This window comes from Myotis myotis, unplaced genomic scaffold (assembly GCF_014108235.1).
Source record: "Myotis myotis isolate mMyoMyo1 unplaced genomic scaffold, mMyoMyo1.p scaffold_m19_p_3, whole genome shotgun sequence".
NCBI lineage: Eukaryota > Metazoa > Chordata > Mammalia > Chiroptera > Vespertilionidae > Myotis > Myotis myotis.
This window is the reverse complement of record NW_023416335.1, coordinates 178,595,339-178,729,867: the sequence shown is the minus strand read 5'-3', so window position 1 is coordinate 178,729,867 and position 134,529 is coordinate 178,595,339. Positions and strand designations below refer to the sequence as shown.

The 134,529-nt window shown below is 42.6% G+C and overlaps 2 protein-coding genes and 2 long non-coding RNA genes across 7 annotated transcripts; 3 read left to right on the top strand and 1 right to left on the bottom strand.

Annotated features, from left to right (window-relative positions):
• Window positions 1-31,208: 31,208 nt before the first annotated feature.
• Window positions 31,209-35,789, bottom strand: BHLHE41 (basic helix-loop-helix family member e41). Of its 2 annotated transcripts, XM_036300034.1 has the most exons (5): window positions 35,401-35,786; window positions 35,198-35,261; window positions 34,762-34,869; window positions 34,335-34,446; window positions 31,209-33,872 (listed from the first exon to the last, which is right to left on the bottom strand). In XM_036300034.1, exons 1-5 carry the CDS (start codon window positions 35,460-35,462, stop codon window positions 32,788-32,790), a joined length of 1,431 nt encoding a protein of 476 aa, XP_036155927.1. In that variant the 5' UTR covers window positions 35,463-35,786; the 3' UTR covers window positions 31,209-32,787. The 2 variants fall into 2 exon arrangements, with proteins under 2 accessions (XP_036155927.1, XP_036155928.1); XM_036300035.1 differs by lacking the exon at window positions 34,762-34,869 and having other exon boundaries at window positions 35,401-35,789.
• Window positions 32,797-84,424, top strand: LOC118651154. The gene is made up of 4 exons (XR_004966127.1): window positions 32,797-32,874; window positions 79,815-79,887; window positions 83,669-83,826; window positions 84,155-84,424. It is a non-coding gene; the product is annotated as an uncharacterized LOC118651154 (long non-coding RNA).
• A 13,185-nt stretch (window positions 84,425-97,609) lies between these two features.
• Window positions 97,610-133,159, top strand: SSPN (sarcospan). 3 transcript variants are annotated; one of them, XM_036299948.1, is made up of 3 exons: window positions 97,610-98,067; window positions 122,351-122,437; window positions 129,727-130,085. In XM_036299948.1, exons 1-3 carry the CDS (start codon window positions 97,789-97,791, stop codon window positions 129,775-129,777), a joined length of 417 nt encoding a protein of 138 aa, XP_036155841.1. In that variant the 5' UTR covers window positions 97,610-97,788; the 3' UTR covers window positions 129,778-130,085. The 3 variants fall into 3 exon arrangements, with proteins under 3 accessions (XP_036155841.1, XP_036155840.1, XP_036155839.1); XM_036299947.1 differs by lacking the exon at window positions 129,727-130,085 and adding an exon at window positions 130,108-133,159 and having other exon boundaries at window positions 97,654-97,995; XM_036299946.1 differs by lacking the exon at window positions 129,727-130,085 and adding an exon at window positions 130,108-133,159 and having other exon boundaries at window positions 97,689-98,067.
• On the top strand, window positions 99,155-112,367 carry LOC118651111. Its single transcript, XR_004966115.1, has 2 exons — window positions 99,155-99,539; window positions 112,058-112,367. It is a non-coding gene; the product is annotated as an uncharacterized LOC118651111 (long non-coding RNA).
• Window positions 133,160-134,529: the final 1,370 nt, after the last annotated feature.

Sequence of the window (134,529 nt, the reverse complement as noted above, 5' to 3'; positions counted from 1 at the left end):
ATAGGTGTAAATGAGTTTTAGGAAACTATCAAAATGCTTTTCATCTCTAAACACTTTGAAAGTAATAAATCCCAGATGGAAGACGCGAGCTTTAATGTCAGATCAATAATGAGTTTAATTTTGCCGAGGGACAGCGCTCCAGGAGCACACACGGGGTGAGTGAGAAACGTAGAAAAGGCTCCGCGGAGGAGCTGTATTCAGCTCCGGAAGAGTGAATGGGCTTCTACTCCATCGCACCTATGGAAGGCCTCCTATGAGGTGGACACCGGAGATACAGCGGTGAGCAAAACAACACCAAGTTCTCTGCCCACGTGGAGCTCCTATCTGAGAGGGAAAAACGGGAACAGAAAAATATATAGCATTTTGTATTGTGGTAAGTGCTAAGGAGAAAAATATTAAGCCACAAAGAGCTGCAGCAAGTGCCAGAAGTGGAGGGGACGATTGCAAGTTTATAAAGGTGAGTTAGGGAGGCTGCTCTTAAAAGGTGACATGGGAGTGAAGACCTGAAGGAAGCGCCTGCAGAAATGAAAGGGAGCTCTCTGGACACAACCCATGTTGCTTTGGCAAAAATAAATAAATAAATAAAGGTTTGGGAGGCCTGGCTCCCTGTTTCCAAGCAACTGACTCAGAATGCATAGGCTTTTTCCTGGCTGTGAGCTAGTAGCCCCTCCTCCCAATTACTCAATCCATCAATCTCAAATCAAATAACGTGAAGAGAGGGGACATTTTAAGGATATTAAATTTTTTATCTGAATTGAATTACCCTTAATCCTTCCCAAATTAAAATTAAATTCAGAGGGAAAACGCCCTTCTCTCAAACTTGATCTACTCTTTTTTCCAAAGTCATGGCTACAGGAATATCTTCAGGTCTAAAGATGCTTTACTTTGCGAGACACCCCCTTCAAATTTAATGCAGCTTTAAAACAAAGATAACTATTTTTCAGTTCAAGATCTTAAAACAAGCCGTTGTCAGGTACTCTACTATATAGTGCTCCATGTTACAGTCTATGAAAGCGATCTGTGAGTTGAGGTCCAAGGACTCCGAGGAAGGTTCCTGAGGCTCCTTTTATAGAAACTCCCACTATGGACGTTTGGAAGGTCACAGAAACATAGAGAGTGCACTGAGTAGGGATAAGATGAGGGAGTGATAGGAGATGGGACCATATTGTGAAGAACCTTCAATTTCATCTAGGAGGCAATGGAGAACCAAACAAGGCCAAAAGACCCTTAAGATTAGCTTTGCTTTTGACAAAGCACACTGTAGCCACATTGCAGTGATTGGGCTGCGGTTAGAGGAGATTGCTTCTAGGAGACGCACGGGGAGGCGCTGTAATAGACCTGCATAATTACCCTCTGTGGAAACTGTCCTGATCTTCCGTCCCCTCCAAACTCTCCTCCACTGTCAACTCTTCACTTTGTGTCACCATTTTTCCCTGAGCATGTGTCTAACATAGCCCATGAGAAAACACCAGATGGGCCTAAGTGGAGAAGTTCTAGACTGCTGTGCAAGGACAAATACAGAGGGATTGCCCAAATGATGGCACAGCAAAAATCCCAGAGCCTGGCATCTGGCTTAAGGCCCAGTCAAGTAGACACATATAAGTAACTATCACAGTATGTATGTACTGATGTGTGTGTATGTGTATATATCTATATATGCATTATGTTATGTACATAACATTTAGATTGTAATGCATATAATAGCAGCCAAATAACCTTCCTTCTTATTGAACATCACTGTGCACAGTCTCCAGAATGCTCAAATAAACCACTGGAATTGCCATATTGCCATTGCTAGTTGACCATAACACGCATGCCGAGAGCTTCAATACCAAATAAACTTAAAGAGTTAGAGAAAACATAGTGGATCAGCAATTTACAGGGTCCTCTCCATGCAAGTGCCCCTGGAGGACTCCCCTCTGCAACATGGCAAATGGAGCTATGAAAGTCCATGCAAGTTCTTGAAAATCTGTTTTATAGGAACCAGCTCACTTAGAACTGTTTAACACACCATGGCCTGTTGCCTTGACAGTTTCCTTATGACACAGCAAATCAGAGAGAATGCTTCCAAACCAGATTGTCACTTTTTTACAGTTGCTGTTACCTCAAGGTTATATCCATGATTCTTTTAAATAGACAAACATTTGGTATTGGGGTGGGGTCTGTCTAGGGCACTAGGATGCTGGTGGACATCGTTTTGTGATGTCTTTAATGGACATGGGATCCACTGGGAAAGGAGGTAGCTACAGGATGAGGCAAGTTTTGCACATGTCCTGTTGCGATCTGGTAGGATCTACACTGAGATGTTCAAGAAGCATGTGAACATGCAGATCTGAAGCTTGAGAAGGACACAGAGCTGAAGATGGACATATAGAAACTATTTGTACCAAAACAATAGTTAAAAATTTAGAAGAAACACCCCTTTCCCTCCAAAATATGTATGAATATATTTTAAAATAAAGAAGAGGTAAATTTTCTCAGGGAGAAGTGTAAACACGTGTTACTCAGTATAGTCAGAGGACTGGCAGTCTTGGTGTCACTGGGAGTGGCCATAAATGCAGAGTCTCAGGTCCCACCCTGGACTTAATGAGAATTTGTATTTTGGCAAGGTCCTCGCATTATTCATCTGCACGTTCAAGTTGCAGGAGTGTTGGAGGACACCAGGAAGAGGGCTGGCAACAGCAGCTGGACAGACATATGCATTTCCAGGCTGACAGAGGAGACCACAGAGGGAGACCATGAGGAATCCACAGAAATCTAGGGAGAAGGGCCAATTAAAAGCAGGTGCATAGAACACTACACAGAATTGCATTTAGCTTACAGGGTGATAGGAGGATACATGTAACCAATGTCTTTTCCTTTTCAGTCTCTTTCGCTTTCGTTTTTTAGCAACTCCAGGTTTTCCAGAGAATATGGACAGTATCACCCTTCCCTGCTCCTCTGGCCTCCAGCCCCATGAGGAGAAAAGAGCATCACGTATCTGGACTCTCCTTACCTCTTGGGATGGCAAATTGCTAATGTGTATATGTGGGCGATTTTGGGTGGCGAGTGAAGAGAATTTTGAGACAGGAGTAGACTGCTCTGCAAAGGATCTTTATGTTCTAAAGGTAACAGGTCAGCAAAACAAAGGGCAAATTGGACTTCAGGAGCGTGCGTTAGGATGTGTACAAGTCTACTGGTATAGGAGGGAACCAATCAATCTCTCTCACTTCCTCTCTAAAACTCAATAAAAACATATCCTTGGGTGGGGATTAAAACCAAAAATTGATCCTGCATGAAGAGGCCCCAGTGTCTCTAATTCTCAGACCTCAAGACAAGTTTTTTCGCTAAAAAACTTTGTTTGATATCCTCTCTTCCCTCCCCAATTAGGTTCACCTATTATATGCTAACTAGAGGCCCGATGCATGAAATTTGTACAAGGGGCTTGGCCCTCGCAGCCCAGGCTTCATCTAGAAGGTCATCCAGACAGATGTCCGGAAGATCATCTGGACGGTCATTCTGCTGTTTGGTCTAATTAGCATATTAGCTCTTTATTATATAGGATAGTGTCCTTTATCTCCCATCACAGCAGTTATCATAATTAGAAGGTGATTTATCTAATTACTTGACATCTATCATCACTATACTGTACACACCACAAGGAAAAGGACTATGACTGTTACCCGTCCATTCCCAGTACTTACCATAGGCCCTGGCGTATGATATGTATTAAATAATAATTGAATGAAAAGATGAATGAATGGATTCCATCTGACAAAGGAAAGGTGAAGACTCATTAGCCACATCAAGTCACTAACAAGTGAGATAAGAAAAACATAGGTTTGTTCTCACTGGCTCCACTCCAGGTCTCCTAGACCTCACTCTCCTGCACAGGTGCTGGGGGAGGCAAGGAGAAGGAAGCAGGCATGGCAATGACAACAGGTGGCTGTGGCCCTGGTCCCTTCTCATTTAACTTTGCTCTTCTTGTTCACCGATGCTCAGTATATACTTTATGCAGATACACTGGGCACCTACTTAGATGTCTGCATTTGGTCTTACCCTCATGGGGAGGACCATAGTGCGGTATTCACTATGACCTCTCACCTCTCATCAGCCTTCATGTATATCATGGACTCCAGAACATGAACATTCTGGTTGGGAATATGTGGTATTTGTATTTCTCCTATGGACTCAGTTGAGGCTCACCTCTCATTCCTACGGCAGCAATCCCATCTCTGCCCAGATCCTTGAGTTATATAACCAGAGATCACCTTGATCCACCCACACCAAGCTCTAGGTCCATTTCCAGAGCCCAGGTGTCCCTTACCTCAATTTCCTTTCTCTTGCCCAGAGCTACATTCCTCACCAGGTCCACTCCATCTGCTCTGTCTTATCCTGCTCTCTCTTCCATGCCCACAACTCCCTCTTATTGGATTATTTCTTCAAAAGTCCATGAAGCTTAATCTCTCTAATTTAAGATAAGCAGATAAAGACTCCTGCCCAAATGTAAATACATTTACCTTACCTACTTTTTGACACTTTATAATGTCATCAAAGCAAATTCTCAAAGTTTGAACAGTTCAAAGTACTTTTTAATGGTTCTGTTACGTATACGTCCTATTTATCACAACGCAGAGAAAATGATTGCTCAATAGACTGCTCAACCTGGGTGAACTGTTTGACTTAAAAGGCCCAATTCTCCAAACCAGCCTGCAGCATCGAGAATGTGTGTAGCCGAATCGGAATGTTTGCCTGCGCGGACTGCGCGGAGCACTCAGAGCCTGACGCCGCACGGTCCCTTCTTCTCCAGTTGCCACGGGCATTGTCTGGTTCTCGGTCCCTGTGATTAAAGGGCCTCTCCTCCCAGGGTGATTCACCGGACCACAGCCTGGCTCCCCTGCCTGGTCATCCGACGCCCTCTGCAGGAGGACTCTGTTTTGGCTCTGTTGTAGTCAGAGCTCCCTGAAGCTATGCTCCTGTGGTCTGGATAAAACTTGCCCTTGCTCTGGTGACATTGTGAATATTACTGGTAATTAACCCGCAAATTCCCATCTGTTTAAAGTTCGGGACTTGTGTTCATGTTGCCACAATTTCTACCTCCACTGAGAAACCCTAGTGCTTGGAAGACTTTCACATTTGAGGGAGTTGGGAGGGTCTGACATGGATATTAATATTCTGATTTTTAATTTATCTTTTAAAAAAACAACAACCTTGGCTTATAGAACTAGTTACTTCCTTGGTTTCTCTTTGATCTGGATTTTTATTCCAAGATTATGTTTTTATTTGATTCTTCCATGTTGAAGAGAAAACATCAAGGACAGGCTGAGTTAAAGAAGTAAAAAGATTGTGAGGAGGGATAAACTAGGTTAGGGGTTCGTTTTCTGCCATGTGTTGTGTGACCTTGAAATGCCATCTCTCTCCTCCGGGCTCTAGTGCTATCTCCTGACAAATCAAAGAGCTGGCCAGGGCAGTCCTCAAGGTTTCCTTCAGCTCTGAAGATTGTTCACCTCCTGCTTGCTCCCGAGTCACCCTTCCCTAGTAATGCTTATTCCTCTTTTAAAAGTCATGTAAACTGGTTTTATTTCCCAACTGGTCTTTTTTGCCTTTTTATAGTCATATCTCTAACTCTGTTGTATTTGCTGTATTCTCTTAAACAGAGATCAATAATTTTACATACAGATCTTTCAAGGAAAACAATAGAACAGTCATAGTGGTCACGTTTTTAAATTGCAAAAATAGATTTTTTTTTATTGTCCCCTTTCCAAATGATTTATAATTTAGATGTTTCTGCACTCTGTAGTATTTTTAGTCTCCTGCATCAGTCTCTTCACTAGGGATGATACTTAATAATCTTTAGCACCCAACAATAAACACATTTATTGAGCATTTACTGCCCACTGGTATGAATACAAAGACAGACAAACCCCGGACCTTGTAAACTAAGGCTAAAAGAAAATGTCCTGTATGCTTAGAAGTTAATGTGCTGCTACCTACTTCTCATTATTCCTGTTCTATCCTAAAACTGACTTCAAGGACATTATATTGAAATCTACACTCCTCAACGTAAGCCCAGCTGGCGTGGCTCAGTGGTTGAGCCTTGACCTATGAACCAGTAGGTTACGGTTCAATTCCTAATCAGGGCACATGCCCAGGTTGTGGGCTCGAACCCCAGGGTGGGGCGTGCAGGAGGCAGCCAATTAATGATTCTCATCATTGATGTTTCTCTCTCTCTCTCTCCCTCCCTCCCTCCCTCCGTGAAATCAATAAAAATATGTATATATTTTAAAAAGTGAACTTAATTTTTCCTCTTGTCATGTACTGATGCTGAGGAGTCAGAAAACCTTTTTCTGGTTTCTTTACAGCAAATACCCTTCTAGCCTGTTAGAGAGTGCCCCATTCAACATAGTAAACATTCTCCTGTGATCCCCACATTAATCATCTTTATCTCCACCTCAAAACCATGGCTCTGAATGCAAACTGCAGTCCAGTCACGGCCCTCTGAAAGCAAGGCGCAAGCCCATGGCTCCAGCCGCAGACCCCATCCCGCTGTCCCGGCCTGTGACTGTGGACCAGGGGTCTCCACTAGGAAAATCCTCTCCATGTTCTTCCAAAGAGCCTGACATGCTTTCCCATTTGTCATTGTTGGAATTCCAAACACGCCAAACAGATGTAGCTCATTTTTTTATGAAAGTGATTGAAGTTACACCAGGCTGGGTTCATGGGCGTGTTGCCTGTGTGGTCACACTGGGCCCTGAACTCAGCAGAGCTCAGTGCTGGGTTTAATGCTCTGTAGTCATTGTCATGGAATTCTCAATAATTTTTTTTTGAACTTGTACTTTATAAGTGAAGTCTGATGGGACAATGGGCTGTGTGTGTGTGTGTGTGTGTGTGTGTGTGAGAGAGAGAGAGAGCAAAGGAGATGCGCTTAACAAGCATGTCCATTAGTTCTTATTTGCCCACCCACCTGTAGCATTCACAGCATCCTGTGAACACCGAACTCCAGTGGGCGCACGACGCCAGGGCGTTAGCAAGGCTCGTAGCACGCACAAGGTTCGTGTGGTGCATCTACGACTGAGTAAATGAGGAACTGGAGCCGCGAGAGGCCATCCTTTCCTTTTGAACCATAACCTGTTTCTAATGCAGATAGAGGGCAATGGTTTTTACGAAAAACAAATGACCAAGAAACCCCATCATAGTCTTTCTTACTCATTTTACTTAACCAACCACTTCTGCTGCCTCTCTTGACACAGAAGAAAAGGAGAAGATAGGGTAACCCAGAGTCCCCTTACCTTTCAGTCCTTACTGATCAGTAAGGCAAAGGTAGAGAGTGCTGGTTTAATGTGCAGGAATCAGGAAGTGCAATAAAAAACAATTGAAATGCTGCTGTTCAGCATATTCACTATTCTTGAAAGAACAATGTACATATACATGTAGGCACTGCAAAATGTGATTTGTGTAATCTCAGTAATTTCACAGTCTGAGTTATATTTGCCCTTAATGCAATCATATTTGTTCTTGTATTTGCACGTATACTTTGCATTGCACAAGATAAAGGCGAAGGATAAAATTCATGCTAATATTTAAAAGATTTAATGTGTTTTTACTGGAGAATGACATTAAGTAGTGAAGGGGCCAAAGTGTTGCCACCCTGAAATGTGCCCCTGGGGGTATTGATTTTAAGCTGATTATTTAGAAACAGAGGATTCAGGTAGAATCTCCTTCTTCCTGCCTAAAGGAATTCCGATGGAAAAGCTGCTTCAGGAAGGGAACCTTAGCACATATGGACCGTTAAACCGTTAGACAGTGGTCGGCAAACTGCGGCTCGCGAGCCACATGCGGCTCTTTGGCCCCTTGAGCGTGGCTCTTCCACAAAATACCGACTTCTGCGCATGGGCCATGAAGTTTCAATCGCACTGCACGTGCACGCCCGCACGTGGTATTTTGTGGAAGAGCCACACTCAAGGGGCCAAAGAACCGCATGTGGCTCGCGAGCTGCAGTTTGCCGACCACTGGGTTAGCAGGTATGGGGCCGACGGGAAGAAATCTAGCAAAGCCTGTCCCAGCAAGAACTTGTTTCCCACGTGTCTTCTCCTTCTCCTACCTGTGAATGAAGTACTTTCCCATGGAATCCCGGGCCCCAGGCCCCCTTCTCCTCGGTCCAGAATGGCATATAAGCCTCAGCATCTCCGTGTCACGTTCTTATGGACCCCAGAACGTACATTCGGATCATAAACTTTGGACATTTTCTCCTGTAGAGTCTGTCTCTGTTCATTGGATCATTATCCCAGAGAGAAGAACTTAGAATGTGGGAGAAAAGCTATGTTTTTGGTGCCCCCACAGAGCAAATAAAAATACCACAGCCAGTCAAGAGAAAGATTGTGGAAGAAAGGAAAAGGCATGATAGTACCTCCAAAGGCACTATTTTCTTGTTTTGTTAAGCGGGGGTCCCACGTTTTCATGGAGCAGTGGGCCCTGCGAATCATACAGCCAGCCCTGAAGTGGGAAAAGCAGAATATGATGAGAAAGTCAAACTCAAAGCAATGACAGGAAAAGACTTAAACGGCTGCTTTCTCAGGCAATTACAAGAAAGGGTTATAGCTACTTGTGCCAAGAGAATGATATACAAAAAGTCCTCAATTACCTGCATCATTTACAGAGCACCATTGTTTATTCCTCAGGCATTGGCCAGGGGCTCCTGGCTATTTCAACCCAACATCTGCAGGAGCCAGCCCTCCACGAGGGGGCAGCAGCTACCCTTGCAAGCCTCCTAGGGCTCCAAAGCAGCAGATTTGGGGTGATGCATCACTTGACACCCTGAGACAATGAAGATAGACTCACTACCTAAGAAGTTTGCTGTTCATCTTTATATTAATTTGCTTTGCTGCATTGTTGTTAAGAGAGGCTGGGCCTCACCTGGCCACGGTGGCTCAGTGGTTGAGTATCGACCTATGAACCAAGAGGTCAAGGTTAGATTTCTGGTCAGGGCAGATGCCTGGGTTGCAGACTCATTCCCCAGTAGGGGTTGTGCAGAAGACAGTCAGTCAATGATTCTCTCTCATCATTGATGTTTCGATCCCTCTCCCTTTCCCTTTCTCTCTGAAATCGATAAAAATATATTTTTAAAAAACAGAAATGTATTTTAAAGGGGAGAGAGAGGAGGGAGGGAGGGAAGAAGGGAGGGAGGGAGGGTGGAAAGGAGGGGGAGAGAGAGAGAGAGAGAGAGAGAGAGAGAGAGAGAGAGAGAGAGAAAGATTGGGCCTCTTATTACAAAAACTTGAGTTGTTTCTTTGCCTGAGAAGTAGCAGTGAACATATTTCATCTTCTCTCACTCTGTGACTCATGTGTAAAGTGACAAAGTAACATAGTCTGAAAGATAGTTTTAGACTTCGCGTCTCTGTACAGCCTAGCAGTGATTGGTCATTTTTATCTACTATGGATTTGATCAAAAGGAACAACTCATTTTACTGAGGCCACTTAACAGCTCATCAAGTGATGACAGTTCAGTGTGCAGGTTTCCGAGGGAATCTGCCAAGTGGAGGCATCAGTTCACCTTTACAAAACCCACACTCAGTCCCTCACCTTGTCCTGAAACGTTGAAGAGTCCAAATGTCCTAAACAGAAACAAGAATCTAGAAGTCCAAATTTTAAAGGAAATAATTTGCAAAGATGACGATATTTGCCAAGATTTGGAACGTTATTCAGTTAGCCTAAAGATGAGGTTAGCATCACCTTCCAGATGAGTTGGATCAAACGTAGCTTGCAGCATTGCATTCAATTCTTCCAACAAGATTTTCCAAATAAAAATTTTATAAAAAGGGAATTGAAAGTTCTATGAAACAATATACTAGGAAGCCACTGTTGTGAATTCCAGACACTCTGACAAAAAAAAATAAAAAAGTTCCTTTTATGCCAGCTTATCACGAACCTCCAGGGAAACCCGCTGCAATGCATAGGGCAGTCCCAAACAACGAAAAAGGACTGTCGCATAATCTCTCCGGGACTTCAATGCCTGCCTTAAATTTACAGGTGAGAAGCTTCTGTGTAATTTTTAAAGCTTAGGCACCAAATCTATTTTACACATAAGCACACATCATTTTTAGAACAGTTTTAATAACACAGAGTGTTCAGGCATATCACTGTCAGGTAAGCTCAAGGAAGACCATGCTTTATTATGTTTCGTTTCAGAACTTGACCAGTAAGAATTGTTAACTGTCTCTGGAGATCGTGTCACTAGCTGCATCTCAGTTTGTGGAACTGAGTCCCCGATAGAACTTACCATCAACAGTCTGTGTTTGTAGCCCTTGATTCACGGTGTTTCTAGGTGTACGTTTAGGTGTACCTATTTGTCTTTATTCAAAATGTCAGATATAAAAAATAAAAAAGAATCAACTTGAAGATATTCCTGCACCTCTTCCATTTCAGCATATTCGTTCTGAGTATAAGCACCTGACCATCTCATTGTGTTCCATGTGTGACTATACTTAAATATATATTTATTTCTCTTATTTCTCCTTTATATTACAGTGAAGGCATTATACATATTTTAAAATATGTGTATTATAGACTGTATTTTATAGATTTTATTTCATCATAGTAAAGGAGCATAACAAAATATTTACTATAGAAAGGGACTCTGAGCTTCATAGGTTTGAGGGCCAAGACTTCGGGGGCTCCCCTCACAATTCCTCCCGCCTCCCTGTCCAACCCCTGCCATTGACACAGAAGGGAATGGTCAGTAACAAGAAATGGTAAATAGACTCTCTGGCAAGTTGTAACTTGAGCATTCTTGTATGATATAGATGTAAATATAGGGCTATGAAAAGTACAAATTAATTAATTTGTTGATTCATTGAATATTACTAGGTCCTTACTAGGCGTAAGGCATTTTGCTGTTAAACAGATAGTGTTCAAATAGCACAAAAAAATCATTGCTAACCTAAAGAAAACCTCTTTCTGGAAAGTGACCAAACAAGCATGGATTTAACAAGGACATTACAATAGGTGACAAAACAACTGACTGGGTGAAATTTTCTACTGGAGAGTTTGGGAGCATGTATCTGTATCCCATCCATATCAGGCAGGTTATGTCCCAATAAGCCAAATCAGCATAGCTATGCAAGAAAAAATAAAGCTAAAACTTTTTTTAAAAAAATCACATTGTTTAATAAAGCAATTATTAAGGGGGAAAAACTCTTAGAATGGTGAGGATCTCATTATTTTTGACCCAAATACACATTTTTTTTTTTTTAAGAATCAGAATTATATGACTGTAAAATTAGTCATTTTGAAAGCTCCTTTTTTCTTTTCCTTTTAATTTAATTTATTGGGGTGATACTGGTTAACAAAATGACATAGGTTTGGTTTGGGTGTACAATTCCACAGCACACTATCTGTACACTGCATTGTGTGGTCACCAGCCCATGCCAAGTCTCCTTTCATCCTCCTCCATCTTCCTCCATCCCACACCCACCCCTGGGCAATCACCACACCATTTCCCTGTTAGAGCTCTTTTGTATGACTGTCGGAATCAAATTTTATACAGCAAATTTAGTAATAAAAAGAAATGACCCTCTGTAATTATTAGAAACAAATGTTCCTCCGGGGTTTTTTCTTCCCTCTGACTGGTTGCTACAATACAGTATGGAATGGCAAAAAGCAAAACAGCTTAGGGAAGGGTGGCTGTGCGACGAAGGAACAGGTTGCTTCACCTCTCAGTGCCGGGGTTTCTTTATATGGCAGCACCCACTTCATTAATGAAATGAATTAGTTCATGTTCCATGCTTAGCACAGTGTTCAGCAGATATAGTAAGAGGCAAATAGCAAATACCCATTATCATATCTCTTTTCCATACTAGAAACATGAAGACTATTCGTGGGAACAATTGCCTAACAGGCAGTCCATCACGTGGACTAGGCAGCCACGGGACTTGCTTAGCACTTCAGGGCTCTAGATGTGAAAAATGCCAACCAGTCCAAATGTAATTAAGAGTGTCCGACAGTCCGGGAATCCTAACACGTTTCTGACTAAGCTATAGTTACTAGTAATTGTTCAGGTTGGAAAAATGGGAGAGCTGTGTGGATTTTAGATACTGGGGTTTGTTACCCAGCAACAGACTGAAGTTCAGGGAGAAATCCTGAATGATCTCATTAGTGAAGCAACTTCCTAATCAGTGGCTATTGACTCTTACCACAGTGAACTCAAGAACTCATGCTCCTCTGGCCCAGAAAAAAACTCACGTGAGAACTGATTAGGTGGCACAACACCAAGAAAACTAGTTTTACAACCTATCAGGTGGCTAAAGGTTGGTCACATTGTCTGGAGAGCAGGAAGAGCAGAGCCATTATATTTCACAGGGACCTCAGTGTAGAATACATTGAGTGGGGGGAACAAGGCCCAGAACTCTGTGCGGTTTCGTGGCCCCAGAAAGGGCCCAATGCAGCTGGGACAGGCAGGCCCATTATACCAAACGGAAGCTACATCTCTCTTCCCTCCTCCTACTCTTTCCACAGTAGAAGTGCAAATACAAGGAGGTTTTAGATTATGTGATGTAATCTTCATAACTATCCCATCCCATTAAAACCATCCTTTTAATTGGCAAGGAAACAAGTTTAGAGAAATAACACTTAAGGTCACATAGCTGGTAAGTGAGACTCAAACCAGGCTATCTCACTTCGGATTCCATGCTCTTGACCTGTCTGCTAGATGGTTTCCTAGTGACAAATTACAACCAATGTTTGTTTAGGGTTTTAACATTCACGAAGCTCCCAACACCCGACCTTATTTCATCACCGTCTCCATTATGTAGATAAGGAAGCAGACAAAATATATACATGTGGTTTTCCCAAGTTGATGCAACTAGGTAGCAGAGCCAGGACTTGCACCCCAGGTCTTTTGAATCGAAGTAGAACTTACAATAGGGATGCTCAAATATCATGGAGTGAAACATAATGGAGGGAGCTATGCTGAGTACCCAGTTTAAGGGGAAAGAGTTCTGAGGTCAGGGCCTTGGCCTGTTTTTGTCTTTACTTTGCCCAGACACTGCTTTTCCATGAATAGAATTATCTGGTGATAACCTGCATCCCAATTACTGCAATTGTCCACTCTAGATATATTACCTTTCTCTAGATCAGTGGTTCTCAACCTGTGGGTCGTGACCCCTTTGGGGGTTGAACGATCCTTTCACAGTGGTCGCCTAAGACCATCGGAAAACATATATATAATTACATATTGTTTTTGTGATTAATCACTATTCTTTAATTATGTTCAATTTGTAACAATGAAAATACATCCTGCATATCAGATATTTACATTACAATTCATAACAGTAGCAAAATTACAGTTATAAAGTAGCAACGAAAATAATTTTATGGTTGGGTGTCACCACAACATAAGGAACTGTATTAAAGCGTTGCGGCATTAGGAAGGTTGAGAACCACTGCTGATGATATGTGGGTTTGTATAATCTGCAAATGTCTCCTCTGTTGAAGATGAGTATTGAAGAAAGCACTTTTGGATTTAAGCAATATCCTTGAAGGAACATGTCAAGAATACTCAGGTCCACGTGGAAACCCCCTCCCCAGGTTTAATAAGCAAACACTGTCCGTCCATGATGCCAAGACCCAGAAGGGATCACACGATGAGAACTTTCCATCCTCCCAGAGGATAAACATTTGGGGGGGAATGCCATTTTCAGACTTACTCCACCACTTTTATCTAATCACCTGTTCCTTATTATGGATTTCAGAAGGTCTGGTGAAGGGACGGTAGCTGAGTTGGCAGGAGGGTAGCTGGATTGATAGAAGTTCAGTGTGAGAAAGGAAACAACCTATATAGATCTCTGTCAAGGTTCACTCCACTGAGCTGCTCTTGAGACACGGTGTTGACCGGTCTCATAACTCTGGCAGGATCCCCAAGGAAGTTTTGTGCACTTGGTAATGTCTGCAATCATATGGAGGCCTCAAGAACAAGAGGAAGAGGAGTTACTGGGATCAGTTACCGCACACATTTTACCTCATTGTTCACCTTATAGGGCACTGAATCTATGCATTTAGAACACTATTTTTTTTCTAGTTTATTCCTTTAGGTTCAATTGTAAAATTTAACTTTCTCTTAATTTATTGTCAATTTCTAATAAATACAGAGTATATTATTCTCATGAGATAAGACTTCTGCAAAAATATTTTCAACCCATAATGTAAAAAGTAATGTCATGCTTTTCTTGACTACATAGCTAATGGTCTGCACCAACAAATTTTACCTGTGTCCAATACTGGAGACATTCAAAATGTAAAGGGTCATTTTGAGTGAATGAGTGAATAGGTGAGCTAATTAACTTAAAAAAATATGTACTGAATTCTAGGTATGGTGCTAGATACTGGAGATGCCTGAATTAATAATTAACCAAAACCCAATAACACATCCTTGACATCAATATAATTTTATGAACAGGAACAAGAAATGTCAATGTTAGAAGTATCCTAACTGGAGAATTCTGAGGAAAATGCAAAACTAGAATTTAGGATATGTTATTTTTATCTTTTTCTGGTTCAATTATTTTGTTCTCTATGTGAGCTGGAGAGCACATATTCTGCCACAGAGAGTGGAAAGGGGTCATGTACTCTAAACCAACCACATGTGCCTTGGGCAGAAACTGTCAATGTTAAGATAAATCACAAAATTTATGATAGGCCTAGATCCAAATGGAAGGAAAGAGATTCCTAAAACATGGCCTTGGGTGCTTGGAAGCTTGACAGATGTAGGTTGGCCATTCACCTTAACTTCTGCTAAAAAAGATGTTCCCCGACAGCCAGAAAGGTAACGTGACTAAAGCCACACATGTGGGGAGGGGAGTTGAGTATTAATAATTCTAGATGTCTTGAGGGCTGATGCTAAATCCCATGAGGAACACCAGTACATCAGGGTTCTTACCTCAACCAACTTTGCAGGAAAGGAATCCTAGTCTCCACAGGCAGGTATTAGAGAGCTGACTATAAAGAAATAGAGCCACACTAACCCTCAAAGTGGCCCAAACTGTGGCAAGCCAACGCAGGCCAGATGACCAGCTCCTTGAAACTGAGGAATGTGGGTTCTCGCTAGGTCAACTATAGGAGAGTGGGCTTTCAAAGGTGACATAGCCAAATAGTGAGTGGCTTCAAACTCACTGGTATGAATGAAGTTGGGCAGTGGTGGGCAATGGCCCAAGCACCTAATTTATCAGAGAAAGATCCAGGTGGTTATCTTTCTCCAAATTTAGGTAGGATGTGCCGGCAATCTGGTTTTCAATAGAAAAGGCAAGCCCTCCTGATCTGGTATCATCTCCTACGAATCTTTTCCTAGGCACTCTGTACCGGGCATGCTGGCCTCCTTGCTCTTCCTTGGGCATGCTGTACATGCTCTGAACTCAGGGCCTTTGCACTTGCTGTTCTCTGTGCCCAGAATGTTCTTCCCCCAGATTTCCTCATGGTTCCCTTTCTCACCTTCTTCAAGTCTTCGCTGAAATCTCACTTTCCCAGCAAGGCCTACTATATTTGTTTTCTTTTGCTGCCACACCAAATTACCACAATGTAATGGCTTATAACAAAAAATTCATTTTCTCACCGTTCTGTAGGTTTGGCATGAGTAGCACTAAAGCGCTGGCAGTCTGGGTTCTTTCTGGAGGTTCTAGGGAAGAAGCCATTTCTTACTCGTTTGGATCACTGGCAGAATTTAAATTGTGTAAGTCTGAGGCACCTGTTTCCTTGCTGGCTTTCAGCTGAAGATCATTCCTTAGCTGGTGGCCCCCGCCTCCATCTTCAAAACCAGAAATGACAGGTTGAGTCCTTCTCCCATTTCAAGGCTTTCCTGCTTCTTCCTTCCCTCTCACTGAACCAGGAACGGTTCTCCAGTTCTGAAGACTTACATGATTATAGGGGTCACACCTGGACAATGCAGGGTAATCTCCTCATCTCACAACTGCAAAATTCCTTCTGTTACGTAGGGTAACATATTCACATGGACCCAGGGACTAGGGTAATTAGGGTATGGACATCTTTGAGTAAGGGCATTAAACATATTAGAAATTATGAAAACTCAGTGGAGGCACCCAGTAGGAGAACAATGAACTGTTTAAAAACCTAATTCAGGATCATCCACCCACACCAATGGTTAGAATTTGCCCCAAACTCGATGCAACACATACCTCAATGTGTTAGATGTGTCAGTGTGACCCTTCTACTCTGGGACACAGTTTGCTTCAAATCTAATGCATATATATTAGGTTTCGGCCTAATCCCCAAAGGCCACCCACCCAGAGGGACCCTATCCGTGCATGAATTTGTGCACCAGGCCTCTAGTGTATTCTATAGATGTCATAAATTTCTCTGGACTATAATATTAGAATAAAATTGAAAAATAAACACATATCCTCATTTCTCTAGAGGTAGCTGCTATTGAAACTAGGCAGACATTAAGTGAAATGTTTAAGTAACATTTGCCCAATTTGAAAAGGTATTTAAGGGAAGGTGTAGTTACGGGTATTCATTTGTATTTAATTTGGGTTGTAAATGTGAGTAAGAAAATCTGTTTATCACATAATAGAAGTAGATACATAATAACCACATGACTTCTCACTGTTGATGTTAACTCGATCACTTTGTTAAAGGTGGTGTTTGCCAGATTTCTTCATTGATTGTAAAGTTACTTTTTTTTTTCTTTTCATACTCTAATTTTGGATGTGAATCACTAAGTCCAGCTCACATTCATTTACTATTTATTCTGAAAATGTTTCAAACTTCTAGAAGAGTTAACAAAAAAACAGTGTGATGAACTTTCATTTACACTCCATCTAGGTTTGCAGCTGATAGCACTTGTCACATATTCTTTATCACTCTCTTGCTCCTTCTATATATCTACATATTTTTGTGATTCATATTGACTAAACCCTTGAGGGTGAGTTGTAGACGTCACTTTTCATCTCAAGTACTTCAGCATATATCTAAGAAAAGGTCTTTTGTAATCACAATATAATGATCAATTTCAATAATTTAACAATATAATCAAAATAAACTTATCAAATGTATAGTTTTTTTAAATCAGTTTGATTGACAGATAACAAGTAAGCGATAACAAAAGTAGCATGTCTGCTTTTGTCTATGATGGAGTATTCAGGGGTGGGCAAACTTTTTGACTCGAGGGCCACAATGGGTTCTTAAACTGGACTCAGAAGAAGGAGCTGCGGCCGTGTTTCCCGACGTTGCCATGTTAACACTGCTGCTGGTGAAGGAGCGGAGGGGAGAGCAAGAGAACCCTCTGCTCTTTCGGCTCCGCGGGCCGGATAGAACAGCCAAACGGGCCGGATTCGGCCCGCGGGCCGTAGTTTGCCCACGGCTGGAGTATCTGGTAGCAGCCCTCTTGCCTTAACTATAAAATAAGACAAAATGTCTAAGGCAAGTGTTTTCAGACATTGGAGAAAGAGCAACACAAGGCAGAGTAGGCGGTGAAAGACGGCAACCAATCCCTGGGGGCAGGGAAACCTAGGAGGGGCCTCATGACGGTCCTGGCCCTGGGCCTGGGGAAGTGCCCGGGCTGCGGGGGAGCCGTCTGGAAGCCAGGCAGGGAGGGCAGACCCTCTGAGCTGAGGAAGAAGAGACCCAGGTGAGGCAGCTGAAGTGCTGCGATCTGCAGGGCAGGCCCCAGAGAGGCAGGAGCTGTGCGGTTCATATAAATATAATCATGAGTTCAGAGTGATACCTTTAATTCCGGTCCAACATCACAAGGCTTTCCCTAGTCTTCTCCTATTCCATATTTGCAGACACTCAGTCTGAGAGCAGAATGACAAGGTAAGTCACTATTTTCATGATCAAGTCTCCCACCCGAGGAAAAGCCTGCCTGTGGTGAGGTGGGCAAAAGGAGGGACATGCAGCAACAATCACGGTGTGGAACCCTAGAACTAATGGTGCCAAAACACAGAAAATAATGGGTTTTGTGGGAGAGTGCACCAAACATTAATACAAATATTGGGGGCAGCCTGGCCCGAGTGGTTCAGTGGTTGAGCGTCGACTTATGAACTAGGAGGTCACTGTTTGATTCCAGGCTGGGGCACATGCCTGGGTTTCAGGCTCGATCCCCAGTGTGGGGCCTGCAGGAGGCAGCCAATCAATAATTCTCTCTCATCATTGATGTTTCTATCTCTCCCTCTCCCTTCCTCTCTGAAATCAATGAAAATATATATTAAAAAAACACAAATATAGGGGGCAGACAATAGCATATTTGCCTTCTAGAGCTCTATCATTATGTTCTTTAATCAAAATACCAAGTTATTTAGTTGCAGCTTATCTTTAAACTAATTCAATAATTACCTCTCAACACAGTTTCTTCATCTTGAGCTCTTTATTTTGATTCATTTCTTTGTTGTCTGGTGTGCATCTTTCAGTAACTTTTTCAAAAAAGGTTCATGGATTTTGTTTCCCTTGATTCAGTGATTCTGGATTTAGGCTGCATATTATAATGACCTTGACAGCTTATAGTTATTCAGAAACTTCCAAGGTCATTACAATGCAATCTGGACCAATTCAATCAAGTTCTCTAAGGTTGTGATCCATGCAACAGCATTACAATTTTTAAAATTTCTCAAGTGGCTCTAATGTGGCAGACAAATATCTCTAATCTCAAGGAAATTACATAAATAAGCTCTCTTAGAAAATAAAAAGACCAAAGAAAGTTGCAAGCAAGGTTCAAAGAATCAGCCTGAGTTGAGAACGGCTGTTTTAGTTATTTCGGATATGAGAATGTTAATTTGTTGTCTCTGTACTAGAGACTCCTTGGGTGGGTTTTAAAAAATTGCAGTTTTGTTCCCTCAGAACTTTAATGTGCATAGGAATCACTTGAAAGTCTGATTCAATGAGTATGAAATGGCAACTGAGATTCTGCACTTCTAACAAACTCCCAAGTGAGGTCAATGCTGCTTGGTTCATAGGCCACACTTCTGAGTATAAACCTTATTTCTCTGTCTTCTGCTGTGGAGGAATCTGGAGCTACCTGCTATGGACCTTTTTTCCTTTGGGTGACTTCATTCTTCTTCCTGGGTGTCCATCTGGTTCTCTTCTTACCTTTGAAATTCAGATTCAGTAAGGTTACATGTATTAACCAAGTGTAGAATGACGAGTCCCACATTGATATTGCATCTGCTTCTGATTATTTTTATTTTTTGGTTCCAGTGCCTGTGAGGCCCAAATCCACAACAGTTCAGCTCTTCCTGAGGACTTCCTGTAAGACTGGCAGGATGCTTGTCCCACATAGAGGCTGAGATTTGTTTCCTCTTTTGCACATTCATTCTTACAATAAAATGTCCATCACTTTAGCTAATTGGAATGAGTCTGTTCCTTGCAACCAAAAGAAATTAATTAAAACAATTAGAAAGTAGAGATTTAAAAATAGGCAGTGTGACAATAATGATTGCATAGAATGATGTGTCAAAATCAATATTAATGCAAAAAAAAATGTCCTTACAGTGATTGTTGGCAGAAAGGAGGGCAGGAGCAGAGAAGTCTTCCTAATTTCAATGTGCTTCTTACAAGTCATTATTTGAACTAGATTGATTGACAGATAACAAGCAAAAAAAAAAAAAAAAAAAAAAAAAGGTGGAAAAGTCACAGTGCCACAAAGAAGGGAAGAGAGAATAAAGATTAAAATGTGATGCCAAAGAATTCTGGAAGGCTTGAAACCAATTAAAAGCTGACAACTGAGAAATAAAAAAATCTTAAAGTAATAGGCAAAAGTTTAAACCAGGAGAATTGTAAAAACTCATAAAACAGAAGTACAACATGGGCTATAAAATACGCTGAATAAAGATTAGAGCAAGAAAATAAAAGTTAAAAGAGAATCAGAAGGTTGAGATAACTTGTTAAAATCAAAATAAAGTCAGTTATGAAATTATTTTAAATAGATGAAATTCAAATTAAGTAACTGTTGAAAGCCAACAATAAGGAAAATATAAAATAGAATATGAGCTACTTATTTAAAGCATGAGACTAGGATTACAGATATATTTAGATAATTTATATAGATTAAAAATAACATCAAAATATAAAAATATTAAAAGTTTAAAAGTTAGTAATATCTGACACTCTGAGCACAAGGTTAAATTTTGCTGATATCTGTTTGGCCGTGAAAGGCAAGTATTAAACCTATGCAGACCTCAGAGTTCTCATGTATAAAGTGAGGATAGGGCCCGGCCAGCATGGCTCAGTGGTTGAGCGTCGATTTATGAACCAGGAGGTCATGGTCAGGGCACATGCCTGTGTTGTGGGCTCGATCCCCAGTAGGGAGCATGCAGGAGGCAGCTGATCAATGATTCTCTCTCATCATTGATGTTTCTATCTCTTTTTCTCTCTCCCTTCATCTCTGAAATCAATAAAAAAAAATTTTGAGTTAGAAAAAAGAGAAGAGAAACATTTCTTGAAACATACAAAGAGCAATTATCAGTCTTTTCCCAAGAGACTATCTGCTGAAGAAGCAGTGGTGTCTTCGGGTAGAACCTAAGGGGACAGAGCAATGTGACACCTTGGTCACAGAGGCTTCCCTCTTGCTCCCTCAGCAATGCCAAAGGCCAGCCTCACCAGCAGTAACCAGAGACCACAGATAGGAGGTATTAATACAGCAAACTCACAGCTGGATGGCACCCACCTGGCCCAGGAGAACTCCCTCGCCTGCCAACTACAGTCCCTCCTGGATTATCTCCTCCAAATTTAGCCCCTGCTTGGAGTCAAGGGAAACTACTCTCTGTAGATCAATAACCTACAAAGCATCAGGTGTCAACTCTTGTTTTATGTCTCAAGAAAAACTGTTAGGAAGTGTGGTACAGCCCCAGATTTATAAAAAGAAAAGCCTTTATTCAATGAACAATGTACTGTACCCCAGGAATACAATGATGAATGAGTAACAAAACTTCCTTAACCAAGATTTAGTCTCACTGCATGGAGAGGAGAGTGGAGTTTTAATAGATAGGTTTTTTTGTTTGTTTGTTTGTTTTTAAAATATATTTTATTGATTTTTTACAGAGAGGAAGGGAGAGGGATAGAGAGTTAGAAACATCGATGAGAGAGAAACATCGATCAGCTGCACACCTCCTACTGAGGATGTGCCCGCAACCAAGGTACATGCCCTTGACCGGAATTGAACCTGGGACCTTTCAGTCCGTAGGCTGGCGCTCTATCCACTGAGCCAAACCGGTTAGGGCTGATAGATAGTTTTAATACATTATCAATGGCACAGATAGAAGAGTTGGCTCTGAACTGGAGGGCGACCTTTCTCTGGGCAGCTGTAGGAAGGAACAGAGGGTGTGGGAGGAGGTAGGTAGGAAGGGTTGAGAGTCAGGGAGATTGAGTGGGCTGAATTCTCTTGAAGTAGGGGTTTTCCGGAGAGTGAGGAGTCTGGAGATAAGCAGAGGTCTTTGAGGTAAGTGGGAGAGAGAGGTCTGGAAGAGTCATTAAGGAAACTTGAGAAGGAGCTAAGACAAGTAAACAGCCAGACACAGCAGAGAGGGCCAAGCAGAGGCTGGAGGTGATGCCAGCTGCAGTGGCAACAGGCTGTGGGTGTCCAGGTGAGAGAGACAATTAATTACAACACAAGTGAGGAGTCCTCGTGTGACAGGGTAATTTATTGAGACATGAATCTGTGTCCATTCACATTGCATTTCTCCCTCCACCCACTTTCAAGATGGATTTCAGGGAAGTTTTGGGTTAAATGCTTGAAGGAAACCGTTTGCCTGGCATTTTCTTTTCAAGCAGCAGTCCCGAAGTGGCCTTCTCCAGGCTAATACTTCGACAGATATGCTTCATTTGTAATGAATAGAATATTGAAGGTTTAAAAAATAGTTGCCAACATTTTGAAAGTAGATTTCGCATTAGAATCTAGACCTCAGCCTCTCCTGGGAAAATCAAATGACCTGGCAATACTGGGCTACATGTTCACCTGGCTACCATTACTTGGAGCTGAGTAATGTCTGCCCCTTGTAAGGGGGGCACAGCCTCTAGTTCACTGTGGTCCTTACCATTCTCTCTGGTCTTACACTGAGCCAAAATCACTCATTTGGGTTAACTGCCTGATCCCTGGAACCATCTCTAAAGTTGGGAATTATGTTAGGAGGAAAGAATAGAGAGAAGCAATAGGCAGTGGGTCACAGGTCTGCAGTTCCTTGGGTGTGGCAAGGGGGAATGGGGACCCGATACCCCTGAGGCCTAGATTTTCCAGCCTCAGCCAAGACTCCTACCTAGAAAACAGAAGATGAGACAGGCTACCAAGCAGCAGGCTTGGACACTGACAATTATCTGGGACAGTCTAAGAATGAAGGGGCCCTTCCCCGGCTATCCTGGTTTGTGAAATCCTAAAGGGGGTGGGAGTGGGAGAGGCTACAGTGACTGCGATTATTTTCTACCAGCCCTTGGGGAGGCAACTTGAAATTAGACTAAAGGAGGGAGAATAAGGACACCTATCACTTCTTGCACATGAACATTTGTGGAATAAGATTTTAAACCCCCACGTGGAGATTTACAGAAAGTGCTAACAGAACACAAAGTAAAGAAGTGGGTGAGGTAAAGTTTTGACTCAGATAGGTTTTTGGAACTTCACAGAGGAGATGTAATTTGAGCTGAGCTTTGTAGCATGAGTAGGAGGCCTCCAAGCAGAGGTTTTTCCACCCGAAGACAAAAACTTGAGAGTGCAAAGCATGTTCAGGAACTTGTGGTAGTTCAGTGCAAGGAGGGCATGCGATGCCCATTTTCTGGCTGGCAGATACAGGAGAAAGGAGAGTAGAAAGCGGGTGAAACTGGAAGGGAAGGTTTAGTCTTCATGCCTTCTTCATGCAATGGGGAGTCTGCATACCATTGTGTTTAGGAAGTTAATTGTGCCAGTGGCCAATACTTGGGGAGACAAAGACTGGACAAAAGCCACTGAGAAGGCTCTTACAATAATTCAGGTGAGAGATGATACAGCTTGGAACTAGGACAATGTTTGTGGGAATGGAGAGGAGGTTTGGATTTCAACACCCAGGGGTTTGTGCTTACTGTGTACCAGGCATTGTGGATACACTGATAGATACTGGTTCTTGCCTTGAAGAAAATCATTGACTAAGGGACAAAGTTTACCACACCTGGCAGAGGCAGCAAAGAGCTGAAGCATCTGGGATTGTCAAGCCTTAGTTACATGTGTTGTGTATTCCCTTATGGGTCACATTCAGGGGGTCCCACTCAGTTCTACACAGGCCCCGGGCCCTCTGGGAGCTGACTTTCAACCTGTTTTGAAACTCACTTCCACAAGGCTTGTTCTCCCTGACTCAGAGGATGGGGAATGATCAGAATCTGTCATTAAATTTCTAAGAAGGTACTTCAGTTACATGGACAATTGAAGTTGTAATCATTTGGACTGTTAGCAGAATTCTATTAATGCTTAAATAACATGACTATAATTTTATTGCGACAATAAAATTCATTCAGTTTGCAGATCGCGCTAAGTCTTTTCCCATGTGCAGGTATGGGACGCTAACTGCCTTTGACTCCTTGCCACAGATGACATCTAGGTCACATACGCCTGAAACATAGCAGGTGTGTGTTGAGGAAACAGATGCATAATTTGGAGGGGGATGCTCTGCGTTGTGCTGTTGCCTTTGGTGAAGTCATCAAGCCAAAGTGCTGTCAGAGAGATTCATTTATTCATCCAGCAAATATTTATTGAGAATCGATACATGGTTATTTATAAAAGGCAAATAAATAAATACTTGTTTATTGCCAGGCACCATTCTTAGCAGTGGTCAAAGCAGCGATAAACAAAACAAAGTCCCTGTTCATCCTAGTGAGTGAGACGAGCAATCAACAATTATATGTGTGTGTTCACATACGCATCCATATACACACACCATGTCCGCAGTGATACCTGCTTGCTATGAAGAAATAAGAAAGTAAAAATAAGAATGATGTCGTGGGGTGGTATTTTATATTTTGCCTATGGGCTGCTCTTTGAAGAAGTGGCATTTGAGCAGAGACCTAAAAAAGGGTGGGGGGGGGGTGGAATCAGCCATCCAGACATCTGGGGGTTGAGTGTTGTAGACAGATGGAGGCGCAAGTACAACTATTCTGGGAAAGGATCAAGCCTCTCCTGTTAGAAGGCCAACAGGAAGGCGGTGAGGGAAGAGAGGGGGAAAGAGAAAGGGCAGGGCAATTGATAGGACTGGAGATTCAGTCCTTTCACCTGGCATTCTTCAAATGCACCAGTTGGGGGGGAAAAAAATCAGTGCAGAGGGATATGATCACTAGTTGACATAAATAACAACTGCTTGGCAAATGCCTGGGAGCTTGTGGGGCTTGATGACGAGGAGTTTTAAGCACCATGATGAGTGATGCATTTGTTTGTATGGGTCACCGCTGTATCCCCGATGCCTGGCACCTAGGGAGAGATCAATATCTATTTGTTGAGCGAATGTTTGAAGTCTATCTTTGCTTTTTACACTTTCAGGATATTATTAATAGCTAAGCTGTCTCTTGCAAACAGCCTCACATTTGGGGCCCGGGAGGGGGGTACGGGAGAAGTATTCAAATTCAATTATAGGGCAATATGCATACATACCATTAAAAGGCGAACAAAATGCAATGAATTTGTCTTGTGTTTTGTGAATGTCTGTCAGCTTATAGCAGTCTGTCTCCAGGGCGGCATTCACTGTGCCCTTTAGACTGGAGAGTTTACAACCACTCTATCTTAGCAAATACTGGCACCTGACCTGTCTAAGTATTACTGGCAACGCCGAGATCGCTTTCCATCACATGACCAAAACCCTATTTGCAGGTGGTGGTGCCTCTCTACTTTTGTAACAGGGTTGGGGATAACTAAAGGGCATCATGAACTCCAAGTCCCATCTATTCATTTTACATGGTTAATAAACATGCACGTTTCCGGAAAGTATTACAAAATCACAAAACATGGTCACTTCAAAAAGTTACTGTAAGACTTGATCATTTTTCCTAAGAAAAGTGGTTTGTAAATTTTTTAAAAAATCTATAAATTAAAAAACCCATCCTTCAGCCCGACTACACTAATTTCCTCCACTTTCCTGCACCACGCAGAATCCATTAGTGCTAGATGCTAGCGGCTAGAAAATCATCTCTTTTACTTTACACCTTGCAGGGGAAGTCCCAATGTATTGTATCACAAGTAAATAATTTCCCTCGTGCGTAATCAGTGGGGCTTCAATTTGCAAAACTGAAACCAGTGACAGATGCAATGCCTCCACCAGCCTGCACTGCTACCACTTTTGCACAGATCTCTGCTCTTGCACTGGCTCCCACCCCCACCCACAGCCGGGGGTTCTCCAGAAGACGCGGTCCAGGTACCTAGACAGACCGCGGTCTGGCCCGCATCCTGGCGCCGCCGGGCGCATCACAGCCTGGCACCCCCAGCTCCAAGAAGTTCCCGCCCCCAGGCCCGCCCAGGGCCGCCGACCTTCCTCTACCCCGCGCCCCGGAGGGCTGCTCAGAAACTGCTGCGTCAGGCTGGTTCCGGGAGTCCCGATCGGAGCCAGCTTTAATTCGGGAGGAATGACTATCCCGGGCCGGCCCGCTAGGGCGCAGCGGGACAGGGTGTGGCGCAGCTGTCGGAGGGCGCGGCCCCCTCCGGTCCCCGCCCGGCCCTCAGCCCCGCCACCCCCGACCCTGTAATTCCCCGCAGCCCGCCCGCTCCTCCCCGCCCGCGTCCCCAGGGTGGCGGGCGCGGGGGCCAGCGCGCACGCGCGTTAGATCGGGAGCCCGACAGCCCCCCCCACCCCGCCGGCCCCCCCCCCCGCCCCCGCCCCTTCTCACGTGCCGCGCAGCGTGCACCCCAGCATGTGCGGGCGCATGTGACAGCGCCGCGTCCGGCTCTGGCGCCCTCACCCCGCGCGGCAGCACTTTGAACCCCGGCGTGGGAGAGGGAAGTGGGGGGAGGGAGGAAGGAAAGCCGGGCTGGGAGCGGGCGGGAGGGGGAGGCCGGCCTCCCAGAGAAAGTCACGGGGAGGTTGATCGCTAGGCAACCTCAGAATGCGTCTCTCTTTCCAATCCCAGAGCTGCTTGAGGCTCTCCGAGTTGATATCACCCCCTTCTGCTTTAATTCCCCCACCCGCCGCGCTGAAAGTGAGGTTTAGGGAGCCAGGGTGGGTTGAGCAGCTTTTCAACGAGCAGGTTTCAGGCACAGCGCTCTGAGCAAGATCCTGTATCACGCCCACGTGTGTCTGCAGAGCTCGCCAGGGTGTGGGCATGCTGTCAGGGTTCTTCACCTGTCCGGTCATCTGAGGATCACACAGCTATGTGCGAGCTGTGCAGAGGAGCCTGTTCAGAAGGACAGCCTTGAAAACCAAGCTCTGCCTTAAGGGATCATAGAAAGAGAAGTTTAAAATGTCATGTTATAGAGTCTAGTCTTATCTGATTACTCTGTGTAACAAATCTTCAGGGATTGGATCCAGGCTGAAGTTTGCCTGTTAAAGCTAATTTTCGAAGCAGTGTGGAGCCTGTACAGTGGCAATATTAAGGAGGCATGTGACAGATACTCAGTACCTCCGTGGTGAAGCGTTTGATATTCTACGTATAAACGTGTGCATATCCATATGCAAAAGGCTTCTCATGGAAACCATAGCTAATTTGATAGTACCCTAAATATTCCATATAAGCTGCAACAAGTTTTCTTTCCTACTTCCTAACTTCTAACGGTTCCCTCTGTCCAGCTTCATAACTTGTTTTGACCCCTTCTTTCCCGGAGAACCTTTATAGAGTTCAGCCAGAACAATATAGGCGGGGGGGGGGGGGGGGGGGGGGGGGGGGGGGGGCTAGAGGCAGAGGTAAGAGGGCTAGAGGCAGAGGTGAACAGCTGATCAGACAGGGACTTCCAACCCAGGGAAGGCACATTTCTGGATATCTCCAAAGTGAGTAGACAGTAAAATCATGCGGGTCTTTGTAGAGGACCTTGGAAATTGTTACTCCAGAATTTCTCTATCATAATTATTGCATGTTCTATGCCATAATTTAGAAAGGCCAGTACCTTGGTAATCTTTCCTTCGTTGCCAACAAAGTATACTTTGGCCTCTTAGGACCTGGCATGGGCTAACTGAACTCATTCCCTGAGAAAACCGCAGCCTGTCCCCTCCTTGTTACCATTACTGTGGGGTAATAGTATAAAGACCAGTGGGCTCAGAACCAAATAATCTGGTTCCAATCCTGGTTCTGCTATTTACTGAGCTTTGTGACCTTGGGCTATATTGCTTGCCTCAGTTTTGTCCAAGAGATTTTAGAAAACAGGCCTTGGGATTCCTTCTCTCTCTCTCTCTCTCTCTCTCTCTCTCTCTCTCTCTCTCTCTCTCTCTCTCTCTCTAGTGAATGGAGAACGTGGATCATCATGGTATTCCCCTTATTAGAAGGGAAAGAAATCAGTTTCTTTGTAAGACAGGTGGATGAGGTGAGACAGAGCTGCTTTCAAGATACTGTCTTGTTTTTCTTTTTTCCTATGAATGCTATATCCTTTGCAGTAGGACATACCATGACCCCCTAGTCCCAGTTTATGGTTCAGACCCTCAGAAGATGATGGTGAGAGCCAGTATGACAGTAAAGTTGTAAAGACTGAGAAGTTAGGAGATCCTTGCTCAGACTCAAATAAAATATAATCAATTAAACTGTCCTGGTTCTTAGTACAGGGCCAGAGTGTGCCCAAGCCTTCTCCTCAGAGAGAGCCCAAGGACTCACGTACCTGTTTATTCTGTAAAACCCAGCTATTCTAACAGCCTCCTTTGACCCACCCAGATGAAGTTAGCAACCCTCACTCCCAAGTATTGTACTCACCCCCAAGTAAGCACTTGCCATGTTTCATTATAACCCATTTTAGGGTGGGTCTGTCACCCCCACTAGACTTTGAGATCCTCTGAGATGATTAATATTTTATTCTTCAACACTGACCACAGCAAAACACTTATAGTGGGAGCAAAACAAATATCTGTAACCCACACCCATTTATTGAATTTACAGGCTCAAGGAGAAGAGGGGTATGTTGCAGTCAGTGGGGAGTATGAAACCTCTCACCAGAGGCTGGCCAGTGAGTATGTCTAAATTCAGAGGCACATCTGGGCCTGCACGCCCTCCCCGCCAGTTCCCCAGAATGCTTTCGCTGCACCTGCCAACCAAGATGTCCAAAACCCAGAGGTGGAGATGACACACCAGAAGCAGGGTCCAGGGTCATCCGTGAATCAACGTGAGAGCTGAATCAGTTTTCACTAGTGACCCTAAGTCTCCTACTCCGATCAACTTGAAAGAAGTGCTCATCAAATCAAATAATTTATTCCTGGAATGGAAATTTATTTTGTGGTTAGTTGTGGAATAAAACCATGAGCAATCTGGTTTTTTATGTAATAAAATGATCAAAAATATATAAAGTACCTGAAGGCTTTTGCATAGTGTTCTGATATGGAACATTGCTAAGACTGTGAAAGTTAAAAGAAATGAAGAAAAAAAGGTTGGGAGGAAAAACATTTCACTGTTTCTGCAAGCTCACACAATTTAGAGAAGTGCCCAACAGGTACTCTGTTAGAGCCTATTTATTCTAATTTTAGACACATTTTAAATGGGTGTGGTTTTGGTTAAATGGTTTCTCAGGCCTCAGTAAGTCAGGGGTAAGTGGCAAATTAGATAAGAGTTAGAGGCAGGCTCTCTGACACATCAAGAAGTGACAGCTGGCAGCCTGACCATGAGTAGAGACTGAAAAATCTATAAAAAGCAGATAGAAGAACTAAAAAAGAATTTAATGCAGGTGCCAATACTCCCAGACAACACCCAGAGTACAAAAGTGATGTTTATAATGATGACCCTGAATTATTGAGAAAGGCTAACTATGGACAGGGTATTTTTTTCCTAAGACATTCTGTAAGATATCTTACAGGACATGTGTAACATATTTCAGTAGGCTTTCCACTACAATAAGGAGAAAAAAACGATAAACAATGTTGGCACTTGAACATAGAAAGTTCAGTGTCTGAACCAGTGTTTCATGGGCACATATTGTTCTCTGAGGTCAGATAAATTAGGCATCCCTAAAATGAGAATTTTTAAGTACCAACTTTAAAAAAGGGATAGTTTTACACTTGCTTGGAGTTTTCAATGTGGAATCACTGAACAAGTGCAAGAAACCTAATTTTAAGACAACGTCCATTTGTCCAACTCCTAAAAGCATATTTTTATAGTGCATGCTGCACATAGATTTTAGTATAAATCCCACCGTCCTCACAGAAAATATGTGATAATTTCCTGTGTCAGCTCCCTATTAAATTCTATGCAAAACTGGAACCTTCATTGAACTTCAGCATGCACTGTATGATGATTTTGAACTTCATTAAAACAACACAAAACAATGAATGTGCCTAAATATATTGATCTGAGGGGCCAACAGATTTTGTTTTAATGAAACACATTAGATTGCAATCTGAAGTAAAATACTATTGTCATAATAGTACAGCCGCCTTTTGGCATTCTAATGGTCTTAATTCATTCAAATAGTCTTAATTCATTCACGAGGGCTCCGTTCATTTCTATAAAGTAAAAGGTCTTTGTCTGCCCAGCCATGCCTTCCTAGAACCTCAATTGCCAATCACCTCCCACCAAGAAGTTCAGAATTGACCTGTGACATAGAAACAGGCTGAGGCTTCTTTTACGTACATTTGAACAAATCTCAGGTGATGGATGGGCAGTCACCAAAGTTTTGGCCTGCATCACCAGCTGCAGAGAACTAAATGAAAAATAGTTTTCACAATGATAGGAACTAAATACTTTAAATAGCTACCGAATTATAGTTTCTAGTGCCTTAAAAATATGCTTAGCTCTTCTGGGGGAAAAGGCCATTTATCATTTCATTATAAAGTTTGCTGAGGAATATATGTATGTAAACTTGATTGGTGTAATACTGTATGTAAGAAGGACTGTTGACTCAAGATTCGTATTTGTCTTAAATTGAAAAATCCCACATACTATAAAGAAACTTGGCTAAAATTTCACCATTGCAGGTATATATACATTTGGACTAAACTAACCCTAGAATATCTGGTCCAACCCTAAGGTTTTTTATTATATGAAAGTTATACAAATGCCGGAACATTTTATCATCCTGGATTTCTAATTTTTATTTCATCTGTTCCTGTAGGTTATTCATGACATTTCATGAATACTGCCCAAATTCAATTTATTTGGTTCAAGATGCATACAGCTGGTGGGTTTGCTGACAAGGGGATACAACATGTCTGGCCCCTGACGCTGGCTCCAGGTAAGTGTGTGACTTTGGGAGATACTTGCTATCTCTAGGCTTCATTTCCCTCCTATTATAAAATGCAGGGGGCTGGACAAACTCATCTCTGAGGTTCCTTCTGGCTCCACTTTCTATGACTTGCAGTTCTGCTGTCATAAAGTCAGCAGAGGGAGCACTCTTTCTACCTCTCATAAATTTTGACTATTATTTCAACACCTTTCAAAAATCAAGGGGTTGGTAAAGAACATTATTGAAACTAAAAATTGACAACCCGTCGCACAGTTGGTATCAGATCACAAATTTGATTTTAAATTGAGAAAAACCTAGAAATGACTTGTTATTTGAATTCCATGATGAAGTCCCACAAGAGAATTAGTTTATAAAGGTTAAGGAGCTCACATACACTGAGGAATGCAGCACCCCTAAGTGGTAGCATATTTATACAGGTCCCAGGGAAAGGGAGACAGACCAGATCTTTACAACAGCGGCTATCTGGTGTCAAAGATGAGAAGTGAAAAATTCACCAGTCACAAAAACATCAGCGAGTTGGGTCTAACATAAACAAACCACACAAGTTATCGGTAGTTGTTTCTTTTGCACTTTTCATTACGATACATTGGGAACAAGCAGGTAAACACAGCCAGAGCCTGTAGGCTCGCAAGAGATTGGAAACGTGTGACATCATGCCAATGACAAAGTTGTATATTTGAGAAACGGGATGACTTTCACCCCTGTATTCATAGACATTTTAAAATTACTCGAGCATCCATTATGTCTTTTTAATTATTAGACAATCTCATATTGCATATTAAAGTTTTTATTCCTTGGTAAGAATTTTAAGATCACAAAATAGTGTGGCAATATTTACGTAATAGAATTTATGGAGTGCTGAAAATACTAGAATATCAAGGTAACTTGTAGTTTATCTTCACATACTAAATTTTTCTAAACCAGCTGGTTTCTTGCAGACAGTATTTATTTTTTTTTAAATAATTTAAGACAGCATAAGCTTGTACCAAGCATAAGCATTGTAACAAAAGTGCAACTTTTCAGCAAATCCTCCCCAAAAGATATTTTAACTCAAAATATCATTAGCACATATTTTCTCCCTACAAAAATAGCATGTCAGACATCATTAATTGAATATATTAACAACTATGTACATAAGAGCCACCTTGTAGGCTAAGAGTTTAACGTTGTTTAAACACAGCGTTTGAGGCAAACAGTAGCAACAGCAGCAGCAAATGCACCAAACTGACTAAAAGACCCAGATATTTTCTTCACTCACAGTCAGACTGTTGTGTCTCACCCCTTACATAACATTCAAGTGAGATTTCTCACAGTGCTACCTTGGCAACAAACTAAAAATATCTAGACAAGGTCTTGGTTTAAGCCTTATTAAAAAAGCTTTCTTTGTGATTATCTGGTATCTGGTTTGGTCTCCAGAAAATACATAGACTTGGAGAGAGGAAGGCCTCACAGGACTTCATTCAAATCTTTACGGCATTTCCAATGAAAACTGACTAGTTCAGCGCTTTCCTCCACTTCTGTGATCTAACAGAATATAGGACAAAGCATTTTGGATTTTTCTCTTTTTTTGTTCTGTTTGTATGTTTTAAGATTCAGTGCACATTCTTTTTTTTCTTTTTTTTTTTACAGCAAGATTATAAAAACTTAGGAACAGGATGGATTAAATAATGCAGGGTGGGAATAGATGCTCTCTCTCTCTCTCTATGTAAGTATTTATATAATGAAGATGAGTTTATTGATTCATGGTCAGTTTCTTAAAGTGCCAGCCAATGTACTAAGAATGATTCTGGCCTTCCTCACCCATGCACTTCCCTGACTTAGTTCTGACAATGGCCCAACTCCGCGTCCGTCCGTTTAAACAAGTGCAAGTTACTAAGGGATACCATTCAAACCACTTCAGAATAGGTTGCGACGTGAGCAACTGCATCCTCTCCTCTTCCTCTTCGAAAAATAACGTCTTTTAATAAAAAGCTAAACATTACAAAATACTGAAGAGTAAACTCAACTCTGAAAGACCATTCTGTTTGCGGAAAGCCTCCTGAAGCAGCCAGGACAGCTTTGAGTCACTGACAGATAACTCTGCGGGTTCCACGTCAGCTCCTTGGCCACGTCCCCCCACCCGCTGCCCCCCCTTCCCACCCTGGTTCAATTGGCTCACCACCGAGCAGACCCTTCTGACTTCCTAGAGAACCAGGGTATTTTAAAAGATAATGAAACAGGCCTAAGGGAAGGCAAAACTTATTTGGGGGAGTTCTTTAAAAAAAAACAACAGTAGCGCAGAGGTTCTTTTACAGCTGGCGGGGAAGAGATGTTAGTGTGTGGAGGGTGGGGTGGTGAAAGATGAGCAAAAACAGGAACTCCAAATGTACACAAAACACCTGCTTGTTTTTAAAGCCCGGCGTGCATCTATCACACTTCCTCCCTTTACAATGCTAAGGGTGTTTTAACGTATTAATAGGATTATTCCGCGTGAACCTCCGTCCTTTCCAGGAAAGGAGCGCCAGGACTCAGGGGGCTTTCTTTCCCGGCTGCGAGGGATCTTCCTGAGCAGAGCTCTCCGGCTTCCCGTGCTCGCGGGGGCCGGCGAAGGGCAGGTGGGTGCGGCCGTGCGGGTGCGGGGGGTGCCGCGCCCCCGGGGGGGCCACCTCGTGCGGCAGCAGGGTCGCGGCGGCGGCGGCGGCGCCCGCCTTCTCGGGAGGGGGCGACAACACCGAGGACAGGCAGGGGAAGGCGGCGGCGGCGGCGGCAGCGGCGGCGGCGGCGGCGGCGGCCGCCGGGGCGTGGATGCCGGGGTACAGCAGGGGGAACGGGGCGGCGGCCGCCGCCGGGTACAGGTACTTCTCCAGGCCGCTCTTGTCCAGGAAAGGCTGCATGTAGGCGGCGGCGGCGGCCGAGGGCGAGAGGAAGTAGAACGGCAGGCAGAAGGGGGCCGCGGCGGCCGCGGGCTGCGCGAAGGGCGCGCCCCCGCCTCCGCCGAACGCCACCAGGGAGCTGAGCAGGGCGGCGTCGGGTCTCAGCAGCGCGGCGGCGGCGGCGGCGGGGTCGGGCCCCAGGAGCGCGGCCGCCGCCCCGCCCCCGGAATCCAGCTTCATCCTCTTGGGCGCCGGCGAGTCCTCCCCGGGGGGCTCCTGCTTGATGGTGACGCGGCTCGCCCCCGCGCCGTGGCCCTTCTCGCGGTCCGGCCGGGCCTCGGCCTCGCCGCCGTAGCCGCTGTCGGTGTCCGTGTCGTGCTCGGCCGCGAGCTCGGCGCCGGGCTGAGTCCGCTGGATGACCGGCACGCAGTGGGCGAGGGGCTCCAGCTTCTGCCCCGCGCGCTCCAGGCAGGGGGCGGCCTTGGACCCGGCGGGGGCGGCGGCCGAGGACGCCCCGGTGCCTTGGCTCAGGGGGACCTGTGGAGTCAACAGCTGGGGGGTGGGCAAGAACTGGGTGGCCACGGCGTGCAAGTGGTTGATCAGCTGGACGCACCGCGGCTCCCTGGGCGTCCAGCTCTCAAACCGGGAGAGGTATTGCAAGACTTCTTTGGCGCATGTTTGAAATCCCGAGTGGAACGCGTCCAAGTCGGACTGAATGGGCGATTTCAGAGATCGCTCCCCTAGGATGAGGAGGGGGTGGGGTAGGGGACAGAGGAATGGAGGCAAGAAGAGAAAACACCGACGTTAAAACATCTGTTTATCACGTGGGCCCTGCACTGACTAAAGTGATCTTGGTTTTTCCTCTGTATTCCAGTGATATAATCCACCGGTTGCGGGGGGTGGGGGGGGGGGGAGGAGGCGGTGGCGGGGGTGGGGAGCAGGGGGGCGCTCTACTCCCAACTGAAAAACCCAAGTGGAGAGGGTGCAACCGCCACTTAAAAAAAAATTTTTTTTTTATTCCTCTGAGTTCTGCTGAAAGCCTCTAGGATGCTTCAGGAAATGGGCACTTTCCAATGAAGGGAAAGTCTAAGCAATTTCACAAATGAGAGTGAGCGCGTGGGTCCGCGGAAGGAGGTGGGGGTGGGGAATGAGTCCTAACACTGCTCCTCTGTGGGCTGCCCGGCCTCCCTGGACTGACTTACCATTCTGTAAAGCAATTATCTTCTGATGCTGCTGCTCGGTTAAGGCTGTTAAAGCTTTTAAGTGTTTCAAAGTTAATTCCAAGACTACCGCTTTCTCCAGATGCCCCAGCGTCTGCATTGGTGCAAAAGAGAAGGGGGCACTTGGTTACTTAAAAACACACATTTGGCTTGACTGGCTCTCCATTCAGCACAGCGACTTAAGCAAACACTATTCCTATACTTCTTGCGCTTTCCACAGATAGGCTATACATGATTTCCCCCCTTCAGTTATGAGCACCTACTCCTGAGTTTGTGGGAAACTCTACACTACAGCATAACTTGTAAGGCATCTGATATGTACATTTATTCTTATATCTCTGGGGGTAGTAAGTACCAGGCGATTAACAAGCCCTTGGAGCGCAGCAAAGAAGGAAAATGTGCATCTTACTGTTAACTTCAGATGTTCAGGCAGTAAATCTTTCAGCTGAGCAATGCATTCATTAATCCGGTCTCTTCTTTTCTTTTCTATCAATCTATGCGGTAATTTATAGGTATCCTTAATATGTGAGAGTCATGGAAGAGAGAAAACACTAAGATAAACATTCGCTTACTGGATATAACAATAACCCCCACCATCCAAAACACACACTGTGTGATAAACTATGCCCAGGAAACCTCTTTCCCCTGGACTGTTCTGAAATGAAATTTAAATTCAGGTATGATGTTTAATCTCCCCCTGAGAGTATCCAGCAAACCACTTAAAATTCACAGTTGGGGAAGCTCAAGGGCTGGAATATATTTGCTGGCAGAGCTTCGCTGTGAAATCAATGGCCCTAATTAACTATCCAGGCAGGTTACAGGGAACATCGGAAACTTACTCTTACCTTGCTATCGTCTCGCTTCATGCTCCTTTTGGGTTTACACATATACAAAGAGGAATAGTCCAGGCTGCAAAACAGAAATCAGCATCAGGCACCCATTCGGGAGGGGCTCTGCCCTCGCCCGCTCCATACCACTTTGAGAAGAAGAAGAAAAAAAAATCAAACTGAAGCCCAGACAGATATTCGCAAGGGTGCGTGCACCTTACCCTATAAAATCTCTATGATCCAGTAACTGTCTCTCTTGCAAATGAGGAATTCCTTCGTCCATGTCCAACCGCTGTCCGTTTTCCTCTGTTTCGTTTTTTGGGGGGTCCTGTTCTATAATCTGTGGGACGGTAGCTTTGAGAGATCTTGGGGGGATCTGTGCGTCTCCAGTCTCTCGCTCTCCCTCTTCAGTGCAGTGTTGAAAGTGTGAAGCAGTTGGTCCCCCTACCACCGCGCTCGCTCTCCTGCACACAGACGCATACACACGAACCCACACTCCCGCCGGCCCCTCGGCGCTGGTAGTTTGCTCTCACTCCGGGCAGTGTTTGGCCACAGGGCACGCGCGTCGCCGGCCAGACCAGCACCCAGCTCACGTGCGGAACGTACCATCCGCGGTCTAGCCCGGAGGGGGGCGGGAGGGGAGGGGCCGGGCCGGGAGGGGGCGTCGGGAGAAGTCTGCGAGGGAAAGCGAGCGGCGGGAGGGGGCGGGGACACCTGATCAGGGCCACCGGAAAGGAAAAACAACTTCAGCCAAGCTATTCATCTTCCCAAAGGCGCTGCAGTCAGCTGGGGGAGGAAGAGGGGTGCCGGGGGTGGCGGTGGGGGGCGGGGGTGCGGGGCAGCTAGGGCTTCCTCAGCTCGGAAATGTGACTCCCTCAGTCCATCCGTCATTACGGTGCAGGAACGTGAACGTGGCTTTTTGCTTTTCCACCGACTGCGCTGTTGGTTTGGACCAGAGAAAGGAAAGAGAAAGAGAATTCGCGGTGGGTAAACTTCAGTCCCGAAGGAAATTTTTGAGACTTGTTTGCACACCGCCCAGTGGCCTGGGGGACCCCTTGGCCTTGGTTGGAGGTTGCCCCGAAAAGAGACCACTTGAAATCTTCCCCCATAAAGACTTAAGATAAATCAAAATGTCACTGGGTCAGAATGTCGCAATCCAAGAGTCTTTTGGCGACAGTGTCCCTGGGCCACCCAAACTTCCCGCAGCAGCCGGAATTGCGGTGCCACTAATCACAGCAGCAGATGACGACGTTTGGGGCCTCTGGTGCTCCCGGAGGAGCGCGGCAGGGAGGGAGGGGGAGAGAGAGGGTGGCACGAGAGGGGCCACCGCGGAAAAGCTATGCAGCATTATCACACGCCGCTGAACTCCGTCGCCCCTCCGCGCCCGGGGTGGCGCTGCGAGCTTCCTCTCCCCTCCCCCCTTCGTGCGATAAGCGACGCCGGGAGCGTGCGGAGCCCACGTTTACTACCGCTGGCACCTCCGAAGCCTCCCTCCTTAATCCTGTCTCAAACGGGTACCAGCACAGGGCCAGCAACGTGATCCGACCTGCCGCGGCTGCCACATCACTGCGCGGGGAACCCGGTGCGCGCGCGCGCGGGCGGGCGGGCGCGCTCGCTCCCCCTGCAGCCGGGGCGACTCCGAGAGGAAGCACGGGCCAGCGGGAGCCGGGCTTACCTTTTCCCCCGGGCCAGCCCGGGAACGTGACTCACTGCCAGTGAGAGTTACCGGGAGGTGCGGGAGATGCGCACTGACGCCGGCCAGCGGCAAAGGGCCTTGGAGGCCAAGGGCACGCAAATCCTGCGGGAATCCCAGGTCTAAGCCCCAGTGCCGCTACTTGGGTCTGCGGGAGTGGGATGGAGATGCATGTGGATAGAACTCAAACCAGAGGTCTTTCCTTCCTGTGCCCACGTTCTCCCGGGTGTTCCCCCGAAACAGTCATTGCCAGTGGCACGTGAACCAAGAGAAGTACGCCGAATGCACACGCACCCGGGCGCGGGGGGGGGGGGGCGGGGGGGGGCTGGAGCCGTCGCTACGTGTCCCTGGGCTCGCCCCGCCGGGCGCGGGTTCCGGGGACAGATCTGGGTCGCGGGAAGCGGCGGCTGGGCGGTCACGTGTCTGCGGGAGTCGCGTCTCCTCCCGGCCTCCGGGAGCCGCCCGGCCGCGGCCGCGGTGCGCGCTGCCGCAGTCTCCCGAGTCCGGGGCGGAGACGCGCGCCGCGTCTGGCTTCGTGATTCCGGCGGCGGCCCAAGCTCACCCCGGCGTCAGGAGACGCTCGCGGTCCGTCCACTTTAGAGGGCCTTTTAAGGTCGCTCGACTTCCTCCAATAGGGGGACTTATTTTGCACCGACAGACAATTTAATAACACTTAAAAGAAAAAGTGTTTTTTTAAAAAACGGATTTTATTTTAAACCTCAATCTAGCCTTTCTCTTGTTTCCAAGGGGTTGGGTGATGAATTCCTTTTGGTGGGAAGGGCTGTTTGGAGCTCTGAAAGTGGCCTATCCCTGCAGTATTGTATCATTTTGTTCTCGTTCTAAATTGACCAAAAAAAGCCAGAGTGGTGGGAATGGAAAGAATGCCGTTAAGATGAAAATTAAAAAATTAAAATACCAGTTTCCCTTAGAGGTTTGTAAATGTTTGGAGAAGGAAGAGGGTGTAAATATTTTCTCCGGAGCTAAATTTTCACTTGATGGCTTGAGTATTTAGTGAAAATGCAATGAAGACTGATCACTGCATCTGGGCCTTGTTGAGTGGAGTAGACAAGACAGAGGGCAGACATCTATCTGATCAGGACAGACCTTATGACTAAGTCTGTGGCAGACTCGGAAGCAAGTTAAAATAGGCAAGATAGAGAAAGAAGCCTAGTCGGCTATGGACGTGTTCATTTTTGAAGAAGCTTCCCATGATACACAGTCACAGAGGCCTGTTGATGCAAAGGAATCTTTTTATGTTATCACTTGTATCTCCTCTCCCCCTATCACTTTTGTCCTGAGTTTCCGTGCTTCTATACCCAACATTTTTGTTTTCTCTTCCAATCCTTTTCCTGATACCCAGCTCAAACTGTAAATGGAGCCTTTTCTAATTTAAATGGCATCTTTTTCTAATTTTCTAATTCTCAGTCGTTTTTTTTCTGTCTTTCTTTTTCATGTCTGTCTTTTTACTCTTGTCTCCCTTTTTCTTTTCCCTAATGTTTTTCTCTTTCTACATTTCCTGTTAAGATAAATGTCTGCTGTTCCTCTTTCCCTGTAATTTTGTTCTATCTCTTACTTGCTTTTTGTCTTTTTTTCAAAAAATCTTTCACCTTGATGACTCCTTCTTATCCACTACCCTTAAACTTGAGTCCTACTCCTTTTCTTTCTCCAGCTCATGCCTTCTGGAATATCAAGCATAGTCTAATGACTCCAAATGCCCCTTTGCTTCAAGTAGCTAACAACTATGTACCATTTGCAATTGGAGCACTAGACACCATTCTAAAGGCCTTTTATGTAATTAACTCATTAACCTTTTCCACAGCCCTATAAGATAGATACTATTATTGTCTCCATTCTACAGATGAGAAAATAGAGAGATAGGGAGGTTACAAAATGTGCCCAAGAACCCAGAGCCATGATTTAAGCCATGACAGTGGGCTCCCGAGTCTGTGCCTTTAACCATTACCCCTTGCTGTGACCAGTGGAGGCCAAGGTCAGCTATCCAAGGGGCGTTTTCTAGATTTATCAGAGTGTGAATGTGCACATGTGTTGTAATGTATGTGTGTGTGCACGTGTGCAATTTGGAAGAGAGATGGGGAAGGGAGAAACAGCATTGGAGCTGACAGCAGAGAAAGAAAAGGATATGAGAAAAAGAAGGATGACAGTCTTTTGTCAATGAATGAGTCAGTCGGCATCTAGCTCCAAATTTATTGATTTAATTCCTATTTAATTGTTATAATTTCATATAGAGGGGCAGATGGAAGTACAGTTTAGAAAAGGCTAATGGTGACCAGTTGGTCACCATTTCCACTGAGCAAACCAAGCCAAATTCTAATGTGAAGGCTCAGGTTAGTAATAGGGAAAGTTCACTTGTGGTGAGGTTAGAAAAGGGAAAAGAAAAAATTCCTGGTCTCACAAAGGAACAGAAGACAGATACCCTCTTTGGGTGTGTTTAAAAATAGGTTGAGTCTTATCTTTTTAGGAAGGTTTAATGCTATCCTGCTGAAAGCCAAGAAGATACAAGATGAGCTCAAAGCCTCTTTGAGCCTTTAATTAAAGAATGTTGTGATGCTTTGCTTTCAATTAAAGATACCCATCTTTCTCCTTTTAATAGGCGAGGGAGAAGCAGCTTCCATTGCCTTTCTTTGGTTAAGTAGGGAAATCATTACCTATAGAGACTCTAATGAAAGGGAACACTTATCCCAGTTCTCACCTCCCTCCCCTCAACCCACCTAAGTATCCTAAGCCCTACACTCATATTCATCTAGTGACTTTAGAAAGTCTTATCATGTTTGCTTGCAAAGTCTTGGATTTCCAATAGAAACGGAACTCTCCTGAGAGGATTCGTTTCCGAGAGAAGAGAGGCTTTCTGCCTCTTTTGGATTTTGCAAGCCCTTCCACTGTCCTAGAGGGATGAGGTGACTAGGGTGTTTAGGACCCTGGGTCTGATTCAAACTAACTGTGCAGCTCTTGTGGCCTCAGAGGCCCCAGATCTGCCCAGGGTTGTGGAGCCTCCTGCCTGTACTGCTGTGAAAACGTCCCATCAAATGGGCAGATGCCTTTTTAATTGTTAAATATTTTTATTTATATCACAGAGGGAGAAAGAGAGAGAAACATCAATGATATGAGAGAATCATTGATCAGCTGCATATTGCACACCCCACACTAGGGACCAAGGCCATAACACGGGCATGTGCCTTGACTGGGAATTGAACCATGACCTCCTGGTTCATAGGTCGACACTCAACCACTGAGCCACGCCAGACGGGCAGCAAATGCCTTTCTTAATCACCTCTTTTTGGCGTGGTGGACAAGAATTTATACACAGTCTACATCAATTTCACCCAAAAGAAGAATGTACCCCATTAAGTGGAATTTATAAAAATCTAAAAGAACATTTTGGGTTGATGCTAAAATCATGGTGGGATGCAGAGCGAGGGCTGGACAGAGCGGGATGATAGATCAGGGATGTGTGAAAGCTCCCCTTGGAATTCCTTTTCTGAGTATGCACACTGCTTCCAGGCGGGGAGGTTAGTGTTGTCGGGCACACCACCGAAAGAAGGCCACCTCATAGAAGGTTCTTAAGAGGAAGGCAGAACCAGCTGCTACTCACCAGAAGTCAAATCTGACTTTAAAATATTGATAATGCTATTTGCTGAAGATACAAGAGTTAAAATCTCCGAATAGAAGGTTGGGTTTTCCAGTTACAGACAGTTACCAGGAACAGTACAAGTATCCCTGTTTAATTTGTCAAAGAGCTTAAGTCTTTGTAGACTACAAACGAATGTGTTTTTATGGTGGTAAACATATACACGAATCACATTTTACATTTATGTAACACTGCTCAAGACATTGATACACTTAGTGTTTGCACAGCACCAAGGAACAGACGAAGTACAGGAAATGAGTTTCACTGCTGAAATCAGTGTGTTTTTGTATTTATGTGATCATCACAAACACTCACTTGGATGGTCCTGAACTTACCATATGCTCAGAGCTTCTGGAGTTTTTATCTACAAGAGACAGAAGGATGTTCGTGACTTCCGATTACATCTTATCTCCAATCCTATTCCATGGGGGCGAAAAATAGAGTTTCCTCGCTGAGGCTCCCTCAACAACGTAGGGATTTTTCAGTCAAGGGGGAGCAGAGAACAGACATTGGGTTGGCACTAGCCATCTGGGTGGTGGTCCAATGAAAGGAAATGGCTTGTTCAGGTCCTCTTCTTTTTTTCATCACTGGGTCTTTTCCACAACTATGCCATATGTGTTGGCAATGCCCTTTTATTGTATGAGGGTATTTAATACTGATTTCAGTCTTTCCATCTGCAATTGCACAAACTTAACTAACTCCTTAAGCACATGCTTTTTAAATCTGTATTTTTTTTTCAGTTCTAATAATTGCAGGAATCTGCTTAGGGAGGGAATTCAACAAGGTTTGCTCTTCTTCTTGTAGAATGCAAATTGCAACTGCATGTTTTCTGGGAAATGATTGTCTTCCTTTTTATGTGGCAGCATCTGTCCTCTGTTTGTTCTGTGTCTGTGGCTGTGCCTTCTGCCCTGCCATTTGAGCTGAAGAGAGCAACTCCCAACAGAAACACATTCTCTGATAGTTCCCACCTGACTGTAGCTAGGATTTTGCTCTCCCTCTACTTCAGGCCACATGGATGAGCCTACAATAGCTTTAGGGTCAGAGGATGAGGAGAAGAGGTTTGTGGTTGAGTTGGGTTCTGGAGTAGATAGAGGAGTAGAGAAGAGGCGGGTGAGTGCAATAGCATGGGAGCAGAGGGGCCAATTCCTGAGACTAGAATCCAGAGGCGAATTCCAGAAGAGAATGCATCTGGGAGCACTTTAGTGTGGACAGGTATTCAGGCAGGCATTGTAGGAAGATGGCTTAGTTCTTTTAATTCTTTGAACTAGGCACCATAATCTCACTTCATGGGTGGACAACTCACGTTTGGAAACTTTAGGGAACTTGTCTTTGCCACGTAGTAAATAGTGAAGCCAGGCGACAGGGAACCTACCGCATGAGGTGTGCTGCTGGGTGCTGTCACCTGCAGGAGTCTAGGGTTCTAGCAGTCACCTTCTCCTCTCGGCCCCTGAAGCCTTTCACCTCCCTTGGTAAAGCCCCTTAGGTGATGGGAGCCTTTGCCAGAGGCTGTTTAGAGATGAGGAGGATGGTGGGAGGGGGCATTCTTGCTCCCATTCTAGTGGTGGAGTGGTGTTCCTGATATTAGAGTTGAAATTCTGGATGTATGTTTCTACAGATGGACACAAGGATAAAGATTGTGGTTAGCTCACTGGACAAAACTGTCCAGTGTCTTGGAATCTGCTATTCAGTCCTTGTCCATTAAATGAATATTTACTGTGCTTTTAGATGTACTGTGATGGGCATTAGGGACTCCTTATCTTCAAGGACCTTACAATTTAACGGGTCATAATTTCTCAAAGAGGAGAGATCACCAAGAAGGATGAGTAGTTGTCCTAAAGCCATTTCATGTTCCAAAGGCAGTACATGGATGGGTACATTTGAGATACACGTACAGCTATGCTTCTGTAGTAATTATTCCGGGAAATGCAGTGACCTCAACCTGGGTAAGTCTTGTCCTGCTATAATCCAAATACCCTTGGATGGAAAGATGGGCAAGGAAAATGCCCTCCACCCTGCTCCCATAGGCTGTCTATACCATCACTACCCTTCCCCAATTTGCCTTAACTGCCTGATGATGGCGAGAATGCCTTTTCAACACCCACCCCCTCAAAAACATACTCATTTTACATATTGTTGATCTGCTCTGTCTACAGATCTGCCAGCTTCCATCACACACACTGTGATCTTCTCTTCTCGTGGCTCAGTGTTTGAACTTTGTTCGGTATTTGAATGTAAGCTCTGCCCCGTGGATTGTAAGTTGGTTTGCTCCCTTGGTGCTCCATACCCTCTACAGTCTCTAGTAAGAAGCTCCTGCTCCATCCCCAACCTCAGCCCTCACCCTGACTCCAGCTGGGTGGCCATTGCCCTAGCACGTTTCTTTGGGGAGGAGATTTGGACAGAACTTGGTTGAACTAATTTTCTCTGCTCTGGAGCAGTACTGAAAATGATAATAACTCATTAAAATGGTTCACAAGCTCTAGGATATAGAATTTCATGTCCTGCAGAAGGAAACCTCTGCCTCACTCTCACACTGTTGACTTCCATCGTTCTTCTTTGGCCTTCGCCTTTGAATCTGGACAGGGGACTAGCAAGGCTGGCAACTTGGGTAGCCTGATATTCATGGCTCTTCCAGCTACATGAACCGGATGGCAAAGGTATCAAGTTTGCCTGACCTGAAAACCACAAACATGGCAGTCATTCTTGACCCCTTCATGTGCCTCACTGCCCCATCTAATTCATAGCAATATGTTGTAGGTTCCACTTCTTAAATATACATTAAATCCATCTCTTTTTTTCCATCCTCACTGCCGACACTCTAGACTAAGCTCTGGTAACTTCTCACCCCCAATACTGTAAGAATGTCTTACCCGCCTCTAACAGTTGGCGTTTGGTAAGGAAAGCAGAAACTGCTCTAGTTTTCTATCAATTCCATCAGCTGGAATTGTGACTACTATTTCAAGTAGGAAGGGTTTGACAGAGGGGATCAGAAGCATACATAACTTTGGACCCATAAGCTGGGGGAATCAAGGTTGGGAAGAACTGTTGCTGACTTTCAGGAAATTTTGAGAGTCAGATGTTTCAGGGAAACCTGAGTACCATTGAGCTCAGCCTCCTGCCTTGCTGAAGAGGCTGACTTGCAGGAGCTTGCCTGGAAGCCACTGTCAACCTCACATCTGCACACAGCTGCAGCTGCCACTGGAGAAATATGGTGTGTTGCTTCCACTTTCCACATCTGGCACCAGGGCTTCTCGTTGGCACAATCTAAGCTGGAGCCCCGTGGGCACGGGAGCATGGAAAATGTCATTCCCCAGCTTCTCGCCTGTGATGAGAGCCGAGTATAGAAGTCAGTGGAGCTGAGGTTGAGTTGACCACAGACATCTTACGCCTGATATCTACTGTGTGTGCCCACCTTCTCCCTTCGTCACACCTAATTCAATCCTATATTATGACCAGATCAGTTTTTCTGTCCATGTCACCCTCTTGATCAAAGCCCTTTGTTTCCCATTGCCATTAGATTAAAATAAAAATAAAAATTCTTGCCCAAGCCAGTTTGGCTCAGTGGATAGAGTGTCAGCCTGTGAACTGAAGGGTCCCAGGTTTGATTTCGGTTAAAGGCACATGCCTGGGTTGCAGGCTCTGTCCCCAGTCGGGGGTGTACAGGAGGCAGCCGATCAATGATTCTCTCTCACTGATATTTCTGTCTCTCTCTCCCTCTCCCTTCTTTGAAATCAATGAAAGTATATTAAAAAAAATTTTTCAGTGGCCTGGAAGACACTGTATGTGATTTGGCCCCTGCCAACATCTTTAATCTCACCTCTCTTCCTCTGTTTCTATACTCCAACATACTAGCTTTCTTTTAATTTATATATTTTAAAAGTATGCTCTGCTTGTTCAGGGCCTTCACGAATGCTGTCCCAACTGATTGGAATGCTTTCCCCCACTTCCCCAGCCTCTGCCAACCCTCTTTCTCCCCCTCCTCCTTCAGGTGGCATCTGAAGCACCGCTTTCTCCAGGAAGCTTCCTCTGAGCTCCTAGACCAGGTTTGTCTCCTTCTATCAGCTCCTTTGTACCTTGTAATTCCCTGCATCACACTCCCACTGCTTGAAAGATTCCCAAGACTTTTCCGTGTCTGTATCCCCTGCTAGTTGGAAGCCCCATGAGGAGTCACCTGAGGTATTTACTGCTGTATCCCCACTGCCCAGGACAGTGCTGAGCACAGAACGCTGCTTTTCTGAATGACTCCTGGAGGCGCTCCACCAAGTCCTTTATGAACTGAACCCTGTTTCAGGAAAAGGCTTGAATGACAACTCCTAACCCAGCCAATAGCATTTGAAGGTCCTCTGCCTGCTTGAGGTGGGGAATATAATGTTGCCGATACCCTCCACTCCTGCTGCGAGGCCTTTCGTATATTGGTGCTGCTCTTATGGGCAGGGGCACCCTCACTGTGCATTTCTTTCTTGGCCTCACAGGCATGGGAAGATGAGGAACTAGAGAGCGTGAAGGATGGTCAGGTGCTCCTGATACAGCAGGAAACCTTGGAGTCTGGCAGGGGCTTGAGCGACATGGTGGGCATTTCTGCTGGGGGCAGGGCTTGGCACAATTGCTATTGGCCATGTGCCAGGATGCAGTAAACTCTGCCAATGGGCGTGCTCCCTGACAGTCTTGCTAGGTGGGCGTTTCTCCCTCACAGAATCTTGCTTCCTTCACAGTGTGCATGAGCGAGGCAGGGAGACGTTGGGGCTGGCGCTAGTCCAGCTGACCTCCACAGGTGTCCTAGAGCCTGTGGGTTGGTGAGGCAACATCCAGGGCACCGTGCTCAGAGGCCAGGCCTGGGGAGGAGTGCAGAGTTGGTCATGGCAAGCTGTGTTTACAGATTGGTTGGGCTGAGTGGGTCGCAGGAGGGGGTCCTGGGGCAGTGCCAACCAGCTTGGTTACCAGGAGTGCAGAAAGGAGCAGGCCCTGCCAGGGTTAGGAGTCAAGCCTCAGCCTGGGGAACAAGGTGGGAGGGTTGAGAGCCAACGAAGTCAATCCATCAGAATGCCAAATGGGTAGCCGCGGAGGGGACAAGAAGGGAAGGGTCAGTGCAGACCAAAGAGAGCTGGAGCAACACCTGGGAGGCAGGGTCCGGGTCTGGCTCACCGGCCACTACTGAGCGGGAATCCCCCTTGGGGTCCTCAGTCATGCTCCTGAAACAGGGGCATCACCCCTTGGGCGCTGTTCCCTCAAACAACTTTGCATTTACTCCTGGCACTTACACTTGCGAAACAGAATTTCCATTTCCCTAATTATGTGTTCAGATAGAGCAGTGGTTCTCAACCTTCTGGCCCTTTAAATACAGTTCCTCATGTTGTGACCCAACCATAAAATTATTTTCGTTGCTACTTCATAACTGTAATGGTGCTACTGTTATGAATCATAATGTAAATATCTGACATGCAGGATGGTCTTAGGCGACCCCTGTGAAAGGGTCATTTGACCGGCAAAGGGGTCGCGACCCACAGGTTGAGAACCGCTGAGATAGAGATAGACTATTGATTTTCCAGAAAACGAGGCTTCAAAATAAGACTCCCTTGACCAGACACGGCCCCCTGGGTAGCAGCCCTGGCTCTGAATTCACACCTGGTCAGCCACCCTGAATTGTCAGTGGCGATCAAGCAGGAACACATTCCGAGTCTATTGTGATTCCGGATGGCGGCACTAAGGGTTTTTCTGTAACCTGTGTTTTTTATTGTATTTTAGAAATTCGGCCGCAGACATGCCGAAGGTAATGAAATAGATACAGTGCATGTTTCTGTCCTGTTCCCTGTGATTCCATGTTCCTGCTCCTGGCGGCAGAGTGATGTGTGCTCTGGCTTTAAGGTCAGGGAGACCTGGGTTCAGCTGCTGGTTCCCCCTGACCGGCTGTGTGAGCTTGGGCGAAGCATTCATGTGTCGATTTTCTCAAATGGAGCGCAGAGGCAGCAGTGCCCGCCTCTGAACGGAGGCTGTACGGGTGGGAGAACACTGGCGGCCTGGTAGGCGAGCGAGCACTAAATGGGAACTATTATTTTCCCCATTTGAGCGGCCTGGTCAAAATGATGAGTCTCGTGGAATATGGTTTGAAAATAATTGATGGAATAAGTAACGTATGTTAAGTTCAAGAGGTAAACCTATTGCTTTCAATTATCCTTTCCTTTACCAATAGGTGAACAATGATAAAACAGAGGGCCAGACCTGTCGATATGATTTTCCGCTAATGAGATATAATTATATTTCATGTGCCCGTTGGAAATGGGCAATACTGGCCACAACCTTATGCCTTTACATCGTATTCTCTAGACACTTTTCTGAGAGGTCACACAGTCCAGCAATTGTGCACGAATGAGGGGAAATGCTGTCAGCCCATGCTTGGTCATAAGTTCAAGCCTTGTTCGGGTCTTCAGTGAATGACATGGATGAATTAAGTTTCAAACTTCGTTAGCTGGCCATGGGAGATAGCTAGACTTATTTCTTCTTTATGCCAGCTAGCCTAAGAATCAGAGCAAGAAATATTACAGCGGTCACCCTCTGCCGTGCTCTGTTTTAGAGTTTCAACTCATTTAATTGCTCAATAACGCTTTGGTGTAGGGACTGTGATAATGCCATTTGTGAAAGGAGGAGACCGAGGCACATAGGGGAGAGTCTGTCCGTGTCACACAGCTAGCGAGTGGCAGAGCCAGGATTCCAGCTGGCACCTGATACAGAGCGGCTGCCCCAATCTCTCCCTTTACTGCCCCCTGCACAACGACCCCCGCCCCCAGTATCCAGACTAAAATGGAACACACCTATCCACTACCCGTGATTTTTTTAGTGAAGAGAGGGTTCATGGTGCTAGAAGGAATATCTGACACTCTGAGCACAAGGTTAAACTTTGCTGCTATTTGTTTGGCTGTGAAAGGCAATTAATTGTTAAACCTATGCAGACCTCAGAGTTCTCAGGTATAAAGTGAGGATAGGGTCCGGCCAGCGTGACTCAGTGGTTGAGCATCGACCTATGAACCAGGAGGTCACGGTTCGATTCCTGGTCAGGGCACATGCCTAGGTTGTGGACTCAATCCCCAGTAGGGGGCATTCAGGAGGCAGCTGATCCATTATTCTCTCTCATCATTGATATTTTCATTTCTCTCTCCCTCTCCCTTCCTCTCTGAAATCAATAAAATATATTTTAAAAATACTCCTAATAAAGTGAGGACAGGGTGGATCTGTTGGGAGAGTGACTAATATCATATCTGACACATAGTCCCTTCTTTGAGTACCAAATATCTAAAAATATTCAAATATGCAATTATGGGTGATTTCTTTTCTCCTGAAAAATAAATTCTTGATTTCTTTTAACTTTTCAGCTTTAAGAAAAATTGGGCAAAATTTGATCACTCAGTTAATAATTGTAAAGCACCTTCTATGTGGAAGGCACTTCTTGCACTGGTCCTATGCAAGGGCTCTGTCTGTGGCCACGGAAAGGTTTTCTCACCAGTGCTGTCCAATATGTAGCTACAAGCTGCACATGGTTCTTGAGCACTGGAAATGTGGTTAGTTTACGGCATTTGATTTTTAACTTTATTTCATTTTAACTACTTTAAATTTCAGTTTAAATAGCCCCATGCGGTTAGTGGCTAGTCCTATTGCACAGGGAAAGGCTGGATACTTTAAATCAGGTCCGAACGCTGGCTGATTGACAGGTCATTCTATGGAGAAAGCCAGGACAGTCTCTTAGCCTGCTCTTTTCCTGAGGTGTCTCTGATGATCAGCATCTGTGTAGGAAGAAAAAAATATCAATTATCAAGCATAAATTCAGGCAAATAAGGAGAAACTCTAACCAACGACCTCTCTAAGTTTTATGACATTTGATAGATCCATTTAAATTTTACTGGAACCCAAATGACATAACTTATCAACATTTCAAAAAATACTGATCGTGAATTTGCTATGAATATTTTAGTCACTTCCCATAAATAGAGAGTAATATAATAATTTTAATACTGCATATAATGCCACATGTCTATTAGGTTTGGAGATAGGCAGTGGTATGATGGTAAATGTTTAATGGTCCTCTGGGAAAAATGTGTTTTAACTCATTTAATTGCTCAACAAAAATGTGTGTGTGTATGTGTGTGTGTGTGTGTGTGTAGTTTATTATACATTTTCCAATTATAAAGGATATGTAGCACATACTTACACATTACTCCTGTAAACCCATATAACCAATTGATTCTCACTGAATGCTTTCTTAAAAATATAATTTTTATTGATTTCAGAGAGGAAGAGTGAGGGGAGAGAGACAAACATCAATGATATGAGAGAGAATCATCGATCGGTTGCCTCCTGCACGCCTCACACTAGGGATGGAGCCCGCAACCCAGTAATGTGTTCTGACCAGGCGGGAATTGAACCATGACCTCCTGGTTCATAGGTAGATGCTCAACCACTGAGCCATGCCAGCTTTTGATTTTTGCCAAACTCTTTTTATTTCTTGTTAGCCTATTTAGCACTTAATTCACCAGTGTATTGCTGACATGAATGTTGGTTTATGTTTTTATGTTAATAAGGTGAAAGTGAAACAATAAAGACATTTATTAGCACCTTACTCATTCATCAATGATATGAACAACTTTGTTACAAAATCAGATAATTTTCATATCCTGGGAAAAAATTTCAACTTTTTGTGCTATTCACAATATAATGACTACCAACGTTATAGTCAACATTTTCTCTATCACTTTCTTGGGTCTAACACTTAACAAAATAATAAATCAAGCCCCAAGGGTAGCATTTGCCAAATTCTGTGGTATAAATACTCCTACCATGGCCAATTCCAAGCTACAAGCGCCGTGTCACTGAAAGGGGAGTTGACAAGCTCTAATAGACATAACTAACCTCAAGAGCAGAGTTTATAGTAAAATGTAGCAACATAATTAGGAAGCGATGAGTTTTGATTACTTATTATTGTTCTTAATATAACTTATTTAGTTATAAGTTTATGGAACTTAATTTCTAATAATGGCTAGTCCCAGAGTTAGTCCTGTGTTCATCAACAATTTATTGAGAGGCCTTTCTGTGCCAGGACTAAGTGCTAGGGTCATACATTTGAATAGGCCTGTCAGTATTTGTACCTTCCAGGATCCACTCTTCACCTCATCCGTATCTTTTTTCCTCCTGTATGACCTCATTTAGGCTCTAATACCATCTTTATGCTGATGACTCCCAAAGTTATGTTGACAATGCTCTTTCCTATTGCAAGTCCCAGACTCATAAATCCAACATCCTACTTAATGACTCCCTTGGATATCTTAGTTATCTTAAACTTAGCATGGACATTCTAGTCTGATTCTCCCACCCTCCTCTTTTCCCAAAATGTTTTCATTGATTTTTGGCGAGAGACGATGGTAGAGGGAGGGAGAGAGAAACATCGATGGGAGAGCCAACATTGATCGGCCACTCCCTCTGGGAATTGAATTGGCAACCTCTTGGTGCATGGGATGATGACCAACCAACTGAGCTACACCAGCCAGGGCCCAGCCATATACTTACTAGCATCCACTGTCTGCCCTGAATCCTTCACTCTTCCTCTATTCTTCAGCATTCTCAGTCAGTAACACTACCACACACCAGTTGACTGAGCCCCAGATTTAGGACTCATCCTTGGTCCTATTCCCTAGTAACTTTTTAATCTGTGTTTTATTTTCTGAATCGCTTTTAATCAAGATCTGAAATTGTCTTAATAATTTGTTTGTTGTCTTTATTGCCCCTTTCCAGATACGTACCATTAAAATATAAACTCCATGAGGTCCGGGACCTCATAATAGTCTATTATGTTCCACTTGTACGTACTCAATAACAATTTGTTGAAAAAGTGAATGAAAGCATGGTGCCCGGCATCAGGATATGCACAGTCTATGGGCGAGAAGACTAATACTAGTAAAGGAATGATTATAGAATAATGTAATAAATGCTATGAAGAGGGTTCATCTGGGGTGTTATGGGCACCCATAAAAAAGGCACCTTGGGAAGCTTTTCAGAGGAATGACTACTGGGGTAAATCCTGAAGAGACAATGGGAAGGCAAACACCTGGTAAAAAGGAGCAGGTGGATTTTCAGGCAGCAGATACTGAAAGTGCAAGGGCCCACAGGTGTTCGATGGAAAGGTATTTTGGGTACTGCAGGTGGCTCGGTTACCTGGAAGCCTAAAGTAAAATGTAAGAACATGCCTCATCACAGAGGACTTTGCATGACCTACCAGGAGTTTTTAAATGTTTCTAGGTGGCAAGTAGGGCCCTTGGAGGTTATCAGCAGTGTCCATTTTGCATTGTGGAAATTTTATCCTGATGACACTCTTGAGAGTAGACTGCAGGGGAGGGCTGCTGGAGCAGGACACCAGGTCTTTCACTGTCAAGATGACAGACCTGAGGATAGTAACAGTGAAGATGATAAATATTTCAGAGGTAGATTCCATGGGATCGGTGACCAATTCATTGTGTGGAGTGAGGGAGAGGAAGAGTTAGGAATGACCTGGGACTCTGGCTTGGGTGACTGGGTGGAGAGTGGTACTACAAACTAGAATGGGGAATGCAGGAGGAGGATGTGAGGCAGATTTTGGAAGGACGTGTTTGAGATGCCACTGGTGAAGGAGACATCTCAGAGGCACTTGGATAATTGAATCTGAAGCTTGGAGGCAAGATCAAGGCTAGAGATTTAGATTTGGTAGTCAATGGCATACGTGATGTGCAAGGTTGAGCTATTTCCAAAGTCATAGCGATTAAAAGAGAAGTAGGTTGAAGGTAGTATCCTGGGGGACACCAATTTTTACGTGTTGGATGGAAGAAAATAAGTCCAAGAATAGGACCAAGAAGGAATAGTCAGAGGAAGGAAAGGATCAGGAATGCACTTTCATGGCCAGAACTTTCTAGCTCCTTCCTCTGCACATGTAATTAAGCGTTTATTCCAAATGTTTCCTCTTCCAGGTCCTTTCAAATGGATGCAATTGTTTTTCGTTGAATCACTGCCACACCTTATTTGTATCTATTTTATGACAATTGTCACATTGAGACATTTTTTTAATACTCAGGTCTAATAATCTTCCTCCTAGATTATACATTTTTTGAAAGCAGTCTATGATTTACTTAGTTTTCATTCTTTGTACTTTTCACTGAGTGTAGCAAATATTTTGGAAAGTAACATTTATTTATATTGATACACTTGATCATTGGGAGTTTCTATGTAGTCATAACAGAGAATTATTTATTGAATATTTCAGACATTCTGTCAAGTACTTTATTCATGATTTCAGTAACTCTGGTATTGACATTATTATTATTCCCATTTCACAGATGGAGGATAGGGATCTTTGAGAGGATGAGTTACTTGCCCCAAATCACACAGCCAATAAAGGGCTAAGATTTAAAGCTGGGCAGGGCTTGTGTCTCTCAGGTGACATTATAGAAAATCCTGTGCCGAGGGAAGTAGGGTATAGGAGGGGCACTTCAGAGGCCTGCAAAAGGATTTTGCTAATTTAATTGCCCATCGTCAGGTATGCATGAGTGATTAGAAATAAATATTTGACATATTTGCATGCGAAACAAATAGTCACGTTTTTGTGTTGTAGTGTAAAACAAATGCTAGGATGAAAGCATTCCATTGACTAAGAGCTTTAGAACTTTGCCATGGTGTACTATTGCACAGAAATCGTATACTGACCACCATGTTCTGAGTAAGGCAGGAACAGGTGAAGCTCATGGAGTAAAAGACCAACAACAGATGTTAGTGCCCAAAGTGGGAGGTACTGTTATTGCAGCTCTAGCAGTAACACCAGTTTCTCCTGGTTCTTTCTTATCAAGGTGGGGAGTAGTCTTCGCCCCAGCTACCTGTGAAAACGGTAACGCATAAGGTGTACATTGTGTCTCTCTCAGACTGTGAACGCTAAAAAAGGGGCCCAGTTTTCCCATTATTCTGTAGCAAATACAAAACGAGGGCTGGCCATGACTAGGGTCTAACCTGCAGCAATTACTGCCGCTGAGGCAGAGGATGGCGGGGGCTTTGCTGTTTTTGTTTACCACTGACCTTCAGCACTGATCCAGAGCTCAGTCATCTATGTGGAAAGGGTGGTTGTACAGAATGGGGCAGTTGCTGAAGTAAACAGATTTTCTACTAAATCTTTCCATTTCCAAGGACTGTGATTATATATTATACATTGTCTAAATTCCTATTAAAAAGTATAAGGTGGTCACATCCCCTCTGCCAATAATGTACAAACTCTATTCATTTTTAAGTTTACTTTTCAGGTTATTCAACATAATGTTAAATTTGCTAATATATAATCACTTATTGGCACTATATAAGTATGTTGTTAACCATTATTTCATTTCATTGAAATATAGAGCAACTTTAAATGATTATCTTACTATATTATTGGGAAAAAGAGGAATTTTAATAATGGGAGACATCACCAACTCAAATCCATATTCCATGAATGGTAGACAGTCTGTCTATTGTTCAATTTAAGAAGAACTCGAATTGACATGCCTGTCAAACTCTTGTCACATTTACGCTTGTGTAATCAGAATATCTCAGACTTCACCGGACAGACAGCACGACTGTATTATTCAGGATTCACCCCACTTCGAGTGGCAGAGAGCAAATAGGAATAATGCAACAGGTTTTAGTAATGCAGCTTTCCAAACCACGTCTACAAGCCTTCTTCCAGAATATACCTCCTGCTTTGAATACTGTGGGAAGGGATGGACTCCGGTGTCAAGTTACATGCAGCTGCGTGATTGTGCTAGCTAGAGATCTTCATTTTCAGGGTGTGTTCTTGGAGCACCCCCAGGCTCACCCTCATCCTGACCTCTGTTGGGGCTATTTCAGTTTAAGAGGTATGAGGGACATTTTGTGCTGAGAGATTGTACCGCCAGCAGTGATTCTTTGATATTAATTTAGTCACCTGCATGTTTCCTCAAAATGCAGATTCGCCTTAACGTTTGTGCTTACAGGAATCTTACCCTCTCCATATACACTATTAACTTTGCAGAGAGTTAAGGCAAACTTACTATTTGTAAGTTGTTTTTTATAACAGTTTTATTGAAATATAATTCATACACCATAAAATCCACCTGTTTAAGTTGTACAGTTAGTTCTTAGTATATTCACATAGTTGTGCAACCATCACGACACTTTTAGACCATTTTCATCCCCCAGAAAAGAAACCCCTTACTCACTATGAGGCCCTCTTGCTTTCCCTCCCCCACCCTCCCAGCCCCAAGCGCCCACCCACGCACTTTCTGTCTCTGGATTTGCCTGTGAGGGACATCTTCTATAAATGGAAACATACAAGATGTTGTCCTTTGTGACTAGTTTCTTTCACTTAGCACAACGTTCTCAAGGTTCGTCCGTCTTGTAATATGTATCAGTACTTCATTCTTCCTGTTGCTGAATAATATTCCATTGTGTGGAGACGCCACATTTTATTTATCTGTTCATTAGTTGCTGGGCATTTGGGATGGTTCCACTTTGGGCGATTATGAATAATCCACTGTGAACATTCATGTACAAGTTTCTGTTTAGACACATGCTTCCATTCTCTTGGGAGCTGAATTGCTGGGTCATATGGTAACTGCCAGACTGCTTTCCAAAGCGGCTGCATTCCCATCAGAAATGTATGAGGCTTTCAGTATCTCCATGTTGTCAGGGGTGCTTTAACAGAAGACACGGTGAATGTCAAAGTGAGAAATAGGAAATCACGATCTCTCTTTGTTTACTGGCAATAAGCTCATGACTAGTAGACTTTTAAATTTTTATGACTTGATTGATTCAACCTAAAACTCAGTATTTAAAATGCACACTTTTACTCATAAACATACAAGAATAAACCCTCAATGCGCAGAGCAAGTTTATCCCACACGTTTTAAAAAGTGACCAATAGCAAAGATTAATGTACCTGAACAAAGATTTCCGGTTGGTAGGGCTAAACTATTTTTCCCAAGATGCTCTTCAACACATAAGTAAATTAGTAAATGCAACTGCATAGATGGGGATAATGATGTTGCTTAATTCCACTTCCTGGAAATATCCATATCTGACCCTTAGCTCAGCCAAGACATTCCATAGCATATACAATAAAACAATTAACAATGTTAGCTACAGAATGAAAAAAATAAAGCACAATAATATTTACAGATGATAAAAAGGCATGGGGGTGCTATCAAATAGGACTTAATGCGACATAGAAACGTCTTTGTAATCAGAAATGACTCTAGTGATGCGGCACCTCTTCTCTCCCCACTCTTCCTCAGCCAGCCTGAGGACGCAAGGCTTTTAAGGGAGCAAGAGCTTGCTTTTCAGTTATCTGTCCCTTCCCATCATGGGTGAATTTTTGCAGAACCATAGACCTTATGGGTGGGTGGTTAAGGTTGATATACAGTAGTTTGAAAAGTCTCTAAACCTATCTGAGGAGGTGGGGTGAGTGTTCACACCTTTGTCTTTGCACCCATAGAACCATTGTTTTAGAAACATTGTGTATAAGACAATTTATTAGAACTTTAGAAGAGATCATAATTTCATATAATGAAGTAAATTTTATAAAATAGAAATGGTCGAGGTATTGTAGATAATTGGTACAGTTATTCTGTAGTTTGGGATTCTATTATGTAAATTCATTTCGAAGAAGGGACTCAGATCTCATTTGTGGCTAACAACCCATAAATTAGCATCGTGCACTTAAGGCCCCAGCTACTTCTCCATTCTCCTAATCCTGTTATTCACTGAGTGCCAGGTTATCTCCCAGGCCCGTGGTCGGCAAACTGTGGCTCTCGAGCCACATGTGGCTCTTTGGCCCCTTGAGTGTGGCTCTTCCTAAGCCTTAGGAGTACCCTAATTTAGTTAATAACAATGTACTACCTATATAGTTTAAGTTTAAAAAATTTGGCTCTCAAAAGAAATTTCAATTGTTGTACTGTTGATGTTTGGCTCTGTTGACTAATGAGTTTGCTGACCACTGTCCCAAGCTGTATGTCTCAGCCTTACCTTGAGACTGTTTTGGTGTCACCTGGCTTCTTCCCCAGATTCTAATTAGGTGGAATGGCCTAGGTTTTGGCTATGGGTGTGTGTGTGGGGGGGGCGGTGGGTGTGAATAAAGTGAGATGTGAGATGTGAGATGTGAGATGCTGCCTCGTCTGCATTGTACTTTCGGACACTGATGGGGAAGAGACCCTAAATCAATCTGAGCAAAACCGAGGCGGTGAATCACTCCCCTTGAATGCTTTAGAGCTGGCTTTGTGAGATAAATAGAACACAGTGGCTTGTGTGATGAGGGAGAATAGAGTGGATGTAAGGGGAAAATTCAGGGTGGGGAACAAGCTGTAGTTAAGGTTTTACGTCAGGTTTTACCATTTTGACCCCTTGCACTCTGATTAAACTCAATTCCACTTTGCTTCCAGCATGATTTTCTAAAACTGTGGCTACTTCAAGTGAAAACAATCAACTGAAAGATTGTAGCACAGTGATTTTTTTTTTTTTTTACCAAAGCTTACTTGATCAGTATGAGATTCTCTGAGGTGTGCTCTTATGTGACATTTCCATTCACAACTGTCTTGAAAATCAATGAAGACTTTATAGGAATCCCAAAATCCTGCATCTGCCCAATTGTTACTGGCTAATCTTAGTGCAATGACCATTCTCATCTGTATTGTTACACCCTCAGACCTGCTGGGTGCCCCATGCAAATGCCTGGATTTTAAAATCAGATATTCTCTTTATTCCTCATGAAGCATTACCCCTGTTTAAGGTTTGTAATTAGAAAAACTTTAAGCCATCTTGGATTTTAAAATAATGGTAGATTTTTCTTCTGGAATAGTTATCTAATGTGGAGAAACACTTACCATACATTGACGAATATACGGCTTACTTCCTTTGCATGATATGTGAAAAGTACTTTTAAATTGGCTCTAGATGTGTTGCAGTTTCTAAATTCCACCTCAAAAGTACTATATCTATTTGCTTGTGTTGCCACATTTGTAAACATGCAATAGAAATTTACTTATTCATGATTTTCATGATTGGAAATCCTAATGCTTTGTATTTTTTAAAACACCCCCATGAGGTAATTAGTGATTAACTTGCTGATTCAGAGTCACTATCACAATAGGGTATATATATATATATATTTAATTTATTACATATGTCTCCCTTTTCCCCGCTTAACCCCCCCCACTAAGCCATTCCCACCCGGGGCAAGCCCCCACTGCTCCAGTGCACCTGTCCATTGGTTATGCTAATATGCATGCATACAAGTCCTTTGATTGCTATATGTATTTTTATCGATTTCAGAGAGGAAGGAAGAGGGAGAGAGAGAAACATCAATGAAGAGAGAGAATCATTGATGGGCTGCCTCCTGCACGCCCCCCACTGGGGATGGAGCCTGCAGCCCAGGCATGTGCCCTGACCAGAAATTGAACCATGACTTCCTGGTTCATAGGTCAATGCTCAACCATTGAGTTACACCAGCCAGGCCAATAGGGTTTATTTTTTAAATCATCAAAGAAAAATCAAATTGTGTCCCTGATGATATCCATATTTAACTCAGTTTATTTTAGGCTACAAATTAGGCTTCAGAGAAGCCTTACACCAGACTCGAAGCCCAGCTTTGCCTTTCTCTAGCTCTGACCTTGAGCAAGATGGGTAACCTCTCTTAGCCTCATTGTTTCATATCGCTCTTTTATTGCTAATCCCATATAGGTCATAGGTTTCTCATGAGAATTAAACAAGCAAGTAAATGAACATGTCTGCCACGTAATTTGTATTTAATACATGTCGCTTGTTGTTATTGTCAATAACTGTAATGGCAATAACAGTAACACTTTGGAAATATTCTCTGTGGGGCATATACTAGTACTGTATTCTTTATTAGCCAAACCTGATATCCCATGACTCAGTTACTATACCTTGTATGCATGACCACACACAGGCACACACACACACATACACACACACACACACGCACATGCACACAGGTGCATACATACTGCACCTGAAGTTTTAAGGAGCGGTTCTAGAATTTAAATCCCCCATATTTGGATACATATGTTCTCAAGGGCAGTACTTTTGCCCGTCTTCTCAAATGTGGGAAGAAACATGGGCGCATAACTCTACTGTATGGTGTACTGTCTCAAACTCGAAGCCAATTCCGGCCGACTGAACCCCATCTTAACCCAGGCGCCCATGGTTTATAGCTCCCTCTTGATTGTGTCAGGAGGGGCTCAGGGCACTCTGGCATTAGCTGTAAGGAAGAAAGCACTGTGGAGAGGGCAAAAAGGGGATTTGACTCTGGGGCAGCACAGGGGGGCTCGGTTTTGCCTACCCAACTCACACACATGGCAGGTCACACATGGCATGCCACTCAAAGCCCGCTAGCCACATCATGTGGCTAGGTATTTTAACACGAAACAACATATTTCAGTGAAAGCATTACTATATATATATATATTTACTATATATATTAAATATATATAATATATATATTAAATTATATATATATGTATGTATTTCCATTTCAGAGAGGAATGGAGAGGGAGAGAGAGACAAAAAAATCAATGATGAGAGAGAATCATTGATTGGCTGCTTCCTGCACACCCCCCACTGGGGATCGAGCCCGGACTGGGAATGGAACCATGACCTCCTGGTTCAAAGGTCGACACTCTACCACTGAGACATGCTGGCTGGGCCAGTGAAAGCTTCCGATAGTGTCTATACTCTATACATCACTTTCCCAAATATGGCACCCTCACATTTTAGTCTGTTAACCAGTTCTAGTTTAACATATAGATGCCGTAAAACTGGTTTAATTATTTTTTCACTTAAGGTAATGATTTTATTTCCCAGGAATGACTAAGTTATTTCTTTGTCCAATGCATATGGTTTAAATATGCTTCTGAAAGAGCTTGTTTACATGTGTGTCCCTTTTAAAAAGGCAAGTCGAGTGAAAGTTCCATTTTTCCTTTTAGGGAAAATCCTTGTAAAATTTTAATTTGAGGACTCATCGGCATCCTTATAATCTAGGTGCCTACTAAAAAAATATGTTCAGGGAGACCCTTGAGCCCCCAGAATACTTTGTAATACATGAGCAAAAAGCTCAATGCTGTGAGTGCTGGTGGGTTTTGGAAGGAGGCATAAGGCTCTTGTGCTGTTAGACCCTTCCTAAAACCTGGAAAGAGACAGTTGTCACTGGGGTTGTGATGTATTCTGCATGAGGATAAGTCTGCCTCTGGGAAAGTCAGAGCTAGGCCACCATCACTCCTGGGGTTTCGAAGTCTGAGGTCACTGGTTTGGCCCTGCTCCCCAGAGGACTCAAGAGTGCTCTTTACCGGCCAGTGTGAGCAGTGGTTGAGAAATGATTTGCTGTAACAATTACTTCCAGGGTTTTTAAGGTACAGAAATTCTACATTGCTTTTCAGGCACTTGAATGTCAACTCTTAGTGGGGTTTTCAGGTGGGACTTGGAAATAAAGAGGCTAGTATTTTAGAAATCCCCATGACTGTTCTTTCAGATAACTCGTAAGTACCCTGTTTTAGAACAGTTCTTTGTTTTTGTTGTTGTTTTTAAATAATCTTGCTAGAGTGCTAGCATGAGATCAGCTTTTGTTAAAACACCTGAACAAAACCATCCAACATTACTAAATGCTTGTGGAGATGCTAGAAGGAAGCAAGGAGAGAAAGTGAAGGGAGACAGAGTTACTCTGGGATGTTTATATCAGTACTGGTGTTATTTCCCTACTTAGATTTCCTCTATACCATGAAAAATGGTCATATACGTGATCTTAATTCCTCTCTTCCTGTCACCCAGCACGGCTGCTGCTTAACATCCTCAGGTGGGTCTCTAAGCTTCTGCTCAGAGGAACTTTTTTCACACAAACTTTCACTATCACAATTTTAAAAATCATTTATTCATCCAACACATATTTATTCAATACTTAGTGTGTGTCAGCCAGTGTTTAAGTCCTCAGTGAGTGAGTAGACAAAGCCGCCTGCCCTCCTGGAGCTCGAAGTTAGCTCACACAGAGCATGTGACTTACCTGGGCTCCACAAAACACATCCTTCAGCAGTTCTGCAGAGCCCAGGAGCCCATGGGCGTCTATTCCAAATGGCTTGTAGTGTGGCTTCAACTTCATTAACACACTACACTCAGATATGCAGAAAAAATATTTTTAAAAATTTGTCTACATGCTATCTAATCTTCCTTATGTGCCAGCCTGATCTCTCCCCCAACTGCCCTCCCCTGCAGGCCTGATCTCGCCGCCAACTGCCTCTGCCTTGGCCCCCACCACCACAGCTTTGTCCAGAAGGAAGTCGGACATCGGAAGATGGCCGGTCGACCTGGTCTAATTAGCATATTACCCTTTTATTAGTATAGGTCAGGGGTGGGCAAACTTTTTGACTCAAGGGCCACAATGGGTTCTTAAACTGGACCGGAGGGCCGGAACAAAAGCATGGATGGAGTGTTTGTGTGAACTAATATAAATTCAAAGTAAACATCATTACATAAAAGGGTACGGCCTTTTTTTTTTTTTTTTAGTTTTATTCATTTCAAACGGGCCGGATCCGGCCTGCAGGCCGTAGTTTGCCCACGGCTGGTATAGATAGATTATAAAGGATAGGATTGCTTAAATGGGGGGGGAAAGCCTTTTTCAGCAGGAGGAGATGCTCTTGGCAGACAAAAATACATAATCCCTATATCTGGACTGATAGGCAGCCAAATGCACTATACTGCCAAAACAGTCATTAAAAAATTGAACCGCTTTCTTATACCTTACACCAGTGATGGCGAACCTATGACACGTGTGTCAGAGGTGACGTGTGAGCTCATTGTTTTGGTTGATTTTTCTTTGTTAAATGGCATTTAAATATATAAAATAAATATCAAAAATATAAGTCTTTGTTTTACTATGGTTGCAAATATCAAAAAAATTTCTATATGTGACACAGCACCAGAGTTAAGTTAGGGTTTTTCAAAATGCTGACATGCTGAGCTCAAAAGGTTTACCATCACCGCCTTACACCAAACAGCTGCCCTTAAAACCCCTCCTCAGCTCCCACCTTAGGTTCTGCCTTTGCAGTTCACCCAGATTAGGTTCTGATTGGTTGGTTTCTATGCCAGTCAGCATTAGAAGCTCCGCCTCCTAAGCAGCCATTGGCTTCTTGCAGTTCACCCAGATTTGGTTTTGATTGGTCAGTTTCTATGCCAGTCAGTGTCTCCAGGCCTATCTCCGGGCCTGATCAGAGAGGTGGGGCTGATCAGCAGCCTCTGGAGAGAAAGAGAGGTTCGGCTGCTGGCCAGGCCCAGAGAGAAAGAGAGAGGCAAGGGCTGATCAACAGCTGCCACGGAGGCTATGGGTCATACCCTGCTTCTCTCTCCAGGCCTCGCTCCGGGCCTGATCCGCAGCCCTCTCGGCAGTCAGTGCTGTTTCGCCACAGCAACCCAGCACTGACTGTAGGACTGACTTCCGGTCGGTCGAGCCTTTGGTCGTTTTGGATGTTACAGACCCTGGGTTTTTATATATTAGGATATAATTTAACTTTTAATGATATGTTTAATAACTGTCTTGGAAATTTTCTAAAAATATAATTGATTATCACAAGACACTATGTCAGGCTGAAAGCATAGTAGTCATAAATGATCTCTTTAATTCCTTTATTGCTATCCTTCAATCCAACAACAAATCATGTTAATTCTATCTCTATAATACATCTTGAATTGCTCACTTCTCTACTACATCATAGTTTTCATCACCATCACCTCTCACTCATATTCCTGCAAAAGCTTCTTAACTACTCTGTCTTCACTCCTAATATGTCTACAGCCCATTTTCCATGTATTTTTAAAATGTGCACCATATCATAGCACTTCCCATATTAAACTCTTCAACATCTTCCCATTGTCCTTCGAAGAAACCCAAGCTCTTACCATGTCCAATACAGCTTTACATCATCTGCCATCATCCCATTAAAACTACATTCCAGCAACACTGGCCTTTCTTTTCCTAAAACATATGTAGTTTGTAGTAACCTCAGGACCTTTGTGCTTTTTCTCTCTGCCAAGAATGTTCTTTTTAAAAATTATCTTTATTGTTGAAAGTAATACAGATGCACCCTTTCCAAGAATGCTCTTCCCTCCCAACATTCCAGGGCTGACTCCTTCTCATCAGGTTTCAGTGAACTATCTGTCATCGCTGTGATGGTTAATTTTACGGGTCAGTTTGACTTGACTATGGGATGCCCAGACATCTGGTTAAACATTATTTCTGGATGTGTTTGTGAGGGTGTTTCTGGAAGAGATTAGCATTTGAATGGGTTGACAGTAAAGCAAATGGCCCTCCCTAATGTGGATGGTCATCATCCAATCCATTGAGAACATGAATGGAACTAAAAGTCAAGGAAGTCACTCTGCCAGATTGTTGGAGTTGGAACATAGGTCTTCTGTTTTTGGTGCTCCTAGTTCTCAGGCCTTCAGACTTGGACCTACACCATCAGGTCTCTGGCTCTCAGGCCTTTGAACTCACCCACAGGCTTTCCTGGTCTCCAGTTTACAGATAGCAGATCGTGAGACTCCTGAACCTCCATAATCACATGTGTCAGTATCTGGTAATAATCTGTGTGTGTGTGTGTGTCTCTGTGTGTCTCTCTCACCACACCAACACACACACACACACACATTTATGTGTGTGAGTGCAAACATTCTTCTCCTATTTGTTCAGTTCTTTGGAGAATTCTGTCTAATAAAATGTTTTAGAAGAGGTCTGCCCTGACTATTTCATCTGAAGTAGCCCTCTCTCCTGTATCACCACTCTCTGTCACATTATCTTATTTCCATGAACTCAGGCAAATTACTTAGTCTCTTCATGGCTCAATTTTATAATTCGTTAAACAGAAGCAACTGTAATACTTCCCTCATAGGGTTGTGGAAGATGAAATGAGTTAATATATGTAAACCACTTTGAACATTGCCTGAATCATATTAAGCACTATAAGAGTTTTAGCTTCTATTATCATAGTAATTACTGTTACTGAAGTATTCAAACTACTTATTGCTGCCTAAAAGTATTTTGTGCACGTATTTGTTTGTATGTTTACTTTCTGTCTCCTCCACTGGAGAACAGTGACCTTAAATGACTTATGTATTGCTGTATCCCATCACCTAGAATAGTGCCTGGCACACGCTAAGTACTTAAATAGTTCCTGAATGAATGTGTGTTAAACGAATAAACACAAGAACTGGTGGTGACACCACTCAGAGTCTTGGTTTATTTTTAGAAAAAAGTATCAAAAAGGCTTATAATCAGCATGATTGAAAAGGCACAGCCTTATCGGTATGTGGTAGATTTCCTTTACTCCTGCGACTGATCAGCAAGGGCTTCTATGAATCCTGGTTACTGATCCTTCGTGAGAGCCACATCACTGATGCCCCTATGGTCTCAATCATCAGTCATATTGAGGCTAAACTCAGCTTGTATAGTAAAGTTGAAGTTGTGAGAACTAGAACTTACATCCATAGTAATGAATGAGTCCAGACGCAGAACAAGGACCTTGGGATTTCTGAGGCCTGATGCTTCAGGAATGACTCAGAACCTTTGTTTTCCCCGTTGGAGAGGCTCTGCAGTGGTTATCTGTGGAAGATCTTGGAGTAGCCTCAGGAAGATTTCCAAAGTTTGCTTTCTAGTGGTTGTATTTAGAGCAGATAGATTATCTAGGGCAAAAACCTTATCTCGAATGCACCTATCTTGAACCTGAGCAGTTGCTCAAGAAGGCAATTTAGAAAGGCTCATTTCCATATTTTTCATTTTTCATGTAGATCCCGGATATGTCCAAAGATGGTAAGGTTCATGAAGATTTCTGCAACTCACCCCCTGTTGATCGGGAAAACCAAGTGTTTTTCATACTGCTGTGAGCTTTTTGAGATTAGACTGCACGTCTCCCTTATCATTGCACACCGGGTACCTAGCACTGTGTACCTATCAATGAAAAATAACCTGTGGGTGAAAGACATGATTCCCATGTTCTGAACACCATCAATATGGCACCTGAAATTCTAGAAAGCAGGGCCTCGGTGAAGCTCTGTGAAGTTCTAGGGGTCAGAAATGCCGAATAGTCCACCTCCTCCTTCTCACCAATTCCTTTTCAGGAAGCACTGAGCAGAAAAGAGCAGATCTTGGAATCAGACAGATCTGGCTTCGGGTCCTGACAGGAGTTAAATGACTAGTTAAATGCCTTGAGGAAGGTACTTAACATCTCTGAGCTTTTTAATCTGTAAAATGGAAATAGAATGGTACCTATGAGGACTAAGTGAGATAGAGTAAATAAATGTTTTAGCCCAGAATGTGGTATCTATTATGTGTTCAATTACTGGAAGCTGTTGATAGGAATCTTGTGGAGTGTTTTTTTTTTTTTTTTTTTTTTTTTTTTTTGCTTTTTGTTTTCATGTTATCAGCAAGCATACTGAGAGGTGGAGTATGTCTAGAGTAGAGTAGAATTGGGTCCAATCACATAGGGCCATAGAAGATCCGGAGCCAGAGTTTTGTTGGGAAGAACTGGGGTTTGGGCCTAGAGGTTGGGGCACTGCAGTGGTAGGTGTGGTAAGGAAGCTGGTCATGACAGTATCATAACAGAGAAAACAGTCCATGGGACCCAGAAGTAGATCAGTTTTCATGGGTGAGATACCTTTTATTGGGAGCAATACCTGGATCTCTTTCAAACTACTGGAGAATCTCTGTTCTTCATGGAATATCTAGTTATTAGAAAATAAAAAGCTAAACCATGTTCTATGACCATGGAATTTAGAAGTTTGGCTGATTTTAAACTAATGACTAGTGTATTCATCCTATAACATAAGGTCACTAGGGAAACATTTATTTCTTCTTATATTAGGTAGAGCAAATAATAGAGAGTGAATCATGAGTTAAAGTTACTGGTGCAGATTGATCAGGAAAAGATGAATCAGTAGATAAGGGGTGAAAATTAAAGATGAAGGGGATGGGAGCAGGTATCTGAAATAGAAGGGGATGGTATTATCTTGAGGGAGGGCAGAGGGAAAAATGAGAAATAAATAAGACTTCAACAATATAAAAATGAACCTAGCTTTATCCTTAAATGGCCATGCATACAATTGTAAGACCTCAAAAGGAATAAAAATCTTAACATTTAAGAAAATGTCCTTTGGCGGAGTAATAGACCAACGCCCCTTGCAAGGTTTTGTAATGCATGTGTAGGCGAGAGAGTAATTTGGCAGAAAGGGGAAGAGTTAATCTGAAAGAGGAAATTTGAGGTTAGAAGAACATGAAGGCAAATAATTCACAATGAATATAAAGCAAAGAGCAAGATTTAATAATAAATCGAGGGACAAAGAAGAGAGCTAACATTAGTGACCGCGTACAACACATGAAGCCCACTGTGCCAAGCTTTTTATGCGTATAATCACATTGATTACCACAATTTATAAGGTGAACTCTATGCTTATCCCCATTTAACAGGGCAAGTAGGTGTCTTGTTTGTGCTGAGAGAGCTGGGAGGTAGGGGATCTGAGTTCTGCCTCTGGGTTCTCTAAGACAAAAGCGTATATAGTTAACCATTCAGCTGGGATCCCCAAAGGGCAGAGAGAAGGTGATGAGTTAGGGAAAGGACTGGGAAGGAAAGGTACAAAGAATTTTATGTTAAAGAATCTCAGAATAAAAATAAGACACCGCGAAGAATAAAAAGGAAAAAGCATCCATGCAGGAGTAAGGAGCTAATACTTATTGATCATCTTGAATGACTCGGGTGCACATTCTCTTTCATCACACACGAACCCTTTGAAATAGACATGATTTTCACTTACACAGATGAAGGGATAGAAACGCAGAGAAGTCACCCGTTAACCACTTAGTTCATAAATACCAGAGCCAGGATTAGAATGGCCCGTCTGCAGCAAGCATTAGAAAGCCCACAGTATTTCCATTCGAACAGCTGCCTTGGGAAAGGAAGTGCTAAGACTAGGTGTGAGAGAGCAGAAATGACATCTCCTTCGAGTGGTGGGGTAAAAATGCAAATAAGGCATGACTAGAAAGACAAAAAAGGGAAATGAGAAAGGGAGGACCCCAGGGTGATAACGAGGCCCACACCACCTGTTGTTCCTTTGGCCAAAGAGGATGTCAGGGCTCTGAGTGAAAAATAAAGAAACCGAGTGCTCAGAAAGGCCCGCAGAGACACTTCTGTCAGTCACCACACGGAGTGTTCTGTGATGTTGAAACATGTGATTCTTCCCTTCCTCCCTCCCTCCTTTCCTCCCTTCCTTTCTCCCTGCCTTCCTTCTTTTCTTTTTCAATTCTTCTGTATTTGCACATCCTCACCTACTTCCCGCTCTGGGCCTCCTCTCCCCCAGGACATGGCCATGCAGGAGCCCACCTTTCCCAGGTTCTATAAACGGACTTGTAACCTTTCTGGCCACATCGGACATCCTCAGACACTAATAAGCTGGTCAGGATGGAGAAGGTCCAATAGCTTGGTTGTGACACCTTCGGGCTCCGAATGACAGCGGTTTCTTACCATCTGCATTATAGGATCTCCGACTATGCTTATTGACTCTGAAAGGCCTGGCAATTCCCTTTATAATCAGAAAGGCAGATAAGGCCCCAGTGGAGGGAGGCTGGCTCGCGGGTCACTGCACAAAGAGTTGAGGAGCCCCGGCAGGCAGGGCTGCTCTCATCGCAGACAGCTAGGGTCCCCATGTGCTTTTTATGTCTAGGACTCTCTGATTTCCCCACTGCCACCTAATGGCCCCTTGAAAACCAGGGGTGTGAGTCCCAGTTGAGTGCTGTTGAAAGATTGACCTCATTCCGTGGATATGACATTTGACATCTATCCTGCCAATATAGTTCATAGTGTGGTCCGGCTCACAGGCACAGGGGTAGGTAGCTGAGGTCAGGATATCTTTCATTTCAACTGACAAGACCAAGGCTGGCCTGCCAGCACCTAGGATGGGCCACAGTCTCCTCTGCTCTATTGCCTTTAGTTAAGACTCCCCATGGACACCACAGCCACGTGACCAGCGCTATGGTCAGGAAAGGCAATACTGCCTCATGGCTGGAGGCTAGTTTCACTCAGCCCTGGCCATACTGAGTGGGGAGGGGACGGGGTCCTGGCTGGAGTGCAGAATCCGTCTCCAGGGTGTGATAAACAGATCAGCAGAGGATACTGAGGCCAAGAGGTCTGACCCTGCTGCAACATGCCCTGGGTGGCGGGAGGGTCATATAGGGCAGCAGAGAGGCCCCACGGCTAACTCTCTGTCTGAGGAATTAACTGAGTCACTCAAGCAGGAGTTTCGCTAATACCTTAGCCAGTGGTCAGCAAACTCATTAGTCAACAGAGCCAAATATCAACAGTACAACGACTGAAATTTCTTTTGAGAGCCACATTTTTTAAACTTAAACTATATAGGTAGGTACATTGTTATTAACTTAATTAGGGTACTCCTAAGGCTTAGGAAGAGCCACACTCAAGGGCCCAAAGAGCCGCATGTGGCTCGCGAGCCGCAGCTTGCCGATCACGGCTCTAGACATTATGGGTAGTAAACATGAGGAAACTGGGATAGGCAAGGCAGAAGCCTAGGCAACATGACCAAGCTAGAGATTGGCCACCAGGGGAACATGAGGGTGGGCGTAGTGTCACAGGGGTTTGTCTGGAGAGATGGGTGTGTGCTCTCAGGTAGGGATCTCCTGGGGCAGGTAGAGCGGCACAGGGGGTTATGCCCAGCTGAGCCACTTTGACTCTGTCTTTCTGGATAACTACAGGAGCTATCTGAGGGTGGCTCAGGTGTCATTCAAGCAGCAGGGTTCCTTCTGTACCCATTCATGAAGTTGATCATGACTACAAACACAGAAAGGGCTGATGTGTGGATATTGGAATAGGAACAGACGTGGTCTTTGAGTATTCCTGTCCAGAAAAATCTCAGATGCAGGCAGAATTGAGAGAGACAGATGTTGATTGAATGAGAAAAACCGATTTTCTAACCTTCCAGCAGCAACATGTGCTTCCTGAGTGGTGTTCTCAGCAACCAGCACAGTGCCTGGGACATAGTCCCCACTCATGGAATGGACGGCCCTCGATGAAGGTCCATTGCTGAGACAGGATCCCCCAGAAAGGGTCTGGGTGATGAAGGGATTGGCTCTGACATCTGTGCCCTGAGGAACAATCCTAGATGGTTCTGCAGATCTTAGTGAACATCTTGCCTGCAGCAAGAATCCTTTCCCTCTGACTGCACGGAGGCCTGGGGGTGCAAAAAAGGTGGGAAGTGAAACCAGAGCTGCTCGGGGGGTGGAGCAGGCGCTGTGGTGGATTGTGGGGGGCTGCAGAGGATCCGTGAATTCCATTTTGAAAGAGAGAACCCGGGAGCATAGTGTGTGCCGTGGACAGTCCATGACAGTCAATATTTGATCAAGATAAAGAAAACAGAAAAATGCCCTTGTGGACAAATGGACACTTGTTTTCTCTTCCTCACTTACCTCTGCCCCCAAAGGGGCTTTTCCTTTCAAATGAGCTGCCCATTTACTTTTTAAGTTAAGATTACATTGTTTGCAGACCCCAGTGATCACTGCAGTGGAAACACACACATACCATGGGTGTGTTATGTTGTAAGAGAAATTACTCTGCTAGTCAACCATAGCTGCCGGAGCACACTCGTCTTTACAGCAAACGCTGTCAGTCATTTGGAGAAATGCAAAAAGCAGCGTTCAACATAAACCATACAAATATCGTGGTTTGCTTTGTGTCCGTGATGAAAAAGGGAATGCGTGATGTTTTGCTTTATAGATACTACTTGTCTGTGACAGCTCTTCAACCTTTTCCCTTCCCTTTTTTAAAAAAAATATGTTTTTATTGATTTTTTTTTTTTTAGATAGAGGAAAGGAGGGGGATAGAGAGACAGAAACATCCATAAGAGAAAAAACACATAATTGATTGGCTGCTCCCTCACACCCCCCAACTGGGAATTGAGCCGGAAACCCTGGACCTGATCTAGAATTGAACTGGTGACCTCTTGGTTCCTGGGTCAATGCTCAACCACTGAGCAACACCGGCTGGGCTTCCTTCCTTTTTGTAACCTGCTATCCCCTTGGTTCCCTCTCACTTCTCACCTCTCCTGCTGCCACTCTGGCCAGAGCCACTGTCATCTCTCATCTTACATGAGCCTCAGAAAGTCTCTCTGTTTCTGCCCTTTCCTTCTCCCACCTGTTCCCAACACAGCAGTTGGAGTGAGCATTTTAGAATAAAAGTCATCTCCTATCACTCCTCTGCTTACACCCTTGCCATGGCTCCCGTTTCACTCACAGTAAAAGTCACAGGACTGACCTAGGTCTGCAGCATATCCCTTCATGATCTGCTTCCACCCCTCTTACCTCCGACTCCTCTGCTTCTCTTCCCTTACTCCCTTGCAGCTGTGGCCTCCTTCCTGTTCCTTAAACCCATCAAGTGCCTTGTGAGAGTTGGGTGTGGGGGGGCGTCTTTGTTTTCCCCCAGGTCAGCCTCTGGGCTCTCTCTCTCTCCTGCAAATCTTTGCTCACATCTTTGTTCTAGGTGAGGCCTGCCCCAACTGCTCTAATTCAGCAATTTAGCACCTTCCCCTGAACTCCTGCTCCCCCTTAATTAGTTCTACTTTCTCATTCTTTCTCATTACTTGTCACTTCTTAACATACTTCATGATTTCCTTATCACATTTATTCTTTATTGTTGGTGTCCTCAAACCGCATGGAAACTACAGGGACCTCTATTTTGTTCAAGTGCCCAGAATAGTATTGGGCATGCAATACACACCCAGTTCATGTCATTGATGGTGGGGAAGCATGGGATTTGGTTGGAAGGTCTGTAAGAAAAATTCTCTGAAAGGTCGGGGGCCTCTGAGGGGACCTCGCCAAAGGTGGCAGCTCCTACCTTGATTTTTCCAAACAGGTCCAATCCCCTGGGATGTTTTGCTAGCATCTCTATGTTTAGTCTTTAAAGGCCAGGCCTTGTAAAAGCATATACTTTCTCAAGAATACCTACCCTGCTAATTGTAGCTGTTAATTTCAGTTCAAGCTGTTATGACAATAAAAGCCTAAGAAGGCAGGCGAACAGGACTGCTTTTTACTTCTAAAGTAAAACAGCCCCTTAGCCTCTCTTCCACAGAAACGTGTGTCAGAGCAATCTGTTCATCTGCCTCTCAGGTCTGCTGGTCAGCCCTGGCAGCTGAGGACTAAGTGAACAGATGTGTGTTTTCAGTGCATATTAGTCCATCCAAACCAGCGTCATCCTTCTGTGTCACAAACGCCTGGCCCATCCTTTTGGTCACTGCCTCATTCGCTCTTTGGGCACCTGCTGCATCTCATTTGATGATCCATTATGCAAATAATGTCAAATGCTCCTTTTTGTGTGTTTTGTTTTAACTTGAGAAAAACCATTGTCATATTCATCCTCGTAGTAATGCTTTCTCTTTAGAATCCATTCAGTTCATTGAGGCTGCAGGGGAGCCTCTCAGCCAGGCACTGCTCTGGGCAAGTGAAAATTCGAAGTTTTCACGTGAGTTTGCTAGTCTCATCCTCAGGTGACTGTTGCAGCCGAGTTCTTCCTGCTGTTAAACTTGCAGCTCTCTAACTTAAACCCTTATTTATTTTATTCATTTTTATTTATTTTATTTCTCGTATTTATTCTTGCTAGACATGGATAACTAGTAACATTGTGTCTTCCTCCAAAGCTCTTCATATAACTGAAGAAAGTACAACTGCCCCTCAGCATTCTGGTCCCTAAAGGAAACAGCTCTCCAACATCACTCATCTATCTCCGGGGGATATAACTTTTTTTTTCCTGCAGCATGCCATGGCAACTTAAGAAACGCAACAGTTCAATGAAGCTCAAACTCGGTGGTGAGCAAAGATTGCCTTTTTGAGGAAACCACAGTAGAACTTGATTTGAAAGAATTTCGCTTGGTTTAAACATAAAATGTTCATGGCAGAAGGAGAAATTCCATTAAGTTACAACCTCAAAATAAGGGGAAAGCTTATACATTATCTGAAAAATAACATACAAGGTAACACCCAAATGAAGTTGATAAGTGGGTAAGAAGATGTTTAACTAGAGTGGACAAGAGAAGAATAGGAATGTGCAGAAGCAAATAGTGTATGCTTCAGTGTGTGTGTGTGTGTGTGTGTGTGTGTGTGTGTGTGTGTGTGTGTGAAAGAGAGAGAGAGAGAGAGAGAAAAAGAAAGAAGAAAGCCTGAGGCCTAGGACCGTAGGAGCTAGATGTAAAAGTGGCCACAGCATCACAGCACGAAGAAACTGAAAGCAGTTGTTTCTTGAGAGAAGACAGGTTTAAACCTGGCTGGAGGAAGGGGAGGAAACGCAGTGCTGTTTTTAAGAAGGCAATTAATACCTTCTCTGTGATCAATTGTAATCAGCTGTGAAGGTAATCTGAAATGGCTCAAAAGTCAGATTAGGAGGGGGGTTGCCTGTCTTTAACTTTATAAATAAAAGAGAAGGAATCAAATGTGGGCTTGTCTTTATCTTTACAAATAAAAGAAGAGAAGAAATCAAATGTGGGCTTAATGATTATGTGACTGAAGAAAAGAGGTAGAGCAGGTAGAATTGGGTGAATGCCAAGCACAAGAGTAAGTGAGAAAAGGGTTTCCATTCATGGTGATAAAGATTGAATATAAATGGAACTTGTTACTCAGAGATTTCTATTCCTTTAAATACAGATATGTTATATGTCACACCATATCTTATAACATTAAAAATCAATAATGTACTTAGCATCCCAAAATTCCAAAAATAAAACATATAATCGAACTCCACCGTGCTAAGCACTAAGGCCACGAGGGTGAACAAAACTCTCCCCCTGTTCAAGGAGCTTAGAGAACAGAGAAATGGTCAGATCATTTGAGCATGTCGTCTGAGCAGTTGTTTTAATAGAGTTATATTGGTTAAAGGAATGAAAGACGGAAGTGGGTGGCCTGCACATGAATGTAGTTTCTCTTCATTCTGAGGTCTGTGCAAAGCCCAGTAAGCAGATCACTCAACGGACAGTCAGCAGCACGGACACTAACGGTCAACACCTGAGCCCCACGCAGAGGGACTGGAAGGAATTCATCACCCTCTAGGTCACAGCGTGTGCTCCGGAAAGCAACCTGCATAGGAACCATGTGCCAGCGCCTTCAAAACGCAGATTCTTGGGACCTTTCTCAAGAGCTGACTATATCATATTTACAGTGTTGGGCGCCAGAGTCTTTGTTTTAAAGACTCTCCAGGTGATATCCTCGAGTGCTGTTTTAGAATCATGCTGTTTAACAAAGAATGCTTTTTGAACCTATGACATGATGGCAAACATCAAAATATCCTAAATCTACATTGGCTTACCTTCCAGGAACATCGTTTTGATGTAAGTCAGTTTATTGTTGAACATGAGCCCAAGTTCTTTCCTATTGTTCTGAGGTCTAATCGGTGATCCTTTCCTACATTGCATATGTATTCTTGTTGACTTTTCTTTTCCCTGAAGGTGTATCATTTTATACTTGTCCATATTACAGCTCATCCTGTTTTTGGAAGAACATTAAAAAATCTGGTCAAAGCCATTTTGAATTTACCTCTTTTCTCTGCAGCCTAAATAGCCCTGTATGACTTAGAACCAGTCACATAATGACTGAGCCCACGTTTGATTTCTTTTCTTCTCTTATTTTTAAAGATAAAGACAAGTAACCCCCCCTCCTTACCTTACCCCCCAGACTGTGGAATAAAGTGAAATAACACTCTACCCATTAGTGACCCTCAGCCATGAGCAACTTTGGCCTTAGATTCTATGACATTCCAATGAAGAGAAATGGCTATTTTCTTCATGTGTAATTGATTACCTACGTTATACAAACATCCCATAAAAATACATAGAACCTGCTGGTGGAGGGATTATATAAGCTAGAGTTCTTGAATGAGCACTCTGATTTGAAAACTATTAACTTTCTGGACTATGAACGAGAACTGTGCTTCATATCTTAAAATGAAGAAATAATTTAGAAAACTGGCCGATGAGATAAGCTCCCTGCAAATGCCATCTGCAGGGAGCTGGGGAAAGGTTTTCTTCTTGCAAGGGGCTGTCCTTCCTGGTCTGACCAAGTCCTCTGGCCTTCAGAACATCTTATCATCTGCCCCTCCCAGATTTGGAGAATTGTATGGTAAAGCTGATATTTTAATACACAGCATTTTAACTGCTGCTGCCTCGTTCTGTGTCCTAATTGAATATTTTAAATTCTATACTTACGTCCCGAAGCAATCTAATCACTCAGGCTACAATTTAATAAGTTGGGGGGAAAAATAAAAATATATAGTAATGAATGGGACTAATTGCCATTGTGCCTCACTCTGTGGCATCCAACCAGTAGATGCTTAATAAATATGAATATGATCCTGACAGTTATCCCTGGAGGCAATGGACGTGGTTTTCCTTTCCTCTGAGTCACCATCCTAGCAGAGAAAAGGCACATTTGTACTTCAGTTTCACAATCCACAAAAGGAAATAGTTCTTGTTCACCATTATCAGCCCAGGATAGAGAAAGAAATGCAGAGAGATTAACTTCATAATTATCTCTGTGTCTGAAGGTGGCAGAGGGCCAGGTGTGCTCAGGCTCAACGGAAGCATTAGAGCGAGATGTGCTTGAGTTGGGAAGCTTAAGGTTGGGTGATGAAATCCTGGAGAGCCCTTTCTGTCACCTTCTAACTGCTCTTGCTTCAGACGGCCACCGCAGGAGGTTGGATCAGATGACCTCTCCTACAGTCTTGTCACTCCAAGTTACCGGCCAGACATCATAAACTCCAAGAGTGGTTCTTTGGCCAAAGTCGCTTGATAATTATGTGATCCAGGATGGGAACGCTGACTATTGAAATGCCTGAGTGCAGAAATTTAACAACGAAGAACTATAGTTGAAGGTAACCAACCATCAGAATTACCAGCAAGGACTTGACCGATGGCACATCGTTTGACCCAGAAATCCCTGGGCGATAGAGCAAACTGTAGGCCAGCCGGCCAGATCCAGCCTGCTGCCAACTTTTGTGCAGCTTGTGGACTGATAATGGTTCTACATTTTTTACATGGTTGAAACAAAATCAAATTCATGACCCTCCGAAAACTAAATACGTTCAGATTTCATTGCACATACATAAAGTTTTACTTAAACATAGGCATGCTTGTTCTCTTATGTGTGGCTTATAACTGTTTTAACTACAGCAGCAGAGCTGAGTAGCTGAGGCAGAGACCATAAGGCCTTCAAAGCCAGAAATACTAATTATCTGTCCCGTTACAGGGAAACAAAAGTTTCTCTACCCCTTATCAGGAGAATCTATCAAGAAATGGACCACAAAATGTGGACTAAGCATGTTATCACAGTGTTATCAATAATAATAATAATAATAATAATAATAATAATAAAATCAAGAAAAATGTCAACATTCCCCAAGTCTATAGGTATTATTAAGTAAATTGTGTTATAGCCACTCCATGGAACTTTTCAAAACCATAAAATGAAAGCAATGACTATCTACCAATATTAAAAAAATAAGATGGTTTTGTTGAAGTAGAAAAAAAATCAGAGCACAAATGGATGTAAGTATATGAGTATAGCCTTTAACCATTCAATTATTTTCTGTTATCCAACTAACATTTCTTAGAGGGTAGAGTATTATTGAGTCATATGCCATATGCATGAGAGAAATAAAGACCTAGAAGTGGTTTATGGTGACTGGGTAGAAGTGACAGACTTTGTTGATTTTAAAAAAATCTTTATTTCTGTTATTTTCCCCTGTAGGATGTTTACATTGCTTACATATTAAAAATCTTGCTAAGAAAGAGTGGGAAAAGCACGAGAGTGCACAAAAGGACAATAGAGCAGCTCTCTACCAGACGGAAGCTGCCTGGGGGGCTCGCAGAGGACCCCTGACACTGGGGACCGCAGCCAGTTCCGCTCCAGCAGTTCCCAGTCTCCATCTCCTTCTTTACCGCATTGCTCTTTAGAAAAGAGCAAGCTTCCGGTTAAAGTCTTGCCTGCTTTCTATCCCCAGCAACCCAGGGAGCCAGTAGGCATGAAAGATTTCCCTTCATTCAAAATACATAACCTAGCTTATTTACCAACAGTTGTACCATCTGAGCACACGGCCACTCCTTCTCTGAAGAGATTTAAGCAGTGTTCTGTGTCCTTCACAATGAGTGGCCACAGAAGGCTGTCCTGAGAAAAGTTGAATGGGGGTTTTTCTGAAGGGGAACTGGTGCTGGAGCCTAGAAACTGAACACTCTGCTCGTTCTCCCCTCCCCCTTTGTCAGGAAAACGGCCATTCATGAAATTACTCTGTATCTTTAAAATAATCGCATCACCATTCCTTAACATTGCTTTTTCAATATTTCAAGACATACTAGTAGCAGGATGGAATTAATAACAAGGGCAACGTTCTTAGGATGAACTATATGACTGGCACAAAACACTGAAGGCAAAGGCACAAAGGCATTACTATGCACCTATAAGGCATCCGTAGAAAGATGAAAAAAAGAAGTTTAAAAAGATGCCAGAATGATCCAAAGGGTGATCCACCCAACCCAGTGTTCTGAGGCTGTCAGGGCAGTAAGTGGGAGTGAGGGCCAGCACTGAGGGCTGCTCCACATGAGGGAAGTAACATTGATGTTAGAGATGGTCCTCTCTCCCTCCCTGTGGATGCAGTTCCTATGCTGCTCAGACACTTCCGTGTGGGGACTGGGAAACTGAAATATATCTAATAATATTGATTGAGCACCAGCAATATTGGGGTCAAGAAATAAGTGAAGATGATGTTGTGCTCTTAGCGACAGAATGAGGGCAGTGTAGAGGGGGTGGGGCATTGAACTACTCCGGCTGTGATTCAGATGTAAGGAGATGAAGACGATAGAAAAGAGGAACAAGAGGACCATGAGACACATTTCAGAGGAAAAATATGTATGGTTTAGTGACTGATTACATAAGGGACATTACATACAAATTTCTCTGAGGGCAGAATTTGTGGCTTAGACATGTTGGGAGAAATGTGCCATTAGCAAGATTAAAAGATAAAGAAAGTGATTAAAATATGTTTTCATTGATTTTTTAGAGAGAGAAGAAGTGAGAGGGAGAGAGAGAGAGAAACATTGATGTGAGAGAGAAACATTGATCAGTTGGCTGCCTCCCGTACCCACGCCCACCAGGTTCAAAAGCCAGGTAGCATTTGTCACACCTCAGCAGTCACCAGTCCAGAAAGCAGTTCCACTCCCTGCATCTCTCCTAAGCATCTATTAAGGATGCAGTAGCCTCAGGCCTCTTTCCTACACCCAGAAGGACAGAGCTGACTTCTGCATGCCTGAGCACTTACCTGAGGTCATCCAAGAAGGAGGTGAGTGATCTGAAAAGACTGCAAATGATTGGACAGGATAAACATCTGCAGATTGGGCAAAATATGTAGCCACCAGCCACCCCACATAGCTCTAATTCCTTAACAATGTGGGACTCAGGAAAAAAAATCTGAACAATTACAATGAAATAAAGAAACTGTATTTCTTTGTATATCCGTGTATATACAATGTTAGTGTATATTAACCACGGCTACACCTTCTTAAAATTGGGAGTTAAATGAGAATTGACTAGAATATACTATGCTCAGTTGTAACTCTATAAATCTTGGATAAAGCTACACTAAGAAACCTGTCTTCAAATGTATAGCATTAATTCTGATTGCTCTAAGTAAGAAATATCCTATGCCAATAATAGACCATCTTTGTCCAATGATATTAAAAATAGACTTCAGAATATAGTGCTATTTTAAAAGTCTTCATGTATTTACGAAGACCCCAACAAGTGGATTGATGAACACTGTTGGAATCCTTTCAAAGTATCAAAGCACTATAAAAAAATTCTATACAAACATCCCTGGATTGTATGTTCCACTTCTTGTTCTCTAATCATCTATTGTTATTACTCTAATTTTTCTCTGTGGCCTATGATTTGCTAATTCCAAGTCAGCTAGAGGAAATTTGCTTCAATTCAGAATCTGATATTTTGTTTTGAATTCATTGAATAAATACTTATTGAATAAGTCCTTTTTCCAAGTTATTTCTCCCCCCTTTTAGTGCCACTTATTCAGTCATATGGGCGATCTCTCGCTCATTCTCTCTCTGAATCATCAGACCTCTTGTTCTAATCTGCTGCTTTGATGGCTTCCAGTTCTTATGTTTTGGATGCCATATCTTTATTGATAGCTGTGAGGACACTGATTAAAATTTTTAGCTACTTCTCTTCTGTTTCTGAGATTCTCCCTGTTCCTTTTGAGGGCTGTTCATTTGCAACCTTCTGTTTTGTCCTGTTGATTTTACTTATACACTAGAGGCCTGGTGCACGGATTCATGCACCAGTGGGGTCCCTCAGCCTGGCCTACACCCTCTAGCAATCCAGGACCCCTCGGAGGATGTCGGAGATCTGGTTTCAGCCCGATCCCCACAGGCCAGGTTGAGGGACCCCACTGGTGCGAAAATCCATGCACCGGGCCTCTAGTATGCATATAAGATCTTTGGTTAATCTCTTCCTGCCCTCCCCCCTCCTCCTTCCCTCTGAGATTCATCAGTCTGTTCCATGTTTCCATACTTGTGGTTTCCGCTCCTGTGTTGAGCGTCTGCCTCCCTGGTGGTCAGTGCACGTCATAGCTACTGGCCGGTTGGCCAGTTGACTAGTCGGTGGGTGGACCAATCACTTTGGCTTTTATATATCGAGATTCTGTGATCCTTGGGTGCCTGTTCATACTTAGACAAAGGGACAGGATACATGACTGGCAGACTTCTGGTGACTTCCAGCTTCCAGAATTGGGGAAACTTTACTCTTGAGCATGATCTGCTACCGTAGTAATCTCAGTTTGTTTCATTTCTTTATAAAAGAGTGTGGGGATAGACTTCAGGAAGGAATGAAGGGATTTTTCTGCATTAAAGAGTGGAGGTGGAGATAGGGATGATGGGCACAACTGTTCTCTAAAGAGATCTTTAGTTAAGTTCCCAGTTTTCAGGGCCACCACTGAACTTTGCCCTCTCTTACCTGCAGAGTCTACCTACAGCTCTACTTGAAATCCTGCCTCACAACCCTTCTTTTGGGGGGGTAACCATGGCTACTACTCCTGTTAACATTCTCCCTTCGTCTTCCCAATGTCTAGATATTTGTTGATTTTTTTCATATGTGGATGATTCCTCCCCCTTTCTCTCTACTCTTATAGATTTTCTTTCTTTCTTTCTTTCTTTCTTTCTTTCTTTCTTTCTTTCTTTCTTTCTTTCTTTCTTTCTTTCTTTCTTTCCTTCTTTCCTTCTTTCCTTCCTTCCTTCCTTCCTTCCTTCCTTCCTTCCTTCCTTCCTTCTTTCTTTCTTTCTTTCTTTCTTTCTTTCTTTCTTTCTTTCTTCTTTATTTTTTACACTTTTTTATGGCCAATTAAATAGGGTCTTGGGAAAGATAGGCAAATGCATATGCTTAATCATAATCTTGTATCAGAAGCCCATGGTATTTCTCTTAGAAAGATATTTTAGGGAATTAATGGACTAGCCATTGTATCTTCAAATTTTCTGTTTCAAGAAATTTAGAAGCTAAATCCCAGCACATTAAAATAACATTAAAATATATTTTCCTGATCATTTTTTTCTTATTTCTTTTTGGTATTATGTTGACAATGGCTCACACATGTGGATGATTAAAGTTATATGGTGTGTTCAAGGATAAATAAAGAAATGAAGACTTATTTAATACTGTAAAACTGGTAGACAAGGAAAAATTCATTTGCAGCCATCTCAAAATGAAATATGTGATACATGTGATTTCTGTCTTAAGTTCACAAATTTCTTTTAGTGGAACATCACAGGACATGGAAGGCAGAGCTCTCATGGTTGAAAGAGTGCTTGAGAGGAAATGGCCAGGGTTTCATTGGTCACCAAGAAAATAAATATACCTTGTTTACAACCTAGTAAAGATGAAGTAAAAATAAATCAGGAAACTTTCTTGCAGTAGCCATGAAAAATGTTAGACATTATTTGAAGGTTGAACTCACACTTTCAGGGCATTATCACTAATTTATTCTACACACCTGATCTTTAAATACTATCTTGGTTAAATATTGATTGTTCTTCAGGCTCCACTTAAACTACAAATACTGATCATATCTACCTATTTTTTTCATTTTTAACAGCTTTATTGAGATATGATTGACATATAATAAATAGTACATATTATAAGTATATAATTTAATAAGTTATTTTTTGTTTTATTTTTTATTTTTTAAAATCTTTATTGTTGAGAGTATTACAGATCTCCCCCTTTTTTACCCTCATTGCCCAGTTCCACCTGGTTCTCTCTTCCTACCCCAGCCCCAGGCCTTCAACACCCTATTGTCTGTGTCCATAGGTAATGCATATATGCATATAAGTTCTTTGGTTAATCTCTTCCTGCCCCCATCTCCCCTTCCCTCTGAGATTCATCTATCTGTTTCATGTTTCCATGCCTCTAGTTCTATTTTATTCATCAGTTTATTTTGTTCATTAGATTGCTTGTTCATTTATTTTGATTTTTAGATTCAATTGTTGATAGATATGTATTTATTGCCATTGTATTATTCATATTTTTATCTTTTTTTTTCTTCTTAAAGAATACCCTTCAACATTTCATAATACTAGTTTGGTGGTAATGAACTCCTTTAGCTTTTCATTGTCTGTGAAGCTCTTTATCTGACCTTCAATTCTAAATGATGGCTTTGCTGGGTATAGTAATCTTGAATTTGACTATTTCTTACCACTCCCTTCTGGCCTGCAAAGTTTCTGTTGATAAATTAGCTGACAGTCAGATGGGTGCTCCATTGCTGTTTTGCATCATGGGGGCATCAGAAGGAGATGAGAGAGAGAGGGAGAGAGGGAGAAAGGGAGAGAGGGAGAGAGGGAGAGAGGGAAAGAGAGAGAGGGAGAGAGAAAACCTATTTGAAGAAATAATTACAGAAAACTTCCCCTACCTGGTGAAATAAATAGGCTTACAAGTCCAGGAAATGCAGAGTGTCCCAAACAAGATGAACCCGAAGAGGCCCACACCAAGACACATCATAATTAAAATGCCAAAGCTTAAAGACAAAGAGAGAATCTTAAAAGCAGAAATGTAATAAGTTTTGACATATGTTTACACCTATGAAATCATCACCATAATCAAGATAATGAACATATCCATCACTCTCTAAAAACTTTTCCTCTCTTTGCAGTTCATCTCTCCTGCCCCTCCTCAGTTCCATTGCCATCTCCAAGAAACCACTGGTCTGCTTTCTGCCACTATAGGTTAGTGCACATTTCTTTCTAGGGTTTCTTAGCACTGTGTGTACTTATTTTGTCTGGATAGTTTCTCTTGGACTAATTATTTTGCAGTTCTTCCCTGTGGTTGTTTCCACTTTAGGACTGTTATAAATGAAGTTGCCATGAACATTTATGTACACATCTTTGTATGGATATAAGCTTTCATTTCTCTTTGGCTGGGTCATATGGTACGTGTATATTAAACTTTTTAAGAAGTTTGTGCTATCTTGCATACCTAACAATAGTATATAAGAATTCCTCCACATTCTTGTCATCCCTTTGAATACTCCATCTTTTTCATTTTAGCCATCCTAATGGGTATGTAGTGATCTACCTTATGGTTTTATTTTGCATTTCCCTAATGACCAAGACATTGCACATCTTTTCAAGTGCTTATTTGCTATACATGGGGAGTGGGGAGCAGGGGCCATGGTACTATTAGGATAGAGGAGGATTCAAAGGTGGGTCTGTGTCAAGAGAAGCCTCATGTACTTCACAGTTTTTGTTTTGTTTTGTTTGTTTTTAATCCTCACCCCAGGATATTTCCCATTGATTTTTAGAGAGAGTGGGAGAGAGAGGAAAAGACAGAGAGAAATATTATGTGAGAGAAACACATTGATTGGTTGCCTCCTGCATGAGACCTGACCAGGGCCTGGGCCAGGGAGGAGCCTGCAACCAAGGTACATGCTCTTGATCGCAATCGAACCCGGGACCCTTCGGTTTGCAGGCCGATGCTCCATCTGCTGAGCCAAACCGGTGAGGGCGTGTACTCCACAGTTTTGCTTTGGGCTCTGTGTTCCTTAAACTGTCATCAGTAAATAAAAGCTCTGCAGGGGTGTGTTTTCAGTTTCTGGTGACTACACCCATACAGCATCAGAAATACCGACTTTAGTTCCAAATGCCTCTGAAGAGGCCCTATAAAGTGATCCCAGCAAATCAGACAAAAGACTTCTCAAGAACAAACCAAATTTTGTGCCCCTTAGTTCAAGGCTACCTGTTGAAGGAGGCAGCAGACCAAATTCAGTTGTTTACCCCTCTTAGGCTCTCTCTCTCTCCACACACACACACACACACACACACACACACACACACACACACACAGTGTTACAGTCTCTCTGCTGATGCTCAGCACATGGGTAATTGAAACCTTCTGATGGTTGGATCCTGATTCAGTCAGGCATTTATTTATTATTTTTGTATTTGTTTGTTTGTTTATTACAGTGCCATGAAATATTTCCTTAGGTTGCTGTCTTTTTGTATGAAGAGATCACAGTTTGTCCAGGTGTGACAATGTTATGTTTTCTGATGGCTCCCCTTGAGGGCTCCATGCTGCGAAAATTAATAAAGGCAACCTGAACTAAAATTGGAGTAGGGAAGGTCTGTGGAGGGACCTCTCATGCCTACCACTCAAGGTCAATTACCTGAAACAGGAAGCTGTCGATTACTCCAAACAAGAAGACAGCAGTTATAGACCCAAGAGGAGGAGACACCCCTTGCATCCCCAAACAGGAAGTGCAGCTACTTTACCACTCCAGCAGGAGGAAGGGAGGTTTTCCTCTTGCCCAGCAACAAGCCCAGCCAATGGAAATACCAGGGTTCAACCAATGAGAAACTGTCTTCACCTGAACTCTTACTTTCCTCCAGTGAATTTATATTTTTCTCTTGCTGATGACTTCCTCCCCTCACCCTCTTTTCTATAAAAGCCTTCCACCTTGTTTAACCCCTTGGAGGGTCTCCCTGCTTGCTAGATGAGCTGCTGCTCAATTCATGAATCATTTAACAAAGCCAATTAGATCTTTAAATTTACTCAGTTAAATTTTGCTTCTTAACAGAGCTCTTCTACAAGCTCTCTTGGAACCAGAGACCTGGGCAAGATTAAGGACTTAGTTGAAATAAGTTGGTGAATTTATGTTTCATCTTCGTTCTTTCTTCTCCTGGAAGTGTGAACAAATGATGAAACTGCTAAAAAGGAAAGGCAGCATGCTAGAAGGAGGCCGTGCAATTTGCCCTTGAAAATTCAGAATCTAGATCATTAGCCGTGAATCTGAGTTGGAGGTGCTGAATATTCATTCACACGATTGTGCACATAGTGGCAAGATTTCTTTTCTCGACAAAATGAACAGAATGTCCTGACACCTTTAGACGCTAGGGTGCTTGCAGAGCCTAGTTAGAGGCACAACGCGGGAAGAGACTTTCTACTTCACCTCCCACACCACTCCAAAAAGCACCGCCGTTATGCAACATCACATACAAAATTTCATTGCTACAAAATAGAAGCTAAACCACTAACTTTAAGAAATTTAATTTTTCCTCCTTAACTGTCCTCTGGACTTTCTGGGTACACAGCATATTTTTTCCCCAATCTGAAGTTTAGTTTTCAAGTTCATGGTTAAATAACTAGGCAGTTTTAGTCCAGAGATAGATTCTGGAGTGAAAGAAACATTATTTTACGATACATAGAAACTTGAAAGGCATTTGACTTCTTTTGAGAGGAATGAAAATTAAATCAGATTCTTTGTCTTTTCATCTCCTTCATAATCATACAGCATCTCATACAGAGTTGAAGGTATTCAACAGAATGGATAGCTCTGGAAGGGAGGAATTAAAACATCCCTATTGTCTGTTAGTCTACTCAGATGTACACATGGATGTACCCACCATAATCCATGTCAGTTGGACTGTGTTCCAAGGAAGATGTTGTTTGGGGGAAGAAGTAGCCTTCACAGGAAGCAGAACGAATCTCTTACACTGCACAGAATCTCACACAAGTTCTACTTTTGTTTTCTTTCTCACTTTGGTCATATCAGTAAAAAAGCTGTGATCTCTGTGAAAATCTTTTCCCTTGCTTAGAGTTTAGTACTCATATATATATATTTAATCCAAAGAAAGCTGTTGTCAATATAGTTTGGAAAACTTTTATTTTATCTGCCTCTTTGTTTACCCAAATTCCATGTTATCTTTTATTTGAAGACATGATAGTAGCAAAAGTGATGTGGTAAAACAACATTGTTATTTAGGACCAAAGTTTTACTCCATCATTCTGATTGTTGAAGGGAGATTAGTCAACAGTGATAGCCCTCTAACACTGTTTTATCATTACAATCGTTTTCCCTGTGGTGGCTTAGAAGGGGGGTGTGTGGTGAGAATGCATTCTAAAACCACAGTTTCTCAAGATTCCACAGGACAGTTTACAAAAGGCAATCAGGCAATCTTATCTTAAAAAGAATGGTTCAAAAACAGAGACACAAAAATACAGATCAAAGTTTTGTTCCTTTTTCCTGGAGCGGGGAGGAGGGCATCAATGGGGGTGGGGACATCTGTAATACTTCCTGTAATAAAAATAAATTAAAAAAAAAAATCTAAGGTCCAATTTCTATCCAAAATGGCCAATGTAAGAAATTGGAGACACGATTGATAGTATTACGAAAGGGGTGTACAGATCTACTTCAAACCACAGTCACCCTTCCTCATGAGTTTCTTGAGGGATATAAACACAGGACATGTGGGAAATTGCTAACTGGACTTGGACCCAGACACCCTTGCAGGTTGCAGTGTGATTCTCAGCTGGATCACAAAGCCCAGGCTGGTCATCATGGCCACGCCACAGCTCCTGGTCATCATCCCAAATCCTACTGCAGTCTAGCTGGCTGCATGGAAGGAAGAAACTGGGGAAAAGGAACATGCCATCAACTAAGAGCACCAAGGGGCCCTAAATAAGCCTTCCGAGGAAGCAGCCCCTGACTCAGCCTGCTACCCTTCCTTATAGGTGAAACTTGAAGGGAGAAGGAGCAAGCAAGCTTGTCCTACCTCCAGCCACTATACCAGTGGGTGCTCTGGATTCTAAAAGACCTACAGCAACTTCCTGGGGTGCAGTCAATGTGTGGAGTGGAATGTGGATGGCAATGTGGATGGGCAAAGAGTGAGGTATTTTCTTTCTGGATTTTCAAAGAACTGTGCATATTTAGAAACGGCTATTATTTATTACACTCTATTATAGTCTGTCCTATTCAATTCTCCTTGTGCTAACACAGTTCCTAGCACACAGTAGCTAACCAATAATGCTTTATAAGTAAAGTCTACTATATAAAAAAATAGAATGTAAGATCATATAAATAAAACTTATGTGATACATATAATGCTATAGAAGTTTTTTTTAAAAAAGTAGCTCAATGGCTTGGGTGGCTAGGAAAATCTTCACAGAGATGGTGGGCTTGAGGTAGACCTTTCAAGTAAACCTTGTATTTATACACAGGAGGCGTGGCCCGTGACCGGGACTGTGGACTCTCTTTGGATGTTGGAGAAGAGTGACAAGTCAGCTGTCACTTTGAAAGTTAGTATAAACTGGAAATCTGACAAATGACCATCATTGGTAAATATCTATTCCATTTAATGGCATAATTCATTTCTCTTCTAGATGAGCACCCATAGAAGAAAGACTATCATAGAAATTAGTACATTAATAGAAACATTTTATCTCATAGAAAAGAAGGGAGCAAAAATGTTAACTTGTGGAATAATTGGAGTGAGGTCCTTTTGAAACTAAGTTTTTAAAAATTTTTAAAAAATACATTTTATTGATTTTATTTTATTTTATTTTTACAGAGAGGAAGGGAGAGGGATGGAGAGTTAGAAACATTGATCAGCTGCCTCCTGCACACCTCTTACTGGGGATGTGCCCACAACTAAGGTACATGCCCTTGACTGGAATCGAACCTGGGACCTTTTGGTCCTCAGGCCGACGCTCTATCCACTGAGCGAAACTGGTTAGGGCAGGTGTTTTTTTAAAAACATTATAATGTGATGGCCTTTTAGAGGACAATGGAAAAATTGGAAGAGGAGGAACATATCGCCTATGTCTCGCTGCCCCCAAGCAACTGCTCACACCATCTCAATGAGTCTTTCCTAGGTGCTGGTTTATTCTTATTAAAACTCAAACAACTCACTTCACTAAACATTTCACATTTCCTCTCTTTTCTCCTCTTGTGTTACTTCCTATATTCTCCCTAAACAGGATGTACAAGAAAATTAAATTATTTTTATTTAAAATATGGATTATTAAAGCTTTTAGGAACAAAACTTAAACCATTGCTTTAACTTGGTAATGGTAGTGCATGATACTGAAAAATACCTTTTTCCAAAATTTACATGATGAATTGTTTATTGTAGATTTTTTATTGACAAAAAAATATGGCTGAGTTAAAAAAAATAGATGTTGAAGAAAGTTGCAAAAGATTGACAGGCCTAGGGTTTATGAACGCCAGCAAGACTATGGCTCTTCAGTATTCGGGAACCTGAGAGAAGGCTGACCTCCTAGCGGCTGGCCATCAAGTTGGGTTGTTATAGTCAGTCACCCCCTCCTTACCTTGTCCTGGTCTGATTATCCCCTTACTACCCTGGGGAAGAGGAGCAAAAAAGTGAAACTAAGAAGGATTGTCTTCAAGGACTAGGCACAGGGAAGGCGCTGCTGGCTGGGTGATCCGGTGAGGCAAGTCCGAACCAGTAGGCCTGACCTGACACATTCTGGAGTCAGCTCATAGATGAGTAACCACAGGTATGAATGATCACCCTGCCATGCCACCCAGTTCCCAACCACACAGTCCGTGCACCTTAGGTTGTGACATGCTATAATAGAATCACTTTGTCCTCTGTGCCTTACACAATTCTGTCCTCACAAGTGTAACATTTTATTACCATTATGTTTATATGTCTGTGTCCATCCCTCCAGTTGAATGTGAGCTCCCTGGGAGCAGAAACCTGCCTTTTTACCGCCAGTGCCTACTTGGTTACTTGATGATGTTAGGCACTCCATAAATGTTTATTAAATGAGTTTAAGAAAGAATCTCATACAGGCAGCCACAACTGAGGAATTGCTACCAAGAGGAAATAAATGATACAGTTAGAGTTAGTGTTTGGCAAAGGAATGCTTCCTATTGCCTTAAAGGATGGTAAGGGTGTGAAACTTAGCTTGAAGTGTGTCCTGGGCAGGTTTTGAGAGTAGGACTTAATCACAAGGGTACATCTCAAACCTACTAAATGCCCAGACTCTACCCTGAACATAACTAAATCCAAGTAAAAGAAAACATTTGTTGTTGTTTTTAAAATATATTTTTATTGATTTCAGAGAGGAAGGGAGAGGGGAGAGAGAGATAGAAACATCAATGATGAGAGAGAATCATTGATCAGCTGCCTCCTGCATGCCCCCCACTGGGGATCAAGCCCACAACCCAGGCATGTGCCCCTGACTAGAATCGAACCCAGGACCCCTTCAGTCCGCAGGCTGACGCTCCATCCACTGAGGCAAATCAGCTAGGACTATTGTTTTTTAATTAAATTTTTTTTCTTATTTTTTTTGTAATTTCTAAATTTTTCTTTTTTAAAAAAATTCTTTATTGTTGAAAATATTACATATGTCTCCTTTCCCTCCCATTGTCCTCTTCCCAGCCCACCCCAGCCCTCCAGCCTAGGCCTTCACCCCACTCTCTACCCTCTATTGTCTGTGTCCATTGGTTATGCTTATATGCACTCAAGTTCTTTGGTTGATCTCTTACCCCCGTCCCTCCCCCGACTCTCCCCTGTCTTCCCTCTGAGGTTTGATAATCTGTTTGATGCTTTTATGTTTCTGGATCTATTTTTTTTCCCATCAGTTTATGTTGTTCATTATATTCCACAAATGAGTGAGATCATGTGATATTTATCTTTTTCTCACTGGCTTATTTCACTTAGCATAATGCTCTCCATTTCTATCCATGCTGTTGCAAATGGTAAGAATTCCTTCTTTTTTACAGCAGCATAGTATTCCATTGTGTAGATGTACCTCAGTTTTCTAATCCACTCAGTGTACCATAGGTTTTTTTAAATTTTTTTAATTTTGTTTTATTACTTAAAGTATTACAAAGAGTATTACATATGTATCCTCCCCCCCCCCCCCACCACTTGACATTCCCCTGGCCTCCCCTACCCCCCAGTGTCTTATGTCCATTGGTTATGCTTATATGCATGCATACAAGTCCTTTGGTTGATCTCTTACCTGCTTCCCGCCCCCCCCAAATCCTCCCCAGCCTTCCCGTTGTAGTTTGACAGTCTGTTTGATGCTGCTCTGCCTCTTATCTATTTTTGTTCATCAGTTTATAATGGTCTTTATTATCCATAAATGAGTGAGTTCATGTGGTATTTTTCTTTCATTGACTGGCTTATTTCACTTAGCATAATGCTCTCCAGTTCCATCCATGCTGTTGCAAATGGTAAGAGTTCCTTCTTTTTTACAGCACATTTATATAAATGTGATTAGACATTTATATAACGTATGAAGTGATCACCCTGATAAGTCTAGGACCCATTTGGTGCCATACATAGTCATTACAGTATTATTGACTATATTCCATATGCTATACTTTATATCCCCATGTTTATTTTTATAACTGGAAATTTGTACATCTTAATCCCTTCCCCTTTTTCATCCAGTACCCAAAACCCCTCCTATTTGACAATCATCAAAATGTTCTCTGTATCTATGAGTTTGTTTCTGTTTTGTTTGTTTACTTATTTTGTTTTTGAGATTCCACATATAAGCAAAGTCATATGATATATCTTTCTCTGACTTATTTCATTTAGCACAATAACCTCCAGGTCCATCCATGTTGTCACAAATGGCAAGATTTCATTCTTTTTTGTAGCTGAGTAATATTTTATAATATATGTGCACTGCATCTTTATCCATTCACCTATCAATGGATACTTAGGTTGCTTCCATATCTTGGCCCTTGTAAATAACACTGCAATGAATATAGGGGTGCCTATGTCTACAAGAAAACATTTTAAATGCATTACAGGTGAGTCTGACCTGCATCCCTGGCTAAAAATCAGTGCATACGAGTATCTGTTAATATACTACTTAATTTATGATTTAGGCCAATAAGAGAGCAACAAAAGTTCCAGGTATAAATAACTAACTAGACTAGTAGAGCATGATGCTCTACTAGTACAAATACAATTAAGCTAAAGGTGATACAGATTTTAAAATGGCACTCGGCATTTCCCCATGTGCCAAATTAAACAGTTTTGTGAATAGACAACTTATAAAATGTCTATCTGCCCTACAATGGCTCCGTATCTTCCTACACAGTTTGACAGAAAATGTGTTATTTTAATATTCCTATCTTTTTGGGAATAAATGTATGGCTCACCCGTCACTTCCATACATTGTCCTTATGCTGCTGTAGAGCTGTAATTGCAGAGCTGAGGGTGCTCCTGGGCAATACTGAGGTTTACCTGGGTGGGTGCATTCGGCAGTCAGAGCACCTCCAGTTTCAAGGGTTAGAAATAACTCACGAAACCTGAGGAGTGTCTCCTGGCTTCGTGTACATTTACCCACTCAACGAATATTGATGGAGCTCTGGTGTCTGCCAAGAAGGATGGTGCGGTGGTGAGCGAGACAGTCTCGTCTTGTGATGATCGAGAGTGAGCTTGCTTCAGGCATCGTTGTTTTTGGAGACTCAAGAAACATCTCCCCCTTCCTTTGTTTTGACCATCCCAGCCTCTTTGCTCATTGGCTTTGTTCTCACGTGTCATAGAAAGACTCCCTCCAAGTGGGGCGACAGAATTCCTCCCTCTGGCAGCCTCCCTTCCAGAAGGAAGAGAGGACCGCTTCCATCCCAGCATCCTTCCCCCAGGCCTGATGGAAGGACTCTGATGCATCCTGCCTTGGCCTTGTCCTGCACGTGCCTGAGCCTTACACCCAGGGGAGGGGGCAGGGATACGACCAGTGCCCTGATCAAGTCCGATGGCCAACTCCTGTGGTTCTGGCATGGACAGCAGTCACACAAAACCATGCTGGGTGGTGAGGGGCCATTCCCCAACACATAGAAGGATTTTAGGCCCCAAACAAAGACATCCACCATCCCATGAGTGATATTTTAGGGAGTCTAATATGTGAAAAATGTGAACACTTTTCTGTTAAACTTTAATCTAGCTTAATGTTAGATTATTAAAACACTGTTTTTAAATTTTTTTATTGAAATTATTGGGGTGGCACTAGTCAATAAAATTACATAGGTTTCAGGTGTACGATTCTATAACACATCATCTGTATATCGTATTGTGTGTTCACCACCCCAAGTCAGGTCTCCTTCCATCACCATTTATCCCCCCATACCCTCTTCTACTTCCCCACCTCCCGTCCCCTCTGAAAACATTGTTTTTAAAGTGGCAGCAGTTCGGTAACTTCTGTGAAATAATTTGAAATCCACTGGGGAAACCAAGCGTGAATCCCCTGCTTATTTTGAGGCAGCCTTCACAAGATGCTTAGCAAAAGATTACACAATAAAATGAGGTCCTTCTAAGACAGCGGCTCTCAACCTGTGGGTCGAGACCCCTTTGACGGTCGAACGACCCTTTCACAGGGGTCGCTTAAGACCATCCTGCATATCAGATATTTACATTATGATTCATAACAGTATCAACATTACAGTTATGAAGTAGCAACGAAAATAATTTTATGGTTGGGTCGCAACATGAGGAACTGTATTTAAAGGGCCAGAAGGTTGAGAACCACTGTTGCTGGGGGTGGGTGAAAGACAGCATTTGACTCTGGTCACTTCCCTGAAGCAGGGGGCGGGGTCAAAGGTCAGATGAGGCACTCAAAAGAAACAGAAACCACTAGAAGAGGAGGGGGGGGGGAGTAATCTTTCTCTAGGGATCATTCTGGAAAAGTCCCAGAATTACAGAGTTGGGTGAGAATACAGAGGTGGTGGTGAGGGGGAAAAAATTATATTGTGAAGTAAAGCACTAATTCAGTAGCTGAAACTTCAGAGCATCAGGCAGCGAGTAAAAGAGAAGGACAGGGAGGGTTCTGTTTTTCTGTGGAGAGTGTAGGAGGAGAAACAATGAAAGCAGAATTGCCAAAGAGAAATTTCAGAGAGCAATAATGCGTAGGGAAGGGAAGGGAATAAGAAAAGAGGGCAGGGTTAGGATAATAGCTAACAATTATGGGTTACTTACCCGTGCCAGGGAATGTTCTGTGTGTTTTCATGAACTATTGTATTTATACTTCATAGCAACCTTCTGAAGCAAGTACTTCTAATATTTACATGTTACAGAAAGGAAATTGAGGCTGAGAGAGGTGAAGGAACTTGTCCACATCGCACAGCTGGTAAGAATTAGGAGGTTGGAAGTCAGGCAGTCTGAGTCTAGCACTTGCACTTGTACTGAGTAAAAATGAGAGCGAATTCATAGAAGAATGGCTGGAGAAAAGAACCAGGCCTACAAGATTTTGTCTGAAGGTCAAAGCTGTCTTTTAATGTGGTAATGACTGTGTATGGAAACAAGTTCAGGGGCTTGTAATTCCATGGAAACTTACATTACAATAAAAATGGTAAAAGATATCAATCTGCTGAGAGTCAGACAATGACTCAGCTATTCAAACTAAGGAGGAAGATTAGTGGTCAAAGTGAAAATCATATAGTTTGCTTACAACACATAGGATTTGAAAAATAACTTTGATGTGTTCTTTAATGTTATTATTTTAAAAACCTGGTTATAATTTATCTAGAGTATCCCAGGCTGTTGTTCCTCAAGATCAGTGGTTCTCAACCTTGGCTGTACATTAGAATCACCTGGGAATCTTTTTAAAATCCTGATTTCTGGGCCTCATCCCCCGGAAATTCTGTCTCTTTGTTATGGGATGGGGCCACAACATTAGCAACAAAGAAACAGAATTTCTGGAGGATGAGGCCCAGAAATCAGGATTTTAAAAAGATTCCCAGGTGATTCTAATGTGCAGCCAAGGCTGAGAACCACTGCTCAAGATGATTCTTAAAACAAAAATTTAAATGCACAGAGAAAATATGAGATTCTAGGATTTTAAGAAATATTATTTATATCAGAGAGATCTGAATCCTCATGAATCTTGTATGTAAACTGTATTTATGATTCATCAATATTAACACCACACAATGTTATTTGTACTGTGTGTCGGACCAATCATGACTAAGAAAGCCTGGTGTCTACCCTGATGGTGCTTTTATTTAATTTATTTTTTTAAATATATTTTATTGATTTTTACAGAGAGGAAGGGAAAGGGATAGAGAGTTAGAAACATCGATGAGAGAGAAACATTGATCAGCTGCCTCCTGCACACCCCCTCTGGGGATGTGCCCCAACCAAGTACATGCCCTTGACTGGAATTGAACCTGGGACCCTTGAGTCTGCTGGCCAACGCTCTATCCACTGAGCCAAACCAGTTAGGGCTGATGGTGCTTTTAATCTCATGGCACGTTTTAAACTAATTACTAAAATTCTGCGGCACACCAAAACATATATTTATTGCTGATCTGACAAAAAGTAGGTATGACTTTGATTCATTCACACCAGATGGCTATTGTGTTGACTGTTGCCATTTTTTTTTTTTATTTGACAGTCTAGGCCAGTGATGGCGAACCTTTTGAGCTCGGCATGTCAGCATTTTGAAAAAACCTAACTTAATTCTGGTGCCATGTCGCATATAGAATTTTTTTTGATATTTGCAACCATAGTAAAACAAAGACATATTTTTGATATTTATTTTATATATTTAAATGCCATTTAACAAAGAAAAATCAACCAAAAAAATGAGTCCGCGTGTCACCTCTGACACGCGTGTCATAGGTTTGCCATCACTGGTCTAGGGAAAAGACATCAGTGCTTCTGACTAAATAGTCAGGTATTGCATGTTTTAAAAATTCTTGCGGTGCGCCGGTTTAAAATTGCTGCTCTAGACCCTAATCAGCATCTGTTCTTGCTACCCTGGGCCTTGGCAGGAATATCTGGACTTAGAGCAAGAAGAAAAAATGTCGCCTTGGGCAAGTCACTTAACCACTCTGAAGAAATTTCAACTTCATTTTGGTTAGACTTAAAGATATAATATGTAAGAGTATTTTGTAACTTATAAATATGTGTATCATATATACATATATCCATACATATATTCTAGAAATTATTCTTATTGTAATTCATAGAAAATTGTTTTTGTTCTTTTAGAGAAAATTTTCAGGAAATAATGTATTTTCATTAAAATTTATCTATACTTATGAGATATAGCAATAACGTGCTGTGGGATAGGATGTAGAGTTAGAATGGCTCTATATCTAAAATCTGCCTCATTTAGAATAAAAATATTGATTATACACAGAGCCTAGAAGATATGAGTTCTCTCAAATGTTTTCCTCCCACTCCTGCAAACTCAACTGCACTTTATCTAGTCTTTCATTCTTTCCTCCCATCTCAGTCTACACGGGGACTTTCCTTCTGACTAATTCTCCCACCTCAAGGAACTTATCTGATCAACTGTCCAAAAAAGGATATTATCCCTCTAGCTATAGGCTTTTCTCTTTCTTTCCTCTCATAGCTAAGATTTTCCACAGATTTTTTTATACCTCTTTCCCCCCTCTGTCCTCTTAAACTCACTGAACTCTTGAAACTGCTATATGGGATTGCTCTTGGCAAAGGCAACCAATGACCATCTTGCCACTAAAGTCTGTGGACACTTTATGTTTATCTTATTTGGTTTCTCTGTTCAAGGACAGAGTGAATTTGAGGTACATTTGGGACATTCAAATGGAAATGTGGGTAGGTAGTTACATTTGCAGATCTAGCGCTAAGGAAAGAAGTCTGGGCTCTTTGGATAGATTTGGGAGTTTTCATTGAAATCATGGAGCGTATTGTGTTAGAAGGAAGAGGACCAAGAAAGGAACCAACCTTTAGGAGCTCAGCCAAGGAAGCACAGTTCATGACGTTATTGAGGGGAGGGTATGGTGGTTTTAAAATATGGTTTTGATTGTTTGATACTCTTTCTTAATTTTTCTCCTCTTGAATGTGGGCTGGACCTAGTGACTCCCTTCTAAAGAACAGAATGAGGCTCAGGTGTTGCTAAGTGACTTCTGAGGCTGTGTCATAAAAAGGATGGCTTCACCATGTTTTCTCAATCTCTGAATCTCTCGTTCTGATTGAAGCCAGATACCGTGTTGTGAGGACACACAACAGCCCTGTAGGGAGGCCAATGCCTGGAGAGACCACACGGAAAGGCACCAACTTGCCGATCAGATTAGTGAGCCTCCATGAAAGCAGATCTTCCTGCCTCAGTCAAAACTTCAGATGATTCTGAGTCTTTCAGCTGAGACTCCAGAAAATGTGATGAAATAAACTATTCTTGCTTTGCCCTGACTATTTGACTCATAGTAACCAGGGAAAAATAATTATTATTGTTCCAAACTACTATTTTGGGGTGATTTATTAGACAGGAATAGATAAGTAATTCTGAGGAACCAGAAAGGCAGGAAGAAAAGAATTTGGTAAGGTAATTTAAATTCAAAACAAAACAAAATGCACAAACTTTATTTTTTAAATTGTTAATTCATTATGGATACACAGTGACTCCTTGTATTTCTCTTGTTATTACGTTTAAAAAATTGAGACATCGTTACATACAATAAACATGCACAGACCTTAAATGCTGTTCAGAGAGTTCTCACAGTTGTTTGCACCCATGTAACCACCACCCAACGCAAGATACAGAAGACTTCCGTCACCCTAGCAAGCCCCCTTCGGCTCCTTTCTAGTCAGCTCTCTCATCCCAAGACCAAATCACTTTTTAAATTCAATGATCACAAGTTAGTTTTGCATTTTTATTTTTATATAAATGGAATTATGCAATGTTATTTTCTGTCTGATTCGTTTCGCTCAGCAAACTATTGGTGAGATTCATTCATGTCATTGCCTATATCAATAGTTCACTCCTACTTATTAGCAAGTAGTATTCCACTGTATGAATATACCATAATTTACTTATACATTCTTCTCTTCTTATTTCTTTTGGAAAAAAAGTTTGTCTTTTTAAGTTGATTTTAGAGAGAGAGGAAGGGAGAGGGAGAGAGAAACCTCTATTGGCTGCCTCCTGCATTCCCCCGGGGATTGAGTCCACAACCAGGGCATGTGCCCTGACCAGGAAATTGAACCAGCAACCTTTTGGTGCACAGAACAATGCCCAACCAACGGATTCACCAGCCACAGCCTCTCTTTATTTCTTAAATAAAATAAGTATATTTCTTCTTCATTATTGTGGACATGTCAAAATTACACGGACAAAACTTACATGTACAAAGTTATGCGGAAAAATTGATATCATTATAAATATCATATAAATAGGTAGAATGCATTAGGGAATGATTGATAGTAACCATCTCTACGGACTCTTTATAGAATGAGAGTTATAAATGCTCTGTTGACCATAGTGAGTACACTGCCCCTAAGACATTTAACTTGAAAATACGAACTGTTATGCAAAAAATCATAAATAGGTCAATTATTCTGAGAAGAAACTTGAGCCAAAAGACACAGTTAGAATTAATGACACAGAAATTAAAAAAAGGAAAAGAATAGAGAGTTATTTGTTGTACACACACACACACACACACACACACAGATCAGCAATATTTCTAGACTCATGTATGGAGGCCAGTGAGACATATGAGCCAATGGTGAGTTCAGTTGTTCTCTGTGGAGTGTCTGATACTTCTTTAAATCAAATCTGAATGAGCATTTTTGATATATTTAACTACACATTAAAGAGATTTGATATAGACTTTGGAACTGTAATAATTTTTCCATGAAATCTTTATTTTGTTCTTGGTGAGTCAAAGATCATGTGTTCAGAAATATGTGGGTTTGGAGATTATTTTCAGGTGGATTTCCCAAGGCCATTTTGTTAATGACACTAGTTTTAAAAAGAGTTATCATCATCCCAGTTCTGAACTTCTAAAGCAGAAACAGTTCGAAATAATGTTGAAATTGAGATACAGCAAAGAGAGATACTAAGCTTAATTTTGTTATTTTCCCCAGAGGATCAAAATAATCTCAAATCCTTTATGTTGACTACTCTCCTGCACTTTCTAATTTATAATCTCTGTCATTTTTGAGTTATAGGAGCAGCCAATAGAGTATCTGAAAAACACTTTGTTTCTACTTTGCCTTTCTTCCCGGTAATATAAATATCTGAAGAGGTTATTGCTTACCCTATAAAAGAGAGGCGTTGGAATTTATGAATACTAAAGAAGCCATGTTCATTTCTGTTAAACTATGTGAAAAGCTGGAAACGGTGGTTTTTCTCATAGAAAAAGATATATTAAAGGGAGCGCTCTCCCCTCTGTATCCGTAAGGACCTTTTGATCCCATTTTAGCCCTGATTACTCTCTATCAGTAACCTTTGGACAACTTTCCTCACCCTGTTCTTTGTTTTTACTTTCCTGTATGAATTAAGTGAAAATATTGTCCTCATCAATATCATCTCATGGTATCGCCAAAGATCAAGCCCTCAGGCCCAGATTCCAGCATGCAGCCGGAAATCTGAGCAGGTGGGAAACCCCTATACCGCTGCCTGCTTCCCCGGAAGCTGAACACTGGAGTCAGGATTACAATTTATCTGGGCTCTTGTTCACTGCTACTGGTTTCATTTGTAACTTGTCGCAGCTAGGCAATTAAAAGGAAGGCTTTAGAAAAGAAAGTATGTACAACTGTTTTATAACTGTGAGCCTCACTAGTTCTGAAACTTAAAAGACAAACCTACAGGAGCATCCTATTATTTTGTGTTATTCTAATTTATACCTAACTTAAGGTTTTGAGGAATAGGGATATTTTATTCTTAACTAAATGACAGCCCAGCAGTATGGTTAACCAATAGAGCCTGTATCTAGTTATATATTTGTAATAGGAATAATGGTCTCCATCAATGATTGTATATAGGGTTGGGCAACAGTAGGTTTACAGTTGTAATATAAACAAATAATACAATAATCAATAAATAATAATACAAGAATAAACTGTTTTTGCGTACTCACAACTGTAAGCCTACTGTTGCCCACCCTGTATATTATGGTGGTGAATCAAGATATTTTTGTACAGTTCTCAGGTAGCTATAGGTTCAAGGCCAATAGCTAATTCTATGATAGATGAAATACTACCCATGATCATTAAATTGTTTTAAATCACGAACAATTTAAACAGCCTAACACCCATTTGTTGGCCTATAGGTAATTCACAAGAGTTCACATTTGGTTACCTTCACCTCCATCCCCAAATAGGAGTGTGACTTATTAATCTGGTTGCTTAATAATTCCGATATTCATTTTGCATCTTTAAAAGTGGAAACTGTAATTATAAGGTGTTTCTAAGGAGTAACAGTAAGGTATGTAAAGCACCTAGCATGTGTTTGTTACAGAATAGAATAGATACTCAGTATTTGGGAGCTATATTATTCATGCTAACAAATAATGCCAGGTGGTCAGTTAGCTTCCTAAAAATGTTTAGTATATTTACATTGAAAAAAGTAAGTATTGTTCTGTTTCGTCGTTTGTTTTGTTCTCAGTCATGCCCAAATCAGGTGGGTAACTTATGTAACAGCAGCTCTTGTCTGTTCTCCCTAGAAACCCTAATGGTGTAATGGCCCCAAAGCAGCTGACAGTGACCCTATGTCAGTGCAACTCCTCAGGTTGAGGGCTGCTTCTGCTGCTCTAGGGGGAACAGGGGGGCCGCCGTTTGAATTCTGCTTCCCAAGCTACTGCAATGTGTTCCACGGACCTTATTTTTTCTCACTGATCCAGAAGGAAGGTGGAAGGAAAACAATGACATTCATAACATAAGGAATAATATATTTTATGTCTTCAAAGGTACCTTTGTGTGGACTAACTAGGCTGTTTCAAGGAGAGCTGATGACAATTAGGGTATAATTCTGAGGAAACAGAGCAGAGTTAGACTTTAAATGTGCTGAGATAGAACAATCTAGGAGTATCTATTCTAGTATCTTGGCAACATCATTATTTTTTTAATACAGCGTTCTGATTGTTCACATGACCATACCAATGTGATATATAAATACTCCAAAGTGAAGGGATCATTTCTTAGTGGTTGCACTGAAATTCTAAGTGCTACCGAGAAGTATGTGGGAATAAGAAGAATCAGTTTTATTGATTAGTTCTATGACTTTGGGCAGGGGCCACATTCTGTCTTGAACATCCTTAATATTGTCGCGCACTGTAGGTGCTTTTAGAATTTCCTAATGTAGACTGAGACAAATGCGGGAGTCCTAGGTGCATAATAACCCCCCGTCCCCCGCCCCCCCCCACCCCCCCCCAGGCACGGTTGTGGAAATTAGTGAAGACTGGCTGGGGACTCCACATAAACAGTTAAAAGAGCTTTTTAAAAAGAAGTACATGTGAGAGAGTTCACAATGAGCCCAGCATCTCTATAAACAGTTATTTCAACAGCAAATACCTCAATGGGAGAAACGCCTTTGTCAGTTGGATTGCAGAACTTAAAAAAGAAAAAGAGCCCGTGCCTTTGTTGGGAAAGAAACAGTTTAGCTCCTGGAAACGATTTCACAGCTTGGAGCCCAGCGATGCCTATTTTAGATTAAACTGTCTATTAATTAAACTGAAATGATTTAAACATTCGTCACCTTGCATTGCACCTCTCAGAAAACAAAAAAACAAAAACAAAAACCTTGGGGTTTGGAATGATGACAACAGACATTCTCCCCCGTCCCCCGCCCCCCAAGCAGCCCGCCTGTTTAAAGGATTGAAGAGGCCAAGGCACCCGCGCCGGCTCCCACGGGCTTTGGGCAAACCCTGCCCGCGGGCCCAGCCGGCGCTGCGTCCCAGCGCGTTGGCAGTTGGCGACCCCCCTCGACTCCCCCCCTGTGCTGCGGGCTCCCTGTGGCCTCTGGAGGCCCGGCCAGTCGGCTCCAAATGTTTTCCATATTTGTTCAGCCTCCGTAATCCGAATACCAGGGCAGGCTCAGCCCGCCCAGCGCCGCTCGGGGCCCAGTGCGCGCCGCACACGCACGGTCCCACCCACGCCGCCGCCATGGGCAAGGACCGGCAGCCCCGCGGCCAGCGGAGGCAGGGGGGGCCGCCGGCCGGGGACGCCGCCGGGCCCGACGACATGGGGCCGAAGAAGGGCACGGGGGCCCCCAAGGAGTGCGGGGAGGAGGAGGCCCGGACGTGCTGCGGCTGCCGGTTCCCGCTGCTGCTCGCCCTGCTGCAGCTGGCCCTGGGCATCGCCGTGACCGTGGTGGGCTTCCTCATGGCGAGCATCAGCCCCTCCCTGCTAGTCAGAGACACTCCATTTTGGGCTGGGATCCTTGTAAGCATCAAGTCTGTTTTGCCTAAGCGCGTTTGCCGAGCAGGAATGCCGAGCCGCATGGTCGAGTCACCACTAACCCAGCTGCATGCGCCCCTCCCCAGCTCCACGCCGCTAACTCGCCCTCCGCGCGGTGCCGGCTGCCTGCCGCGCTGGGTTTGCCGGGGCCAGGCCGGGCGCCCGAGGACTTGCGCCCGCTGTCCTGCTGGTTGCTCCAAACGCCTCCAACCGGCCTGACTCTAAACGCGCTCTGGACCTGGGGAGGCCAAAGGCTGTTTATTTGGATCCAATTGACCAGTTCTCCCCCGTAACAACAGCAGATTCACTTCGGCTTTTTCCTTATCCTCGTCCCTGGGCCCCACCCCTATCCCTAAATAAGTGACGAACAGAGAAGTAGTTCATCTTAGTAAAAAAAAAAAAAAAAAAAAAAAGTAGGTTTGGAAAAATTCTGCCCTTGGAGTTGCCCTATTGGTTCGCATTAATTTTATTCTTCCCAGCTGAGGTTCCATTAGTACATCTTTACAAAATAGCGGTCTAAAGCAGGAAACGCGAATGCAGCGAGCACAGCCTTAATCTGCTGGAGTCTCCAGTGGGATAAACCCAGGGCTCTGGCCCTGGCCAAGGTTTATTTGGGACTCTGCTAATGGATGTACTGTTCTGCGCAGAACACTGCTCAGCTGTTGTGAGTGTGGAGACGCACGGCATACTCGGCTTAATTAAATGGCTTCTTTGATGTGAAATGGGTGCCATGTATTGAGCACCTACTGTGTGCCTGTCCTGCTAGAGGCCTTACATATATATTTTTTTCTAATTCCCACATCATTCGTAATCGGAGACTTCTTATTTCATTTCTCAAATGAGAGAACCGAGGGTCATGAGTTGGCAAAGTTGCCACATCAGCCAAGTAGATTCCCTTTTGCACCAGACTAGACGTGCACTTTTCTCATTGAGCCACACTGCCACCACATTTGGTTTGTAATTTTAATATATATATATATAAATTGTGTGTGTGTGTGTATATATATATATATGTATATATATGTATATATTTGCCTGTAGAGTCTGATTTATTTTTTAAAACCTCTTGCAGAATAAGGGACCGGAATTAAGAGAAATGTCCTACAGTGATTAACGTGGCATTTTTGTACAGAACACGGTTTTAATAGTATGCTATATTATGGTGCCTTGTGGTTTACCGAAATCCCATTGATCCATGAAACAACACTTTGAGGTGGGAACTGTGTTTCCTCTTTGGACAGGAGGAAACAGACTGAGAGAAGTTAAGTGACATTCTCAGGATCCAGAGATGAAGAGTGGCAGAGTCAGGCAAGACTGGAATCACACTTCTGGCTCCTCGTCTCATATTGCATCATTACTGCTATTACTGACCACGGGAGCTATAACTCATAGAGCAATCCTCAAAATAATTTTGTATCAGGGCAGATGTTAAAAACAACTGATAAATATGCATCAAGGTAGGGCTTTCCTAATTAAGATTATTTGAACTCACAAATTCTTGCAGAGCAATTTAGAACTTTTAATTTGTGTACTAAGAATCCCCATGAAATTACCATGATTGGAGTTTTCTAAATCAAGTGATTTTAAAAATAGCTTTTCACTAAGATACACTGGGTATTTTAGTCACCCCACTGTCAAGTTACGAGAGGACTTTAATGCGAGGCAAATTAAAAGAAAAAAGGAATGAAACTCCTTCATCAGTGGTTTTGAATATCATCTGTGAATGTGTTTTCTATCTTTTCTTTATTTCAACTTTGAAAAGCCCAGTACCAAAAAAGCAAATTAGATGGGAAGAAATTTTGTTTTGATGTTTAAGGCATGACCATACAAATCATGCAACTCTGAAATTTCAGGAGCTCCTGTTTGGAGTATCCCACGGATACTCCCTGGGCGTGGTACAAAGAGTATTATCTATAGCCAGGTCTCTCTTCTTTCCAGTTTTCTAGTTTATAATGTGGGATCTACTTGAAGTTGTTTTTTTTGTAGTGATATCTGTCCCGGTCTTTATAACCTTAAGCTTTCTTTGGAAAACCTAGAGTGTATTTGTAGAGCAGAGCAGTTTTGGAGATGCCCTGAGACAGATGAGGGGTGCCTCTAAGGAGCCAGGCAAGGACAGACTCTCACCCCAGCTAAGCCAGCGCTGCAGGCAACATGACACTGCCTCCCACAAACACCTTGCTTGTCGTCCTCATCTCACTGTCTGTGCTTGTGCATGGGGCACTCTTCCAAGCTTCCAGGGGTGGGACAAGGCAGGATGGGGACGGGCAGACACATAAACGCTGCACCTGGTGTTGGCCCTCCCTCGGCCATTATTCACTGAGTAACTTGGAGTGAGTTAGTTAACCTCTCCATTTTGTCATTGATGAAATCTCTGGTAATAATAATTCCTACCTCTTAGGGTTGTCCCGAGGATTAAATAAATTAAGACATGTTCTAATACTTAGGACAGTGCTGGCTAATGGTGAGTATTCACTGAGTCAGCTCTTTTTATTAGCAACGAGCAAAACCATCATTGGTAGTGGCACTCTTCAAATTAGAAGTGGCTCCATTCTACCTCTGGTCTTGCAGAACAGTCATTTTGGACTTGCTACATTTTTTTCCAGACCAGTTTGAACCCCAAAGGAGATATCAATTTGGCTCTCCCTTTTTCTGTTCTCTACCAAGTTATTATTAGCAATCTTAGTGCTATTACATTGGTCCAGTACTTTCTGAATCTCTCTGGAGGTTTATAAAAATTAACTTGGAGGAAAGACCCTCCCCCCCCAGATCATTTTGCCTAGAAATATGGGGTGCTTCTGGCTCTGTTTAAGAGAACTGTTAGACCAAAGCAGGGCAGGTCAATTCCTGGGGCTAAGGCAAAATCGAGCCCCCTTTCAGAATTTAGGCTGAATTCAAGCAGGGACCCCAGACTGATGCACTCAACCATCAATAGCTTTGCATGCTTAATTCATGTTACTTGTTCATTTTTCAATGACCTGGGAATTTGGGCATTGCCATTCCCGTAATTGAATCTTGGTATATGGACAAAGCCACTGAGGTGACTTCTTGTTGACCAATGTTTTAGATGACTTGATGAATATTCAGGAACTTCCTGGTTATAGATTAAAGAAGCCTTTGGTGATCTATGACCAGAGAGTTGTGTCCAGTGAAACTTTAGGAAAACAAATAGGTTGTTTCTTGCCTATCCACAAATGTGACTTTCTCATATCAGAAAATGACTGAAGTAGTTTTACTTCAGTTACAGAAGGTTGCTGTAAAGGAAAAAATAGAATGGAGCCACTATGGAGTCCAAAGTAACTTGTCAAAGTGCCATTCTTCTCTCAGATTTCTTTATAATGGCTTTAGGATTGTAAGTCATACCACAATGACAATACAAAGTGAGACAGGGTCTTTGAGGATGAACTTGGCTAGAGGCAGGGGATCCTAAGTAGTAGACGTTTACTCTGCTTTTTATTCTATCAGTGCTTGAGTAACTGGGTCAAATAGGCATTTAGGGTTGCTCATCATTCCAGAATTCTTACTGATGAAAAGTGAGTATGGATTGAAGGAATCTGAGAACTTTGGGCCTTTAATTACTTCTTACTCAAATGAATACAGTTTTGGAGTAGGTGAAGCATAACATGTTTGAACATTGGCTTACTTTCCTTCATTCAGTAACATTTGTTGGGGGTGTCCACTGTGCTAGGTATTGGTTGAAAAATAATGAATTATCTGCCAGGAGGAGATCTCCAGAGATCCGGATGGACATGTGCCTTTACCATATCGGACAGTAATGAATACTTCCGATTACAAAACTTAACCCACGCAAACAATTTTAAAGCCCATTTACCTTTCAAAGCATTTCACTTACAGTGATTTATTTGTTTTGGCACCTCTACTCTGAAGTCAATTTAAGAGCAGACTCTTGTCTCTCATCCCCAATGGGGATGCCTAGTATTTGTTAGTCTCTTGGCCCTTACAGGTAATATTCTCATGAAAAATAGGGGTTTCCTTGCCCTATTGTAGTTTTTAGCTTTCCTCATTCTCTCTCTATTGCTCCCATACCCCACCCAACTGGAATAAAAATCCTGATATATATATATATATATATATATATATATATATATATATATATATATATATATATTATCACATCAGAAAGTTTAATGAAAGGGCTTAAAAGGAAGGGAAAAATATTTCCTTTCCTTAATATCATTCATAAAACTCACTGTATGAATCTGTCATGATTAAGAGTCTTGTCAAGAATCTGACATACTCTAAGGAGTTCAGAATGCAGATTTATTCAATTTTAAAAATCTATTTTTAATTTGACTTAATGGAAGGGAAAATTGAGTGGTTATTTATTTTAAAATAGAATATACCCTGAAATTCACAATTAGGTATATGATATATAGCAAGTAATTGTTATTACCCATAATTTATAAGTAGAGAAACTAAGACATGATGATTTAGCTAAATGATTTGATCACAGTTATGAAAAGAAACTGGAAGTGAAGAAGGCTTGGCATTGGGTTATGGACAGATCCTAAAGCAAGTCAGGAACTAAAAATGGTGTCAATTTTCTATATAGGTGTATTGACATTTGAGCAATTTAATCTGGAATTATATTTTAGAAATATATTGCATAATAATGCATTACTTTTTATATTGGGACTTTAATATCCTTCCAAAAATCTAATGTTGCATATATGATACCTCTGGGAAATAATTTTATCATAGCAACTGTCACAGGATTATTGGGAGCTGAGAGGTGATAATTACATGGCCTAACTTAATTTATTATAATAAGTAATGGTAGGAAAATTATCTTATATGTGAAGGCCTCCTACTAAGTATAAATAAAATATAATTGAATTAATGGGGCAAACAAATATAAAATGTACATGAAAATAAAAGGGAATATTAATAAATTTAATCACATGTTGCCTGAAAGAATTTTAGGAACACAGAATAAAGAATAAGGCAGGTTAAGAGTGAACAAAATCATTTAAAACTCAGAATATTAGGAGAAATGTATTTTCCCCTTTCGACTAGCCTCATACTAAGCCAGATACATGAAGGCCATGAGGGAGAGTGCTTATAAAAGGAGACAGTGATCCCTGAATCTTCTTTCTCATTTTAAGATAAGGAGGAGAAGGGGGAGGGCCTGATATTTTCCATCCAGTAGTGTGACTATGTTCAACTCAGAAAGTCAGTCTCTGGATACTTTTGAGATGGCAATCATCATTTGTTTTTTGTTTTTTTATCATAGAAATACTAGTATATAGATATTGAGGGTAAGCCAGTCAAAATAGAGAAATTTATTCTCTTTAAATATATGTCCATGGAGATATTATGTATCTCCTGACACATAATGGGTATCTGAAAAGTGTGGAATGGAACTCTATTTATTTGTTCTATACTTGCCATTATCAGAGTTTCTGTTTGAACTTATGAAAAAAAAATTTTAAACTATGGTTGCAGACAAATTTAAGTTTATTGGTAGCATTTAAAAGAACGCTGAGGTAGTAATAAGAAATCTCGTGGGGTCCTGGGTTCCAGAAATATTCAGAACACATTAGATTAGTATTGTAAAGACGTTTATTTCATGTCATAAAATGCCTGTAGGATTTTAAAAAAGGAGGAAAAAGAGATTGTCGGATTTATTTTACATTCCCCTAATTAGAATAAATTAGGGCAAATTAGGATAGATATAACTGAATGCTGGGTGTCTTCCTTCAACAAAGAACGCAATGGGATAGGTTTTTCCAATATTTGGTCTAACAGTTGCTTAGATTGCCATTATAATGTCTGCTTTAAATTTCTTCTGAGGAAATGGATGTTTTCTGGACTGTTTCTTGCCTTTAGCCTTGTCTGTGACAGTTCTCTGAAGGGTGTTCTTTAACTGGGTCTCTGCCTGTGTTGTACACTGAAGGGTTAGCTTCAGCATTAAAGGTTATACACAAGGGTATGTGAAGAGTTCAGTTGCATATTTCCATGTTGCTGTAGGACAGTTATGGAATCTCATCATTAAACTTTAATCAGATATCATTTCACTGCAAAATACAGTTCATTTTTTAGGGCTCAGATCCTGGCAAACTAGAGAAATGCTGATCAAAAGAGCCCATCAAAATCTATAGCTGGATGGATCTCATGTTGTATTTTAACTCTGTAGTTTTTGCTTCTTGTGAATATTCAAGTCCAGGTTTATTACAGTGAGTTCTTAAGCTGAAGAGGAACATTTTTTTTTAAAAAAAGAAGAATGTTGGCAATAGTATTTAAATCATAAACTATACATAAGCCTTTTTCAAAAGAATCTCTTTTAAACGGTTTGGATGCCGCCTCAGATCTCAGTATATTGATATAAAACTTGGCAGGAGTAACTGTCAGATGCCTGAGCGAGGCAGCACACTCGATCACCCTGGTTAATTTTAAAAATCATATGTGTATGCCTACACATGTGGCAACAAGCAGAATACATTTTCCGTTCTTTCCTGGTCTGCTCCAGCAGCGGCAGGTTCTGGCCAGGGTCCCCTTCCTGGCTCACAGGAGGCTGCTTTCTCACTGTGCGCTCACATGCCTGTCCTCGGCGCATGTGCGTGGAGAAAGGGAGTTCTCTGTTTCTCTCTTCTTCCTATAAGGCCACCAGTCCTGTAGGATCAGGATCCAATCCTTATGACCTCATTTAACTTACCTCTTTTTTTTAATGGTTATATATTGAACATCATTTTTTCTTTATTTTTCCATCACCATTTATCCCTCCTATACCTGCCTCTACCCTCCTCCTGTCCATGATCACCACACTGTTGGTCATGTCCATGAGTTCATTCTCTTTTTTATTCATTTTTGCTGAATCTCTCCCCCGCCCCCCAACCAGCTCCCACCTCCTTGAGCTGCCAGCCTGCTCTCTCTATATGAACCTTAATTTCCTTTTAAAAGCCCATCTCCAAATTCAGTCACTTTGGGCATTAGGGCTTAAACATATGCAACTGGGTGGGTGGGTGGGTGGGTGGGTGGGGGTGGGGCAGGCACAATTCAGTTCATAGCACTTTCAGTGAGGGATATAAGTGCATACCCAGGCCATTCTTAAGCTTGTTTGTCCGCTTATTCACGAAGGCTCTGTGGCTTTCATGGAACAGCTAGAAGTCTGAATGTTTCTGATGAGAATTCTGAACCAGTAACCTGACACGTGACGGTGCATCGAGGTGGTGTGGCTGTGTGCTCACATGCAACATATGGAGGCGGTTGTTTTAACTGTGTTTAGCGATTTTGTCTTTTGTCAAATTTCTGTAAAAGTGGAACACAGTTGCTAGTGAGTACAGTTCTGAGAGCCGCGTAGGCAGTTCTTTGCTGCATTAGCTCTCTAAGGCTGAGGAGCCACCCTTTGGTAAATCTGCCTCCCTTTAGTGCTGGGAGAGGACTTGTCCGGTTCTAGCAGGTGATGCCTTGGCTTCTGGGGCAGGGAATGCGGGGGTTGCTCGTGGTGCTGTGAGGATGCTCAGATGTCAGCAGTTAGAGGAGCCCTCTGTCCTCTGTGGGGCGGTGATCTCATGCGCGGTGTTCAGAGCTCAAGGAAAGCCTCTCAGGCCTTCTTTGCAATATGCAGCCACTGCTTTCATTTCTCATGATGATTCTGAAAATGAGAGTCATACTCTTGGTTTTGTGGAAATGGCCAGAATAACCCCCCCCCCCCCCCCGCGGTGTTCCCACCTTGGGCCTCTTGATAAAACATCCTCTTATAGGAAGGAGCCTGCCTCTCCGTGGTAGCCCTTCCCTTGGGCAGTCCTTCAAGGGTTGCTGATAGATCCTCTTTGTCCTGCTTGCAAATTCCCACTGGCCTTTGCTTTACTCTGTCAAGTGCTGCACACACCCCAGCCATCCCAGAGAGAAAGGCAAGATAAGACTGACGAGAGTGGCCCAGTGTGCCTCGTTCCGTTCCGCAGCTGGTCCAATCCCAGTTCCAAAATGAGTGGCAAATGAAGGCACAGCCGGCGTTCCAGAGGCACCCAGTACTATCTCCGGTTTGATTTTTGAGCATATTGAAGGTCGACACTCTTGATCTAATGTTGCTAGAGCCGTGTGCCCTGCCTAGCATAGTCCTGAATGTACCTCAGTGCTGTGTGTCCCAGGCGCCGGCTAAAGGCCAGCGGGTGATGGACTTTAAAAAGCACAGGGTTTGTCCATTAATAAGCCTTCTCAGATTCTGCCGAAGAAGTGCTACTGGGGCCTGCGTCTGTCGGTGCAGAAATAAGCAACTCCCCGCCTCTGGCCGAGGGGTGCCGACGGGCTGGGAGAGGCTGCAAGGAAGCTGGAGGATGCTGTTTCAGGGGCATCCCACTCAACTGTTGCTTTGAAAGTGTTGGATTCAGCAATTCATTGTAATGAGCCATGCAACCTCCCCCCTGTAAGATAGGGTATTATCAAGGCTTTTCTCAGGTGGAAGATAGTGACAGGTGACAGGAGAAGAGGGGGACTGTGAATGTGTTAACCAGACCCCGACTAGGGAGAGAGTTTTAGCTTTATTACTGGTGGGTGGGCGTGGAGGGTGGGGAGAGACAAAACGAAACACTTTCCAGCTCCTTCTAAAGGATCAGGTGCGGCACACAGATCAGGCTATTAGGCGCCAGCTGAGCTCGGCCTCACACTCAGCTGCGCCGGGAAAGCTATGAAGAAGGCCCTTTCCAAGAGAAGGGAAACAGATTCCAGTCGGGATCGGTTCTGTTGGAGGGTGGGGGGCGCGTGCAATTAGGGAGAACACGGCATGACTCTCCCTGGAGCAGCCAAGGCCAGGAGAGGGCAAACTAGGGCTCATACAGTGAACACGTTATAGTCAATCAAGGTCATCTCCCCAGGACTGCACTCAGCTTCCAGACAGAAGTACGTTTACGCGTTACTTGTTCAATGGGGCATTTCTCTCGTGCTTTCAGCTGGTGAGATTCCAAACCAGACGGATCCAGCATACGCTGGTTGGCTCCATCTCATAATCTGTCCGTGAACAAGTCGTGTGGGGCTCCTGTTCAAGGGCTTCCATCGAAGTTAAGAGCTTCGAGACCAAATGTAATTTTTGAAATGAGCATAGGGTGACCGTGACTATTGTGTTACAGAACCCTCGATAAATAATTCTCACTCAGTCACCGAAGCCAGTGCGTCACAAATTTTTCCACCTCGAGACCTCCCTGAAGCCTCGCTCCTCACACACACATCACAAAAAGCTCACAAAAAGCTCAGTGTCTCGCTAACCCACGTTGCCATGGAAGGGAAGGGGAGAAATGTTGGAGAGGCTGCAGGCTGCTTGGGGACACTGACCTCGTCATGCTGAAAAGAACAAAACACTTTTCAAAGGAGAAATAATATCATATATTCCTTAATGTGCTGTTATATTCTGGTTTCTGTGTGTGTGTGTGTGTGTGTGTGTGTGTGTGTGTTTTAAAGTGCTCTCAATTAGAAAGCCACTTGATAATATTTTTTAAAGGTTGAACTGGATGGTTCTGTCATTCATACTCCTGCTCCAGTGTTATATAAGTGAATTTATATTGATTTACTATATCACTGCTGTACACTGTGCTATTTCCTACATTTTTATTTATTGTACTATTTCAGATACATGAACCAGGGGTATTAATGTAGAATTATCTCTGCAGTCATTTCTAAAGAGGAACCTAATTTGAGAACCTACTTAATTATGCCTGAGTAATAAAACCCAGCTTATAACTATACTCCTAGAGTAGACAAACCCACATGTACATGATTCTTTTCCCTTCTGAGGGCTTGAGAAACCCCACAGTGAAACAAATACACTATAGGTTGTTTTATTTTCCTCACAAATATGGAGTAATTATACCCCTCCTGTTGATTCATGAGCAATGTTGGAACACAATCTTCGTTTCCCGTACATCCTTTGAAAATGGATTATTTTGCAAAGTAGATATTTATAAAACTTATTGATGGTTAGCTTTTGATCAGTCATCACAAGAATGACTTCGGTGGTTGATGAGAAGTAGAACAGAACCCTATGAAAGAAAGAAACTTTTCACATTTTAACCCGCGTCCCTTTGTCTTTCCGTATGTCAATCCAGTGCCCTCAGGGGCTCCGTGTCTGGTAGAAGACACACACCTACAACTAACTACAATGCAATTTAAAAAACCAAGTGCTGAAGTGGTGCCCTGAAGAAAGTAGTGCAGTGGAGGGTGGAGTTAGTCCTACCTGGGCGGTTCAGAAAAGATAAGGGGAGGGCAGGCTGAGATTGCCGGAGGGGCTCCAGCTCTGCAATAAAGCAAATGTAGGTAGACCTCTGGGTCTACCAATTTGTAACTATTTTAAAAATTTTTTGGTTATACTTTTTATTTTCATTTTTGTGTGGATTTGAATAAGTCTGAGCAATTCTATGATTATTTTTTAATTAGGAGAATTTCTAAGTCTATAGTAGCCTACGTAGAGAATAATAAAACAACCTCCTACTTACATGCAGATTTGTTAAGTTTTATAGGCTGTATTTATTAGTTCTATCATTTGAAATTCAGGTGACTTAATTCTGGGAGAGAGAGAGAGAGAGAGAGAGAGAGAGAGAGAGAGAGAGAGAGAGAAGAGAGAGAGAGAGAGAAAGAGAGAGAGAGAGAAGATGTGTGCACATGCTTATATGCTGGCCTTCACTAATGAGTTGCTTCTTCATGTGTCTTCTATAATTGGTTTGTGAATTCATTTTCCAAAAGGCTTAATATGTGATAATTTGGTGTGGCCTATTGGATAGTATAACCCTTCCAGACAGTTTGTCTTGCCAGGTGTCCCCCTGGTGTCATGAGCCAAGAGCCACCGTTTTCCCTTAACCTACTTATTACAGAAAATTTCAAGCATACATAAAAGTTGGTAAAATAATTTAATTAACCTAGTCAACCAGCTTCAATAATTATTAACTTATAATCAATCTTGCTTCACTTGTATGTCCCTGTGGTCCATCCATATCCATATACTACACGCTGGATTATTTTGAAGTGAATCCCAAATGTAATATCATCTCATCCATAAATATTTCACTATGTAAGGCAAAAGATGAAGACTAAAAATAAAGTACCAATTACACCTAACAAGGATCAAATCAGTGTTCAAATATCTATGATTAATTCATGAATATTTCTTCATAGTGTGCCAAAATCAGGGTCTCAGTAAGATCTACAAACTGCAATTGGTTCATATATTTCTTTTTTTTTACACTCAAAGATTTACCCTCTCTCTTTCCTTTCTGTCCTCTCTCTCCCTTCCTTCCCTCTCTCTTCCCTACAACTTATTTATTGAAAAAAACCAGTGTTTTTCTCCCCAGGATTTCTGTCAAATTATTTTCTACTTTCTTACCTGAAGACTTTTCAGGCCATTCAAGTAGTAGGAAACCCTCAAAGTCTTCACCCCACCATCAGCTGAGACAGAACAATTTTTGTGATGCTGTTCAGTGCTCCTGGGTTAATTATTTTGTGGTCATGGAAGGGTGTAGCCTACCTTTATGCCATGGTCTTAGCTCCATCTCTTCACCTGTAGAAGCTCAGAACATTTAAAAGTGTTTTATAGGAAGAAGGGTTTCACATCATTTAGTCCTTAAAATTATGCAGAAATAAAATTTCTTGATGCTTTAAAAAATCTTTGAATTAACTTGTAAGTTTCTGAACCCTTCTGAGTCACTATTTTCTGTAGAATGGGTAATATTATTTATTACTTATTGCATTGTTTTAGGGAATAAATGATGTAATGTATACAAAGTGGGTGATGCATAAAAGGTAGCCTTTCTGGGCAGAGGAGGTCCTTGAGCAGGGTTTGAAGAAAGAATATTACTCGATTCAAAATGGTTGAAGGGGGAGTACATAATTAAAGGATGAAGAAATTAAAGGACATTTTAGGTCAAAGGCACAATTCGTGTCTTATGACTAGTAAGCTCAGTTTTCATTCAAAACCAACTTAATTACTTCACAATTCTGTTGTTTGTGCACAGTGTCTTTTGAGGATGTAATTGCAGAAATTCCCAGCAGTTCCCATATAATGTGAAACTTAACATGGATATACAAGTCTGTTCTAGTCTTCAAATAAGACCAAACCAAAGGAATTCCACTTGAATGTTTCCATCCGTGATAAGTCATACACTAGCATAGTTGTCAGAGTTCCTCCCAGTTTCCTGTGAGTTGATGAAACACTCAGTTGTGAGTTTCATTGATTTAAAAATGATGAGCTATTTGCAATCATTGTCAAGCAAAGGTTTGGAATTTACAAATTGCAGCAACTTTGCGCTGGTCCATCTCTTGCAGATCTCGTTGGCTTTCTAGCCTCACTTTGGCAGGAACATCAAGGAAAGCACACTCTATCCATAGGATTTGGGGGGTTCACATGCCCTGCATCTGACTGCTGGTCACAAGTTCCAACTTCTCAGTTCCATCAGGATCGTTTTCTACCTTTCTTTCCCCATCTTTCTATGCTTGTACAGCAGATCTTGCTAAACTACACGGCAATGCAAAGTACAGTACAACACTGGCTAAGAAAATCAAAGATATATGTCATATGTAAAGGGATATAAATATATATAACATGCATATATACATCAAAATTGTATATGTATATGTCAGATCAAAATACTTGAACAAATTTTACAGTGTTGCTGACGTGAACTATGTAACAAGTCCTATGATGGTTGCTTGCGTACTGTACATGTTCTGACCTTTTCTTGTCATTATTCCTGAAACAATACAATATAACAGCTATTTATATGGAACGTACATTGGCTTAGGAACTGCAAGTAATCTAGAGATGATTTAAAGCAAGCATGTCAAGCTCGCAGCCCGCGGGCCACGTGCGGCCCACAACAAATATTTTTGTGGCCCAGCCAATATAACGGTGTGAGCAGTTATTTACAATTATGAAAGGAAATAAGTCTCCCGTCAGATCCAGAATTACTGACATTCACCTTGGGTCAGTTTTGAAAGTAATCACTGCAAACAAGATTTCCCCCGAAGTAGGAAAGATAGTAACAGAGAAAAGATGCCAAGTGTCAGGAAGAAAAATTAATTTTATCATTGCTCTTGTTTTTTTTTTAATACTACACTTTTCGAAATAAACCTACATTTCTATGAAAATCGAAGCTTTTGTTTTTTTGCGGCCCACATAAACTTAAACCTTGTTCATTTGGCCCGTGTTAGCCTTTGAGTTTGACATGCTTGCTTTAACGTGCACAGGAGGATGTGTGTAGATTATGTACAAAACTATGCTCTTTTATATAAGGGACTTGAGCATCTACAGATTTTGGTATCTGTGAGGATCCTGGAACCAGTACCTCACAGACACAGAGGAAATCTGTATATTTTTGGTTATGGGATATTTTAAAATCAGGATAAAATCTGCCACTTTGAATTAGAAAGGATGTGACTTACAAAGAATATCAGCCTCATTCGTAAGTGCTCCTTAACTTCTTGGCCAACCAAGTAGAGCTTTTACCACAACAGAGCAGGAGAATGTACTCACATCGCTGGCAACTACATGAGCAATCGTGTCCTTAAGAATTGCCTCATTAAAAAAAAAAAAAAAAAAAAAAAAGATTGCCTCATAAATTCTTTGAAATTTTACGTTTACCATTTATTTTCCAAAGAGATCTAGCTTTAGCAACGTTCTAAGTAAGAGTAGGCCTGCTTTTGTTTTTCAATTCAATTAATAGCACATAAATCATTTATTTTGAATCAGTTTGAATGTCTTTGCATACTCACAGGTGAAAAGTCCCGTGCATTTACAGTAATTCAGACATAAAACCTGTCAGGTATGTACTCCTCAGGCAAAAGGATAATTATAATAATAAAAGGGGAAAATGACTGAATGGAGTTGGCTGACCAAGTGTTTTTTCTCTTTAGACCCTGAAAATAAATAATTTTCTAGGACATATTTTCACCTAGATCTCTATCAGCTTAAAAAAAAAAATCTCCGAGGTGTCTTTGCAAAGTAAATATTACAAATTGTTCTCTCCAACCCCCACAGAAAGATGTGGAAATGCACAGATGGGATGTATGTTAAACCCAACCTCTTCCTGGGCCGGGTGGAACGTCGTCCTTGCGTGAAGACAGCATTTCTGCACTAGAACTCCCTGCAGGCAATTTTCACTCTAAAGAAAAATAAGAGCAAAACAGTGAAGCTCTAGGCAAATGGACTATCTTCCTGATGTATGTTAGGCCAAGTAAAACAACTCTAAGCAAACGGTGCTAGCTATAGCTTTGTTGTAGTGGAAAATAAGCGACTACTTTGAGCTTGGTTTAATAAAAATCAATAATAAACATTTTTTGGTTAATTATATTGTGTCCCGGGTTCTAATGCCTGAACATTAATATTCTGTAATGTTTAGAGGCAGATGGTTAGTCTGCTCCCTCAGAGCGATGGTCGACTCTGCCATAGATTCATGAGTTTGAATCTTACATGGCTATTACTTTTGGAATTTCCCATTAATATCAGTGCACTAAGTTTGGCTGAAACAATTGTTTTGTTTTGTTTTTCAAATTTAAAAAAGTAATATTAATTTTGAATCTGTTATGGAGAGAAAAGTTTTTAGCTGAACAGCACTTTTTCAGAAATTAAATGCTTATCTTTGTAAAACCACAATAGTAACCAGAGAAATATATATAGTGTGGCATGGTTACCAAGATTGGCATTTCTTGGGTAGTAGATAATAAAGAGGCTTGTAGCAGAAAGGAAAGAAGTTGTATAATGCTAAGTGTTTGCAAACTGTGTATGTCAACACTATTGGAAAGATTTGAGTAAAGTGGGTTCTTGCTATGAAAGCAAAAGTAGCCCAAGTCACTAAATGAAAGCATTCATTTATTTGACAAATATATATTGACTTCATGTGCGCTGGGTATTTGTTAAGCCCTTTCCATATGCTGTCTTACGTAATCCTCACAGCGATTTATTGTTATCATGCTACTGATGATGAAAGTGAGTCTCAGAGAGTTTAACTTGTCCAAGCTAAAAGCTGAAAGTGGTGGAGGTGGGTTTTGAACCCAGGTCTGTCAGATTGAGAGCTAAGATATATTGCTTCAGTCTCTGTCTTTTGGGATGCGGCCCATTTTGCTGTAAAACTTTATATAGTTACTCTCTTTTGCCCCTTCTCTGGGGCAGGTATGTTATCTTTTATGGCACCTCTGAGATCGTAGATAACTTATAGTGGATATGTGTTGTTAAAATAACAGAACCAGCAAGGCTCTCCTAAGAAACAATCATGAGTCCACCATCTTATTTTTTTTAAATATATTTTTATTGATTTTAGAGAGGAAAGGAGAGGGACAGAGAGAAAGAAACATCAATGATGAGAGAGTATCATTGATTGGCTGCTTCCTGCATGTCTCCTACTGAGGATCGAGCCAGCAAACTGGGCATGTGCTCTGACTGGAATCAAACCTGGGACCCTTCAGTCCACAGGCTGACACTCTATCCACTGAGCCAAACTGGCTAGGGCCACCATATTTTTTTTAAGGTGTTGCTGGGCATTACCAATCCAATTCTTAAGAGAAATATATCACTTTAAAGACTTACTGTTTGTAGTTTCCTAATTACTATATGTCATATTTATGGGGAAAAAGAAGCTACGATGATAAATGCCATGTTCTCCAAGCCCTTCTCAACAACTGACATACATAGACTTATATGTTTACTAGAGGCCTGGTGCACAAAATTCATGCAGGAGTAGGCCTTCCTTCCCCTGGCTGCCGGCAGGCACCTGGGACCCGGGCTTCCCTCACAGCCCCAGCTTTTGTCCAGAAGGTCGTCCGGAAGGACGTCTGGTCTAATTAGCATATTATGCTTTTATTATTATAGATGATCTGCCTCTCCACTTTAAAGCATTGGCCCTATGGAGGTAGTGATTTTTGTCTCTTCTGTTCACTGTCGTATCTCCAGAGCTGCAAAGAGTACCTGGCATGTTGTGGTAGGTACATAATGGATATTTGTTAAGTGAACAGAATGAGGTTATTTCTAAGATGTGATAGAGGCCTACATTTATATGTATTATTTATTTCAGCTGAAACGTCAGAGTAAGTTATAGTAGCACAGTTTGAGGTTATATGAGATGGAAAAAATAATGCCCACTATAATTCCAGGCACATTATTTATGATCCTTAAAACAAATTATAAGCTAAGTATTATTTTCTCCATTTTATATATGAAGAGACTGGGTCTCCAAGACTGTGTCCACCTTCATGCAGCTTAGACACTTGTTTGGACCTCAAGGACTGTTCTTTCCACTCTGTCTCAGGAGTGGGCTTCAAGCTACTCAGCACAGGAGAGGAGCAGATGATGGAAAGTTCTCCAAGCCTCTGCAGTTCTCACTTCACTCACAGTGCTGTCAGAATCCCACCAGGGAAGTAGCCAGACCATGCAATGGTTAGGAGGTAGGCTCTGTGCTTTGACAGGTACAGCTATCAGCTCTGTATTTGCTATGAGATCTTAAGAGCATAAAACCTTTTGGAGTTTTAGTTTCCTCACCTACAAAATGGGGTGAATAATAGCAACTACCTTATAGGATTTATGTGAATGCCAAATGGGATACTCTGCAGAGTGCTTAGATTAATTCCTGGCATATACAGCAGTCCCCCTTGTCTGTGGTTTCATTTGCCATGGTTCCAGTTACCCACGGGCAATGCCATTCTGAAAATATTCTGTGTAAAATCCCCCAAATAAACAATTCATGCGTTTTAAATTGGGTGCTGTGCTGAAGAGAATGATGAAATCTCGTGCTGTTGTACTCCATTCTGCCTGGGACGTGAATCATCCCTTTGTACAGCGTTTCCATGCTGCGGACACTCCCCACCCATTAGTCACTTAGGAGCTGTCTGGGTTATCAGATTGACTGTTGTGGTATTGCATTACTTGTGTGCAAGTGACCCTTATTTTACTTAATAATGGCCCCAAAACACAAGAGTAGTGATGCTGGCAGTTCAAATATGCCAAAGAGAAGCTATAATTCCTTTAAAGTGAAAACATGAAAGTTCTTAATAAGGGAAGAAAAAAATCATATGCTGAGGTTGCTGTGATCTACAGTAAGAACAAATCTTCTATCCGTGAAATTGTGAAGGAAAGAGAAATTCATGCTAGTTGGCTGAGAGAGAGGGGGGGGGGGGAGAGAGAGAGAGAGAGAGAGAGAGAGAGAGAGAGAGAGAGAGAGAGACCACATTCACAGAACTATTATTACAGTATATTGTTTAATTGTTCTATTGTATTATTAGTTATTATTGTTCATTTCTTACTGTGCCTAATTTACAAATTAAACTTTACAAAGTATGCATGTACAGTGGGGCCTTGACTTACGAGTGTCCCGACTAACGAGTTTTTTGAGATACCAGCTGTCTCTCCGCCGATTTTTTGCATTGAGTTGATAGAGTAATTTGAGTTAACGAGCTCCTTAATGAGCTCCTTAACAAGCTCGGTCTCAGAACGAATTAAACTCGTAAGTCAAGGTCCCACTGTATAGGAAAAGACATGGTATATATAGGGCATGGTGCTATCCACAGTTTCAGGCATTCAGTGGGGGTCTTGGAAGGAATCCCCTATGGACACAAATTACAAACTATAATTTGTAATTACATACTAATCTCACGTGGCAACCAGATGCTTCTGTTAGAGAAGGGCCTCAGAGGAGGCAGAAAATGTGGTGGAGGTGCAGAAGTGTGCTAGAATATCTCTGATGAGTTTGTGAAAGCCGATTGTGCACATCTCTTCCTGACTCTGTGAGCAGTGACTTCACGTTGGTAGCTTGAAATCAGCCACAACACAGATATCAGCCCCTGCCCCTGCAGCTGCTGGTTAAACATTTCCCAGCATGCCTCTGTAGAGGCGGTGCCGTTTTGGAGGTATTGCTTTGCTTTGACTCCGGGTGGAGTGAGCCATGCCTGTCAGCTATAGCAGAGTGTCACATCACACACACCAACTGATGACGAGAGAGGCTTCCCAAACCAGCAACCAGACACATGGAGGCTACAGGCTCTGAAACGAGGTCATATTTAAGTAGCAATGAAGACACAGAGTTCCCCTCCATTTTAAGGACTCCCACAATGGCAAAGACTAAATTTCTTGATGGGGAAACTATCATTGTTTCATCTTGTTATTATAATCAACTCTTCCATAGGAAACTCCACTAGTCAGTGAATCACTCTAGACCCGTGGTCAGCAAACTGCGGCTCGCGAGCCACATGCGGCCTTTGGCCCCTTGAGTGTGGCTCTTCCTAAGCCTTAGGAGTACCCTAATTAAGTTAATAACAATGCACCTACCTATATAGTTTAAGTTTAAAAAATTTGGCTCTCAAAAGAAATTTCAATCGTTGTACTGTTGATATTTGGCTCTGTTGACTAATGAGTTTGCCGACCACTGCTCTAGACCCCTAACCATTCCGATAGACCTCACACCAGGTGTCAGCGTTTAGGAGACTGTTTTTCGCTTAGACTAGTGGTTCTCAGAGCGTGGCCTCGTGACCAGCAGCATCAGCATTACCCAAGAATTTGTTAGAAATGCAAATTCTAGGTGCCCAGCCCAGACCTACTGGATCAGAAATCCTGGGGACAGGGCCAGTTTGTACCAGGCCTTTCAAGTGTTTCCCAATCGGGGGCCTAGACTTCGTCTTGCCATCAGGCAGTGGCAATGAGAATCCAGTAAAACATGCTTAAGTTATGCTAAAATATTCTTTCCCAGCCTTCTGAAATCTTGATCCAATATGCATCCTTTAATAGATCCTCATGAAATGTTCTTTTGTACATTGTTTAAATCTCTAATACACTGTGTGCTAATCAGCAGTTCTCCTGAGTGAGCCTGCATTCAGTTGACAGCTTGCAATAGAGTTATGGTTTCTTGAAAATGATTTCTAATATTCTAGCTTAAATTTTATTGAACAGAAGAAAATCCAGAGGAATGCTCTTGAGAAATATCCAGAGGAACATTTACAGTTCCGCTGTATCTCTGTTCATCAGTGGGCTGTGCAAACATGAGAAGAGAGTTCATCTTGTTAGTATATTGACTGAGTGAAAACACTTTAAATACAAAGATGAAAAGTTCATTAACTTACAGAAATAGAGCCACATTTCAGGTAACGCATGGCAGGGAGGGGGGTGGTGAAGAAAAAAAGGAGAGAAACCTTCAAAGGCGTTTGACCAGGGAAGGTTGTATTCCCCAGATAGCCCTGTCAAGCAGCTCTGTCGACAATGAAAAGGAGAAAACAAATAAATTGGAGGTTGTGTGAATGCCACAAGACCAGAATATAAATACATAAGACACCGAGAGAAGTAAATACCACAAAATATCACATAGTGTTTTAGGATGATACCTTCTAGCTTGGCCAAAATGAGAAAGAAAAAATAATCTCTAGGTAAATCTCCATCACACTGGTCCAGCATTCACCTTTTGCTCATAGTGCCAACCTTCAAAAAGACACCGCTGTTTAACAAAAACAGACAAGATCCGGTGTGTGACAAGACTCAGGACTCAGACATCTAGAGATGGGTTTAACATTCAGAGAACATTTCAGCCCTGTTAACTTTCTAACTCGCAAGAGAGAATGCAGTCTTCCCTCTGAGCAGACAAAGAATATCTTTAGACAGGAAGCAGAATTCAAGACTTAGTTCTTCTTTTCACCCTAAACAAATTGTAGAAACGTACATCCAAAAATGGGTTGAAAATGATGGCGATTGTCATTTTCTCTTTTCTATTAAAAAGCACTTCAAGCTTTTCTTAGCAACATAATTATCCATCTGATCAGGAACTAAATCTCAGCAAGCTCTTAAAGGCTAGTGGCCCTTCCTTCAGCACTGGTTTTCCTGATTTCACCCAGTTCATATATGGCTTTGCGATCAGTGACACCACCTGTCTGCCCCAGGCCTGGCCCAACAAATGCCTTCTTGAAAACCTTACATAACTGCCTTTTTCCTGTTCTACGGGCCTCACACACCATATCGAATGGAAGCCCTGGACCAGAATCCAGGAATGTCTTTCCAGATAGGGCTGGCGAGTCTCACTGCTCATTACCGTGAGCTCCCCCTCCCCTGCCTGGGAAGCCAGAACACTCTGTCTCCCTGGTGCGCCCACGTCCTGCCAGCTCAGGAAACAAGACCCTTAGTGTGGCGCGAGAAATCTGGTTTCCTCCTCACGGCCATAAAGACTTCATTTTTAAGTATTTAATAAATAAAGAGGTGTTGTTTTATCATGCAAAGCTGTAGGTAAGAAAGTGAAATACCACCTCCTATATCAGTGATGGCGAACCTATGACACACGTGTCAGAGGTGACATGCGAACTCATTTTTTTTGGTTGATTTTTCTTTGTTAAATGGCATTTAAATATATAAAATAAATATCAAAAATATAAATCTTTGTTTTACTATGGTTGCAAATATCAAAAAATTTCTATATGTGACACAGCACCAGAGTTAAGTTAGGGTTTTTCAAAATGCTGACACGCCAAGCTCAAAAGGTTTGCCATCACTGTCTTATATCCTATTGAGCCCTATCAGAAGGCTGAGAAATTCTAGTATGTTGAATTAATCAGGCTTTATAGCAAATATCATATACAAAGACCTAGAAGTGAAACTTTAAAAAATCCAAAAGGAGCCTTGGCTGGTGTGGCTCAGCTGGTTGAGCATCATCCCATGTACAGAAAGGTCAGCTGGTTCAATTCCTAGTCAGGGCACATGCCCAGATTACAGGTGTGGGAGGCAACCTATCTGTGTTTCTCTCTCAATTGATGTTTCTCTCCCTCTCCCTCTCTATCACTAAAATTGATACATAACATATTTTAAAATAATAAAATAAAAATCCAAAAGGATGATGAGTTTCATAATATTTAGACATGTCATGATGTACAACCATGATTATAAGACATGTATTTGAGGTGCTTTCTGTGCAAAAGAGTTAAAGGTTCTCCATAACTCGGTAACTCCCTTGGCCCTTTCTGTTTGCACTGGACTCTCTCTGGATGGTGCAGCATTTCTGATGATTTCTGCTGCTTTCCGAATGCCGATGACTAACAAATGCTTGTCTCCAGCACACATGGGTCCACAGTTCTGGACCCATGTGGCTGAGCTTTGAGTCCATGTGGCATCATCATTTCCCACTCCCAGTCTGCTCCTCCGCTTGTATCTCATGACTTATTAAATTTCAACACCAGCCACGTGGCAGCTCAAGTCAGGTAGCCAGCACCCGCCTGACCCCTCTCTGTCCTTCAGCCCTCACATCTAGTCAGTCCTTAGAGCCTATGTATTCTGCTTCCTGCCTGTCACTCAAGCACACCCACTCTCTATCCCCATTGCTACCCGAGCTCAGGAACTCATCATTTCTCCAGAGATGAACAGCCTCTTAGCAGGTCTTCTTCTCCCAATCCATTCTTCTCAGCCAGAAGGACCATTTTAAAAGTCAGAGTTGATCATATCCTTTCTCTGCTTCAAATGAACTAACAGTCCTTTGTGTCCTACTTCCTGTCCATCTCTGTGAGCACATTTTTGCTGTCTCTTCTCTTATCCTCTGAACTGGAGCTGTTGGAGTCTTTGCATGTTTGTTCTGTGTTTCTCCATGCTTTTGCATCTGTAACTACTCCCTCTACTCTTCCTCACCTCCTTCTCCCAGCTAATTTCTTCTTAGCCTTCAAAACCCATCTTCTTCCTGGGAGCTTCCCCAAGTTACCCTTGGGTTAATCACCCCTTTGGTATATCCCAGCAGACAGGGTCCTAGCACTCACACAGTATTGTAACTTTATTCTCCTCTCTTTTCCCACGGGGCTGAAAGCTCATTGAAGGCTGAGACTGTCTTTTCACCTCAGGTCCCAGAGCTGTGCACAGGGCCTGGCTACTGCACGTCCTCAAAAAAACTTCAGTCTATCGACTAAGTGAAGTCCTCTGCAATGAGGTCACATGCTCCTGTGCAACCTCTTGCTGGAAACCAGCCTAGGTTAAGGCTATGAAGTAGATCCTACTGAAGTGGGAAAATGTGTTCAAACAAGGAACAGTGTCAGATTTCTAAGATGCTACTCAGTGAGACTGATTATTGGAATGTGTCTCTCGTAAACACAAAGAAGAAATCTTGGCAATTGCCAACTTTCATACAGCAGCCTCGAGGGACAAAGTCAGATATGTGGGAGAGAGCCTGACCATGTGCACCTACAGACAGACACTAACAGGAAGCGTAGGCTCGCGCTTGGGGATTTAACAATCCCCGTAGAAGTGGGTTTAGAAGCCTCCATCTTGTTCGTTGCTAATAAACAAAAAGGGGATCTTTTCCCCATTGTTTCTGTTCTGTAAATTCTTAATGTGAGAATACATAGTAGGCCTTTCCAGTCCTTATCAAACGTATACCTCATTTAGATATATGTTTAAAATGAGTTTTGAGAAAGAACTTCATCCCTGACTTGAAAGCATCACCCACGATGTGGGCTACGCAAACAACTTCACTTATAATTTCCAAATCTTCCATTCCTCTGTTGGAAACTTGCCTCTGTGGTCCTGTCTGTTTTGCTTTCTGCCTGGACTTCTCCAGTCCATACCATGCTCACATATTTTAAGTCTGAGTCTCTCCACTAGGCATGTTATCTACTGCTGTTAAGCCATGCAGCTAGTCCTAACGATGGAAAACCTTGCAAATGCCTCTACTACAGAGGCTTGGCTTTTGGCCTCACGGCCCAGTAGAAACTCAAACAGCTCTCAACTTGGGAACCCATGAGGGCACAAGCAACTTAATGAGTTTGTAATCCAAGGGTGAATAGGATAGAGGTGTTACCTTAACATGCTATGTTGGCTTGTAAGTCAACAGCTCTGCTTCCCTAGCAGGAATGGTCCAGGGTTTGAGGAGGCCCTAGGGGCAGGGATTATGAATATCACCGAACTAGTTATTTGATGACTTGCTAGGTGACTCTCAGTCACCCTTCCAACATCTGTCTCTAGGAAAATTGTACTTACCAGAAAATGCAGTACTGCTGCTTATATTTTCCATCTTAAAGTAAAACTTAGCAACATTTTAGGGTTTCCAAAATTGAGTGTGAAGAGATATGCATTGATTAGAAACTCTAAAATATAGTTTCAAAAGCTCCAGTAACAAGAAAATCTGGTTTGACTAACCAGTTGAGTATCTTTTTTCCCCCCTCAAAATTGCATTCCTCCTGCCAACCACCTTCCATCCAGGCACATCCCCTCTCTTTCCATCACTGACACTCAAGAGCTTGGAAGTCGCCTCGTTTCTCCCTCTCCAGGGTCCTCCCTGACATGCGATAGCCAAGATGTATAGCTTCTGCTTTTGCTACATTTTTCCTTTCCACCTCTTTCTCTGACTTTGCTTGCCACCCTCTGAGCCCTGGCCCACCTGGCATATTAATCTTGCTTCGATTGGTAAAATAATATCCTGATGTTCTCACTGCTAACCCACCTGACATGACACCACTGCTTATTTTCCTAAAACATGTCTTGAATAATGTCATTCTCCTGCTCAAAGTTTTCAAGGGAGCCCCACTGCTTACTAAATTAATCTTACAACACCAGATTTTTAACCTACCTTTTCTGATGGTTCCATGTTTTAGTCTTTTATTTTTTCCAGGGAGCTCTATATATTTGTTATTTCAACTTTGGGTACATATTGACTGTTCTTTCCGCATAATTTGTGAGATCCCGCCTCTGTACTATTGCTCATGCTGTTTCACTCCAGCTACCTGGAGTAGTGCTGGCTCCATTATTGACTAGCTTTGTGCTTCTGTTTCTTTGTTTATGATAGGACGATTAGCACCTACTTAAGAGGGGATTGTGATAATGCTGTGAAGAAACCCATACCCAGCACAAAGTCAGTATTCAGTAAATGCTAGTGATCATGATTATGATCATCCCTTTCAAGGCCCATTTCAAATCTACCTCTTTAGTGACGCCTTTTCGAATTGCCCAACTCAATGTTATTTTTTTCCTCTTTTGTCCATCTCTGGACAAAAAGCATCTGACATATAATGCCCTGCTCCAGAATAGTGTGTCACTTATCTTGGCCTGGATTGGACTGGACACTTATTGAGGTTGAGGAACTTGTATTCATCATTGGATACTCTGAAGGACTTTGTATAGCACCAGACACATCAAAAGGACTTAATAAATCCTGGCTAAACTGATTTTACTATTTTAAAAACTCAATTCCACAAGCTGAGAAAAATAGTAAGTAAAGATAAGTAAATGAAATGCACACCTGGCTCAGAAGGACATTTCTGGTGGAAGACACTGCGACTGATGCTGTTCGAATGCACGGTTCGCCCTGATAACATCCTTTCTCCCTGTTTTCCATTGCAGGTCTGCTTAGTGGCCTATCTTGGTTTGTTCATGCTTTGTGTCTCATATCAAGTTGACGAACAGACATGTATCCAGTTTGTTATGAAAGTAAGTTGCCATTTTTCTTTTCCTTTTATTGTCACATCTAAAGAAACCCAAGTACAAAATAAAGGCGTGCTTTTTAAGGGGTTGCATATCTGATTATCCCAGAAATTGCATTTTTAGGCAGGCCAAAAAATGTTTTAGGAGGGCATTGATCCAGACTCCAAATGTAATGCTAATTTTTTTAAGTCGTAATTTCCATGAACTGGGTTGGCATATGAAGTCTGTCTTTCAGTGCCCTTAAAAGGAATATTGAAAATTCACCAGTTCCACAAAACGCTTTTGCCAGGGAAAAGATGCCCATATCAGTGCCCGCTTCCATATCTTGGGGGTTATTTCAAATGTTTTAATAACAAAGCCGTCTAAGTGTATTTCCTCTTGTAGGCAGGATCACTAAAATAGAAAAAGTACATTGGGTGCATCCAAATGATCTGTGCCAAGAGTCTGGGGGCAAAGGAGACAGGGAGTTGGGATGTGCACGGTTTAGCAAGTATGTGTGTGTCTTACATGTGCATGTAGTTTTTCTCTGTTAGCAACAGTGAGCTTGGTTGGAGCCGGTTCAAATACCGGCATTTCCACTGCACATAGAATCTACTCTAAAAGGAATCATACACACACCCTTTCAGAGTTGAGGAAGATAAACACCCAACTCAGCAACCAGAGTGAGTAGAAATCCAATCCCTACATTTTCTTTCAACTGCTATAGCAGAGCACAAAAAAGCTTTCTGTAATTTTTTTGGTCCACTCACATCGCGTTTACTTTTCTTCTACAAGAAAATACATAAAAACGGGATACTCCTTTGTCCACTAAAACAAGAAAGCATAAGGCATAAGAGTAAGTTAACTATATTATGTGGAAATTACAAAGGTGCAGCAAATAAGATGATAGTATATTCTAGTATAATTGGTGCTGTTGGCATAAAAAAAGCAGTGTGTTGATATATATGTACATATATAATGTTGAAAAGAGTAGTTATTTGAATAAAAAAGTTCACATCATATTAACTGCAAAAACAGGCCACACAAAATGTACAGCATGATCCTACAGAAAGAAATGAGCTCTTATGTGTTTTAAAAATGTGTTGTCTGTGAGTGGTGGAGTGATAGCTGCATTTTTGTAGTTTTCTTCTCTAATTTTGAAATGTCCTCCAGTTAGACATCACTTTTCTAATTAAAAAATTTAATGGATGCTATTTAAAAATAATCTTGGTGGGTATGCCTACAATTAGAAATTTTACTTTTTCTGAGGGTGTTCCTTAAAAGAAGGCCAGATAAAGCAGGCATTAATCCATGTTTATTTTTTTGTAAGGCAAGGCTTGGTGATGATTTAAAAAAAAAAAAAAAGCAAAAAGCCAGACAGCCTCGTAAGAAATGGCCTGTTAAATTACAGGGACTTCATCCACCAGGTAAAAAATGCTCTAACCTGGATTCATCATAGTGTGTGAAAGGCCCTCATTCCTCCCCAGATGATCCTAGAAACAGCAGAGGCAAAAGCATCAGCTTCACAGAGTCCTCCAAAGCCTTCTCAACATCTGCAGGTAAAATAAGGAGCAAGGGCAAAAAAATGTCACTGCCAATGTCAGCCAGGTTGAGAATTCCCCACTAGGAACCTCTCATTAGCTGTCTTTTTCCCCCACCTGTGACAGACACTGACAAACACTGAGGCCCTTTTCTCCTGCAGGTGACCTTTAGTGATGCTTCCTGCCAGCTCTCTAAGATGCCCGCTGTCTTATCTTCAGTTAGAAAACGAACTTCAGTCAATCTCAAGGTTTTCCAAAGCCACAACAGGTTACAGCAGACGTCCCTTGTGCTTCTTCCACCATTTGGTGGGGGATGGGGGAAGGAATGACATACATCTTTCCTGTGGTGCTTCTCACTGGCATAACCACATTTTAGTGCCCCCTGCATTGAAAACCGGGCCTTAGCTTTGAGAATTTATTTCCTCCTGTTGAAGACCCTGGTGCCTTGGTATAGCCTGCACACCCGCACTCGCGTGCGCACACACACACACACACACACACACGCTTTTTTAAAGATACAATAGCCACGGAGCTTGTCTTTTCATCTCAAGCTGGTACAGTCTTCTCCAGAGGCCCTTTGGCACACCCTGGATGCCACCATCATGTTCTTTCTCTCTCCCGCGGGCCCCTGGGCTTGGCAGGCCATTCCCTCATGGACTGGGCCTCCTGCGGCTCCTGGTGGCCGGCTTTCTAGGGGCTCACCTTCAGGATTTTCAGAAACATGTCTGATTCATGTGCTTGCAGGAGCTCCGCGGGCCACATTCCCACAAGGGCGTTTAAGGCGCAATTGCCTCCTGCCCTCATCCAGGAGGCCCCTGGGCTGCAGCTGCCGCCTCCTGCGCAGCATGCTGTAGAGGGGCCTTCCCATGCCTGCCACCCGGGAAGCTAATTAAAATGAAGCCCAAACTCCCTCTTCCTGTAGTTCCCAAATGTTGAAGCTGCAGCCGGGTACCAATTAGAGGCAGCAGCGCGAGGAGCGGCGGCGCAGGGGGCTGGGTTACATAAGCGCCCAGGGCCACCGCGCCTCCATCCGGCCCGCTGCCCAGCGCCAGACGCACACCCGCAGACTAAAGCGTCCCCAGCCTGGGGCTTTTAGCAAAAGGTATTTGCTCGCATTCCCGAGGTCATCGTAAACACTTTCATTGATGGTTGATTCCTGCTGGGTAGGTAAAACAAGCCACTTGATTTTAAACTACAGATTCTAACCCAGAAGCTTGTTACTGTCAGATGAGCTAAAGCCGCGAAGGAAAAATGCCACAGCGCTGCAGATGTAGCCCGCAGGCTTTGGGGGATCAAGTATACATTTATGTGTTAAGATGGATAAGAAACTTGATGCTGTGGCTCACTCCTGTTTGTTTACTTGGCCGAAGCTTTCACGGAGTGGGAGAAGCAGAATTCCAACGTGTGAGGTGTGCACCGCTGACCAAGGTTTGTGCTCTCCCAGGCTGCGAGCACATTTGAGATGCTCAATTAAAACTGAGCAATCTCCGCGTTTAAATGTTTACATTCTTTCTATAAGCTCAGTTTGCACTGTTCCTCCCACACGGCAGAGAATAAGACAAAGCCAGTAGAGTTGATGGCCCAAGTGTCCTGAGATCTGACAGCTGCTTACATCTCTACTAATTTGTTTATTTCTTTCACAAATACTTAAATAGTGCTACTATGCACCAGACACTGTTCTAAGCCCTTTACAGATACCAGCTCTTTTGATCCTTATAATAATCCTGTGAAGTTATTATGATCATCATTCCAAGTTTACAAAGGAAGAAACCGAGGTACACCTGGGATTGTTTAATGTGCCCAAGGTCCATAGCCAGTGAGGGGAGAACCGGGGTTTGAACTCAGGCAGTTTGGTGCCCTGGTCCATGCGCCTAGCCATCACCAAGCACTGCTGTACATGTATTAAATGTCTTGGGCAAATCTTTTGATCTCTGTGCCAAAGGTCATCTTTAAAAAAATAGACACAATGCTCATTTTAACAAATGAATTTTTGTGATGATTATGAAGACAATAATATTTTTGCAATTATTTCAATTATTTATAGATTGAGAATGAGGGATTATCATCATTAATTCTAGATATTGCCCCAGTAAATGCTGTAGAAATCTGCTAAGGGTGTGTGTGTGTGTGTGTGTGTGTGTGTGTGTGTGTGTGTGTTGGAGATAGAAAGGCTATTATAAGACGACCCTCCCTCCTCCAGTTCCATCCATTAATGGCAATAAAATATGTAGAGACAACTCAATTTTGGGCCATTCTACTAAGTATATGACCCTCAGGTGGAAGATTATCTCTTTAATTTGAGCCTTCCCTGCTGGTAAAGTCGTAGATGTACCCATGTTCCCAGAGCAAATAATTCCAAGTTCTGTGTTGGCTGCATTGGAAAGGCAGCCACAATGGGCGCGCACACACACACAACATGGCCAGTGCAATTTAATTTGGCTCTTGGCACCAAGAATTTGAAGTCAGTCATCAAGCCTGAATATTCTAGAACAACCCAGAATATTTCAAATATTCTGCCCCAATGACCCCTCAAAATAAATCTGCACTTTTTAGCCTAAGTGTGCCAGTGATGGGAGGAAATATAGCTGCTGAAAATCTTGGGGATAGGACCAAGACAATGGCATTTAATAACACAATTAACTATTTCCTTCTTAAATTTTGTGAGGTGCCATTTTGTATTTATCTGGCTCCCTTTCTCCAAGGGAGAATAAATGTGTTGAGTATAAATTACTCTTGTTATATGCCTGAGATGTAAGATGTTTCAATAAACTGTTTCACAGGTGAAGAAACGTGGATTATTTTTGGTAATCCTTCAAATGATTTGAAAACTAGAAATAGTGTGCATGGCTAAGATAACTTTGATGAGAGGATCCAACGAATTCATGCAATCCTTGGCTGTCCATTTTAAGACAAAATGGTATTAACCAGTTCCACTGTCTTCCTGTTCAAGTGTACAATCAAGTGTACAATCAAGGCAAACCAGATGTACAGTCAAGCTGCCAGGCAAAACAGACACATGCTTAGGGCACCAGCAACTACATGTGCATCCATGCATGTACACACACACACACACACACACACACACACACACACACCGCTCAGAGTAAAAATAACATTTTAAATAGTCTATCTTTAAAAAAAAATATGTTTTTATTGATTTTAGAGAGAGAGAAAGGGAGAGGGGGGAGAGAAAAAGAAACATCGATGTGAGAGAGAAACTTCTATCGGCTGCTTCCTGCATGCCTCGTAATGGGGACAGATCCCACAACCTGGGCATGTGCCTTGATTGGGGAATCAAACCAGCAGCCTTTTGGTAGATGGGACAATGTTCAACCAACTGAGCAACACTGGCCAGGGCTAAATATTCTGTCTTTAAGACTTAGAAACGTTTGAAATTGTCAATGTGTAGAAAAATCACTCATTTGAAGGACTTTTGTACACATATTTTATACTCATAGATATATGTTTTTATTTGAATTACATATAGTTGGAGGTGGGGGAGGGCATAATCTTTTCAGAGCTACTTTATTCTGAACCTAGACATGATTGGAACTAAGTTTACTTTGGGGAGTTCACATTCACCAGAACTGCTCCTTGTAAGGAGCAACTTTTAACTATCCTATGTAATAAAAGCCTAGGTGGCATCTTACAAAGTTGTCACAAGATGGCTGGCAGGGGAGGGCAGCTGGGGGAAAACAGGCCAGCAGGGGAGGTTAGTTGGGGGTGGGGGACCAAGCCTGCAGGGGAGGGCAGCTGGGGGAAAACAGGCCAGCAGGGGAGGTTAGTTGGGGGTGGGGGACCAAGCCTGCAGGGGAGGGCAGTTAGGGACAACCAGGCCAGCAGGGGAGGGCAGTTGGGGGGGACCAAGCCTGAAGGGGAGGGCAGTTAGGGGCAACCAGGTCAGCAGGGGAGGGCAGTTAGGGGCAACCAGGTCAGCAGGGGAGGGCAGTTAGGGGCAACCAGGCCGGAAGGGGAGGGCTGTTGGGGATGACCAGGCCAGCAGAGAAGGGCAGTGGCGGGAGGGAACCAAGCCTGCAGGGGAGGGCAGTTAGGGGCAACCAGGCCGGCAGGGGAGGGCACTTGGGGGCGATCGGGCTCGCAGGGGAGGGAATTTGGGGGTGACCAGACCTGCAGGGGAGAGCAGTTGGGGGTGAGATCAGGCCAGCAGAGGAGGGCAGTTGGGGGTGAGATCAGGCTGGCAGGTGAGGGCAGTTGGAGGCCATCAGGCCTGCAGGGGAGAGCAGTTGGGGGTGACTAGGCCTGCAAGGCATGGCAGTTGGGGGCAATCAGGCCAGCAGGGGAGAGCAGTTGGGGGTGATCAGGCCAGCAGGGGAGCAGTTAGGCATCAATCAGGCTGGCAGGGGAGCGGTTAGGGGGTGATCAGGCTTGCAGGCAGAAGTGGTTAGGGGCAAGCAGGCAGGCAGGAAGGTAAGCAGTTAGGAGCCAGCAGTCCTGGACTGTGGGAGGGATGTCCAATTGCAGGTTTAGGCCCGTGTGGGATCAGGCCTAAACCAGCAGTCGGACATCCCCCAATAGGTCCCCGATTGGAGAGGGTGCAGGCCGGGCTGAGGACACCCTCCCATGCATGAATTTCTTGCACCGGGCCTCTAGTCTATATATATAAAAGCCTAAGTGACCGTCTGATGGTTTGACAGTCCAATGGGCCAGTACCTATGATGCGCAATGACCACCAGGGGGCAGACGCTCAATGCAGGAGCTGTCTAGCTGTGATGACTTGGCAGCTGCGGTTCTCTGGTGACGCACCCAGAACTAGAGAGGAGGGAGCCTGATTCTGGGGTGTGTCACCCAAGAACTGCCCTCTTGCAATCCAGGACCCTTCAGGGGATGCCGGAGAGCTGGTTTTGGCCCGATCCCCACAGGCCAGGCTGAGGGACCTCACCTGTGACGAATCCATGCACCGGACCTCTAGTAGTAATATAAATCTTGCACTCTGTTGAATATACTAGTCCCAAAGGCTAGGGACTCTTTTCCTTATTTAGAGCCTTGATAGACAGGACCATTTAGAGCAGCCTTGGGCAAACTATGGCCTGCGGGCCGGATCCGGCCCGTTTGAAATGAATAAAACTAAAAAAAAAAAAAAGACCGTACCCTTTTATGTAATGATGTTTACTTTGAATTGATATTAGTTCACACAAACACTCCATCCATGCTTTTGTTCCGGCCCTCCGGTCCAGTTTAAGAACCCATTGTGGCCCTCGAGTCAAAAAGTTTGCCCACCCCTGATTTAGAGAAATGTGTCCAGTTAAGGAGATCAATCACGAGGACATTTCTTGTTCTGTAAAATGGTTTCTATTATGGCCCTGTCAATGAGCACTCACGGTTTTGACCAAAATACTTTAGGTGTAAGCTAAATGTTTGAATTGTTCAGACATTCCAGGTTTCTTTAGCAGCAGGGTTAGAGCTTTAACCTGACGTTTCCATTCCAAGGCTAACATGTAGGTCGACAATGTTCAACCTTGGTGGCGGAGGGAACGTTTAGAGTTTATTTTCATGCTCAGGAGCTACATAGCTGGATCTGGGATGAGACTTGTAGGTGATGAAGCTGACACCAAGTCACCTGCCATATATTTTTTTTTTCTCCCAGCAACTGCTTATTGGGGATCCTGCTCTTCCTGGACACATTTTGGCAATTGTTGCATCAAACATAATCTTTTCTGTTAACCTGTGTTGCTAGTTCACCAATTATTGCCAATTTTGGCCAACACAGAATTTACATTGCAGAAATTTGTTCTTTACTTTCTTGTCTTGTTTCAGTTGTTACATCAGCAGTTCTTGGGGTCAAAACAAGCACAGCACGCCGTTTAGAGATGCCTCTTGTGTTTGGGATTCATCGAAGCTGCTGGCTACACCCACACACAAACATCCACAGTCAAGCTAATATCCTCAGCTCCGTTCATGGATAGCGCCCAACATCTGTATGACAAATGAAAATACGATGAGCATTTAAGGATTGCTCACTGACAAATGTGGAGCCACTTCCATGTCTTGGGTACTAGTTTCCGAGGAGCGATAGCTCCTCCATCTGGGACCTTCCTGGGAGAAAAGAAAAAAAACAACGGCTTTTATTCATTAGCTTTCTCAAGAGCCATTCAATGTACTTTGTAATCAGAAAGGTTTTCTTCTGCTTCCTTGCAGCTACTGTACTTTTTGCTGAGCGCCCTGGGCTTGATGGTCTGTGTGCTGGCCGCGGCGTTTGCTGCCCACCACTATTCACTGCTCAACCGGGTTACCTGTGGGCCCGCACTCGACGCCTGCCACTGCAAAGTGCCCACCTCCGAGCCTCTCAGCAGGACCTTTGTGTACCGGGATGTGACTGACTGTACCAGCATCACCTTCACTTTCAAAATGTTCTTACTCACCCAGATGATTCTTAACTTGGTGTGTGGCCTTGTGTGCCTACTGGCCTGCTTTGTGATGTGGAAGCACAGGTACCAGGTCTTTTATGTGGGTGACAGGATGTACTCCCTCACAACTTCCCAAGGCCAGCAGCAAAAGGTCTAACACTCTTGCTCAAAGGTGGGAGAGAAAAACAGCACACTGACTAGCTGAGGTTAAAAGAGAAACGAAAGAAAAAGAAGAGAGAGTAAGAACTCTGACAATAACTAGTATTCACGGTTCTAAATGAATATTTTTATATTTTTCAGAAAATGAAAGAGCATTTCTTCAAGTTTTCTATAGTATTTTTTACAAATTCTTATGAGAAAAATGAGATCCAAATTGACGTTGGGACAGTAAAGGGACACTGAATGGGGAAAGGCTAGCATAGATTTATCTTCACAGTCTGGAGTTTATTCCTTATATTCATTTTATCCATTACTTGTATACTCTTCTTTCCTGTTAGTCTAGTTTGGAGGTGCAAATTGCCATTTCAGGCCCACATGCTCAATTTTGTAGAGCCTTTTCCAGGCCTCCTTCCTCCCACCTGGACGTCCTCACTATGCCTTGGAGAAAGGCAGGGGCCAGGGAAAGAGCTGATCGGCTATCTCTATTTTCCATGGCAGAGATGTCTTCGAGGCGTGAAACAAGTTAGAGGAGCAGAATAGAAAAGGAAGAGACTTTTGCAAAAGGCTCAATAATTATGAACACCTGGGCTGGGGCAGCAGCCTTTTCTCCCCAGCTGCCTGTGTTCGGCTCTGTAAGTAGATCACTTACTAAATGCTTCAGGTGATTGTCTGCGTCTCCATAATTGAAAGTTGGTTGTAGTTGTATTCTTAATGATGTAGAAGGCTTACAATAATCACATTACGCTTCTATTCTATCATCTAAAACAAATCATTAAAACCAATTTCAAGCTAATTGTTCATTATAATTATGCTCAGAAGTCTATTTAACAAGCCCTAGCTGAACTTAGGCAGCACAGTCGGTGTTAGGAGACGTGACTCTCACAGAGAAGAGGCTTAAAGATGGTTTCTCCTGAAAGCCATGCTTTATAAGGGAGAAAACAATTTTAATTAATAGTGCAGGTTAAATATACTCATTTAAACAAACACAAGAGCATTTGTAACAGGAATGGTTATACAAATAGCACATTTGTGATAGGTTGTGAAGTGTCTCTCTTGGCAGCTAAGTACTTTTGAGGAAGATTGGGTAATGCCCATGTGTTTCATTCATGAAACTGTATTTGATATGCAATCCTATTATTGATTTGTATGCACAGTGAAACCTAGAGATTAAAACGTTTGGAAGGCCTTATTTGATTGAGCATTTGCACATTGACTTGAAGGGTAGTTTTTGTTTTTAAGTAACTGACATAAAAAAGCACAAATTCCCTATGTAGGAAGACTTTTCTCTCTTATTATTGCTATTATTAAATTTGGAACAATGTCAGTGTTTTAAGGAAGGAGCTCAGAATGCAAATTCATGCACCATGAATGTTACAAAGAACTTTTTCTCTTATTATGCTCTGTTGAAATTCAAGATGATAATTGAGTTCAAGTTGCTTTTCCACGTTGCTTATAAACTTTACTAATTATAAAATTCTACCCAAAAGAAAAACATTTTCTTGTTTGCCTTAGAATATAGATGAATATTTCTACTGATGGTGATAATAGTGTTGATTTCTACACAATGTAAATACCCTGATAAGCCTGGCAGGTGTGGCTCAGTGGTTGAGCATCGACCTATGAACCAGGAGGTCACAGTTCAGATTCCCAGTCAGGATTCATGCCTGGTTACGGGCTAGATCCCCAGTGGGGAGCGCACAGGAGGCAGCCGATCAATGATTCTTTCTCATCATTGATGCTTCTCTCTTTCTCTCTCCCTTCCTCTCTGAAATCAATAACAAATGTATTTGAAAAAAATAGCCCAATAAAAAGAAAAACGTTAAGTCAATTAGGTGGAGGATTATAACGATCTTTTATGTCCTCCAGATAAAACACACGATTAACAGATGGTAAAACCTTTTTATGTATTGACTTGCTATTTGAAAATGGCCTTCTTATACACTAGCTCAGGCCAAGAAGGCACATTGGAGGGATTAGAAGATAAGACTCCGGAGCAGATGTTTGATTGCGCACAAGAATTGCATGGACAGAACACCAGGCATCCTGATGAGGACCTGAAAAATACTTTGTGTCTTGATTTTAAAAATCTCAATAATTGAATCCATTTTGATTTTGACAGTGTTCTATATAAAGAAGAAAATGACTGAGAATCTGAAATGTTGTAGGCTATTCTTTAAAGAGTGAAAAACTAGTGCTTTAAAGTTAATTCCTAAGAATTCAGCACCACTGGAAGCACACACTGAATACCTTTAACAATGTTTTATAATAAACACTACAGATTTTTATATTCAAAAATTAGAATTCTACACATTACTAAGGTGCTCTATGTTTTACAAGAGATTCACAGGGTATTTCAAATAGCAAAATACTTTAGCTGATGGGCTTGCTTTTTCTAAATAATGCAACCAGTAAGAACTGACATGGCAATAAGCTTGATAATAATCAGAATATTATATATATATATATATATATATATATATATATATATATATATATATGGGATTTTGCTATTGTGTAATCAAATCATTCTTAAATGACCAAAGAAATGAAAGTTGTAAGTTAGAAAAGGAACAAAAGGAAAAGAAAAGAAAGAAGCAAAGAAAAGATTCCTGTTCTGTGAACTCACTGTGTATTGATATGTGTAAGAACTGTGTTACGTGAATAACAAACTGCTTTGGGCTTGATTTGAAGTATTTTGAGTTTCTGTTTTGCAAATATTGAAGTTCCGATAACGGCAACAGGAAAGGAACAGACACACAGCTTTACACTTAGCAAAATGTTACATTTAAAATCTGACAGGAAGCCAAGATGGTGACTGTCTCCTCTAAACCATAAAACACTCAGATTTGTGCAATCCTCCTCCTCTTCCACCTCCTTCAGGAGAATTAAATGAATCAAGACTTTGGAAAGAGGGGAAACAGCCTGGACTTGGCAGTACTTGAAATAGGAGGAATACAGCAGCCTAAATGTACCGACTTTGTAACCGAGCCCACTCGATCAGTCTGTGCCTTCACATGACCACCATCTGTGCCTCCCCCGCTCCATCCAAATTTGTGTAGGCAGCTCCTTGGAGCCAGGCCTAAAAATATAGTTACACTAGGCCCTAGAAACTGTAGTCAAGTCACAGGCCTAACTTTTCTCCTTCTTTGGATTAAAAGTCTATATTCTTTCTTGAGGGGTTGGTTCCCAGCTGCGCACGTCAATGTGTTTGTTCTGATGGCCAGGACCCATTATATGTGTGTTCTCTGTTCATGTCCAGGACATCAGAATCTTTTATTATTCTTACTAGAGGCCTGGTGCATGACATTCATGCACTGAGGGGAGGGGGTGTTTCCCTCAGCCCGGCCTGTACCCTCTTGCAGTCAGGGACCCCAGGGGTCCTTAGCGCAGCTGCGAAGGGGGGAGAAGCTCCCACCACCTCCACTGCACTCGCCAGCTGTGAGCCCAGCTTCTGGCTGAGCGGTGCTCCCCCTATGGGAGCACACTGACCACCAGGGGGCAGCTCCTGCGTTGAGCATCTGCCCCCTGGTGGTTGGTGCGCAGCATAGTGACCAGTCCTTCAGCCGTTTGGTTGATTTGCATATTAAGGTTTTATTATATAGGATACTTCCCTTTTTGCATGCAGTGTATTTTGAATAAGTTTATAGGTCTTTAGTAAAGGGTTGGGTAGAGGGTATACAAAGGAAATTCTGAGGGACAATGGTGAGCAGTATTTAAAGAAAATCATGCCCCAGCTGGTTTGGCTCAGGGGATAGACCATTGGCCTATGTACTGAAGGGTCCTGGATTTGATTCTGGTCAAGGGCACATGCCAGGGTTGTGGGTTTGATCCCCAGTAGGGGCGTGCAGGAGGCAGCTGATCAATGATTCTCTCTCATCATTGATGTTTCTATCTCTTTCCCTCTCCCTTCCTCTCTGAAATCAATTAAACACACACACACACACAAACATAATAAAGAAAGAAAAAAGGAAAATCAGAAAAGAATTTCAATGGATCATACCCTATCAGGAAGTATACCTTGACCTTTTGTAGGGATTATCTTGGCCTATTGTTA

Bases quoted from the DNA above. Each gene is read 5' to 3' on its own strand.
- BHLHE41 (XM_036300034.1), bottom strand. From the start codon at position 35,462: ATGGACGAAGGAATTCCTCATTTGCAAGAGAGACAGTTACTGGATCAT. The intron at 34,870-35,197 runs GTAAGAGTAAGT...TCACATATTAAG, and splicing joins TGAAGCGAGACGATAGCAAG to GATACCTATAAATTACCGCA. The intron at 34,447-34,761 runs GTAAGATGCACA...GCACCAATGCAG, and splicing joins CTGAACATCTGAAGTTAACA to ACGCTGGGGCATCTGGAGAA.
- SSPN (XM_036299946.1), top strand. From the start codon at position 97,789: ATGGGCAAGGACCGGCAGCCCCGCGGCCAGCGGAGGCAGGGGGGGCCG. The intron at 98,068-122,350 runs GTAAGCATCAAG...TTTCCATTGCAG, and splicing joins CATTTTGGGCTGGGATCCTT to GTCTGCTTAGTGGCCTATCT. The intron at 122,438-130,107 runs GTAAGTTGCCAT...GCTTCCTTGCAG, and splicing joins GTATCCAGTTTGTTATGAAA to CTACTGTACTTTTTGCTGAG.